This window comes from Gorilla gorilla, chromosome 17 (genome assembly GCF_029281585.2).
Source record: "Gorilla gorilla gorilla isolate KB3781 chromosome 17, NHGRI_mGorGor1-v2.1_pri, whole genome shotgun sequence".
Classification (NCBI taxonomy): domain Eukaryota; kingdom Metazoa; phylum Chordata; class Mammalia; order Primates; family Hominidae; genus Gorilla; species Gorilla gorilla.
This window is the reverse complement of record NC_073241.2, coordinates 103,836,153-103,980,331: the sequence shown is the minus strand read 5'-3', so window position 1 is coordinate 103,980,331 and position 144,179 is coordinate 103,836,153. Positions and strand designations below refer to the sequence as shown.

At 45.6% G+C, this 144,179-nt stretch overlaps 3 protein-coding genes across 10 annotated transcripts in view; all 3 read right to left on the bottom strand.

Moving 5' to 3' along the window:
• ZNF407 (zinc finger protein 407) overlaps positions 1–32,092 on the bottom strand; it is a 480,437-nt gene extending 448,345 nt beyond the window's left edge. The window contains exon 1 of one of the 2 annotated variants that reach the window (XM_004059553.5): positions 22,763–32,092. The gene's annotated coding sequence lies outside the window, so the exon portion shown is untranslated. Of the gene's footprint in view, positions 1–15,355; positions 15,830–22,762 lie in introns of those variants that run through there. The other variant, XM_055368592.2, reaches the window with a different exon arrangement.
• Positions 32,093–34,392: 2,300 nt separating this feature from the next.
• CNDP1 (carnosine dipeptidase 1) lies at positions 34,393–88,350 on the bottom strand. Of its 2 annotated transcripts, XM_019013881.4 has the most exons (12): positions 88,092–88,348; positions 66,133–66,261; positions 63,124–63,273; positions 61,571–61,733; positions 60,459–60,547; positions 55,161–55,361; positions 51,322–51,406; positions 45,488–45,648; positions 44,199–44,363; positions 42,213–42,354; positions 38,774–38,921; positions 34,393–37,986 (listed from the first exon to the last, which is right to left on the bottom strand). In XM_019013881.4, exons 1-12 carry the CDS (start codon positions 88,113–88,115, stop codon positions 37,920–37,922), a joined length of 1,524 nt encoding a protein of 507 aa, XP_018869426.2. In that variant the 5' UTR covers positions 88,116–88,348; the 3' UTR covers positions 34,393–37,919. The 2 variants fall into 2 exon arrangements, with proteins under 2 accessions (XP_018869426.2, XP_004059596.3); XM_004059548.5 differs by having other exon boundaries at positions 34,393–38,921; positions 88,092–88,350.
• Positions 88,351–101,920: 13,570 nt separating this feature from the next.
• Positions 101,921–127,021, bottom strand: CNDP2 (carnosine dipeptidase 2). 6 transcript variants are annotated; one of them, XM_063699312.1, is made up of 13 exons: positions 125,558–125,639; positions 124,803–125,037; positions 123,122–123,218; positions 121,682–121,825; positions 117,294–117,456; positions 114,366–114,454; positions 112,297–112,497; positions 110,779–110,863; positions 109,593–109,753; positions 106,773–106,937; positions 104,445–104,586; positions 103,951–104,098; positions 101,921–103,047 (listed from the first exon to the last, which is right to left on the bottom strand). In XM_063699312.1, exons 3-13 carry the CDS (start codon positions 123,179–123,181, stop codon positions 102,978–102,980), a joined length of 1,428 nt encoding a protein of 475 aa, XP_063555382.1. In that variant the 5' UTR covers positions 123,182–123,218; positions 124,803–125,037; positions 125,558–125,639; the 3' UTR covers positions 101,921–102,977. The 6 variants fall into 6 exon arrangements, with proteins under 6 accessions (XP_063555382.1, XP_018869427.1, XP_018869429.1 ...); XM_019013882.4 differs by lacking the exons at positions 124,803–125,037; positions 125,558–125,639 and adding an exon at positions 126,758–127,021 and having other exon boundaries at positions 123,122–123,273; XM_019013884.4 differs by lacking the exons at positions 124,803–125,037; positions 125,558–125,639 and adding an exon at positions 126,758–126,897.
• Between the last annotated feature and the right edge of the window lie 17,158 nt (positions 127,022–144,179).

Genomic DNA, 144,179 nt, shown 5'->3' with positions numbered 1-144,179 from the left:
CTAATCACGATGAAACCATCTCGTACAACTAAAGACATTATAATGAATTTTCTTTACAGCTACAGAGAAATGGGATTTGCTGTTTCACATCAAATAGAACAGGCTGTATAAATTCTTCTTCCTATTTATTGTAAAATATAATTTCATCTATAAAATCAGTCATGAAATATTAAAACTGAAACAACAGAATTTATATCCTTTACTTAATTTAGTTTAAACGGTCTAGTCACTAAAAAAGGTGGGGGAGGTGACATGTGATAGAGCCCCTCCTTTCTCATTAAGTGTTTCCATTAGACCCTTTATTTTCAAGAATTTATAAAGCAGCCATAAAAAAGGCATTCCAAGATAAAAGTTAGTATATGTTCCTTAAATTTTCCTTTCATCTTTTTCAAAAGGCAAGAGGATAAAGCATATAACATATGAATGTCAAGGAAAGCAAAGAGAATTAGGAGAATAAAATTAAAGAAACATATAATAAATTTACAGTGAAAATGTTTAACACTTTTGAAAAAGAACATTAAGCTTCAGTAAGCAAGCCATGGTTTTCATTCCAACTGGACCAATAAGCTGTAGGACACAGGGCAACTCACAAAACTTGGCTGAGCCTTGGTTTCCTTGTTTGTACAGTTTAAGGGACTAAGATTCCTCAGTTCAATGAGAAAATATCTTTCCAATATTAAGGAGTTGTTGAACACTCAAAAAGTAGAAAAAAGTATCTTAATAATGGATTTGGGTTTTGTTCCAGGAAATACAGGGAAAAAAATAGTACTTCCAAAATGTAAATCTGGGGAAAATAAACCACTGTTCTTGCTTAGATTCACTGGGTCCACGAGAAGAGACGAAATACGACAACTAATCAAAGAACTGCAGGGGATAAAAGACAAAAACTACTAATTTTGGACAAAATCTGAAAAACACTGTAATTCTATATGCCAATAAGCTAACATATGATATAAAACTATCAAGCCTCAAGACATATGGAACATAAATTATTAGGTATCAAGGATCTGAGTTTTAAGTATATTTAGAAAAGAGAAAAACTTATTACATTTTTTAATGGATATAGTTCTATCCAAGTCCATTTGTATAATAAGGTTAATAGTTTTTTTCCTCTGCATGGTGAAATTGTAGGTAATCTTTTCCTCCTCTTCTTGGCACTTTTCTATACTTTCCAAAATATATTACTTTGCGGGAAAGAGGTGACTGAATGGGAAGCTTTAAAAAACGTCTCTAAACGTTATTGAAGCAATGGAGAATAATGACTACCTCATTTTTTGTTTTTTAAAAAAAGCCAGCCCTTAGATGGAAATACATTTATGATTGAGGCCCCCAGACTAAACTCAGAATCAGAACTCCACAAACGAACATCAGAAGGTGACTTGTTTTAACAGTCAGAGACACTTGGGATCCAAATTTGGTCAAACACTCATCTGCACCAAGAAAGTTACCTATGGTTCACTGGACCTCACATTAAATACTCAAGAATGGGTGACTGGGAAGTTGCAGAAAGGATGGCCAGTTAACAAGGAGCACACCCGGCATGGAGAACTTGGTCTTTAGTACTATTCCCAACTGAAAGCCCACTGGGAGTCTCAAGAAATGGCTGATTCCAGGTCTGGGGCAAGGTTGGCACAAGGTAAGCTTGGAGCATCTTACGGCAGAAAGTAGGGAAATGCTTTAAAGAAAAAAAAAAAAAAAGCACAAAGACACAGGAGCCAGCTTGAAGGGGCTTCCCCCTGACCAAATCTGGGACAACTGGAGCACCCAAATAATGCGGTCCCATTAAACCATTACAAGTAGGAACGAGTAAGCCCAGTTCAATGACTGAATGATAGACAGGCAGATGGAGAGATGGACAGAGAGAGGAGTGGGGAGAGAGGAGCAAAAGGATGGCTCTGTTTGTAGCAGAAGGCTGAGGGGCAACTGGTAAAAATGGAGGGAGTGCTGCAGATAGAAAAGCATACTGGCAAAGACCATATCAAGCAAGAATCATCAAGGGATACCAAATCTACGGGGGACGTTTTAGATTTGCAGCCAAATGTCTGCATGGTGTTAAAGCATCTCCCCATAACCTGCTTATTAGTTACAAGGCAAAAACAATCTCAGTAACTGTCCAGTGGATAAACTGGCAACACCTTGCCTGTATGATCAAAATCAACATCCTCAATGAAGAGCAGATGGACACAGTGTGTCTCCAGACGTGACCCCCTGAGAAGGGCATGACATCACCTGGTCATTACTACAGCCAACAAAACCTCCAGCTAATGAAGAGGAAACAGTGGACAATACAAAAAGAGGAATGTATTGTTTAAAGAGGAAAGAAAAAAGGTGGAGGGAACTGCAGTCTTCAAAAATGTCATAAAAGACAGAGAAAGGCTTTATAAAAGTATATAAAGAAAGGCTTCATACAAAAATATTCCTGATTAAAGAAGGCTAAAGATACGTGAATTGCAGTGCCTGTTCTCAGACTGGACCCTGTGCTGGCAGGAGGAAAATGCTATTGAGGACATTTTAGGCCAACTGATAAAAAGCACCAACGTAAATTTATAAAACTGAAAATAGCACCACAGTCACGTAAGAGAAAAATCCCTATTCTTAGACGATACAGACTGAGTGTTTATGGGTAAAGGGTCACAACGCATTTAAATGACTCTCAGTGGTTCAGGAGAAAAAGTAAAGTGTGTCAATGTGTGTGGATATGGATGTGTGTGGTGCGTGGATATGGATGTGTGTGGTGCGTGGATATGGATGTGTGTGGTGCGTGGATATGGATGTGTGTGGTGTGTGGATATGGATGTGTGTGGATATGGATGTGTGTGGATATGGATGTGTGTGGTGTGTGGATATGGATGTGTGTGGTGTGTGGATATGGATGTGTGTGGATATGGATGTGTGTGGTGCGTGGATATGGATGTGTGTGGTGCATGGATATGGATGTGTGTGGATATGGATGTGTGTGGTGCGTGGATATGGATGTGTGTGGCGTGTGGATATGGATGTGCGTGGATATGGATGTGTGTGGATATGGATGTGTGCGGATATGGATGTGTGTGGATATGGATGCGTGTGAACATGGATGTGTGTGGTGTGTGGATATGGATGTGTGTGGACATGGATGTGTGTGGTGTGTGGATATGGATGTCTGTGGTGTGTGGATATGGATGTGTGTGGATATGGATGTGTGTGGTGAGTGGATATGGATGTGCATGGATATGGATGTGTATGGATATGGATGTGTGTGGTGCGTGGATATGGATGTGTGTGGTGTGTGGATATGGATGTGTGTGGTGTGTGGATATGGATGTGTGTGGTGTGTGGATATGGATGTGTGTGGATATGGATGTGTGTGGTGTGTGGATATGGATGTGTGTGGTGCGAGGATATGGATGTGTGTGGATATGGATGTGTGTGGTGTGTGTATATGGATGTGTGTGGTGTGTGGATATGGATGTGTGTGGTGTGTGGATATGGATGTGTGTGGATATGGATGCGTGTGGTGCGTGGATATGGATGCGTGTGGTGCGTGGATATGGATGCGTGTGGTGCGTGGATATGGATGTGTGTGGTGTGTGGATATGGATGTGTGTGGTGTGTGGATATGGATGTGTGTGGTGTGTGGATATGGATGTGTGTGGATATGGATGTGTGTGGTGCGTGGATATGGATGCGTGTGGTGCGTGGATATGGATGCGTGTGGTGTGTGGATATGGATGCGTGTGGTGCATGGATATGGATGCGTGTGGTGTGTGGATATGGATGTGTGTGGATACGGATGCATGTGGTGTGTGGATATGGATGCGTGTGGTGCGTGGATATGGATGCGTGTGATGCGTGGATATGGATGCGTGTGATGCGTGGATATGGATGTGTGTGGTGTGTGGATATGGATGTGTGTGGTGTGTGGATATGGATGTGTGTGGTAGGCAAGAGAGTGTGGTCATGAATGAGCAAGAGTGAGAGGAAACAACAAAGCAAATGGGTAAACGTAGCAACAGATAACTCAGGATGAAGGTTATACAGGTGTCCTAGAAACAGTTCCTAGTTTTGTTTTTGCATTTTTTTAATAAATTTCAAATCACTTCCAAATAAAAAGTGAAAAAACAACAATCAGAATGAGGGTAGAGGGGTGGAGGGAGTGGGCTGGTTTTGTACATGTGACTTACAAAGACCTCTACAACATCTCTAGAAACTGTCAGAAGGGTCAAAAGAATATAAACCTCCATAAAAACGACAAAGGTTTTCTTAGACCTGACAAAACCTTTACTCCACTTAACAGTTCTTAGTCACCATGAAGACTTCCAAGAATCCAAAAAGCTTTATCTTCAACTGAAGGTTTACTGAAAATCATACCTTTCCTAGTACAGCTATGTCTCTGTACTAAGAAGTTTCAAACTCCTTTGCCACTTGAATCTTTCTGTCAATTCCTGTCCACTGTGGTGCCCACACCAGTCTTAAAACAGAGTCCTGGGTGACACTGATACAAACAGAATGTCACGTATGAAAGAAGTGCATGGGTTTTTTTCCCATTACTGGCAAAACTGGTTAATGTATGCTGAATTCACCAGTAACAATCACCCATTGACAAAAGATAACTGTTCCTCCTGTCCCATTAAAATGTAAACAATTAAAACTATAATAGGGGCTGGGCTTGGTGGCTCATGCCTGTAATCCCAGCACTAGGGAGGCTGAGGCAGGAAAATCACTTGAACCCGGGAGGCGGAAGCTGCAGTGAGCCAGAGATCATGCCATTGCACTCCAGCCTGGGCAAAAAGAATGAAACTCCATCTTAAAAAAAAAAAAAAAAAAAAAAAAAAACAGTCCTTTCCCCATTGCTGGCAACCTTTCAGAGATGGCATCACAAGTCTTCAATTACTTATTTTCACACATGAACAGTGGCCCCCTTCAGACTACGGGACTAAGCAAATATTGCAGTCTAATAAAATGTCCTAACTGTAATATTACTCTTCTAAATCATGAAGAACAGAAAACAGAAATGTTATACGTGGAGAAGGAAAACTGCAGAATATAAATTTTCTTCAAATCCATAATCTGCCATTCCTTTTAGATTTGGATACAGTGCTGGAACCAACCCAACAAGAATTTAATGCCCTCACTTACAACTGCTATAATATGTTAACTTTAAAACAGCTCAAACGTGATAAAAGTTTTTTTAAGACAGAGTCTCACTCTGTCGCCAGGCTGGAGTGCAGTGGCGCGATCTCGGCTCACTGCAACCTCTGCCTCCCGGGTTCAAGCAATTCTCCTGTCTCAGCCTTCCGAGTAGCTGGGACTACAGGCGTGCGCCACCACAAGCAGCTAATTTTTGTATTTTTAGTAGAGACGGGGTTTCACTATGTTGGCCAGGATGGTCTCGATCTCTTGACCTCGTGATCTGCCCACCTCGGCCTCCCAAAGTGCTGGGATTACAGGCTTAAGCCACCACGCCCGGCCTGTGATAAAAGTTTTTATCTCACTCTTGAAAAGGCAGGTATTCCTGGTCAGCAAACATTCTGCTCCAGGCTGTGATTTAGAGATCCTGGCTCCTTCCACCTTGAAGCTCTGTCTTTGAGCTTTCTCATTCCCTGTATCCAGCTGACAGAAGAAAGTAAGCATGGAAGAGGCAGCTGGCTCATGGCTTCTTAAAAGCCTTGATACTTAAGTGGCATCTATCACTTCCACTCGTATCTGCTTAGCTGCAAGGGAGTCTGCAAAACATAACCTGGAATTGTGCAAAGGGAAGAAATGAAGTGGGTGGAGAGCTAGCCATCTCTGCCACACATCATTCCAAAAATGATCATGTTGCTTGTCATTCTGCCATTCATGAAGGCTTTTAGCCTTTACAAGACTTATGAAAACCTTTTTCTCAGAAATGCAACTGGAAAAGCATCCCTAGTGCTATTACTTCCACATTTGTAAAACAAGAGAATTACAGACAATGCCAATCATTTATAAATCTAGCTAATCATCAAAAATATGAAATCTCTAGGTCTTACTCGTCAAAGATTCTGATTAAGAAAGTTTGGGATAGGGACAAAAAATCTGTACTTTTAAAGAATTCCCTGGATGATTCTGATGAGCCAGATTTGGGAACCACTGGACTAAAATCTCTCCTAACTCTTCAAAAAAAAAACGAATATCCACTGAATGCAAATTTACCAGACACAGTGCTGAGGTGAAGAAAAGGAGAGTGTGGGAAGTGATAAGTGAATCAGGAAAAAGCATGCATGCACTGTACGTAATACGGCCGTCACACAGGGACTCCAAACACATTGACCTCCATCATAATTTGCCACATAAAATTATTCTGAATGTCACTTTTAGCAAACATAGCTCTGACCTACCACCTTGAAATCCTAGGTTGTTACAGTGAAATACAGTAGAACGCCACCCATATTGAAAATCAGATTTTGTACCCTGAAGATTCTTAATAAAAATTATTTGATTCCCTTTTTGGAAACTGTAATTTCTACTTACTTTTCTTTCTAAGCTATTTTTAAAAGTACATTACTACCTTAGTAGTAACCATTGAATTATAATGGTTTTAAAATTATATTTTAAATTAACATGCACTCCTATAACTGCTATTCCTCATTTTATAACAATTGATCCAATAATCATATATCAAATTCTGATCCATATTCAAGACCAGCAGAAATCACAAGTGAATTACACACTTCCAAAGAAAAAGTCTGTTGTTTGTTCTAGGTCTAAAACACGAAGTTGCCATTATATTCAATAACTGTAAAGCATGCTGGGCTTTGGTTACGTTTGATGGTTAGACTGGCATTACTCCAACTACGCTAAACAATTCTTTTCCCTATTAGGCTTATTACCTTATTTGTTTTTCTTTAAAACAACTATGTGGATTTGTTTCATGGGGGAGAAAAGCACAGCATAAAAGGGAAAATTAAAGAGAAGTATGAACATCAAACACACCAAAAAGCACTGAGAATTAAAATCTGGATTTGCTAAATTTAACAAAATGTAACTGAAACTAGAAGAGCTAAAGTGCCTCAAATCTGTTTAAGAAACCTATGTTCTGTATTTCCCCATAAGGGATCTCCTACAAGTACTACATGTGTCTGAAATGCAGGCATCCTTGCCACAGAAGGAGTCTTATGGGCTGTCAAATTCTAAGTGAGGTGCCGATTCTACTAGAAAGCATGACATTACATAACTACAAATGCTTGACAGTTCTCATGGTTTTGACAATTTCAGCACTCAGTATCAAAGAAAAATAGCAGTGCTGTTTGGCTTCACAGGAGAGGTAATTTGACTTCTAGAGTCATCTTTTTGTTTTTCCTATACATGTTAATTTCAAGGACTGACTATAATATGATGGCTTAAGATAAGGTTTACAGTAGAAGCAACACTGATCTAAGAAAAAGTCCCATAATATAAGATAAATACGACAAAAGAAAACAAAGTTATAAAAGGTTAGAAAAAATAGGCAAACGTTGATTCCCCAAATGTGCCCCTGCTTTTTTTTAGCAAGAAATTGCCTAAGCAAAGAAGTACGATTTCCAGAATCTTGTGGGAGGACACTACTACTTTCTAATGAACTGAAAGATGCACTCCTTAGAAGTCACTTAGACTCAATATTCAAGAACTAAAATCAAAATGTGATTAACTACTTCTTATACTTTTAAGGGCTAGTAATCTCCTAGAATGATAAAGTCATGTATGCTAGTTTAAAAAAAACTTACTAAGATTTTTAAAAAAGGACGTAAATAAACATTTACCAGTCTTCTTCCACACTCCCATTTCTGCCTTGATTTTTGTTTTCTTCCCTCTGTCTCTCTCAGACATACTATTTTTGCCTATGCTTGTCTTCTTCCTCTGACCTTGCATGGCAGTGACTCAGTCAGACTCCCTTCTGTGCCTGATCTCTCTGTGCCCATGGGCAAGGTGCCTCTTCCGCAAAGCAAGGATAACACTTATTAATAACGCCTACCCCACAGAGTCACTGCAAGATGCAATCTTCATTCATTTAATGGCATATAAACTCGGTATGTCACGTGTTCATATCAGTGCCTGGCACACAGTAGGTGCTCGGTAAGTATTAACAATTATCATCGAATCCAGTCTTCTTTTTCATATCTCTACACCTGAGTCTTTACAGGAGGTCAACTGAAGAGTTAAGTTCTATCACATTCCTCCAAGAACCTGTTTCTCCATCTCCATCAAATCTTTTTCACACAAACAGAAAAGTCCCTACGTAGAGTATGCAAAATAAAAAATCATGTTTGTTTTTGACATATTTGGTATATACAAAAAACTTTTAATATGTGTAAAGGTGTTATGCAAAATATAACAAAATCCTGAGTGCAGATAATACTTTAAGAAAAATTATCTCTGATAATTTGTCCCTCTGTGTTCCCATCACCTTCCTTCTTACACAGTTATCCACCGACTTGAGTCTTGCATGTATCACTTACCTGCTTTTATTACTTTATCATATCCGTATTTCTAACAATCTACAATTTTGTTTTTGCATGTTTCTAAACTTTAGAAAAAGGGAAAAAACTGTGCATTCTTCTACAAGTAGCTTTTTTTCTCCTTGAGATTATATTCCAGCTGCGTATTATCCTTGGTGATGAATGCAGCTAACATTCACTCAATCTCACTACTGTACAGGACTTCACTATGGGAATATGATACAATGCAGGCAACTGTTCTCCTCTGATGGACATTGCTCCCAGTCTTTCCTCTTACAAAGAGCGTGACTGTGAGCATCCCTGCACATGTCTCCAGGCACTCAGGCGCATGAGTTTCTCTAGGGTAATAGCTTTCACATTTTAGCATCACATTCCCTACAGGGCTTGACAGTCAGAAACCTGGCCCATCCTTAAAGTTGCTGATTCAGTAGGTCCACAGCAGAGCCCCCAGATCTGCATTTCAAACAAGTTCCCAAATGACGCTGCGAAACAATTCAGAAACCACTGCTCCAAGATAAAGACTGAGTGGAATTACTGGGTCAAAGGATACATGTATCTCAACTTTACTAGATACTCTCAAAGGCAGCCTGTCACTTCCCCCAGCTAATAAGCATTCCAGTTGTTTCCTGTCCTCCCAACAATATTGTCAGACTTTTTACATTGTTGCCAATCTAATGTGTAAGAAACTATACACCATTTTGGTCCTAATTTGCATTTCCCTAATTACTAATGAAGTTGAGCATTTTTGCATTCAAGTTTCCTCTTCTGTGAAATGCCTACTTAGGTTATTTGCCCCCTTTTCTGTTGTTCTGATTTGTAGTCACCTTGCTGGATACTAACCTTTTATTAGTAATACGTGCTGAATATGTCTATTCTCCCTATGACCCGTCTGTTCACTTTCTTGATGGTTTCTCTTAATAAACAAAAGCTATATCAAGATTAGTGTTGTCAAACATATTGATCTTTTCCTTTATGGTCTGCACCCTCTGTGATCTTTTTAAGACCCCTTTCCTATACCAGAGTCATACAACTACTGTCCTGGATTGCCTTCTGAAAGTTTCATAGTTTTGCCTTCTATATTTAAGCCTTTAATTGACCTGCGGTTGATTTTTGTGAGTAATGTGAATTAAAAACATACCCCACGCTCAGGAAGTTTCCTGTTTGGTAAGGACCACATGTAACTTTAGAGAGGATATAAAAAGTGATGGAATATTCATTAGGTGTTAACCATTACTTCATTGAGGTTTATTCTGCTCTCTCATTGAGACAAAAAATTGGAAAATTTCACACAAACATTTGGAAGGTTATTTGCAAACTGTAGTCAGACTATGATCCCCACTTACTACACCCCAGGAAGAAACCTTAAAAATGTCCCAAAATAGGCTGGGCGTGGTGGCTCATGTCTGTAATATCAGCACTTTGGGAGGCTGAGGCGGGCGGATCACCTGAGGTGAGGGGTTCGAGACCAGCCTGGCCAACATGGTGAAACCCCCATCTCTACTTAAAAAAAAAAACCAGAAATTACCCGGGTGTGGTAGTGGGCGCCTTAATCCCAGCTGCTCGGGAGGCAGAGGCAGGAGAATTGTTTGGGCCAGGGAGGTGGAGGTTGCAGTGAGCTGAGATGAGCCACTGCTCTCAAGCCTGGGGTACAAGAACGAGACTTCTCAACAAAATAAAACAAAAAAAAAGTCCCAAAATATTTAAGTCCTATTCTAAAAAACTAAAGAGTTAAGCATTGGGAAAGTACAGGAAAACGAACATCCTCAAATGGTAATTACCTAAATGGGTAATTACCTATCTGGAGGGTAAGCTGCTTGCACGCATGCACACACAAAAGAGAGTGAGAGGCAGAGGGGAAATGTGGGTTTCAGGATGTTCACCATGAACTGTGGAGAAAAACTGGAAACAACCTACTATCCAACAATGGGGGATGGTTAAAAGTAAAGTTAATGTGGCAATCCATCTACTTGAATACTGTTAAATTACACAGCTCCACATTCATATGAAAAGATTTCACAAAATTCTGGTAACTTGCAAAAGCAGCTAACAAAATGCACGTATAGTACTCATTTATTCATCAAATATTTATGAGTGCCTTGTGTGTTGCAGGTCCCAAGCAAGTCACTGGAAAACAAAAAGAGACTTGTTCCCTGCCTCCAAGAAGCTTACAAGCCTGTGAAGGATATATCCAATATGTTTCTTCCAATGTGCTCCGGTTGGGACAATAAAGGCATATGTGTTTTGAGAATAGAGACAATTTATATTATATATAGCATACATAATATATACAGCAATGTCATCCACATGATCTACAAATAAAACATACCCACCCAGCTCTAGGAACCACCAAATGGATAAGCCACAGGATACTTAGGGTGACTACCCTCTGATGAACTGAAACACAGTCATGCACTACCTAATGATGTTTTGGTCAACAATGGACCACATACATGATGATGGTTCCCTATCATTACAACGGAGCTGAAACATTCCTATTGCCTAGTGACATCATTTAGCTGTTGTAATGTCTTAGTACAACACATTTCTCACATGTTTGTGGTGATGCTGGTGTAAGCAAACCTACTACACTGCCAGTTATATAAAAGTGTAATCTCCTAGGCCTTCGCAAACACTCACCACTCACTCACTGACTCACCCAGAGCAACTTCCAGTTCCACAAGCTCCATCATGGTAAGTGCTCTAAACAAGTACACCTTTTTTTTTATCTTTTATACCATATTTTTACTGCACCTTTTCTATGTTTGGATAGATTTAGATACACAAAATACTTACCATTGAGTTACAATTGCCTACAGCATTCAGTACAGTAACATGCTATATGGGTTTGTTGCCTAGGAGCAGTAGACCACACCATATAGCCCAGGTGTGTAGTAGGCTGCACCATCTAGGTTTGTATACTCTGACGTTCACACAACAATGAAATCACCTAGAGGCATTTCTCAAGAATGTATCCCCCCTGCACAGGTAGCGAAAGTCATTCACTGGAAGACAAATGTGAGACAGAGCGCAGAACCACAGCAAAAGAACTGGACAGCTTCCTCGGCTGCCAATTCAATACTGATTGATTGACGGAGATCAGCAAATGCATGTACTTCCAACAGCTTAAACCTTTACCTCTCCCCTGCTATGTTTGGTTCTAATAAATAATAACAAACCTTCTCAAGATATGAAATACCCCACAGTTAAAGTCAAACTCAAAAGATTCTGATATTATGTTCATTTGTTTCAAACTTTTTGCACCAAAATCAAAAAAAATGAGTCATTAATCACAAAGAAAAAAATGTTTAACCTCACAGTACAAAAACCTGACACATCATCACCTCAACCAAGAGATCAAAGTTCACATTCACCAGAAGAAGACATATCTATATCACATACCTCCTCATATGATGCACTGAGAAGGACATGATTTCACCCCTGTGCTAGTATTCCCACCAAAAATGCCTAAACCTCAATTTAACAAGAAAGAGCATCAGACAAATCCAAACTGAGGGACATTCTACAAAATAACTGGCCAGTATTCTTCAAAAGTATCAAAGTCATGAAAGACAAAGCAATCTAAAGGAACTGGCCAGGCACGGTGGCTTACACCTGTAATCCCAGCACTTTGAGAGGCCAAGGCGGGCGGATCACTTGAGGTTAGGAGTTCAAGACCCGCCTGGCCAACATGGAGAAACCACGTAACTACCAAAAACACAAAAATTAGCCAGATGTGGTGGTGCACTCCTGTAATCCCAGCAACTCAGGAGGCTGAGGCAGAAGAATCACTTGAACCAGGAGGCGGAAATTGCAGTAAGCCGAGATGAGCCACTGCACTCCAGCCTGAGTGACAGAGCAAGACTCTGTTTCCAAAAAAAAAAAAAAAAAAAAAAATCTAAAAGAACACTATCACAGACTGGAGAGACCAAGGAGACATAACAAAATACAATGTGGGATACTGGGTTGGATCCTGGACCAGAAAAAAAGGATATCAATGGAACCATTGGTTAAATTCAAATAAATGTTTTAGATTAATTGTTACCAATTGCCTGGTTTCAATGATTGTATTATGGATACATGAGAACAGGAGATGCTGGCCAAAAGGTATATACATAGGAACTTTCTAGACTATTTTTGCAATTCTTTTTTCTAAAATTATTTCAAAGTAGTAAGTTTTAAAAAGTCATTTCAGATGAAAGATAAAAAGACAAAAGGGAGGGATTATTCATTGACTCTAACATAAAAATATGCTATCTTTAACTTTTGTGCTAAAAATGTTCAATAACTACAAATAAGGATTAAGCTGGAATAAACAAATTACAATTGTTCAGGAAGAGCCTGTGATTGGGATACTCTAGAGAACAGAGTAACTCTCTAGGGCACTGAAGTCTTTCCAGATAAATGACCTATGTTATTTCCCCCTTACTCTTTTAATCCATTTCAACTCATTTATTTGTCATCTACCATGTGCATGTAAGTGTGCTAGGGCCTGATGAGATTTTTATATATAAGAAGGGATATTTAAGTACACAAAATAACAAAGAAAAGTACAGAGTCACAAAACCAGAACTAATTTTTCACTCCTATACACTCTAGCAATCAATCTGGACACCCTTTCACAAAAAACGTTGCTAAGACTGGGCCTCACAGCGCAAACCCAGCCCCATCAATGGCCAGTGGTCCTGACAAAGAGAATTAGCTCCAAATTTATGACTGAAAATGCCACAGTGACTCTGTGAGAAATACTCCATTTCTTTTTTTTTTCCCCCATCTAATCACTATGTGCATTTCTTTTTTCTAACATAAAATTAAAGAACTAGATTATCTGAGTACTAGGGAAAAGGTTAGTCTGGTATAAACCTGGGAAGGTTTACTTAATCTCCTCTTACAAGCGGCCTGAGAGATCAACGCCACATCAGGTGATGCTGAGGCTACAGAAGTGTGGTCTCAGGACTGGCAGCTGCAAAGTCACCCCGGGAACCTGTCAGAAATGCAGATTCTTGAGCCCCAGCCCTGGCCTGCTGAGCCAGTTTCTGCTTGATGCCCAAACCCTCTGGGTGACTCTGATACACATTAGGATTGAGAACCACCAATGGAGGAGCAAAAAGACCAGCCATAAATCAAGAGGCCTGACTTCTAATCCTTGTTCTACAACTAATCTCTGAGACTGACGAAACACCTGCCTCCTGTAGGGCACAGCTTTCCTAGCAGACGATGAGGAGTCGGAATAGGGTTGCCACAATACTTATTCCGTCTAAAAGGTGATAACCCTACGGGAGCAGTCATTCCTCTAAGGCCTGAAAGTGAAAAGACCACCACTAGTATTTCACCAGATGTTTCTCTCTTTCATCAAAGTGAAATAAGTAAAATTTCCTCATCAACTAGTCTCTGAATTATACCGGATATATCTAAAATTATTTCTTCTATTTCAAATAAGATTGCATTTACTTTGCTTTAGCTAACGCCATCTAAACTCTAATTTAACCATTTCTCCTATTTAATTCTATATCAAGTCTACTTTGAAATAATTCCAAAAATTCCAAGAAAACTGACACTCAAATGTCTCCTCAGGTGTGCCAACATAATAAAGTCCGCCACAGTTCAGGACTGTGCTCTGTGTCGTCACATAAAGAATATGTGTGATGAGACCACAAGAAATGTAAAACAAGTATGAAAATCAAAGAATTTTTACATGTTTAGATCTAGGCTGGGTGCAGTGGCTCACACCTATAATCCCAGCACTTTGGGAGGCTGCGGCAGGAGACATTGCTTGAGTCCAGGAGCTCGAGATCAGCCTGGGCAAGACCCCGTATCTACTCAAAATATATTTAAAATATATTTTTTGAAAAATATATAAATGTAGGTATCTCCATTATGTCATAAGAAACTGGTTCTTTCCAGATTTTCTTCATAATAGTTCTAAAAAGCACCTTTTCAGATAGAATTCAGCATTACACACATGATGAGCTTCAACCTGAAACTCATTACAAATCAATTACTGCATTTTTTTCACATAGCAGATTTCCAAATTTTATTTTTAAGATCACCATTTAGCTATTAAATACAAAAATGATCTCCCAGAAGTTTTTCATCTGTTTCCTTAAACTGCTCTCATTTATTTTCTGGAAAAGCTCTTCATGTCCACATCAAGCCCAAGCCCAGGCCCGCCGCTAGTGATCCCTGACAATCTGAAGGGTTAGGGCGCTTTGGCATGAAACCATGGCCTCTTTCCTCTCCAAAAGTTCACAGAAACATATTATTCTGCAGGTAATTTCATCGGGCTTAGAAAGTCAGGAAAAGCTCTGATGAAGAACCCAAGGACTGCAGTCTCCACCGACGGTCCAGGAACTAGAATTTCCTTGCCTGTTACACTAGTCCAACAGTAACACACACAGACGTGGGCTGGGTTTTTGCTGGTTTGGCTGGTTAATGACGTACCTTTCTAGTACACCAATGTGTGTCCCACAATTATATCTTACTGGGTTCATAATAAAGTTAATTTTTTAAGTTTAAAAAAATGTGGTTTTCATATAAATCCTATAAAAAGTTATATAATTCCCTACTTTCTTAACATGTATATAGAATATAATTTCATATTTTCTTGACGATTCAGGGTAACAACTGCTGTGCTGGACAGAAAACCTTTACTGCTATGTATGAGGAAACAAACTTCCTATGATTTTTTAATTTTTTAATTTTTTTCAAACTCCGTATTATGCTATGTGCTTAATTCATGGCATGGGCAGTACTGTTCTGACCACTGTTGGATAACAGCTATAACAGAGTGAGGGCTGGCTTTGTCAGCTCCTGGATGAAGACTTATCCACATTCCACCAATTAGCACTCACACAAAAGCTACAAGATAATACGCATTTCATAGTGAAGTTACTGAGGCTCAGAGAGATGAAGAGACTTACCTGAAGTCACACAGCTAGGAGCTGCAGACAGCAGATGCAAGGCCCATGCTTCCCAGTCCTTATAAGATTAGGAAATGGACTGGAGACCTCACTAAGTAGCTGGGGGTGAAGGAGGTGCTCTTCAAGACTGAAGTCACCGCCGGAATGTCTCTTACCCTAGAAATGGCCCCGGGAAGGCAGACCCCAAATATCAAGAGAATGCACTCCATTTCTTTCTTGGTGTGGCAAACGGTGAGTGAAAAGGTTAACAAAACCCTTTCCCTGATACATGAAAATTAGACTGTTAGTTAAACCATCTGGCTCTGTTCCCTCTGGTAACCTAATAAGGGTAAGAATGTCAACTATGCCACTAAGCGAAATTGCTTACTGTAAGAATGGCCCAACTGGTAAACTGCATCCAGACTTTGATGAACTATGCATGAACTATAAATATCTGATGGGGACACCATGCTTTGGGTGCCCTTGGGATGCAAGGACTCTTATACATGGTGAGTGTCCCATAAATGAATAAAATGTAGTATATACCTCAAAAGATTTGGGGGGATTAAATGATGTATGTACAGAGGCATCTGGCACAGTGTTTATATAAAGAACTCAAAAACATTATTATTGTTACTTCCATTGAATTCTGTGTTTATTATCCTCTGCCAAGGATCCTAGAAGCTAAGCCTATGGAATGTTCAAAAACACTTGCTCCCTATGGGGCATGAGATTTCAAAGATAAGGCTGTGCCTACATCCATGATGTGGCTCTCATGTCCCTGCACTGAAGCAGCCACCTGGAAAGACAGTGTCTGCACAGCTGTGTAGACAATTGCAAGGACCACCCCTGAGAGAAGATCTGTCACTTTGGGCTGGCAAGCTGTGGCTCTTGTTCTTCCCCTTCTTCACAGACTGTTCAAGTGTGGCCTATGGAGGTCTTGGAAGTGTGAGTTAAACCTAAGACCCATGGTGGACACAGCAGACAAGCAAAGGATCAAAATGCACATGAGGAAGCTTCTGGGATAGAGAGAAGGGAACTTGCCACACGGATGCAAACCAAGAGCTAACAAGGAGAAAAACTAGGCAAGGACCCATCTAAAGAACTTCATGGAATTCCCTGAATCCCAAGAAGCAAAGGAGCTACAATGGAATCAAACCTTGTACTTTGTGAGGATGTGACCTCTCTTATCTCTTCATCCATCTCTTCCTTAGTGACCAAGTGAACTTCCATGGTTTTCATTCCCATCCACTAATGATGATGCCTAAATTTTTATCTCTAGCCAACAGCTCTGTAGGTACCAGACCCCTAAGTCCATTTGGATGTTATATGCACTCATCAACTTCCCCCACAAACTTACTCCTTTTTCCTTTGTTCTTTATGGCAGTAAATAGCTTTACAACCCATCAAATCACCCCAGCCAGAAATCCTTAATGTCCACTAATAAGATAATGTTTAAATAAGTTAATATATCCATAATAGAAAATATTACATAGTTGAGGTAACACTGGAAGCTCACCGAGACATTCTGTTCAGTCTGAAATTACTTAACAGTGGTTACCTATGGAAAAGTGCCTGAAATCAGGGAGAACTTATTCTCTCCAGTGCTTGAATGTTAAAACAAAAACCAACAATTACCAAAAAAACAAAAATGCTTAAGAATAAAGAAAGATATGGAATGGATCTATTGTTTCACAGGCATCAATGGTGTCTCACTAACAGACTGAGGTTCTAGGAGACCCAAGCCTAAGCTACTTCCTCGGTACAGAATTTATGAAAGGTGCTTTTCAGGTACTGATTACGTGGCCTGCCTTACATGGTTGGGCTTTACTGTCAGAACTGCTTCATAGAGAGAAGATACTGTTGTCATTTGCTTTGCTCACATTAAAAGAATGGGCACTTTCAAACTCAAGAAACTGTTAATAGTGATTGTCTCTGGAGAGCAGCCCTAGAGTCTGAGGCATCACTGTACTATTTGCAGTTTTTCATTGTGTGCATGCATTGGTTTTTCAATTGTAAACAACTAAATAACTGAAGGGCAGGGGGGACTTCCTTTCCTCTGAGAAGTCTCCCTAAACCTTCTTCCAAATTAAAGCAAGATTCCTTATCACCAACTCTCATAGCATCTGTGCAGCACAGTGAGTGCTGCAGGACTCAAAACTTTCTTTAAATAAATGCTAAGACATGAACAAATGCATGAACCTATTACTGGCTCCCCAATGCCCTTACAATAAACTCTTCAAGTATTACCTCAGCCTTCAAGACCCTTCGCAGTTTGGCCCCTGCTTCCAAATGCTACACTGCCCCATGATCTGCCGGGCTGCCTGGGAGCCTCAGCTCTCTCCTGAATGCCCTGTCCCCACACACCTGGGCATGCTCAGGGGTCAGTGCAGGAGTCCCCCTGAGGCATCTTCCCTGCCCCCAACTCCCCTCACACACTCAGCCTATCGCATCCTGGGCTGCACAACGCAGCGCAGGATGTGTGTTTCCCAGCAGGACCAGGGCAATGTGTTTATCCTACCCTTTCCCGGATCTCTACTAACTCACAGACTACACTGGACATAAGAGGAGCTAAAAAAAATGTTGAATGAATCAATGCTAAAATACTGTAGACGGTAATGTAACTTAGTGACTAAAAATAGGGGTTCGGAAGTCAGACCATCTTGGTTCAAATCCTGGCTCTACCATTTAATAGCTGTGTCGCCTTGCACAAGCTATTTATCCTAAATTTGAGTGTCCCATAAATCAATAAAATGTAGTATATACCTCAAAAGATTTGGGGGAATTAAATGAGATTATGTACAGAGGCACCTGGCACAGTGTTTATATAAAGAGCTCAAAAACATTATTATTGTTACCACCATTGAATTCTATGTTTATTTGCCTTTTACTGTCCCTAAGTACTTAATACTTTGAAAACGTCCAGTTTTCTCAGCTATACTCGAGAAGCAAACTGTTAAACCAGGATTATTATATCTGGAAACTACTGTATGAATAAAAGCAATAATCCTCTAAAGGAAAAATGACACTTAAAGAAGACAATGTTGGAGACCATCATCTCTCTCTACCTTCTCCCTCAAAAGGTTCTCCTTTCAGTGCTCAATTCTAGAAGTTCTAGATTTTACTTTATTTAGGGAGGCTGTAATTCCTTTACACTCCTACACCGTCATCAACTTCTTGCAAGGCTATTTCTGGGTTTTATTCCAGGTAGTTGGAATTGCAAGATAATCAAGTAAGCAGGGAGTTACTACAATTATGATCTACCCATATAATTACCATAAGGAGATGTTCTAGTCACAAGACAACACTGATAAGAATAAAAAGCCTTTCCACCACAAAAAAATATATACAGATGTGGATCCCTCACTAGTGATGCAAGCAAGATACATATGTAGGTGTAGCTATATATACAGATATGTATGCATATATTGTATAGAGACATGTTTTGTACTTCCTTTCTGCTCCAAATGACTCATACTCCATTAAATTCCACAATATTTACTGATTCCCCTCAAAACAGTTTGGATGTGCATCCCCTCCAAATCTCAGGCTGAAATGTAGTCCCCAATGTTGGAGGTAGGGCCTGGTGGGCGGTGATTGAATTATGGCGGGGGTGTCCCTCCTGAATGGCTTGGTGCTGTCCTGAGATGGTGAGTGAGTTCCCATGTGACCTGGCTATTTAAAAGTGCATAGCACCTCCCCACTCTCTCGCTCCTGCTCTTGCCATGGGATATGCAAGCTCCCCGTTTGCCTTCTGCCATGATGGAGAGCTTCCTGAGGCTTCACCGGAAGCCCAGCAGATGCCAGTGCCACACTTCCTGTAGAGCCTGCAGAACCGTGAGCCAATGAAACCTCTTTTCTTTGTATATTACCCAGCCTTGGCTATCTCTCCATTTTAGGCAATGCAAGAATGGCCTAACACCCCCTTCTATGTGTAAGACATCATGCCAAGAGACTTGGGATGCATACACATGAAGGCCGGTCTTGCCATAATCTAGTGAAGAAGGACACACACACACACACACACACACACACATACATACACACACACACACAACTAACTGAAGGAACCGAGGCTGCAGTGAGATGCTGGTGGTCCTCTGGGATTGCAGACTCATCCATACAACTGCCCACTCAACGTGTTCACAGAAATGAGCCCACACTGAAGTATCTTACTGGGGCAACTGCTCACCTTCCATCGCCACACAGGGAACACCAGGCTCCACCCAGTCACCCAAAGCAGACATGTCAGTGTCCACCTTGACTCGTCCATCTCACCTACTCCATCCCCGAATCCACTCCACTAACTGAGCATGTACAATCCACTCACTTCCCCTACCTCTGGGCCACTATCCTAGTTCAGACTTCTGTGATGTCTAACCTAGTATAAATGCAACAGCCTCTGAAAGATCCCTGTCCCCTAGCCTTACACCATGCCAACTGGTCTCCGTAGTTGCAATCAAAGTGCTTAAAACAAGCAAAAGTGTGTACATGTCACTATGCTGCCTACATTTCTTCAAGAGGGCCTCTCCAGCCTTATTTTCCACACCTCCTCTCATACTCCGTGATCCAGCCATCCTAAACACCTTTTAATTCTTGAAATGTTCCACATTACCTTTTGACGCTTGGAAGTCTTCTATCCGAAACTGGATTCCCTAACCACTCTTTATCTCTTTGCCCAGTGAGTTCCTGTTCATTCTCTGGTCGCCATTCCCTCTTGGTATTCCTCCCTAACCTCTTTAGGCTTGCCAGGTTCGGTGGTTATGCTGGACATTTTTGCTTTTAGGGCTACCCACAGCCCAAGCTTCCTTCTATTTAGTAGGACTCCTTTGAGGTGTGGGTCTTTGTGAGAGATAAAGACCATCTCTCTCCATCTCTCTGCTCCCTGACAACTATAGTGGCTTGGCAAAAAAGGTCACAAAGATGCAGGAGCAATAAGAGATTTTTCAGTGGTAGAAGAGAGTCAACAGTCCAGCAACAGAGGTGGCAGTTTCTCCAGTGGCAATGCCACCAGCAACAAAATTCTAGGCAGGCTATTTATGTGATATTGCCTTGGATGTGGCCCCATCCAGCCAGCCTCTTTTGGTTGCTGCCTATTTTCTGAATCCAGTTCCCCAGCCTTCCCATCAATTCTGAAAGCCATCTATAGCCTTCCAATAAGTTCCTTTTCTGCTTAAGTCAGCCAAGTCCATTGCCATGGTTGACAACCAAGAATCATGAATGGCACTGTGACACTCGGTGTGCATGCCATCAGACTGCACTGCCAATGCACATTTGCTTGTCTATATTCCCCACTATCTTGTTCATCATTTTACTCTAGTGCAATGGCTGGCACAAAGCAAGCATGCGATAAATGTTTCCTGAATGCATTACTTAATTCCACTAGTCATCAGAGTTGGAAAGCAAGGAAAACGCTCAGTGGAGGACCACAGTGCATTCCTAAAAAACCAATCTCAACTACAGTCGAAAGAGTCACAACTATCGATTAGAAACATACAGCTTAATTTATTCGCCTATTCATGGATTTAGAAACTAGGCTTCTTCTCACTATCTGGGATACAAACCACCTTCTTAAAGGAGACGAGAAAGAGAAGAATCAAACTAGGAGAGTATATTTTATTAAGATGAGCGAGTTCTACTCTAATAAAACAAACCTAATTGGAATGAATGTTGGGGAAAATGTCCCTTCAACCAGGTGAATACCCACTAGTCCTTGAGACCTATCTCAAATAATATATCCTGCAAGAAGCTTTCACCACTCCCCACCATCAATCAGCCGTAACTTCCACTGTGCTCCTACATCTCTATCTTAGTAAGTAGAAAAAAGTATTATATATATTTATTTATGTGTCTATTCAACCAGATCTCAAAATCCTCTAGGGAAGTATATTACTATTTCCAACACCTAGAAGGGTGTTTGGCATAAAGCAAGAACCAGTGTTTCTGAAGTGGAGCCACTTTGCTCTGCTTAAAAGGTACCAATGGAACTGTCCTATTGTTTGCAACTTTTCTGTAAATCTTAATTTATTCCGAAATAAAGTTTAAAAAAAAAATGCACCAGTAGCAACTGTGTTGTGAGCAATTATCACACCTGCCTTACATGTCATGCAAGAGAGCTTTACCTTGTACCAGTAGCAGTAATTTTGTATATAGCAAAGTGAGTCTCAGTTTGTAAAAAGGGAATAATTCCTACTACACAAGATTGCTGTACTAAATGAAGCACAGTGAGTATGCCAAATGACATATGAGCTCTTCTTAATAAGGTTCTGATGAGTATATGTCAGGGCCCCTGTCTACAGTGTTCTAAATGGACCAGCACTTCACCACAAAACAGATACATACTACGACTAGGATGTCACCAGGCATAGACTGCAAAGCTGTAACTCAAATCACTATTAAGACTGTAATTACTTATAAAATAAAAGTATTCTACATGTGTGTCCACGGATGTGGGATGTCCTATTCCAAAATTCCCCAATGAAATAAATGGCTACTCAAAACCCAGCGCACCCGACAGAGGTCAGCGGCCACTGCACCCCGCCTCCACCAGCTTAAACTCCAGAAGGAGGCCAAGCACCCAGGGCGTGCTAGCTGGCTGGAAAGAGGTGAGCATCTACTGAGAAACCCACTGCTGCCTGCAGCGGTGTCAGGCAGCCGCGGGTCTCCCCGCAGTGGCGCAAAGCGGGCTGAAGTCGGGAATGGCTAGGACCCTTCGCTGCCACCGCGGTGCTTTCGGCCACCGCACTTGTGTGCCCTCCGCCAGCCCACACCAGCGTCGCTTAACGGAAGAAGGCGCGAGTAGCAGCGGCGCAGCCAGGGCACCTGCGGGTGACACGAGAGTGGGCGGGCGGTCCAGGGAGCCCCTGCTGGAAACCAGACGCTAAAGCTTGCAGCCGTGCAGCTAGGGGAGCATCTGTTTTCCACTTGAGAGCAACCCGGGCAAGCGAGAACGGCCCGATTTCGGTGCAGGGGTGCGTCCCGAAGGAACGGGGGACTGTTTCTGCGCGGACAGGCGGACCGGGCAGGGGAAACCGAGGCCACGCTAGGTCCGCAGCCCCGAGGTGTCCACAAGAGCTCCGCTCGCGCAAGGGCGCGGCGCGAGGCTGCCCGCGGGACCGGCCTGCGGAGCGAGCGGGTGAGAGGGCAGGGCGGCAGCGGGGGCCGGCAGGGAGGAGGGCCGCGAGGCAGCGTGAGCGAACGAGCGAGGGTGTGTGTCCGGGCGTGAGTCTGGGCGGGTGTCGGGAAGGAAAGCGACAGGGAGGGGCGGAGGCGGGGGGAGGGGGGAGGAGAAAGAGCGAAGGGCCCAGACGGGGCTCTGGGCGCCCAGCCGCCCGGCTTCGAGCCCTCAAGCCACCGCCCCCAGGCCCCGCGCTGACGCTGGACGGTCCCCGCCTCCAAACCCCCCGCCCCGGCCAGAGAATAACTTACCTGTTTGGCGACGGAATCGCTCCTGCTCGCCCCTCTGACTGACTCCTCCGGCTCACCGTCTTCCCTTTGGGAGGAAGAGGCGGGACATCCTATTTCTCCGTTGAAGGACTTCCGGTGGCTTCCAAGGCGACTCCGTAGTGGATGCAGCGCCGGACGCCACAACCGAAAAACAGAATCTTGGAACTGGTTTAGTACAATCCAGGTCGAGTTCCTTGTTTTTTATCCGAGTGGCCGGCAGGCCCATGTGCTGTCTTGTTTTTAACACATCAGCTCTTGCCGGAAGCCGCTCAGAGATAAAATAGGAAGTCCCACCCTTCCCTTAGAGAAGGAAAACGGAGAGCCGAAGGAGTCAATCTAAATTCGATGAGCGCGTCGGGCTCTAAGGCAGGCGCTGTCAGCCCGGGAGGGGTGTCTGGGATTTCTAGAGGGTCCCAGAACGGGTTCTTCCCGGGCCGATCCCGCCTGCTTCCTGCCCCGTCTCTCCACCCGCCTCCCGCCCTCTGTAAGGGACCCCGAGGGCGGCGCCGGAAACACGGAGAAGGCCCAGAACGGCGCGGGACCCGAGAGGCCTACGTTGGCAAACGCGGCCCGCTGCCCCTTTGCTCGCTTCCCCGGGGCCTGGAGTGGCTCCTGTCGCTTCTGGCGCTCCGATTTCGAGAAATGACTTTCAGCTGTGCAAGGCGAGAATGCTACTTTAGATGATGAGAAAAAATCTCTCGAATGGCTCCCAAAATGAGGTCCTTGTTTAAGAGGCCACAGGAACCCGCCAGCCGAACTCTGATACCAAAGAGGAGGCCAAGAAGCGGACTGTGGCTTGGTGACCTGTTTGGTATTGCCAAACTTTCAGCTTTTATTAAAGCTGAAACACCTTGGCTGTTTAAAACGTTCGACAAGGACTTTTTTATGAACGTTAACGGCACAGCATACGGGCTTTTTGGGGGAAAAAAAGGCAGGACTTCAGGATGTGGTGGTTAACAGCCCGTCCGCCCCCTTGTGCAGGTCCATTCATGAACCTCGAGTTAGAGGCCTTTCTTCTGAAACTCAGAATCTAGTAGGGAAGACCTGTGTAGACGAATAAAAATAAATACATCACAGCTTGTTAAGTGCTGTGACAAAGAGGCAGTGAAATCCTGCTTGAGGTCATCTGCCTTGCTAAAGAGTTTTGACTATGTTGTAGGCACAGGGTTAGGGTTAGACTCTGTAATGGGAAGTTATGTGATCAGATTTCTGTTTAGGAAGATCATTGGCCAGGCGGGGTGGCTCATGCCTGTAATCCCAATACTTTGGGAGGCCGAGTCGGTGGATTGCTTGAGGCTAGGATTTTGAGACCAGCCTGGCCAACATGGTGAAACCCCGTCTCTACTAAAAATTTGAAATTAGCCAGGCATGGTGGTGCGAGCCTGTAATGCCAGCTACTTGGAGGCTGAGGCGGGAGAATAGCTTGAACCCAGTGGCGGAGGCTGCAGTGAGCCAAGATTGTGCCACTGCACTGCAGCCTGGGCGACAGAGCGAGATTCCATCTCAGAAAAATCATTGTAAGTAATTGGATTTTTGTGTGTGTGTGATGTTCTGAAGATAGGCTTTCTAGACCAAATCGTCACTCAAGGCCAATTCGAACACAATTCAGTTTAAATCAGAATACATTCGACTGATAATTCCTTACCTTTTTAAATAGTTCATAGAAAACTTTTTGTAGACATTATCTGGTTTAATTCTGATTGTAACCCACATGAATTCTCTTATCCACAGTAAGGAACAGTAATTTAGAAGACTAATAAACTGTTCCAAGATCACACAGCTAGTAAAAGTGGAACTCAACCTAAAACTCCAGAGTCAAGCTTTTCCATCTATCATGTAGACTCAGTTTAATAGTAATAGTTAATTAAAAATTTTAGAGAAAAATGTGGAAAACAATTTCCTCACAAGTGACCAGCTGCAAATGTTATTTGTATTCCATTAACCAACATTTATTGGGTACCTGTTATATAAAAGATAAAATTGGGTTCTGCCTTCAAAGAGTTCACTTGAAATTTAAAATTTATTTGAAAATTTAGTACTTCCTACAGTGTTTTAATAGCTATTTCAACAGTGTTGGTCTTGTATGACAAGGTGATAAATTTCTTGACAATAACAATAGCACAATTCTGTATATGAATTGGGCATTCTGTGATCTTTGGGTGATTTATCTTGCTACCTTTCTTACCTTGGGGGTTTAGTTAACACTTATGTTCCTCCCCTGAGCAGTGAAGTAAAATCTAAGTTTATGTTTCAGTTCTATTTTAAGTTGAGTATTTTGAGTTACTAAGACAGGACCTTAAGGAAGTCAGTTTGACCTCATTTCCAACTGAGAGAGTCCATAGATCTCATTCAAGACTAATTTTCTGATTCTAAGGGAAAAGGGAAGTCTTTTTTTTTCTTCCTCTCTTTATTTTTGAATGAATAATGCTTGACATGGACAACACAGACTTTTAGTGAAGACAGAGAGTCCTAGTGATGAAACCACCTTTGCAAAAATTACAACTGAGAAAATTATGACAGTGAAAGAGATCTGACCTAACCAACTCCATCTTGCTTCTAAGCTCCAAGCTGTCCTTGTTCATTCCTGGGCATAGGCAGAACTAACTCTGGGAGGAACTTAGTTTATAGTGTAACTTTGAAACAAAGATGATAACAGCTCATTCTGAAAACAAACCCCTTTCTGGCCTGGGGACCAGACTGCCTTTTTAGGGCTAACAAATTAGCCACAAGATTAGAAATTACAGTTTAGGAATCATGCAGCTAGAGGCCACAAGATTCTAAACCTCCCCAATTGTTCCTAAGGATAACATCACTATTGTAAAACCCAAGATTGGTGCTTAAGATGTTTTTCAGACCCCGCACTCATGGATCAGCTGGCATCACTCAGATGGATAAACTGGCTCATCTAGTCCTGTAGCCCCCACCCAAGAACTGACTCAGTGCAAGAGGACAGTTTCAGCTCCCTGTGATTTCATGTCACACCAGAGCCATCAATTCTCCCCGCTCCCTGGTCTCCTACTCCCCCAAATTATCCTTTAAAAATCCCAGTCTCTGAATTTTCAGGAGACTGCTTTAAGTAATAATAAAACTCTGGTCTCCTGTTTAGCCAGCTCTGTGTGAATTAAACTCTTTATTGCAATTCCTTTGTCTTGATGAATCCACTGTCTGGGCAGCGGGCAAGATGAACCCGTTGGGTGGTTACAATGACACAAGGAACCCCTGGGATCAAGACTTGCTCGAAGCCAGCCAGCCACACTTGAGACCTGTTAACCAAAAAAAAAAAAAAAAAAAAAAAAATCCTTTTCTTACTTAAGTCCAGTTTTCTTTTACTTGCATCATGAAGCAACCTAAATGATAACAGAAGTGTTATTGCCAAATATACCAGTTACAGTCTTAAGAAAGTTGCAAAGGAAAAATTCAGAGCAAAGATTTTCAGCCTTCATAAGTTCAAAATGTATACTTTTATCATGTCTGAGAAAAGAAAGCAATCAATATATTCACATCTTTTTCTGGGTATATGTGATATTTTTCCTTTGGATAATGAATAGTAAACACTTTTACAATAGCAAGTTGACAAAATGAGAATGTATAAAAGAAATTAAAATATATCAACTATTAAATAAATGCCAGGCATTATGCTACAAACCTTATATGCATTATTTCAAATAATTATTATAACTACTATGAATAGACACATTATTTCCATTTTACAGATGAGAAAAATGAGGTTCAAAGAAGTGACGTCATGTTCTCTGATTCTGTCTATATTGGATACCTGGTGACGATTTCCCCCTGTCTAATACCCTAAACATACGTTCACCTGCATGCTGCTTCTGCTCTGGACCTCTGCGCTGGATGTAGTCCCAACAGAGTGGCTTGCTGGGAGGAGGGAGATACTTTTCAGATAAGGCACTAGCACTTCATCCTAACAACTTCTCCATACTGAGGCAACATTTTTAAATACACAGAGAATGTCTAGGATTCAATTGTTGAGAAAAATTGATGTAAGTCTGTTTGTCTCAAAGAAAGCTATCAGGAACTACAGTTTTATTAACCTAAATGTACACCTGGTTTGATGATGACTATGTAAATGTATTTTTAGCTAATTAATTTATTATTTGTGCCCATCAGCCAATGAGTGGATAAAGAAAATGTGATATATATGCACTATGGAATACTAAGCCATAAGAAGGAATGAAATAATGCCATTTGCAGCAACCTAGATGGAGTTGGAGACCATTATTCTAAGTGAAGTAACTCAAGAATGGAAAACCAAATATTGTATGTTCTCACTTGTAAGTGGGAGCTAAGCTGCAAAGATGCAAAGGCATAAGAATGATATAGTGGACTTTGGGGACTCAAGGGGTGAAGGATGAGACTACGCATTGGGTACAGTGTGCACTGCTTGGGTGATGAGTGCACCAAAATCTCAGAACTCACAACTGAAGAACTTCCCCATGTAACCAAAAACCACCTGTTCCACAAAAACTATCGAAATAACATTTTTAAAACTCTACTATTTCTGAATAAAATTTACGTACATTTCTCAGAAAAAAAACTATTTAGAATTGAGGTATCTAATAGAGAACTGAGTTAAATTATTGCCACTTAAAAACACAAAGTGATATAGCCACTTTATGAATTAATCAGTCAGCAATGGCTAGGTTATGCTTAGTGGTTTATAACCAAATCTTAGTTTATAACAACAAATGTGTATTGTTAATTCCCACTACAAATTTATAACGACGTTGCTGGATGCTACACTCCATGTCTCTTTGTGGGACCCAGGCTCATGGGACTTCTGTTATCTGCATTAGAGAGAGAGAAGACAACAAAATATGCACTGGTTCTTGAAGCTTTGGCCCAGAAGTAAAATATGTCTTTTACCTGTTCACATTGCATTGGGCCAGCACAATTATCATGGCTGCAAGTAACTTCAAAAGGATGGGGAAGTGCGATCTTGGCATGTGTCAGAAGAAATGAAAACATTTGGTGAAGACCATTAATGACTGTCTTTACAGGAAAAAAACAATCAAATAGACATGATTTCTTGTTTCAGTTTCATCATTTCCTACTGTGTTACCTAAACTTTCTGAGCCTCAGTTTCTTATTACTAAAATAAAATAATGATAAAGATGATATTCACTTCAAGGACTTTGTGTTAACTAGGGTAAAAAAAATTGAAAACTGTAGTAAGTTATGCAAATTAGAAATGTATAATATTACTGCTTTGAAAGTGATGGTGAAATGTAGAATAATTGAAAGGATAATACAAAGCACTTATACCAGGAGGCTTTTAGCTGCAGATAATAGAAATGAACCTCTACTACTTTAATCAATAAAAAAGTGTATCAGCTCACAAATTTGTCATCCAGACATAAAGGAGGCTTCAGAATTTATTGACTCAGGAGTTGAATGTTGGTATCAAGGACCTAGATTTTTCTCATCACTCTGCACTTCAATTCTCAATGCCCGATTGAACATCGGCTAAGATGGCTAGAGTGATTCCAGGGATAACATCTAGAGAGAAAAAAGAGAACTCCTTTTCTTATGATTTTTTCTTAAGAGAAAAGGAACTTCCCAAAAGCCCCCAGCAAGCATGCCTTCACATCCCATGGCCAGAAGTGGCTCACATGTGTACCCTGAGCTAAGCACTGCAAACAGGAATGGGATCGCCTGTAGGCCTCAGAGACCACCTGGATCTTGGGAAGGTGTCAGCTCTACCTGTGGCACTTGGCTGAGTGGGAAAGGGATGGAAACATGAATAAAGTAAGAATTAGGAAGGAAAAGGAGAAATGGATCCAGGGTACGAAGCCAATAGTTTAGTTATCTCAACAAATATGATTGATTTCATCTTTATGAATGTGATGATCTAATTTAATACATTCAATCAATGAAGTAAAAAAAAGTGCAAGGACAATATGACATCTGTCACTCTCTGTTGAGATTTGAGAGGTAATAATACCAAGAATATGTGGTGACCTGGGTCCTCACTGCTACTGTCTTCCTGTACCTGGACACTTCTAGCAAGAGACTTCAACTTCAGAACAAAGAGGATCCCAGCTTGTAGCTGCATTATACACACCCCAGCAGCACACATAAGTTGATTTCTAATTATTCCTCTTTAAGAAATTGTTTGTGGAATATTTATCTATTTATAAATGGAAAAATAGAAAATTAAAATAACAAAAATAAGTAACACCATGTATTGAGTGTCTACTGTGTGCTAGGCACTGTGCTTAGTGTTCTGCATATATTGTCATTGTGCTGCCAACGACTCTGCAATAAAGATGTTCCCATTCCTGCTTTACAGCTAAGGAAACCAAGGATCTGAGAAATAACGTATTTTGCCCAAGATTATCCAACTGGTAAAATATGGAGTCCAAATTTGAACCAGAGTCCATTCAACACACTTTCACCTCTACACCAGTGCTTTCTGAGTTTGCTGAACATTAGAATCACCTCAGGAACTTAAAAAAAATTCCCAGGTGATACCCCATAGCAAGTAAATTAGAAAGTCGGGCAGGGGAAGAGGAACCCTGGCATCAGTACTTTTTAAAGTCCCCAGGTACTTCCAACGTGGAGGAAAGTTTGGGAACCACTGTGCTATATTATGTTGCCTCTTCAGCCAGGAATTTAAACCAGAATCTTTTCTTCCAAGGCCAAGAGCAGTGAATGATAGCTTATGGTATATACTCTCATTCCCAAGTGATCCTCTTCCTCAGGAGTTCTGCTTTAGGCTAATTTCAAGTTTCCCTTTCACTACATTTCTCACCCATCTGAAGCTGAAAATATTACAGGAGACATTTGTCAACAGGAAGAATGGACACCTGGACCGTCTGAGAAGAACTTTTGAATTCATGATCAATGGTGTGTTTTCCCTAATTAGGATAAAAAAGCAAGAAAAAATATTACGTTTAATTTTTGTCTTACAAGTTAATCATTCAGACTCACCTGGAATTTAGACAGCATTTAATTTCTGGCCTCATTTTTTTGCGTTATAATTTTTATTTTAATATAATTTTGGACTTACCATAAAATTTATTAAAAGGACAAAGAACTTCTGTATACCCCTCACCCAGATTCTATAATTATCCACATTTTACCATATTTTATGGTTTTATGCATATTTTTTCTGAACCACCACAATGCAATTATCAAAATCAGGTTATAATACTTCCCTCTAATAATCAGACCTTACTCATATTTTTGCAGTCATTTTTTTGTCTTGTTCCCCTATATTTCTTACATATAACCTCCAAAAGGGTTTATAGCTGAGAGTTATAAAGCATAGAGAAAATGAATAGCAAAATGAGAAGCCTTAATTCAACTGTTATTAATTACATTAAATGTTAGTGACCAAACATTCTATTTAAAAGGAAGAGATTGCCAGAATGGATTAAGAGGCAAATCTTAGCCATCTGCCATCTATAAGAGATGTTTGTTAAATTAAAAGATATATTTAAATGTCTTCTGGCCTCCATTTGCTTCTGATAAGCAATCAGAGGCCATTCAGATGTTTGCTTGCCTTTATGTTTCCCTATGTGTCATTTGTCATTTTTGCTGTCTGCTTTAAAGAATTTCTCATTTTTGGTTTTCCATAATTTGTGATATGACTAGACATGATTTTCATCAGATTTTTCCTGCTCAGCACTTTCTGACCTTTAGAAATCTGTAAATATATGTCTTTCCCCAAATTTGGAAAGTTTGGGACGATTTCTCCAAATAATTTTCTTTTACTCTGTTTCTCTTGGTTTCCAATTAAATATGTCACACCTTTTGATATTATACACAGCTCACCAAACCTCTGTCCTCTTTTTCCATTATTTTTTCTCTGACCTTCAGGTTGATAAGTTCTATTGATCTGTCTCCCATGTTCCCTGATTCCTTCTTCTGTCACCTCCAACCTTGTGTTAAAATCATCTTGTGATTTGTTTCAGATATTATATTTTTAAGTTCTCAAATTTTATTTTTTCTTACAATTTCTGTTTCTGATGAGATTTCCTATTTGCTTATTTATTACAGGTACATTTTCATTTATGTCTTTAAGCACAATTATAATAGCTACTTTGAAATTTTGTCTGCTGATTCAAGTATCTGGTGTATCTTGAGGTTAATTCTCATTAATTTTTCCCATTTATTTTTATTATTACTCATGTTTTCTTATTTCTTAAATGTCTAGTAATCTTGTGGTTGTATTCTAGACATTTGAGAAATACAGTGCAGAGATTCCTGATTCTATTATGTTCCTCCAACAAGCATTAGAGGGTTTTTTGTTTCGTTTTGTTTTAGCGGGTAGTTCCTTTGGCTGTATTCACACTCCCTACATTGTCTCTCCTTTCATGGGGAACAACTAAAATCTCATGTAGTTCTTTAGCCTTCGCTGAAAGAATTGAATCTGCCTCATACATGCATAGTTCAGAGATCAACCAGTGATTTAGGCAGAGTATGCTGAATTTGTTGCTTTTTCTCTGTTATCTCTCCTTTTCAGAGCCGCCTCCCCTTTTACTTCACCTGCTAAAGTATCCCTGAACTCTGCCTTCTGGGGTTGAAAGTGGGATTTTAAGTAAACTATAGATGGCTTCCTTTATTTGGTTATAATTATTTAAAATTTGAAGGAAGCATTGGTCATTTTTGGTGACTAGTCATTTTTGATGACTAAGTGTCATTTAAAGTTTCATTTCCTTTAAATTAACATTTTTTGTCATTCCATTCAAATGCCTACTTACAATGGCAATAAGAATATGCTATGAACACTTAACCACCCACACTAGAATTTTAAATCTAAGTTCTTCTCGAATGCTGTTTTGGTGAATTTCAGTGTGGGAGGTGAGATGATTTAAAGCTTCAGATTTTCTGTTATAGTCAAAGGCATAATTTATCTGACATCTTTTTTCATTGTGCCTAAGGAATTACACTAGAATAATGTTTTTAAATAAAATTTGTCCACATAATGACTTTTTTTTCAATTCTATCCAAACTAAAATAGCTCCAAAGCGTTTACTTATCATAACTGTTAAGAAATTATACTTGCCAGGCATGGTAGCTCAAGCCTGTAATTCCAGCACTTTGGGAGGCCGAGATGGGTGACCTCCACTTGAGATCAGGAGTTCGAAACCAGTCTGGCCAACATGGTAAAACCCCATCTCTACTAAAAATAAAAAAAAATTAGCTGGGTGTGGTGGCAGGTGCCTGTAATCCCAGCTACTTGGGAGGCTGAGCCAGGAGAATTGCTTGAACCTGGGAGGCGGAGGCTGAAGTGAACCGAGATCACACCATTGCACTCCAGCCTGGGCAACAAGAATGAAATTCCATCTCAAAAAAAAAAAAAAAAAGAAAGAAAGAAAAAGAAAAGAAATTATTACACCTGCCATCACTTCTCTTCTACATCATGCTAGGAATTAAAAAGAATGCATCATTTTGTTGCTTCAGAAAATCTCCTGCATTCTTGTCTTTGTATTTTATCAATTGATTAGGGCTTTGGGGAGCTGAGCAAAGTATAGAACATATCCAACCCAACCTCTGCCTTACAAGAACTTACTTCCTGAAGAAGAAAGCTTTCTCAACATGGTAAAGAGGAAGATAAGTGCTCTGCAATACAGAATGTAGATGTTGCATAGTTGGTCAGTGGAAGAGCAGAACGAATATGTGCTAATGTTAGGACTTGGTTTAAGTTTTTCTTCGTAATGAAAGGCAGTAGTATTACAGATCGTTAACATAGGTATGCTAGATCTAACCATCGTACATTAAGATAGAAACAAGTGTTTTGTCTTGTATAATCAAGATCTCAAATCATGATTTAATTTTTTAGCCATTACATGTACAATTAACATTCAAACTTCATCTGAAAAATAACATCAAAAATAACAGATAACACTGAATTCATTTCAAAGTAGACATTTAAAATAGCATAGTACACTTTTTTTTTTTTAAGAGACAAGATCTCCCCATGTTGCCCAGGCTGGTCTCAAAACTCCTGGGATCCTCCTGCCTCTGCCTCCCAAAGTGCTAGGATTACAGGCAGGATCCACCACGCCTGGCCCTTAAAATAGTATAGTATACTATCTACTAAACTAGATTGTGTTTAAAAGTCACTTGGCCCTATCATGAAACAGTTTGGGGATTTGTTTTTAAGTGAAAACAACTATCCGTAGAAGTGAGAAGTCAGATAAAATAGCATTTGTTTTCTTTTGTGAGCTTTCTCCTTACTCTGCTTCTTCTAAGAAGCATGTCTAAATGCTTCTTAGCATTGTTGAGCATGTCTAAATGGTCAGATGCTGGGCTTCGTGCTCTCCTCAGCATAGCTTCTCGTCACCTGCAGGAATGGCAGAGCAGTGTCGTCTCACTCTGTCTTCTGATTGCTCAAGAGGAATCGTGTGTGTGTGTGTGTCTGTGTGTGTATGTGTGTGTGTGTGTGTGTGTGTGTGTGTGTGTGTGTGAAATCTTCCAGTTTTGGAATGTCAGCTTCCCATTCAAAAGTGCTTAGGACACCGTGAAAGCCACATCAGCAGGGGTGAGGGAGCCAGTGCAGGGCTCCCAGGCTTCCAGTTTGTGGCCTCTGAATGAATGTGTGGCCCCTGGTAAGATACAAGCACTGCTGGGAAGCCTAACACATCGAACAGTTATTAGCCATTGACACCTCTGCATGGCTTGTTTTCTGTGCTTCTCCCCAGTACTAGCTGTTCCCAAGAAGGTTTCAAACTAGGAACAATGTGAAGTGGAGAGTATAAAGATGAGAGAAATCCAGGAAGGGTATAGCACACCTGGTAGGGAAGACCCCAAAAATCGCAGCTGCAAAGTCAAGAGGAAGATTTTAGCAATCATACTGATTATCTAATGTGTGCAGCACACCCCACTGGATGCCTAAAGTACAGAGATTAGTAGGATATGGTCGCTAATATTATAGAGCGTGAAGTTTAATAGGAGGGAGAGAGATGCACAGAAATCATGAGTGTGCATTGCAGCATGAGAATAGATGATACAAATGTTGAAATCATTCATTTCAGCACTTAAATGTTTCCTGATGACATACAGTATGCCTGGAACCTTCAAGACATCAGGATAGACAAAACAGACATAATCTCTGCCTGTAAAGATGTTACAGTCTAGCAGGAGAGCTGGCAGTTTTCAAATTGTAGAAATACAATCATGCATCACTTAACAGGGATACTGAGAAATGCGTGTCTGGACATCTTCAGCCACCCTAGAGTGTACCCACACAAGCCTAGATGGTATAGCATACTACACGCCTAGGCAGCATGGTGTGGCCTATTGTTCCTAGGCTATAAACCTGTGCAGTGTGTTACTGTACTGAATACTGTAGGCAGTTGCAACACAGTAGTAAGTATCTATGTATGTAAACATAGAAAAAGGTACAGTAATAATATGGTATTGTAATCTTATGGGACCACTGTCATATATGTTTGTTGTTGGCCAAATTGTCAGTATGTGGTACTTGACTAAGTATTTAATGGCAATGATAATAAATGCTACAAAGGAACTATGGAGACTATGGTAGCATAATAGGGACACCTCACTTACTCATGAGGAATAAGAAAAAGCTTCCCTGAAAAATTACGACTAAGCTGAGATTTGAAGAATAATGTGGAGGGTGGGTGGGAGGGGTATTAGCGAGACCAAGGGGGTTGTAAGGGTGTTGCCAGAGGAGGGAGAGACTCTGAGAAGGCTCTGAGGCAGGGAAGCTCTTGGATGTTTGTGAAACTGGGAGGATTTGAAGGATGGGGTTGTCAGGGTGTATCTAGTGAGGGCAGAGCAAGCCAGAAGAGTAAGCAGAGAGCAGGTTGAGCAGGACTTGTAGACCTTCTTGGGATGTCTGACTTCATCCTCAGACCATGTCGCCAGTTGAGAGCTTTAAGCAGGGTGAGAGAGACAAGCCAGTTGCCGCATGGCATGTACAGTGAGAGGGGCTGTCGTGTAAGCAGAGGCTGGTTAGGGGCCTCTGCAATAACCCAGCAAAACTGAAGAGTGTTGGCTTATGAGCTATGCGAGGTGACAGTGGAACTAGAAGGAAGTGGTGGCTTTTGAGAAACGGGCTGGACTGGCCCTGATATTGAATTGCATTGGAAAGAGAGGGAAGTGTGGAAGACGATGCAGGGCTCTGCTATCAACTAGCCGATGGTCCACTTACCAAGGTAGGGAGCACCAGAAGGGTAACAGGCTTGAGGAGTGGATGGAAGTTTTCATACTAGGTGAGTAGAGTTTCAGACGTGAAATGGGCAGGAAGATGGGTGGGCCTGATTCTCGGAAGAGGGGGCTGGGTTGGGAGTCATGGGCATCTGGCGAGTACAAAGGCCACGGAGTTCCCAGCATGAGTGTGAACAGTGAGAAGTGTCCAGGAGCAAGCCCTCGGGGGAGCCCTCGCTCACTCCCTTCTCCCAGCAGCAAGTGCAAAGGAACAGTGTCACTGACCAGGGCTCTCGCACTGTCTGGCGCACAATCACCAAAGTTTCCAAGCCAGTACATTTTATTTTTATGAATACAACATAAAGCCAGAAACATTCCCAGCCTCATTGTTTTCCAGAAGAGCATCTACCAAACTCAAATGATATTCCTAACCCCTAAACCTTATCACAATAGTTACGCTTTAATGTGCTACATCTACTAACAAAGCTGGATACATTGCCCTCCTCCAATACAATAAAGTTCCCCCGATGGGCATGTCACAATGTATGCCCAACTATACTGGGTGATCATTTTTGTCCAAGTGCATATATTTCATCATTAAAATGTTAAAAAACAAATATTTAAATTTCTCTCTCCCTTTTTTGCCTCCATATAGCTGGTTAATATATCTGAATAACAACTGAGTAGTTTTCTTTTATCCCTTTGAGTACAATGAGCTTGGAAGATACTCCTTTCTGACTCCCACATCAGGATAGGGTCTGGGTCACCACAGGGCTTAGAATTGGGTGGAAAAACAGGAGGGAAGAGCTGGGGAGACCAGTCGTGACCCTGGGTGACAGAAAAACATGGACTCTGAACTCTGGCAATCCAAGGTTGGAATATCCTAGATTCTACAACTTCCATAACTATTCATTCTCCTCCCCTTCTCTCCTGGCAGCAATGTAATAATTGAGACACTGCTGGTCTCAGATTCAGCAGGAATGAAGCTCAGCGAATACATATTGTTTGGTAACTTCTTAAATCTGATGGTACATTAGTCAGAAATGCTTACAGTGTATTTTATAATAAACTTATGTTAATGGACTAACATGAAGACTCTAAATCTCCCTTACTGTTAGTCCTTATCTACAATGCCAAATGCATCAGGTAGGTTCAACAAAATCGAGAAACACCATGAAACCCTGCATAATTAGATGAGCGCAAACTACACTTAATAGCACAAAATATCAAACACCTGCTGCTGTTCTTTAACGATGACTTGATATTCTATAGAATTGGAGATGTGATGGCTTGAAGCCTCCTGCTTCCAAAGAAAACACTAACTGGAATCCTTCACAAATGCCCACAACTAGGTTGAGCCCTCAGTTGGGTCCACTTCTATGACTAGAGTCAAGGTGAACTGAATCACTGACTGCCTGCTCCAGTCCTTTTAAAGGTGGTACAGCACGTTTTTAAACTGACACTGACATCTCAAGAACCAACAGAGTGATGGAAAAAAGTTGAACGCAAATGTGTTCTGCTTTTTTTTTTTTTTTTTTTTTTTTTTTTTTTTTTTTCTGGAGACAGACAGAGTCTCACTCTGTCGCCCAGGCTGGAGTGCAGTGGCATGATCCCAGTTCACTGCAACTTCCGCCTCCTGGGTTCAAGCGATTCTCCTGCCTCAGCCTCCCGAGTAGCTGGGACTACAGGCATGCGCCACCATGCCCAGTTAATTTTGTATATTCAGTAGAGACAGGGTTTCACCATGTTAGCCAGGCTGATCTCGAAGTCTCGACCTCAGGTGATCCGCCCACCTCGGCCTCCGAAAGTGCTGGGATTATGGGCATGAGCCACCGCGCCTGGCCCTCTGCTTTGTTTTTATTTGGAGTCATAATAGAAAAAATTTTAATAAGCCCCTAAATGATTCTCCATTAATGTGATTTAAATAATAAATTCATAAAGATTGAATTTGTTTATATACACTCAACAGTAGAAAAATGACTGTCTTTTTTTTTGTTGTTTACACCATCAAATCCAATCAAGCCAAACATGATGGTTAACTAAAATGATTAATGAATGCAGCATTAGCTGATGGCTTTAAATTTAGCATGCGTTACTGATGTCAGGGTTGATTAGTTCTCTATCTAAAACTGATGCTATTAAAAGCTTTGAGCAATTTAGATGTTGTCAATGAGTAAAACTCCAATGGGGTGAGAGAAATTCTATCAGGATAAATTCTGCTATGGTGCAACCTGTGCACAGATGTTGGAGAGAGAGAGAGTGGGCCTTTTCTGATGGGACAGGAAGAAGGAACGGGAGGCAGAGAAGCTGACAAGGTGGCATCAATCTCAGGAAAGGTAAAGAAGCTTGGAATAAAAAAAAAAATACTCATCTTTGCACAAGGACTCCCAAATGGCATACAGGTATGAATATTGATCATTTCAGCTTCGGAACTTTTCAAGAAGTGGGAAAAAATAAATGAAGGGGAGGCAAGAGGTTAATATAGTACCATGCTTTAGTAACTCCTCTGAAAATGAATCCATGGGGAAATCATTGTAGTCAGTGGTGGAGACCAACATTTTTATTAATAAGATAAAAGGAAAGAGTGGTAAAGCAAAGGCGATCATTGGATGGAATGATTATGTGTCACGAGCACTTGAGGACCTAGAAAGCAAACCGGAGTGATTATGCCAATCAAATTGCAAGGTTGGAGACATGCTAAAAGGTTAGAAGGAATCCAATCCTGGGGCTACTGCACAGGACTTGGGGAAATCTAGTTGCTGCAAGTAGCTATGACTTGAGGAAGGTGTGCAGTGGGGGACCTTAAACCATTTCCAACATCTGTGCCTTTGAAATATTTTATTATTGATCCAGATATCCCAAGATATTTTAAGTGGAAGGGAAAATGTACTATACTAGACCCAAATTCTCTGGATATTTAGATTCCATCCCTGTCTAGGGATGTGGGGGAGGTGAATCTGTCAGTGGATCAGATCAGACTAGAAGGTTCTTGTGATTAATGGAGCTGGGCCATCTCTAAGAAAAAGGCAGCAAATAATTTGGTTCCCTCTATGTAGTTCCACCTAAGAAGAGGAAAAACAAAGAGAAATTTTGTTACAATTTCCATTCAAATGAAGGAGGAAAAATATTCTGTCATTTAGACAAGAAGATTTGATGTTATAAATTCCATTTAAATTATTTAACATACTTCTGAGATTCCAGTATGAAAAGCACTTAGTAAGTTCCATGTGAAAATTGCATTATTATTATTAAGAAGATGAGAATCAGTCCTAGACTCAAATCCAAAAGTCAATTTTCCTTGATTTCTTATCACTGATATGGATATCAGGGTCAAACAATTTCTTGTTTCTCACTAGTCTGGGATGCTTAGGAGATCTTGTAGTATCTGCCAGTAGCGCATAAAGCAAACATTCCTAATAGCCTTTTTTGTTATGCACTACACATTTGTATTTCCTCAAAGTCCGATGTTGAACCCCTAACCCCGCAGTGTGTCTGTATTTGGAGACAGGGCCTGGAGGAGATAATAAAGGTTAAATGAGGTTAAAATGGGGGTCCTAATCCAATGGGTCTGGTGCTCTTATAAAAAGAGAGACACCAGAACCACCTAACCCCGCCATCACAGGGACAGCCAGGAAGACAGCCCATACCCACCAGGAACCAAATGGCCTGGCACCTGATCTAGGGCATCCAGGCTCCAGAACTGTGAGGAATGAATGTCTGTTATTTAAGCGCCCAGTCTGGACGATTTTCCATTCTCGCATAAATTGAACAGGAGCTCACCCACGTGTAGACCCGGGTGTGTGCAGTAAAGGAAAAAGAGAGAGGCACATTGCACAGGCATCAGCTGACCTGTTGATTTTCTCATTCTGCGAGTGTTCTCCATCATCAACAGCTCCCAGCGGAATTAGCACCACGCTCTTGTGGACGATCTCCTGGAACATTTTGGCAATTGGAATGGTGGATCCATCCCGGATCATATCTGGTTCTGTTCCAAACACTGAAACAGGAAAAGAAGACATTTGAATAGGTTAAGGACAAGAACACCCCCAGGAAGCTCCTCAAGGTCAGTGCCTCCTTTACCTTCCTCTCTCTTTTTCCTTGTTAATCTTTCTTTTTTTACCGTTAGATTTGGTGCTTTGGGGTAAGGAAGCCCCTTGATATCATGCAATTATATTCTAAGATAGACACTAGAGTCAAGAAGAAAACTATGGATGTCTTCTTCACAATTACCTACTTTAAAAAAGATTTTAGAGCCAGGTGCAGTGGCTCATGCCTATAATCCCAGCACTTTGGGAGGCTGAGGTGTGCGGATCACTTGAGGTCAGGAGTTTGAGACCAGCCTGGCCAACATGGTGAAACCCCGTCTCTATTAAAAATACAAAAATTAGCTGGGCATGGTGGTACATGCCTGTAATCCCAGCTACTCAGGAGGCTGAGGCAGGAGAATCGCTTGAACGTGGGTGATGGAGGTTGCGGTGAGCCGAGATCTTGCAACTGCACTCAGGCCTGGATGACAGAGTGAGACTCTGTCTCTAAATAAATAAATAAATAAATACAATTGTAAATAAAAATTTTATTTTGAATTTTAGAAAAGTGTAGAATTTAGAAAAGTTGCAAAAATAGTAGAGAGAGAGCTCCCATCTATCTCTTACTCTGCTTTCCCTAATATGAACGTCTTATGTAACTATTGCAAAATGATCAAAACAAGGAAACTGACAATGGTGCAATGTTGTTAACTACACTCCAGACTTTCAATTTCACCGGTCTTTCCCTTTTTCCATTCCAGGATCTGATCCAGAATCCACACTGCATTTTTACTATTGCTTCTTAGTTTCTTGTATGCTGCAGACGTTTCTCAGTATTTCCTTGTCTTTCATGACCTTGACCATCTTGAAGCTTATCAGTCGGTAGTTTTGTAAAATATCCCTCACTCTGGGTTTGTCTGATGTTATCTTGTGATTGCAAGAGGTCATGCATTTTTGGCACAACACAAGACAATGTCCCTATATTGTTTCTTCATGAATTAAATATTATGGAAGTGGGACTTCTTTGGGTTTTTTGGTGACAGATATGCCAATAGCTGTACTATCGCTCAAATGTCACAATGTTTCTGGCAATTTTCAAAGTATTGCACAAAATAGTTTTAACTGCTATCGTAGGTTTTAGAAAGAGATGAGTTCAAACCTTCTAGCTTACCGGACATGCTGCCTGTGACGGAGTGGGATGAAAAATGAAACAAAGAAACCAGAGAGAACATGCCACCTCTTCTTTACTCACAAAGAAAGATGTGGATGTGAATCGAAGTGATGTACCTTGTTCGCAGAACCAGTTTAGCACACAAATAGACCAAAAGGTGTCTTATGCATTCCTGAAAGGCTATTTCAGACCTATTTATTGTTGTCAACCTGGGTATTTCAAACACGCACCTCTCTTCAGCTGCCATTACATTTCTTCAATCCTAAAGTTTACTGGCGAAATACCTGCTAAGGTTGGGGGCAGCAGGAATGGTGATGGAAAGAAGCATGGCTCCCTGTCTTGGACTTGATCTGTAGTTTTCCATGTCTGTGTCCCTTGTACTGATAACCCTGAGAGAGAGTTAGTGCTTCAAGGAGATCTGGGTTTCCCTTTCTGGCTTTGCCACCATTAGCCAATGTGGCCTCAGGCCTCATCTATAATAGGATGCCATAGGTCTACCTAAATGCATGCCACTGCTTTTCCACCTAGCTTTGGGAGAGACCTAGAACCCCCTGCTTTGGGAAGAGCCCCCATTCTGCTATTGTTGGCAGGGTCCCCCTCCTGGTGCAGAAGCCAAAAAGACTGGGTGTCCCTGCTCCCTGACGCCACAGCCAGCACCCAAGTACACGCCCTCTGCTCAGCCCAGCACATGGCTCTACCCAGGACCTTGAAGTGCATGGAATTAAAACAGGCACCACCAAAGAAGTTCCAAATAGAGCTGTGCTGCCTTCTGGGGAAGCGATGTGGCATGTGAAGAGACCACTGGCTTGAGGGTCAGACACACCGGAACTGGGTTTCTCATGTGTTTTGCAATTGTGTACAGTGAGCTCATCTCCAGGAAGCTCCTGTGGAATCTCCTTGGCCTGCCTGGGGGCTGTGTCCTCCTGGGCAATGCTGTGCTTGCATCAGCAAGCAGTCCAGCCATGGCACTAGCGAGAACGAGACCACACACTAGGTAAAAATTAAACACCCAAACCCACAGGAGCAAGGGTCCATGGTTAAAAATTCTCAGGGGAGACCTTGTGTCCGTCCAACGTCCAAGCAAAGGCAGTCAAGCTTACACACACACACACACACACACACACACACACACACACACACACACAGGATAGGTGTGGCTCTCCGGGGATGCCCTGCCTGTATATAATTGGTCTCATTTTCAACTTCCTGCCTCACTCTGGCCCAAGGCCATTAAAGCCCCAGTCTCTTTGTGACCAGGAAGAGCAGATCCCTGCCGGCCAGCCCAGGGTCTGCTTATTTACTCCCCTAGAGTTTAGCTTCTCCTTCATTTTCAACCCTGAAGGATTTCCTCTGATGTCATACAAGCTAAGCTGTATTTTTTGTTTTTCATTTTTTGAGACAGGGTCTCACTCTGTCCCCCAGGCTGGAGGGCAGTGGCATGATCACAGCTTGCTGCAGCCTCAACCTCCTGGGCTCAAGCAATCCTTCTGCCTCAGCCTCCTGAGTAGCTGGCACTACAGGCATGTGCCACCACGCCCAGCTAATTTTTATATTTTTTATAGAGATGGGGGTCTCACCATATTGCCCAGGCTGGTCTTGAACTCCTGAGCTCACGCGATCCTCCTGCCTCTGCCTCCCAAACTGCTGGGATTATAAGCTTGAGCCATCACACCTGGGCTAATCTGTGTTTTGAAAGGATGTTTTTACATGTTGGCCAACATTTCTATGAGTTCGTATTCGGGGGGAGGGGGTTGAAGGTTTTCTAGTCCATCATTTTCCTCAAAATTCAGGTCTCCAGACTTAAATTTGAACACAGGCTTTGCCCCTTGTGAGCTGGGCACCCTTTGGCAAAATACTTCATGTCTGTAAGCCTGCACTTATTCCTCTGTTCAATGGGGAAGGCCATTGGGAGGATGACTTCAGATGGCGTGTATAGCGTGCCCTGCACATGGCATGCATTCAACAATGTGCTCTGTATTAAAAGGAGAGTTGATTTCTGAGTTTTAAAAGTGTCTGCTTTACCCACGGTCCCACGGGTACCACCCCTGAGTCCCAGTGCAGATTGGCCAGTCAGAAGATCTTAAGGTCCCACCTGTTCTGATCGCTCTTTTTGCTGCGAGATACTGGGTGTCGTTAATATTTGCAATCCACGGGTGTAGTCCCAGAGCCATGGAAACAACCATCTTGTTGGAACTATTTCTTTTGGAGAACACATCTTCAAGATGCCGTGTCACCTAAAAGGTGACATTTTCAATGATAAGAGAAAGTGTCAAGTTATTCTTTCATACAGTTAATATAGTCTTCCATCAAGAAACTGATTAATACAGTTAATATAGCCTCTTCCGTCAAGAAACTGAAGCCCCAGCCTGACACATGCAAGTGTTGTGATTTTCCCTTCACTCTGCCAGAGGGCGAGAGTGAGATCCTTCTTCAGGGCTGAGAGCAGGAAACCCTGGGCTGTGCCCAGAGGGAGATTCCCCTCTATCCTCTACCCTGCAATCCTGGCCCCGGCCCACCCCCTTCCAACCACAGTGTCTCACACACACAGAGGTGCTGGAGCATCGCTTGTTGAAAGTGATGAAGCCTAACACCGCAGGACTTCTCTTTTGAATCATCCTCTTTTTGGACTCCTCAGTACCCTCTGAATGATTTGGAAGCATGAAGCATTTGGGAAATTTCCAAGACGTGGGAGCAACTCCGGGCTCAACTACGGAGGAGCCTCATTTCAGCCTCGTTCTCTCCCCTCCTGCTCTTTTTTCATTGTTACTGTTGAGAGCCTCCCTGGGAGGTGCCATACTCAAATTTCTTCCATTAATTACTTCAACACACATTTATAGAACACGTGTCATGTCCCAGAGACTGTTCTAGGTGCTGCGGATACAGCTGTGAACAAGACAAGGAAGGCCCTGCCCTCATGGAGTTTATATGTCGTGAGAAAAGGGGGTAGCACCTCCAAAAAGAAGGAAGGGAAGGGAGGAAGGAGAGAAAGATAAAAGGAAAGGGAAGGGAGGGGGAGGGGAGGGGGAGGGGAGGGGGAGGGGATGGAGAGGGGAGGGGAGGGGAGTGGGGAGAGGAGAAGGAAGGATGGAAGGAGGGCGGGAGGAAGGAACAGGAGGGAAGAAAAAGGAAAGGAAAGGGGAGGGGAGGGAAGGGAAGGGAAGGGAAGGGAAGGCAAGGCAAGGCAAGGCAAGGCAAGGGAAGGCAAGGGAAGGGAAGGAAAGGGAGAAGGGAGGAGGGAGAGAGGGAGAAGAGAGGGCAGGAGAGAGGCAGGGAAGGAAGGAAGGAAGGAGGGAGGGAAGAGAGGAGGGGAGGAGGCTGGGAGGGAGAAAGAGAGACTACTTTAGAATGTAATTAGTGCTAACAAGACAATAAAGAGGGATAATGGGATGGAGAGAGAATGACTGTTGGGATGAAATATTTCTTTAGCTCATTCATTCAAGAGTCTACTTTCTGTTAAACTAACTTGAGGCAAATTGATGATTGGTTGGTAATTTGGACACATAACTCCTTCTAGAAAATATTTTCCTTAAAATGGCTGCTTCCAAAGTGTTAATTTCAGACATCATGAAGATCTAATGATTGAGGCCTGAGACTTTCTGCTTCTGTCCAAGCATAGGCAGGTCCCTACTCCGTCTATGTGTAAACCAATCTTGCTTTTATATCTACCATCTAACTTTCAAATTTTCCTAGCACACTAGTTTCAAATGGTTATTTATCTGACTGCTGTAATTGCATATACTTGAGGGAAAAGATTGGGTTCTTTTTGTTTGTTTTTTTAAGAGACAGTGTCTTGCTCTGTCACCCAGGCTGGAGTGCAGTGGTGCTATCATAGCTCACTGCACCCTTAAACTCCTGGGCTCAAGGGATCCTCTAGCCTTGGCCTCTCGAAGTGCCGGGATTACAGGCACAAGTCACTGCGCTGGGCAATATTGGTTTGTTGACATTTGTTCCACTCCTCTTGTACTGGAAAAAAATGATACTCCAATGGTAGCAACCTCACTGCTCACTAAGCCGTGATGTGCGGGATTCAGAAACCATGTTACTGAAACATGTTATTGTCACAATAAGCATTTGTTACCTGTTTTTCCACCACAGACACATTCATGTGAGGGACTAGACGGACTGAAAATTTTCCTATAACTCGGCCAGGTATGACTGTTTTAGCTCCAGGCTCATCAAACGCGCCCTCGATCCCATGAATAGAAAGAGATGGGTACCTCCAGAGGTGCATTAGAATCTCCTCCTATATTAAAATAAAATTATCCAAAGGATGCTTAATTAGAACCCAGTGGACCTGGGTTGCTTGTGTTACCACCCTCTGCCTCTCTGAGACACCATTCAGGACACGTTAACTGTCACCTTACTCAGCTGTGCCTCACGCAAGGACTTTTCCCTCAGGACACAAACTCTCTGCTGTCCTCAGATGCCTTCACTACCCAAGCTGCTCCCCATTGATGAGTGCCCCTCTTTGCCCAAGATCTGCAGTTTTCAGTTAACAAATGGCAAAGGGGCCCTTTCAAACGAGATCGGGCATGTTCAGTGTGGTATGGCCATAGATAAAGGGGCCCTTTCAGAAATGTGGGTTCAATTATAAATTTCTAACCCCAAATTACAATAATAACTTATGTAATGAAAGCATTTTCTTATTCAGAAGACATCAAATAACTCTTCAGATGTTTAAGCCAGTTTTCTTTCTTCTGGCCATCCTGGAGCTGGTCTGCAAGAAGATGCCTGCTTCATAATAATTCACTCTACCACTTCTTTTCAGCTTGCTTTTCCCTCTCGGCCCCTTCCCCAGGAACCAGCCCTAGCTACCAAACACCTTGTCAGGCAAGCATGCTGCCCAGAAAGAGGAAGAGGAGAAAAGCAAAACAATTCTAAATTTGCCTGTAAGGAATGTTTTCAGCTTTGTGTTTACTTAGTCCACTGAGGCAATGATGTATTCACTTACAGATTAGCCCCTAAGGCTCTTGGTTTTGTCTGGAAAAATCAACAGTTAGAGGTCTTGGAGCTGGAATCATCTCAGACTTTTCTTGGTCTTTGAAAAAGTAAGAAGTCCAGCTCACTGGCTGAAGGCTGGCGTGGGATTTAGGTTAATGAACAGCTTTGGAAAACATGGCTGGGAAATGGGTAACTGCTTGTGGTTAAGTGCCAGAAGCCAGTGCCAATTAGACCCCATTGAGAAAGGACTCGTTGATCCAGCCCACGGGGAAGTGGCTGTGAATGTCAAAAATATGCCTGGGAATTCACATCTGCTTTGGATTCTAAGATACGGAGATTAGCACCAGACAATGACTTAGACAGAGGGCAAATATGATATACTAGCCTCATGCCTCTTCCAGCTTATCCATCAGTCTGTGGCCATACCTTAGTATCGAACAGAAATTTCTCAACCCGGCTGCTATTCCGGTATTCTTCTAGGTCTAGATGGATGGCTTTGTATGTATTTATTTCCTCTTCTGTAAGAGGAACCACTTCATCATAGATTCCAGGGACCAGGATATGACCAGACGAGTCTACCAGGCTACCTACAAAACACACACAGAAAACAAAGCCAGGTAGAAAGGAGTGTGCCAAAGTTGTGGTCCTGGAGCCAGACTGTGGGAGGACTCTTCAGGGTTGCAGCAGGCCTCTTGACTGTCTGGGTCCCCGTGGCCAAAGCCATTGGCAGCAACTCCATCCAAGAAGTGACTGTCAGAGAAAGGAGTTGGTCACCAGGCTCACGCAGCTGGAGTCAGCCCTGCTTTAGTGTTCATCTTGTCAAAAGTGTGGCTGAAAACACCTGGGCCTGCAACAAATGAGGTCGGAGTGAGTTACCTGCATCACGTTCACGTTCTCAGCTATGCCTTTTATACATAAACAAGGTTTTTTAGTTTTGTCTTATCCTGATTTAAAAAGTAATATGTGTTCATTATAAAACATTTAAAATACATGCTGGGTGCAGTGGCTCACATCTGTACTCCCAGCACTTTGGGAGGTCAAAGCAAGTGGATCGCTTGAGCCCAGGAGTTCCCAACCAGCCTGGGCAACGTGGCGAGACCCTGTCTCTACAAAAAATACAAAAATTAGCGGGGCATGGTGGCACATGCCTGTGGTCCCAGCTACTTGGGAAGCTGAGGTGGGAGGATCATTGAGCCCAGGAAGTTGAGGCTGCAGTAAGCCATGATCACATCACTGCACTCCAGCCTGGGTGATAAAGTCAGACCCTGTCTCAAAAAAAAAAAATTATACGGCCAGGCGCGGTGGCTCATGCCTGTAATCCCAGCAGTTTGGGAGGCCGAGGCAGGTAGATCATGAGGTCAGAAGATCGAGAGCTCCTGGCTAACATGATGAAACCCTGTTTCTACTAAAAATACAAAAAATTAGCAGGGCATGGTGGCACGTGCCTGTAGTCCCAGCTACTGGGGAGGCTGAGGCAGGAGAATCGCTTGAACCCAGGAGGCGGAGGTTGCAGTGAGCCCAGATCACGCCACTCTACTGCCACCTGGGCGACAAAGTGAGACTCCGTCTCAAAAAAAAAAAAAAAATGTATACACACACACACGTACATGTATACACACCTACATACATACATACCTGAGAAACCAAAAATTTTTGTCATCCCTTCTCAACTTCTCTTCCCCTTCACACACACACACACACACACACACACACACACACAGAGTATATTATAGTAAAGACTCATTTTTAATTAAAAGCATTATACCCTTCAGGTCTACTCTATGAGATACCATCATGACCACAAAATCCCCTGTATACACTAGTATGCTCTTCATGAAAGAGTTTGGAGATCAATACAAATGGAAAAAATCATCACTAAATATCCATAAGAGCAGCAGATGTTGAGATTTAGTAAATACTGCCCACTCTCTGTAGAAAATGCGTATCAAAGGCACAATGCAGCCAGGAAGTAGACTGATATAAATGACACAAAAATGTCTCCAGGGCAGCTTAATGAGTCCCCACTGATAATGCAATCATGAGATCTCCTCTTGAGCATATGTCCCTAAACTTCTGCTGACAGTCTTCTGCATAAGGACAGAGTTGCAGAGTGCGTGCCTTCTAAGCACGCACTGTACCTCACTAGTAAAACGATCCAGGCCTCTGTTCTCGGCATCATTTTAAATTACAACTTTATTCTCTCAGTATACAAAGCAGCCTTCCCTATTGCTGGACTGGGAGAAGGAAGAGAAAGAGGATTTCCTCATTTACCTTTTCTTTCCTTCCTTCCTTCTCTTTCTTTCTTCTTTCTTTCTTCTTTCCTTCGTTCCTTTCTTTCCTTCCTTCTTTCTTTTTTCTTTCCTTCCTTCCCTTCCTTCTTCTTTCCTTTCTCTCCTTCCTTCCCTCCCTCCCTCCCTTCCTTTCCTTCCCCTCCTTTCCTTCCTTTCTTCCTTTTCTCTGCTTCTTTCTTTCCTTTTTTTGAGACAGAGCTTGCTCTGCCACCCAGGCTGGAGTGCAGTGGCACAATTGTGGCCACTGCACCTGGCCTTCCTTTCCCTTTTAATTTGCTTGCAGAAAAATCTGATTAGAGAGCTGTGGAGTACGGCTCAGTCACTTTGGCCCTGACTGAAACGCCATCACAGGGAAAGGGGAGCCATTGATGTCTGTGCTATTCAGAAATAATGCTGCTTCATAGACCCATTTTCCATATTTCTTTGCCCTAGTTCTTTAATATTGAAAGCATTTGAATGAAAATAGTATGCTTAAGAGTTCGTCCCCTCCCCTCCTGTTCATTTTCCTCTTGTAATCATGACGTGATGTCATTTCTGCAGTTACCACAGCCTTCTTGGGAAGCGCAGGGAAGGCAGAAGGTGCCTTTGAAAACTGCCCACAGGAAACAGAATCCTGCATGCCTAGCAGCCATCTTGGATTTGAACATTTTAAACAACATCACATATTTGGTGCTTATAAAAATGCCCTTGGTGCAATGGCCTTTTCTGTTTTATGGCTTTTAGGGAAATGCAAAGAATAGGAAAGTGTCTGCAAAGGGAAACTACAGAAGGTTAGAGCTCGATTTGTAAACACAAGTATCCTCTTAGCAGCTCCTGCCTCCCCTGCATACTAAGCCCCTTTTCAGACAGAGAACTAACTTGGTTTTGCTTTGTACCTTAGTGGAGGTTATCATGCATTTCACAGAGCTGGCGCTCACTAGCGTTTATTGTCTGTTCATGATCACAGCAGAGACAGAGAGGTGAGGAGGCTTGCACAAGGCAAGGGCTGCCTGTGGATTCCCACATCCTGACTAGTGTGTATGCCTGCTTGTCAGCCTGCAGGAGTGGACACAGCACAGCCGACTCTCACCTGACATCAGGGGGCCCCGGAAGTCCGGGCATCTCCACTACAGCCCAGCCTGTCGGCAAGCAAAATTCCTGCTTGTCATCTCATAAACACTAAAGCTCAACACTATGTCCTTATGTTTTTGTACAAAACATGAAAACCACATAGAGGACACAATCCAGAAATTACTGTGCTGTGGATTGATTATTTGATTTGTATCAAGAACTAAAGAAAGTCAAACCACGTTTTTGACTTCATTCATGAGCCCGAGCCGACTCTTCCTTAGCAGAGCAATGTGCCTTTGTGGGGCTGCACGGAATCCGATGCCTGGCTGAAGCCACGCAGCCGAAAAAGATGCCATGCAGCAATCATGCTTGTGGGAAAAGCAAAATGTGCTGCTAAAGATTTCAGATGCAGTTGCTAGGGAAGAAAACATTCATTCTGGTAAAACAGAAAATTAACCTCCACTCCCCAAAATCGTGAGTTGCATACCATCTGATTCTTCTGGAAACCATTTAAACTCTTTAAGGGAAAATGGCTGGGTGTATTCCGTCTGCATTGTCAAGCATGGGAAATATCATCCAAGAGCTATATTTCAGGAAAACTAGAAGGCCATAGAAGAATAGATAGATAGATAGATAGATAGATAGATAGATAGATAGATAGATAGATAGATACATAGATACATAGATACATAGATAGATAGTTGGATGGATGGATGAATGGATGGATGGATGGATGGATAGATGATAATGGATGGATAGATGGATGGATGAATGGATAGAAAGATGATAGATGGATAATGAATGGATGGATGGATAGAAAAATGATAGATGGATAGATAATAGATGGATGAATGGATAGATGGATGGATGGATAGAAAGATGATAGATGGATAGATATTAGATGGATGAATGGATAGATGGATGGATGGATAGAAAGATGATAGATGGATAGATAATAGATGGATGGATAGACAGATGGATGGATGGATGGATAGATGATAGGTAGATGGATAGATAGATAATGGATGGATAGATGGATAGAAAGATGATAGATGGATAGATAATGGATGGATGGATAGTTGGATGGATGAACAGAAAGACAGATGGATAGATAATAGATGGATAGATGGATAGCTAGATAGATGGTAGAAATATAGGTAAATTTCATTATTCAGTTGGGGAGAATGAAGGAGAAAGCTGTGCAACTAAAAATGATGCTGAAGACCTTGAGAAGATCCTCCCAACACCTGGACCATCTGGGCTGATTGTACCATGGCCTGGACTACTGAGGCCAAGGGAGTAAATGCTTTCTGGCAATTTGTCTGCCCAAAAGGGGCACATTATTAAACTTTTTTTTTTTTTGCTTTTTCTATTCTTTTTCTTTTTTTTTTTTTTTTGATACAGGGTCTCGTTCTGTTGCCCAAGCTGCAGTACAGTGGCACGATTATCTCAACTCACTGCAACCTCTGCCTTCCAGGCTCAAGCGATCCTCCTGCCTCAGCCCCTTAAATAGCTGGGACTACAGGCCTACACCATCATGCCTGGCTAACTTTTGTATTTTTTGTACAGACAGGGTTTCACCACGTTGCCCAGGCTGGTCTCAAAGTCCTGAGCTCAACTGATCCACCCACCTTGGCCTCCCAAAGTGCTGGGATTGCAGGCGTGAGTGACCATGCCTGGCCATGTTGTGAAATTTGCATAAAGGAGCTATACATGCCAAGTGGAGCACAGCGAGGTTTTGCAGGGTCTAAAGCATAGGTAATGTGTGAACCTCTTTTTTAAAAGAACACCAAATTATGAATATAAAATGATGAGTGTCCCTTCCAGGACTGTGGAAGGAGCTCCTGTAAGTGAGGCCCCTGGAGTTTAAACTTCCTTAGCCTCCCAGGGAACCCACCATGGGCAGCTCTGATGCCTAGAAGAGCTGTAGGTGAATTGAGCCTGGGCAAACAGGCTCCCCAAGAAAAACATACAACTTCCTCTTGCACACACCAGCAATCCATGGGAAATCAAGGACAGCACCGGGACAATCGGGGAACTCGTCAGCGTCGCTGTGCGACTCGGGGCCACAGCAACCTTGAAAAATGAAGCCAAGTGGTGCTGATGTATTTGACACCATTTCTGGAGTCAGTCCAGGGCAGGCCATTACTCACTGATGGACATGCTGCATTCCAGCCACCGTGACAAGTGTTCTGCACACATCACCTTTTTGCATCCTAAAAGCAATACTAGGTGAACAGACGATTGTGCCCCTTTACAAATGAGAAACCAAAGACTAGAGAACTCAAGTAACTTACCAAGGTCATACAGGTGGTCTGTGGCAGAGCAAGGACATACCTGGTCACCCGCACCCAGAACCCACATGCCACAAGGTGCAGGCTGGTCTGCGGAAGGGCCAGTCTGTCGTGAAAAACAAGATGCTCTTGACAAGGTGGGTGAAGGGCCTCACCTGGTGTGTCGCTTAGTTCCTTTCCCTTTTGATCATCCCTTTGTTGATTTATCTTCAGTCAAAAAGTCATGCCAGGTCTACCGAAGTTGAACTTGTGGTTCAGCTGCTTGGGAATACCACACCTCCACCCGGCCTGGCATTCTAGGAGCACCAGTAAGGGAGTCAGGGTGGCCTGTCAGTCTTTTGTATCCTTTGAGTCTCTGCCCTCTTGTCCTTAAGTATGGCTGGATGTGTCACAATGTCCAATAAAACAAAATGGATGAACTGAAGAAGAGTTTCAGTCCATGAAAAGAAATAAGGCAGACTTACTTATAAGTGGAGGGAACAGTTTGCCAAGGGGAAGAAAATCTAAGCATCTACACCCTTGTTCAGAGCTGGTTCAGAAAGCAAGGAGAGGCACATAAAATCAAGTAGAACTGTCTTTTAGTTGATCGCTGATGCTTAAAAAGTGAAACAAAATAAGGCATTACCGAGAAGAGCAACCAGATCAGCCATTGGTTCATGAAGAATGCCACCAAAGGTTCCTGAGTGAAAATCCTGGTCTCTGCATTTCACCTGCAGAGTAGATAAAAGGTAAGAGATATACTTCCTGCCTCGGTTCCTTTAGTGTAAGCATTTCACATGGTGAAATACTTATCTGCGTGTGTCCCTCAGAACTCAGGTAGGCGACATCCAGACCTGACTTCACTCTCCGTGTTTCTCAGTCATGGGGACTGGATTTCCTACCCGCTGTCGATTGCTTCATTCCCACCATCTCTTGAATCCCCTGAAACTGACTCATTCCCCAGCTCTTCCACCAACTCTATTCTAGCCAAGATCACCAGGCTCTCCTTGGCCAAATGATTGACGTTTACACAGCTGTCTTCCTTTTGGTTTCATCCCATATTGTTGATCACTCCTCTTTCTGGAAAAATTCTCTTCCCTTGGTTTCTGAGAAGCTTTCTTCTCTTTCTTCTTTTCTTACCTGCAGGACAATTCTATTGATATCTCCTGTAATAACATCTCTTCTTCCTCCACCTCTAAAGCTTAATACTTGGCTCATCCTTCCTCTACCTGAGCTTCAAGAGCTCACAGGATAGTGTCTATGTATATGGCACCCTTGACATAAGTGACTCCATCTTAGAAAAAGACTCCATCTTACTTTTCCTAAGGGACTTTGCCTGATCAATAAAGACTGCCTCCAGCTGGATAAGGACATAGCCAAACACATTCTTCCACTATCAGTTCTTATCAGAGGACTTGGCAGTCATAAAACGACCAGGATGTCAGCAGCTTAAAACTTAACAGACACTGTCATGCTGTCACTTGTGCTAAGCGCCCAGCATCTGCCACCAAAGGCTCTGCCCAGATCAAAGGCTCTTGCAAAAGGCTCTTCCTTACAAGACCACTGGACCACCCGGGCCAAGCCAGGATTTCTTTTTGTCTATGTCACTCTCCCTGGACAGGAGAGTGACAGGTTCATTAACCTGTTTTCCTATCACTTTTCTTTTCTTTTTTTATTATTATTTATTATTATTATTATTATTATTATTATTATTATTATTATTTTGAGACAGAGTCTTCCTCTGTCACCCAGGCAGGAGTGCAGTGACACGATCTCAGCTCACTGCAATCTCCACCTCCCGGCTTCAAGCAATTCTTCTGCCTCAGCCTCCCAAGTAGCTGGGACTACAGGTGCACACCACCATGCCCAGCTATTTTTTTTTTTTTGTATTTTTTTCATAAAGACAGGGTTTCACCATGTTGGGAAGGCTGGTCTTGAACTCCTGACTTCAGGTGATCCACCCGCCTCAGCCTCGCAAAGTGCTAGATTACAGGCATGAGCCACTATGCCCAGCTCCTTCTCTCTTGATGGTAAATGTTACTTTGTTTGTTGTGGAATGTTCAGTCTATAACATTCACATATTGGCTAGGTACACCACAATGTATGCTTTACAATACTGACTGCCTTGTGGAGTAGCTTGAGCCTGTGTGCCTGCGCTCTGACTCCTGAATGAATGGGAGGCACTAAGGAGAATTGCCTCCTTGGGAACTCCATGGAGCCCATGGCTTTTATTATTGAGATAGCATCAGTAAAAGCCTGACATTGTGGAACGACACAAACATGTGTGGACCTGGTTATCTCTGACCATGCGGTGCTCACGATAATTTAAGGGCAGAGATACTATTAATACATCCATGCCCTTCAATGTTCATCCCTGGAGGTCTGACCTTCTACTTAAACACCAGACCTAAAACTCTGGAATGCTTACTGTGCCTTCCACTTGAGCATGCTTCCAGTTTCCAAAACTCAGGAGATCTAGACCCAAACTCAATTTCTTCTGCAATTACTTCCTACCAGCATGATTTCTCCTGTATACGCCATATCCAATCAATTACCAATTTCTACAGGTTGGGCTTTTTTGAAGTTGATTCTTCAGTTCATTCCCTCCCATCCTTCCTGCCCAGCTGGTCTTTCTCTGTTCCCCTTCATCTTCAATGTGGCACCAGAGCAATCTTCGGTTTGGTCACTTTAGCATTAAGACTTTCCGTTCACTAGGCAATAATGCTAGCTAAATTACTCTGGAGTGTGGACGGTCTCACTTCGAAACCTTGAGTTGCCTGTCTCACATTCTGATGACAGCTCCCCTTGTCCTCTCTTGTAACGTTGCTGTACCACCTGTTCTCGGTCTTCATTAAGACATCAGTCCCTTGACCCTTCCAAGATGTCCCACATTGCCCTCCTGCCTTTGTTTTTCCTCCTGTTCAACCTGAATACCACCGTTGATCACCTCAGCCCCTCTGTGCTCAACACCTTGATGAGCTCTTCCTTACTTTCTCCACCACAACCTTCTGGGGTAACCTCAACCCCTGGGCCAGGCTTCTCTGTCCCTGGCCACTGAGCATGCTGCAGAAAGCCAGCAATTTGCATGGACAGATGACTCCAGACCTTACCACTGCCTGGCCCTTCTTCATCCTCCCATCCCTTCTCTTCCCCCTGTCCCAAAGTGACCACTTCAAGCCATCACTTCTCTGAAGATACACTCACTTCCTACTAAACAGAAAAAAATGGAGGCTAAGAGGGAAGAAGCTCTAGGACTTGGAGCTCTCTACCTACCCAAGGCCCTCACAGAAGAGGTTACTTTCTTCCCCTGGGTCTGGAGCTCGCCCCCTCCCACCTCTTCAGTGCCTTTGTTCTCAAAAATTCTCCCCCTCCCTCCCAGGTCTCCAACTGCTCCCTTTGTCTATTGCCTCCCAAGGGCTTCCTCTAGCCATCATCCCAGCTCTCTCCCACTTTTCACAGCCATGTTTCTTGAAAGCGGGTTCTAGAGGACAGTCCCTGCTTCGTGTTTTCTCTGTCACTCCCACATCTCTTTAGTATCTGTATCTCACTAGAAGTAAACTTCCTGAGGGCAGAGACTATTTTATTCAGTCCTATACCCCTGGGACTTAGCATCCTCCTATCTGACAAATAGAAGGCACTCACTGTTTTTCAAATGCATAGCCATGTGTGTTTCCGTGTATGTGCTGACATCTGAATCTCAAAACTGCCTAGGGATTGGATAGAGCATGGATTATCAGCCTACACATTGTTATATGAGAAAACAGATTGAAATTATGAAATAATTAGCTATTTACCTGGGAGGGACTTTCTATGTCTTATGCACTATCACAGATTGCCTGTATTACTAGAAAAAGAGAAAAGGGGAAGGAAACTGATTATGCGTCAAACCTCAACTAAAGGCTGCATGTAATGACACAGTCATCCTGGGAGGGGGCGTTATTGTACCATCTTTCAAGGTGGGAAACCAAGGCTCAAGGTGAAACCACCTGCACAAGGCTGGGCATGGTAGAAGGTAGGATTCAGATGCTGGCCTCGGGCGACACCAATGCTCCTTCTCTTTCCCTGTGACCATGGCTCTGGGGTCTCCTGCCACTGTGGCCAGCAGGCCCATGCTGGGAGCAGGACACAGCACAGTCGCCCCTGCGTTGATCGCGCAGTCTGCTTACCTCCCTGTGGCTGCCATACCTGCCTGCAAATCCCATGGCCAGAGTTTCCAAGCTTTGCTTTGTAAGTCACAAACCCCTGTGAATCCCCTCTCCAGAACAAGGTACATAGCCACATCCACTCCAAGTGTTGGGGGTTCATGACCTCCCCAAACCCCAAGACCTCTGCACCCACCCCACCTCCCCTGAGGCCTTGTGTCCCAGGTAAGGCCTCTGCCCTCAGGAAAGCTTTCTTTCTTCCTCTCCAAGATCCCAGAATGGATTGGCGCTCCCATTCACAACCCCCACAGGCCTCCATCCATGCACTGCTCTCTGTGGATACCTCCACCATGAAGTAGCTGTTCCCCCGGGTTCCGTAAGTGATTGCTGGCTTCCTTTGGCTGATCCACAGGTTATCTGAAATTACGATGTAGTCCACACCAGAGAAGAATCGGTCCTTTTCTTTTTCCACAAGTTCCTCCAGGGCAACAGAGCCAGCCTCTTCCATCCCCTCAATGATGAATTTGATATTCACAGGAAGATCCTAAGTAACAACAGAAGAAAAAAATTGCACAAGATGCCTGATGTGGTTTGGCTGTGTCCCCACCAAATCTCAACTTGAATTGTATCTCCCAGAATTCCCACATGTTGTGGAGGGACCCCGGGGGAGGTAACTGAATCATGGGGGCCAGTCTTTCCTGTGCTATTCTCGTGATAGTGAGTAAGTCTCACGAGATCTGATGGGTTTATCAGGGGTTTGCTTCTTCCTCATTTTCTCTTGCCGCCACCACCTAAGAAGTGCCTTTCACCTCCTGTCGTGATTCTGAGGCCTCCCCAGCCATGTGGAACTGTAAGTCCAATTAAACCTCTTTTTCTTCCCAGTCTTGGGTATGTCTTTATCAACAGCATGAACACGGACTAATACAGTAAATTGGTACCAGTAGAGTGGGTTGTTGCTGAAAAGATACCCAAAAATTTGGAAGCAACTTTGGAACTGGGTAACAGGCAGAGACTGGAACAGTCTGAAGGGCTCAGAAGAAGACACAAAAATGTGGAAAGTTTGGAACTTCCTAGAGACTTATTGAATGGCTTTGCCCAAAATGCTGATAGCAATACGGACAATAAAATCCAGGCTGAGGTGGCCTCAGGTAGAGATGTGGAACTTTTTTGGAACTGGAGAAAAGGTGACTCTTGTTTTGTTTTAGCAAAGAGACTCATGGCATTTTGCCCCTGCCCCAGAGATTTATGGAACTTTGAACTTGAGAGAGATGATTTAGGGTATCTGGTAAAAGAAATTTCAAAGCAACAAAGCATTCAAGAGGTGACTTGGGTACTGTTAAAGGGATTCAGTTTTTAAAGGGAAACAGACCTTAAAAGTTCAGAAAATTTGCAGCCTGACTATGTGATAGAAAAGAAAAACCCATTTTCTGGGGAGAAATTCAAGCCAGCTGCAGAAATTTGGATAAGTAGTAAGGAGCCTAATGTTAATCCCCAAGACCATTGGGAAAATGTCTCCAGGTCATGTCAGAGACCTTCACGGCAGCCCCACCCATCACAGGCCTGGAGGCCCAGGAGGAGAAAATGGTTTCATGGGCCAGGCCCAGGGTCCCTGTATTGTGTACAGCCTAGAGACTTGGTGCCCTGTGTGCCAGCTTCCCCAGCTGTAGCTAAAAGGGGCCAATGTACAGCTCGGGCTGTGGCTTCAGAGGGTGGAAACCCCAAGCCCTGGCAGCTTCCATGTGGTGTTGAGCCTGCGGGTGCACAGAAGTCAAGAATTGAGGTGTGGGAACCTCTAACTAGATTTCAGAAAATGTATGGAAATGCTTGGATGCCCAGGCAAAAGTTTGCTGCAGAGGTGGGGCCCTCATGGAGAGCCTCTGCTAGGGCAGTGTGGAAGGGAAATGTGGCGTTGGAACCCCCACATGAAGTCCCTAGGGGGGCACTCCCTAGTGGAGCTGTGAGAAGAGGGCCACTGTCCTCCAGACCCCAGAATGGTAGATCCACTGACAGCTTGAAACGTGCACCTGGAAAAACTGCAGACACTCAATGCCAGCCCATGAAAGCAGCCAGGAGGGAGGCTGTACCCTGCAAAGCCACAGGGGCAGAGCCACCCAAGACCATGGGAACCCACCTCTAGCATCAATGTAACCTGGACATGAGACCTGGATTCAAAGGAGATAATTTTGGAGCTTTAAAGTTTGACCCCTGGATTTCAGACTTGCATGGACACTGTAACCCCTTTGTTTTGGCCAATTTCTCCCATTCGGAACAGCTATATTTACCCAACACCTGTACTGACATTGTATCTAGGAAGTAACTAGCTTGCTTTTGATTTTACAGGCTCATAGGTGGAAGGGACTTGCCTTGCCTCAGTTGAGACTTTGGACTATGGACTTTCAGGTTAATGCTGAAATGAGTTAAGACTTTGGGGGACTATTGGGAAATTATGGCTGGTTTTGAAATGTGAGGACATGAGATTTGGAGGGGCCAGGGGTGGAATGATATGGTTTGGCTGTATCCCCACCAAATCTCAACTTGAACTGTAGCTCCCAGGATTCCTACATGTTGTGGGAGGGACCCATGGGGAGGTAATTGAATCATGGAGGCAGGTCTTTCCCATGCTATTCTCATGATAGTGAATAAGTCTCATGAGATCTAATGGGTTTATCAGAGTTTTCAGCTTTTGCTTTTTCCTCATTTTCTCTTGCTGCTGCCATTTAAGAAGTGGCTTTTGCCTCCTGCCATGATTCTGAGGCCTCCCCAGCCATGTGGAACTGTAAGCCAATTAAACCTCTTTTTCTTCCCAGTCTCAGGTATGCCTTTATCAGCAGCATGAAAACGGACTAATACATTGCCCATTCACCTTTGAAGATCCACTATTTGTTTGCATATAACATAAACACATGAAATTATTATTTACCTTCAATGTATGAATTTGCATTCCCCACAGTTCTGTTACAGCAATGGAGTTGTAACTACAATTGTGAAGGAGAATTCAAGGTAATGCCCGGTGTGTGCCCTCCAACATGTCCTGCCAATTTAATGCTATGATCAAGAATTGGGGAAAGGAGCAGCTACAGAAAAGCAAATTCTATACTACAGAGCTTGCCTGTGTGGCTACAGAGGGAGGCATTTTTCTCCTTCTCCCCAAAAGGAATTTTTCAAGAAAGGTTAGGCAATTACAAATCTCTTTTCTGTCCTCATAATTCTGAGCATGAAAAAGGAGAACTTTTTCCTTTGAAAGATTGTTAAGCCTTGGGATGATTTTTACTTCAAGTATCTGTTATTTTTCAGCTATGATTTCAATCTGCCTTTTAACTTATTCAAAGGCTTTGATCTTGCAGCAAAATGGAACTTCAGTTTTTTTTCTAGTTAATATTAGGGCATGAAATAGCTCCTTTAAAATTTTTACAACATGCTTCTTCCCCCATTTGGTTTTGATCTTTTTATATCTTTATAATTTATAACTTCATATCTTTGAGAACCACATTAAGAGGGGAGGTCAAAGTCTTCTCCTAGAGCACAGGATGCGTGCAGAACTCTAAAAGTGATTACAAGCAGATAAACGACACAGCACACACTGTAATCAGTTCTAATAAGTGGGCTTGACTCACCACAGATTAACAAATGCAACACGAGCACGGGATTATGTATGAGAGAATAATAAGTTATGTGGTAACTAAAATGAGAAAATTAGAAAATCAGTCATTCAGCTGGATAAGAGCTTTTGGGGGATAGTAATTTGTTCCTAGGTATCCCTTGTGTTTCTGTGTGTCTTAGGAAGTCCATCTGAAGTTCTGAAATCTTAATATCTGAAGGTTCTGTGTGAACATTGAACTAGCAGACAATAGCTGAGGAGTAGTTGGAAATCCCAAGAATTTTCTGGCAAGTCACGTTTAATAAAATACAAACCCATAGCACTCAGTGTGCAGGCCGCATGCACTAGCAGCTGGGTCTGCCAAGCCTCCCCTTGGCAGTTTACTGCTCTACCTGTGAAATATGGATATTAGTGCTCACTCTGCCTCCTAGAAAATAACCCAGGGAGGGAATGTGTCCTAAGAGCTCTGTAGGCAAGGCAGGCAGAGAAGAAGGGAGGGAGGGAGGAAGAAAGGGACGCTCTCGAAGGACCTCGCGCACCATCCCCCATGGAGATGTTTCTTCACTGAATCCCTGCAAGCTTGTGAGGTAGAAACTATCATTCCTACTTCACAGATGAGGAAAGTCAGGCTCAGAGATTAACTGACTTGTCCAGGGCAGTGAATATTTCTTCTGTTTTCTTTGTGATTATGTAATTTTCAGAGTTGAAATTTAAAAAGCAAAGCAGATTTTGGCTTTTTTATCAGAACAATCTTATAAATATTGCTATCCCTTAGAAGGAGAGAGAGAGGAAGAAAGAGAAGGAGAGGGAGAGAGAAAGAAAGGAGAGAGGGAGACAGAGATAGAAACCAAGGCCACATCGAATGCTCAGGGTGTATGTGATGCGAGCGTCATGGATAAGAAGACACCTTTGCCGTGGTCAGCAGGACCCCGCTGAGACCTGTGCTGATTTCCTGAGCGTGTCTTCTGTGAGACTCAGGAGTGGAGTCGGAGTACTTAACTCCCCTCCCATCTGCTTATGTCTCAGGAAAAAATAAACTTCTGAGAGGGAAGCCCCTGGCACCTGCTGAAATAACCTTCAGGAAAAGATACCCCAGAAGCCCAGGTCTGCTCTGCAGGACAGGCTGCCAGGGAGGCCCCTCAGCCCTCAGAGCCTTGCAGCCTTGGACAGGGCTGAGGCGGCTCCCAGGACAGGGGAGATGGAACCAGACCCCAGGGCTGACCTGGAGGAGTGCACACATTTTCACAGAACAGATTCTGAGGCCCAGAGAGGTCAAGTTGCTTGCCCAAGGCCACACAGCTAGATCCAATCCTTTGCTGGTGGCTAAGCACATTCATTAGGAGAGGGGAGAAGAGTGGCTTGAGATAAAACCATTCTTGTGTTGAAACATGAGAGAGTTAAAGGTGCAAACCTGGGTCCACCAACAATGTCCTCTGGAGGCCGGAAAGAGGGGACCCACCTCCTCAAATATGTACCCCTGCCTCCGCTCCAGAGCCCTTATTTGGACATCTAAAGAGAACCACTGTGCTCTCAGGGAAGAGATCCAAGGATTCCTGCAGAATGTCATGGAGATTCCTATCTTGATCATTTGCAAAGTAGCTGATACATTTTAAAAATGTGTGTGTGTCTCTACTAACAAATCATACTTTGTGATAAGAACAAAAAGAAGACTTAAAAAGACAAGATAAGATAAAATAAGGATTAAAGAAAAAAAGACCAGTCCCATCAGATAGCAGCTTGGCCACAGGCTTGTTGTGTCTTTGGCTGTGTCTTGTTTTTTAACATGGTTAACAGTGCAGGCTGGAATCCATCCTCGAAGTATCAGCCTTGCCACCAGCTTCACTGCTCTGGGTAAGTTCTCTGACCTTCCCAAGACTTACTGTCCTTATCTGCAAAATGGATACCATTGTCGCACACACCTCCAAAGATTGTTGGGGCGAGTAAGTGACCTAAGGCAGTTTGCTCAGAACACAGCAAACAACTCAAAGAAAGTTGTCGTTACCATCCTCCTCCTCCTCTCTCCCAAACACAGCTGCCACCTACTTGCTTCAGGGCTCTGAAGGCGCTCACAGCATTGATCCAAGCCAAGACAGGGCCTTTGTTGTCGGTCGCTCCTCGTCCATAAAGTTTCCCTTTAAAAAGGGGAGAAGAATGTTCAGAGAAGTGTGGACACCTCTGCCATGTGAGTTAAAAACCAATGTTGTTTCATGGGTACTGATGTTAACAGTGCTTTCTATAATAATATTCCAGGCTCAAATCTTGCATGAAATTGCAAAGTATGATTTCTTATGTACAAATAAGACTGTACATAAGAGATCCTTGGATCTCTTCCCTGACAAATAGTACAGTCATCAGCTAGTCGGATAAGATAAGCTAATTTGCAATAGACAGATCCCATTGTCCTTAATAATAATTAGCTATTTTATCCAAGTTCACTGGAGAGACCCACCGGGGATTTGTTGCAGAGTGCCATGTGGCATAGCCTCTCATTTTGGGATTTTACAGTTAGTGGAAGAATGAAAAAAAGATGTGTGTATATCTCTATTAACCTTTCTTCTTTTTCTTTATAAAAGGCGAATTACATTTGATACTGTTCAAAACGAAAGTGTGTGGCCTAGACAACTGTTTTCCTCACAACTCAAGAACCTCCATCCAGGGACACAAAAGTTTAGCGTTTTTTTCACAAATGAAAGAAAACCAGCCTCAGTGAAGCGATCGGTAGACTTTGAGAGCCACCTCTCTATGCATTTTTTTTTTTTTGATGAAGTCTCACTCCGTCACCCAAGCAGAATGTAGTGCAATGGTTTGATCTCAGCTCACTGCAACTCTGCCTCCCAGGTTCAAGCAGTTCTGCCTTGATCTCCCAAGTAGCTGGCATTACAGGCGCCCACCACCATGCCCAGCTATTTTTTTGTATTTTTAGTACAGATGGGGTTTTGCCATGTTGGCCAGGCTGGTCTTGAACTCCTGACCTCAAGTGATCCACCCACCTTGGCTTCCCAAAGCGCTGGGATTACAAGCGTGAGCCACCGCACCCGGCCTATGCATTCTTAATGACAGGGAGAGACCCAAAACCCAGGGACAGAGCCTCATCTTCACCCCTTCAATCTTGCAAGCACAGCAGCACCGCACTGTAGCCCGGGTGCCTCACTGACCGTCTACCTCCGTCAGCACATAGGGGTCCGTGAGCCACCCATCGCCCCGGTCAGCAGGCTGCACGTCCAAGTGGCCGTAGAAGCACACGGTGCCTTTCGTGGGATCGCTCCCCAGTTCGGCCAGGATGACGGGAGGAATTGGAAGAGTCTGACCATCGGGCAGCTGCAGAATGATCAGGAATCACAGTTTCAAAAATGCTGTGTTGTTCTTCCAGAAAATTCAAAGACATGACATTGGGAGTCTTCTTTGACATTGGGAGAAACTGAGCATCAGTTTCTCCATCTCTAAAATGAGTCCCATGAAACACTTTTTTCTTCTTTTTTTTTTTCTTTTGGAGACAGGTCTCACTCCTGTCGCCCAGGCTGGAGTGCAGTGGCACACTCCCAGGCTCAAGTGATTCTCCCACCTCAGCCTCCTCATAAGTAGCTGACACTACAGACGTGCACCACCATGTCCGGCTACCTTTTTGTATTTTTAGTAGAGATGGGTTTTGCCATGTTGCCCAGGCTGGTCTCAAACTCTCAGGCTCAAGTAATCCGCCCGCCTTAGCCTCCCAAAGTGCTAGGATTTCAAGTGTGAGATGCCACACCCAGCCAAGACACTTTTAATTAAGATATAAAACCTAATTGAAAGTAAAGTGCTTCTTTAGATCCACACTGACAATTAGCATCATTAGCTGAATGTGCCCTTCAGCAAGAATGCAGATGGGCCAGGCACAGTGGCTCATGCCTGTAATCCCAGCACTTTGGGAAGCCAAGGCGGGTGGATCACGAGGTCAGGAGTTGAAGACCAGCCTGGCCAACATGGTGAAACCCTGTCTCTAATAAAAATACAAAAATTAGCTGGGTGTGGTGGTGCACACCTGAAATCCCAGCTACTCGGGAGGCTGAGGCAGGAGAATTGCTTGAACTGGGACCTGGGAGGCGGAGGTTGCAGTGAGCTGAGATTGCACCACTGCACTCCAGCCTGGGCTACAGATCAAGACTCTGTCTCAAAAAAAAGAAAAAAAAAGAAGAATGCAGATGACAACTGGCTTAAATTAGGTGGACAAATCCTAGAAAACATGGATGATCCTGAGGTTCCTCAGTGCTAAAGTAAGCGCAGCGGGTGCTTAGATTTAAGACATTCATGATGGAGTAGAGTTCTAAGAGATGGTTCTGATGAAAAAAATGCAGCTCCAGATACAACCCCTTTGAGAAAGATGCATATGAATTTAAAGAAAAGGACAATTTCCTTTTCCTTAAAGGAGAAATTTGAACTTTGTGTCCAGGAAGTGAAAAGTACAAGGGGGTCCTTTCCGTGATAAGGCGACCTTCACTTGTCATCTGCACTGGCTTCTAAGAGCCAACCCCTCCCCAGAGTCCTGACAAGACTGGAAAGCAATAACACGGCTTCATTTGAGACCAGGGGAATGTTTCATCTTCATTGGGAATTGGGGTTATGGGGGGTTTTGGTTGAGGATCAGGGTGAGCCTCTCCCTTGCCACCCCCAGGAAGGCACGACTGACGTCTAGAAGTAGCACCTCCCTCGGTGGGAGGGAACTGCACAGCACCTGCTGAGGACCCATGTCCACCAAGGCCACACGGGCCCCCAGGCGCTGCAGCATGTCCGCAGCCATGGCCATCATTCTGAAGAGCTCTTGTCTGAAGCGAGGCACAGGCTGGACAGAGTCGCTCTCAATGGCCACCCACTCCTTCAGCATCTAGGAGGAAGAGTAAGCAGGCCATTAGCATGGGGGTCCCACATCTGCTCTGCGCGGGGAGCGAGGGGAGGGCAGGAGACAGCGAGTCCCCAGGTGCTCTTCTGTTGATCGAGGACCTGAGGACCTATGACAGTGCCAGTGAACACTGTGACATTTAAGAGTAACAGACAGAAGAGCTGGGGATTTAATCAGGAACCCAGAAGCCAGAGACGCCTGGTTAGTATAGAAGGTCAGGCAGGACGGGCTGGGAGAAAGGTGATGGTCTGGGTCCTCACTGGGTTCACCAGGGTTGTAAAGAAGGGCAAGTCCCCACCCACTGTTTCTAATTATTAAGAACTGAGGAGCTGGTGGGTTCTCAGCTTTCTCCAGGACTCCTGGCTTCCCACACCTGGTCCTGGAAGCCTCCAAGCCATGACTGAACCCCACAGGGGCCTCCGCTGGGCTGCAGGTCCCTCCTAACATGCTCTGCATTTAGATTCCCTGGCCTGACCCTCCCTGTGCCCCTAGGATCCCACAGGCACTGTGACCTCGGGCTTAAACTCAGCCTGTCATAGCTATGTGACTTTGGGTGTATTCCTTAACCTCCCTTAGCCTGAGTTTTCTCATCTGCATGAGAAAGTAATGCTCCCAGCCGGGTGCAGTGGCTCACACCTGTAATTCCAGCACTTTGGGAGGCACAGGTGGGCAGATCACGAGGTCAGCAGATCCAGACCATCCTGGCTAACATGGTGAAACCCCGTCTCTACTAAAAACACAAAAATTAGCCAGGTGTGGTGGTGGGTGCCTGTAGTCCCAGCTACTTGGGAGGCTGAGGCAGGAGAATGGCGTGAACCTGGGAGGCGGAGCTTGCAGTCAGCCAAGATCATGCCACTGCACTCCAGTCTGGGCGACAGAGCAAGACTCCATCCCAAAAAAAAAAAAAAAAAAAGAAACAAAGTAATGCTCCCTAACTACAGGGTGATGGGGAGGACCACTGAGGTAACGTGTGCACAAGAGTCAGCACAGTGCCCAGCACCTGGCAGCCACTCCAGCAGCACTGGCTGGTATGAGTGACTGATAAGAACCACTCACATGCCTGTGTTGGAACCTGAGTGGCTCATACTGAGACAATCAACATTTTTATGAAAAACTATGCAGATTTACTGATCTTGGACTTCTCTTCCTGACTTATTTGAGTTTGATCTCTCTATTCTGGTTGTAGAGCTTTTATTTTTATTATGAAGGCATTTATCTAACCCTAAGGAATATTGTGTTTGACATTTTTAAACTGGAATTTACAGAGCAGAGACTGCTGGCTTCTCCATAAGTTCAGTGGATTTGGGTATGTTTGAGGGACTTAGGAAGAGATGTTTTGGCTGAAAGGCCTAAACCAGGATTAAATCCCCACCACACACTGATTCTGGAAACCCCACTCAGGTTTCAAAAATCCAAGAGGCATTGATGCCTAGTTAATATTTCAGTAAGAAGAAGGATCGCATGAAGGTCAGATTTAGGAACAGTAGGCTGGGCATTCAGCCTCGTGCCTTTAGCCTAATTGCATCATATTCCCAAAATTGGTTGATTGATCCAATAAATGTATACTGAATGCCTGTCCTGTGCCAGACATGATGTGGGGGGCTTGGGGTACAAAGTCCAGGGAGACCTCAAGGAGCTCCCAGTCTGGTGAACACAGACAACAACACATCAGTGTACACATGTGTGGGGGTGTGTGGGGATACATATATGGGGGTGTGTAGGGATGGGACCAGATGGCCACAGAGGGGACAAGAGAGCCTAGGAGAGTGGGGGTGGGGAGGAGCTGGTGAGTCTGCCGGCTCTGGCAAGCTCCTGCTCTCCCATGCCTCCTCCTGTCTCCTCCTGCTCCCCAGGCCTCCCTCTTTTTGCCATTCCTCCTCACCCTCCCTCTACTTTACCCCCACTCCCAACCTGTATATGTACAGACCCTGTATAGTGAATTAGGGGTAAAACAGAGGATTATAAACTTGGGAGGCTGAGGCAGAAGGATCACTTGAACCCAGGAGGTCGAGGCCGCAGTGAGCTGTGTTTGTGCCACTGCACTCCAGCCTGGGTGACAGAGCAAGACCCTGTCTCAAAAAATAACAACAAAAAAAAAGAGGGCCAGGCATGGTGGCTCACACCTGCAATCCCAGCACTTTGGGAGGCCGAGGCAGGCAGATCACTTGAGGTCAGGAGTTCAAAATCAGCCTGCCCAACATGGGGAAATCCCATCTCTACTGAAAAAATACAAAAATTAGCCAGGTGTGTTGGCAGGTGCCTGTAATCCCAGCTACTTGGGAGGCTGAGGCTGAGGCAGGAGAATCACCTGAACCTGGGAAGTTGAGGTTAGCTGAGGTCTCACCACTGCACTCAAGCCTGGGCGACAGAGCGAGACTCTGTCTCAAAACAAATAAATAAATTGAATGAATGAATGAATGAAGGAGATAAAGTGCCTGTTGCACACATGCTACAAAACAAACAACGCTGCTGTTGAACTTTGCAGAGCTCCCTGGCTCCCCAGCTCTGCCCAGGCCTTACAATAACGTCAGGTGGCATTAGGAATGGGCGACCTGATGGACCAGGGCAGACTCGAGCTCAGCGGAGGTGCTGGTCATCTCCGTGTGGACATCCCTGGACCAAGTGTGCTGGATATGAAGACCCAGTGCCCTTTACAGGAGGAATGGCTAGGAGGGATCTCTTCCATCTATCTAATGAATACTGAAGATTTTTAACCCAATGAGCAGTCATAGGCATTTTAAATGGAATTAGGCAAAAAAATCCACATCTCCAAGCAAATAATTGTCTCACCCAAATACCAAAGGATATAATCCAAGCATTCTGTGTGTAGTTTCTTTCTCCTACCTGCACAAATTCATCCTGATGGAGGTCAATGTACTGGAAGACTTTCTCTAACAGCGCCGGGGGCGGGGAGGGTGAGGAGAACATGCCGCACTCCAGCAGCAGCAGCAGCACAGCCAGCAAGGACGCAGCCTGGAAGGGTTTGACACGGGAGGAACGAATGAAAATCAATGCCAGTTGCTGGACTTCGGACCTTCCAAATTCCTCAAGAAGGTCTGTTACCTCACACAGCTGCCTCCGGTCAGTCGGAATAAAATAACACAAGGCGGTAGAACCAAACATGTATTTTTTGCTACGTCCTTCCCCAAACACTTTATTTCCAATGCTAAAGAATTTTAATAAGATAAAAACCAAGTTAACAAGCTCATCTTTAAATAACATCATTCCGTTTATTCCTAGGATAAGGTGTTTCCTCCTGGCCCCTTGGGGAGGCCCAGTTCTGCTGCCCAGGAGTGAAGGGTGATCTTTACAAGAGAGAAAAGAGCAAGGTAGAACCAAAAACAAACACGCAAAAATCTTCCATGTGTGATGAACTGCTCTATTAGACAAAAGAATTTCTGAGCAATGCCTATAATCCAGTGTTGTGGGGTTTCTTTCCACTGGCTCCTGAAATCACAATACTTTAACAGGAAAGGAAGAAAAAGGTCTGAGGTGGTGGTTCATGCCTGTAATCCCAGTACTTTGGGAGGTCGAGGTGGGCAGATCACTTGAGGTCAGGAGTTAAAGACCAGCCTGGCCAACATGGTGAAACCCCATCTCTGAGAGACCCATCCACAACCCTGTCTCCTCCCTCCATTCCCCTCCCTGACCCCTTCTCAGTCTCCCCAGCCCGTCCATCTCTGGGATGACTCCACCTGGGTGTCCTTGGGAGCCTAAGAGCCAGCATTCCTCCTTGACCCCTGACAGGAAGGTCCTGTGGCAAAGTGGACAAGGTCACCCCTTCACAGAGGCCCCCCAGAGCCCTGTCTGGAGTGGGAGCTGCCGGCATCAGACCCAGGGGCCACCTGCACATCTGGAGGGGCCGTCACCAACGTCTCCCCCAGCGCAGCCCGAGCCATCAGAGGCGGGCTGGAGAAGAGGAGGGAGGGAGCGAGGGCTGAGAAGGGCCAAGGGGGCTGCAGCCCTTGGTCAGACCCCCTACGTCAGGTTCTTGGCTAGGAAAGCCACCAGCTATCCCCAGGAGACCAGCTGGGCTCCACTTTAGAAGCCAAACCCACCCTCCTGCAGCAGGAGGAAGGAGGGGAGAGTTTAACCCAGCCTGTCTCTGTTATTTTTGTCTCTGGAATCCCATCTTTTATTGTTTTAAATGTTTGAGATGTTTGACATTATTAAATTCTTACTTGTTTAATCTATGATTCTTCAAATGCCCACCTTTCTGTAGGTGGAGGTGAGCAGGGGTTGCGGGGAGAACAAGGGGAACTAGGCTGGTGAAGTCTCAGTGCCATCCCCGAGACCTTGAGAGACAGGTGTGCTCAAGAGCGTCCTTGAGAGGACGCTCATCATGGGTGTGGCCCCGCCGATGTTGCTTATTTTACAATGGAGCATCTGTAAGGCTATTTGAAAAGCAGTTGGTTGAATATTTCACTTTTCATTCTGTCATTTTCATGGCTTCCTCTAATCCACCCTCCACAAAGCAGCCTGGGTGATCTTTTTAAAGGTGGGGCAGATCGCAAGATTCCCTGTTTTAACTCTTACAAGAGGTCCCATTGCCCTTGGGGTAAAGCAAATATTCCCATGGCTCCCAGGTCTTACATGGTGGAGCCCACCTGCTTCTCCCACCAGACCCTCCCTTATTGGGGTACCATGAAGGGCCCCTCCATCACTTCCCATGTGTTCCCAAATGCATTGCTGAATCTTCCTCCATGCTCCTGCCCATCCCTTGGCCTCAAGCCCCCATAGAGTGAAGGTGAGCTGGGGAGCATCCAAGCTGACGAGCCCCCCAACATATTGCACAGTGCATCTGAAATGAATTTGTGCACAGGGAGCTGTGTTCTGTCTCTTCTAGGAATTCACTTCCAACAAAACATCTGGTCCCACTGAAAATGTCCCAGACGGCAATAAAGAGTGCATCTCCCTAACCAGAGTGTCACTCAGTACCTGGGGTCAATCCATCCCATGCCCAAAAGGAAAGCCACTCCCAGGCTGTTCTACCTTCTGTCAGATCAGCACTGAAATGCTACAGGGATGTTCAGGCTTCAAGAACTTTTCAGTTAGGATTCAGCTGGCATAAAATCTGAGTGACCACAGAGAACCTGTGTTCACAAAACAAAGTGGCAGAGTGAGAGTCAATGCTGGAAGAGGGCATGTGGATAAAGCAGTGCAGTCGGGGTGGCATCACGGGGAGACCACAGGCCTAACAGTCAGGAGGGCCAGCACCAAGTTCAGCCCTGCCAGATCCCAGCTGTACTCCTTCGGGTACCTCTCTGAGCCTGAATTTCCTCAGCTGTCGTCAGGGACTGGGAGCCTCACAGTGGCCGAGGACCCAACCAAAGAGCTATAGAAAAATGTGTGGCTCTGAGAGGACAGAGAGCTCACCAGCTGTCAGGAAAGCAGTAAGATGTGCCATGAAATGCAGACCGTGTCCCATCATGGGGTGGGGATGGTCAACAGCAGCATCTTGGAGGAAACTGGTGCTGAACACTGATGGGAAGAAAGGGTAAGCTTGGAGAAGGGCAGGCATTCAGGGCAGAAGTTTTAACCTCTGGAAGTTTCCTCATTTTGAAGTAGGAGAATGTATCAAAACGTTCTAATAAGAGTCTGAATTTTGCTGGATAATAATCGAGAGGAAATTGTGAAGTTTAAGAATAGTTATAAATATTCTGGAGAGTGAACTGGCTTAAGGACACACATACATATCAGTTGGATAGAACCGAAAATCCAGAAATAAATCCTCACATTTATGATCAACTGATTTTCATCAAGGGTGCAGAGATCATTCAATGGGGGAAAACAGTCTATTCAATAAATAGTGCTGGGAGAATAGGATATCCACAAGCAAATGATAAAGTTTCACCCCCTTCCTCACACCATATATAAGAACTAACCCAAAATGATCAAAGACCTAAATGAAAGTACTAAAACCATACAACTCTTAAAAAAAAAATAGCTGTAAATCTTCCTACCTTTGGATGAGGTGATGGTTTCTTAGATATGACACCAAAAGACAAGATCGATAAATTGGACTTCATCAAAAATAAAAACATTTGTGCACCAAAGAACACCATCAAGAAAATGAAAAGACAACACGCAGAATGTGGGGGGAGGGATTGCAAATCATACATCTGATAAAGGACTTATGTTGAGGCTATAAATGACAATTACAGTTCAATAATAAAAGCCCAATTAAAAATGTGCAAAAGATTTGAATAAACATTTCCTCAAAGAAAATATGCAAATGGCCAATAAACACATGGAAAGTTTAGGCTCAGCATGATTAGCCATCAGGAAAACACAAATCAAACTACATGAGACACAACTTCCTACCCGCTAGGATGGCTAGAATTAAAAAGCAAGACACTAATGAGTTTTGACAAAGATGTAGAGAAATTGGAAACTTCATGTACTGCTGATGGGAACGCAAAAGCCTACAGCCACTGTGGAAAACAGTCGGAAAATTCCTTGATCAATTACACATAGAGTCACCATATGACCCAGCAATTCTATTCCTGAATACATATCCAAGACAAGTGAAAACATATGTTCACACAAAAACTGGTACGTGGATGTTTATAGCGGCATTATTCATAGTAGCCAAAAGGCAGAAACAAGACAAATGTTCATTAATGAATGAATGGATAAATAAAATGTGGTATACTTCACTGAAATATTATTTGGCTATACAAAATGGTTTTTATCTTACATAAAAAGGAATGAAGTACTGGTACATGCTACAGTGTAGACAAACTTTGAACACATTGTGCTAAGTGAAATAAACCAGACACAACGGCCATGTATTGTGATTCCATTTACGTAACAGTCTAGAGTAGGTAACTTCATAGAGACAGAAAGTAGATTGGTGGTTACCCAGTGGGAAAATAGGAAGGGAGTGCTAATGAATTTGGGGTGATGAAAATGTTATAAAACCAATTGTGGCAATGGTTGTACAATTCTGAATATACTAAAAGCCATTAAAATTACACACTTTAAATGGGCCACTTGTAAGATATAAGAATTATATCACAATACAGTCATTATAAAAACAATCATAGCTATAACTACTCATTTGACAATACAAATATATTATTGAATATGAGAACTGTAGATAGAGGAAGCTATGCAGTGGTTAAAAGCAAGGTCAAGGTAAGAACTGCGTCCAGTAGGTGGTGCTGATGAGCCACTCATGATCTCCCTGGCTACCCTGCACTCAGAAAGCTGAAGCCAGATCCAGCCCAGCTCTGCGGGACTTAGCCAGGAGCCAGAGGCGGCAGGTGAAGCCAGTGGGAGAGACTCCTCTGGCCCTCCAGTAGCCAGAGAGGGAGCTCAGGTGTGAGGAAGGCTTCAATAAAGGCTCTTGGAGACAACAGTGGCTATTGTTTTTTTTTTTTTTTTTTGCAATCGATCCAATCGATCCATCTACATTAACATTTGAGCTGTTATTTTTCCTTCAGACAAGTTCCATTAAAAAAATTATTTGGTGTTCCTCTACAGTGAAAAATAAAAAAGGACAGTTGGAAGAAGGAAATAAGCTGCAGGAAAAAAATATGAAAACAATGATTGTTGTAAGGGCAGAATAGTTCAGATTCAGCAGGAGCCTCCTCCTCCTCTGGCCTGGGGAGAGCAGCTTAGCCCTGGTCTCGAATAAAAGACTGACCTGATGCCCTGACCTGACAGAGTGGCCCTGACAGCAGGGGTCTGATAAGGGGAAGTGCACGACTTCATCCTCCCTCCCTTAATGAATTTCCTCCTCTCCCTCCCTTTTCCCCACAGAGCAGGGCAGCCTGCTATAGTCCATTTGCTGTCCAGGTTCATGGACATTGACTTTGGACATGAATCCCGCCTTCACCATCTGAGTGGGATCTGAGACTCTATCCATTTTTCTCCTGTTCCTCCATGCCTCTGTTTTTATTGTTGTGTGTGTGTGTGTGTGTGTGTGTGTGTGTTACAGTTGTGCTTGACCTTGAACTAGTTACCTGTATTAGGCTATTCTTGTATTGCTATAAAGAAATGCCTGTGGCGGGGTAATTTATTTAAAAAAAAATAGGGTTAATTGGCTCACAGTTCTGCAGGCTGTACAGGAAGCATGGTGCCAGCATCAGCTCACCTTGTGAGGAGGTCTCAAGGAACTTTTACTCATGGCAGAAGGTGAAGCAGGAACAGGCTGGTCATGTGGTCAGAGCAGGCGCAAGAGGGATCGGGGAGGTGCCACACACTTTAAACAACCAGTCTTGCATAAACTCACTATTGCAAGGACAGCACCCAAATACCTCCCGCCAGACTCCACCTCCAACATTGAGGATTACATTTCGACATGAGAGTTAGGCGGGGACACGTATCCAAACTGTATCATTCTGTCACTGGCCCCTCAAATCTCATGTCTTTCTCACATTGCAAAATACAATAATGGGCTGGGCATGGTGGCTCACGTCTGTAATCCCAGCACTTTGGGAGGCCGAAGCAGGAGGATCATGAGGTCAGGAGATCGAGACCATCCTGGCTAACATGGTGAAACCCCGTCTCTACTAAAATTACAAAAAAAAAAAAAAAACTAGTCGGGCATGGTGGCGGGTGCCTGTAGTCCCAGCTACTTGAGAGGCTGAGGCAAGAGAATGGCATGAACCCAGGAGGCAGAGCTTGCAGTGAGCCGAGATCGCACCACTGCACTCCAGCCTGGGTGACAGAGCAAGACTGTCTCAAAAAAAAAAAAAAAAAAAAACAACAGTAATGCCTTTCCAATAGTCCCCCAGTCTTCACTCATTCCAGCATTAACTCCAAACTCCCAAGTCCAAAATCTCATCTGGAGATGAGTTCCTCTCACCTATGAGCCTGTAAAATTAAAACAAGTTATTTACTTCCAAGATACAATCAGGGTAGAGGCATTGGGTAAATGTTCCCACTCCAAAAGGGAGAAATCAGTCAAAAGAAAGGGGCTACAGTCCCCGTGCAAGTGTAAAACCCAGCAGAGTGTCATTAAATCTTAAAGCTCCAAAATAATCTCTTTTGACTCCATGTCCCACATCCAGGGCACATTGCTGCAAGGGGTGGGCTCCCAAGGCCTTGGGAAGCTCCACCACTATGGCTTTTCCAAGGTTAGGATGCAAGCTGCCAGTGGATCTACCATTCTGGGGTCTGGAGAATGATGGCCCCCTTCTCACAGCTTCATTAGTGGGGACCCTATGTGGGGACTCCAACCCCATAGTTTCCTTTTGACCTGTCCTAGTAGAGGCTCTCTGTGAGGGCTCCACCCCTCCACCCCTAGGTTCTTTCTAGGCACTGAGGCTTTCTCATACCTTCTCTGAAATCTAGGTAGAGGCTGGCAAGCCTCCCTCACTCTTGCACTCTGTGTGTCTGTAGGCTTAACACCATGTGGAAGCTGCCAAGGCTTACAGCTTGCATGTTCTGAAGCAGTGGCCTGAGCTGTATCTGGGGCCCTTTGAGCCACAACTGGAGTCTTCTGAGGCTGTACAGAGCAGTGCTGTCCCAGGTCTGGCCCATGGAACCATTTAGTCCTCCTAGGCCTCTGGGCCTGTGGTGACAGGGGCTTCCTCAAAGGTCTCTGAAATGCCATCAAGACCTTGTTCTCATTTTTTTTTGGCTTTTAACACTTGGCTACCTTTTAGTCATGCAAGTCTCTCTAGCAAGTGGTTGCTCTGCAACCTGTTCAAATTCCTCTCCTGGTAATGATTTTTCTTTCTCTGCCACATGGCCAGGCTGAAAATTTTCCAAACTTTATGCTCTGCTTTCCTTTTAATCTTTTTCCCATTTAGAAAAAAAAAAGTGCAGCTCACTGCCAGTGCTCATTTAATTTTATATAAACTCACTCTTTGAGGCTGAAGCAAATCTGACTGATTTTCAATGTGAAAATAAAACATAAAAACTGTTTGGGGAGTTCTTTCTAAACAGAACTAACATAAGAATCATCAGAACATCTATTTCAGATTCATTAAATGAATCTTTGACCCACAATTGTTCAAGAACAATGTTAACATCACGTGTAGGAATGCTATGTTTTCTAGGATTTGACATTTTCAGCAGTTGAAAATTACTACATTTTGTAAATGGAAATACCACTAACTAAAACCAGAATGCTATAAACAGAATGATGTCTGTTGTTTCCAAAGTCAACATACTAGAGTGATGTGAAAATAATAATAAAAGCAAGATAGTTCATGACAAAGTTATCTCAGGGTAAATGCTGCAGCCACAAGTGCCACTGGTGAGTATTCTTGGGGCAACCAGTAAAAGGGTTAAATATAAATTCCAACTTTAAGTCATTTCTTTACTTCCACATCTGAACATAAGTTGTTAGAAGCAGCCAGGTCACATCTTGAACACTTTGCTACTTAGAAATTTCTTCTGCCAGATACCCTAAGTCATCACTCTTAAGTTCAAATTCCACAGATCCTTAGGGCATGAACACAATGCAGCCAAGCTCTTTGCTAAGGCATAACATGGGTGAGCTTTGCTCCAGTTCCCAATCAGTTTTTCCATCTGAGACCACATCAGCCTGGACTTCACTGCACACATCACTATCAGCAGTTTGGTCACAACCATTAACTAGTCTCTAAGAAGTTGCAAACTTTCCCTCATCTTCCTGTTTTCTTCTGAGCTCTCCAAACTCTTCCAACCTCTGTCTGTTACCCAGTTCCGAAGTTGCCTCCACATTTTCAGGTATCTTTATAGCAATGCCCCACTCCTCAGTACCACTTTTCTGTGTTAGGCTGTTCTTGCAGTGCTATAAAGGAATACCTGAGGCTGAGTAGTTTATAAAGAAAAGAGGAGTAATTGGCTCATGGTTCTGAAGGCTGTATAAGCATGGTGCTGGCATCTGCTCAGCTTCTGGGGAGGCCTCAAGGAGCTTTTACCCATGGTATAAGGTGAAGAGAGAGCAGGCTCCTCACATGGCAAGAATGTGAGCAAGAGCAGGAAGCACCACACACTTTTAAACAACCAGATCTTGCAAGAATTCACTCACTATTGTGAGGACAGCACCAAGCCAGGAGGGACCCACTCCCATGACCCAAACACCTCCCACCAAGCTCAGACTCCAACACTGGGGATCACATCTCAACATGAGATTTGGCAGGGACACAGATCCAAACTCTCATCACCCATTGAAAATCTAGGGATGTAGAAAGGTTATTCCTGGCTTTTGACCTTGCAAAAAGAAGAAAGAGGAGCTGAAGAACAGGAAGTTGCACTTGGTGGGGCTGGGGTTAGGGATGCGCAGGGTGAGTCCTGGACTGAGAGAGTCTTTTCGGCGGGGGTGGGCAGTTGCCCAGCTGAGGGTGGTAAGCTCCCACTGGCTATGGGACCCTGAGGGGAACCCCACTTGCTGCATAGGCTTGTGTTTATTCCAGGTGGTTATTCTTAGATTTTTAGATTTGGAACAAAAGTTCCAAGTGCCCCTGTGCTGAGTCTTTTCTCTAAATACTGTAACTCTTAGCGGGAGATTTACATCCTCTGCTGTGTTACCATCACAACCTGTCCTTCCCCCGAAGCGAGAGGTCCTGGGGCACTTCCTGAGTCTTCTTAGTGTCTTGACATCTTGTTCTCCTCTTTCTCCTCCCACAGCTGCCCGAGCTTCCAGCGGACACTGGCACTGGCTTCGCCTCCACCTCCCTCCTAGCTCTTGCTAACAACTGGAGAGTTGCATGCCCTGTGGGCTTAGCTGATGGAGGTCTTGACAGTGGCCTGGGATACTTTAATGAAGGACACTTCTGTCTCCTGCCAGGAAAGGAGCAGGCATCCCTAATGGAGGACGGAGCAGGGATGCTGTGGGAAAACCCCACTTCTGCACTGGTTGTTTTTGTTTATTTTGGGTGTTGAACAGAAGAAAGAATAGAAAATGAAAGAAATCACTCTTGCCTCCACCCCCACAAAGCCTCAGGCCAAGGGTGGGTCCTTGGTGTCCATACAATGGCCAATCAGCCAGACCCTTGTTCAGGGGAAGAAACCTCATTGCCCGTCAGTCATCCTAGAAGCCGAGAATTCTATTGCCCTCCTAGTCTAGAGTCTTTGTGGGATTGTTTTATAGAGGTTGCTCTGTCCTGGGTCTGCTCTGATGAATTTGTTATAACACAGAAAAGAATGTTTTATTAGCCTAGCTTATCTCACCATCACAGGATTTTAAAAAAACAACAAAAATGGGTTTTTCTGGATTCTGTTGATTTCCTGTAGGCACGGAGCTGAGCCAACGTGGCTTCTGCAGATTGATTAACTCACTGTGGCGGCAAGTCCCCATGGAGGAGTCAGCAAGGGCGTGGTTTCCTTCAGCCAGCATCCTGGAGAAACTCCAGGGAGCAAAATTCCCCAGAAAGTCCCAAGAACTGTGAGTCCCTTCATCATCCTCTAGTCCAGCCTAACCTGTGAGCTTGACCCTGGAGAAGAACAATGCCTGAGGCCAAGTTCAGCTTAGACTCATTCCCAGAATGTGAGGCCACACACCACATGAAATGGCTGGAAATACTAACAAAGTTTACCCAGTTCACTAGGATCCTAACAGAGCTGCTCCTTGAACGCTGAGCAGAGCTGCAAGAAGTCAGAGACTGCCGAAGCCAGGGGATGGAGGAGGAATTGAGGAATTGAGTGCCAGTCACGGGGTGGGTGTTTTTGTGGTTTGCAGGGAGAGCTGGCCTAGAGCTCAGGCACTAGCACTTAGGAACTGGCTGGCTCAGGACACAGGCTCTGAAGCAGGGACAGTGGGACCTACTATGTGCCCTCAGGGGGGTGGCACGAGAGAATACGGCATGTGGCACCTACCAAGCACCTTAAGGGGGGTGGCACGAGACAGTACCACATCTGGCACATCACAGCCCAAGGCACTGTACAGCGTCTTCTCTCCTAGGCAGAAGACGGCTAGTCCAGCAACCAAGCCGCTAGGGTGGGCCCTCGGTGCTCCCACCTGTGTCTGGGGTCCTCGTGGGTAGGCGGTGGGGAAGAGAAAGCTCGCAGTGTCAGGGTATGAGGCTGGTGTGATGCTAATGGGAACAATGCGCCTTCAGACACTTTTACTCCCCACAGTCTGGACAGGGATCTGAGCCTCGCCAGACATCAGCCAGAGAGACAGCACAGCACCACTTTGCACTACTTCCGGAACCTTCCGTCATCTAGAAACGTAACAGCAGCTTGTAGCACAATGACAGAGCCAGCCAAACAACAATGACCAAAAAGAGTGAATGAAATAACCAGTGATTTCAGTTATTTCTCCAACAGGCCAGAATCTCATGACAGTTAAATCGATACATTGAAGTATACTCTACCAGGGACAGTGGTGTCATCAGATAAGGCTGGGCTTTGAGTTCCTCAGAGGCAAAAGCGTGTTTCCAATGGGGAAACAGGGCATGGCTCTCGGTTTTGAGGGGTGAGAGCCCTCGGTTTTGAGGGGATCCATGAGGCTGTGCCTGACGCTGGAGCCAAAACCCAAGGCGAACATTCCCCTTTGGAGATCTCGTAGCTGTGGCCACGCCAGAGCCACTGGCTCTTCTTCCTTTAAATCTCATTTGAGTGATTTTTGTGTAAAAGTGTCGATAGGATATTTACAAAATACCTGCAGGGGAGACTGTACAATCTCAGGGGGCAGCACTTGAAATTAAGATGTTCCGGCCGCAGAACAGCAGAGAGGAGGAGGAGGGTCGGAGGGAGTGGGGAGTTGAGAGAGACGCGGACTGGGGACAGAGGAGGGGTGGCGAGGAGGAGAACAGAGATTTCTCACGGAGTCAGGAGAGGAGAGCCTGGCAGGGTTTTGGTGGGACGTGGGCCAAGGTGGAGACACCAAAATGCAGACAGCACCAAATAACACGTTTCTTTTCTAGGAACCTGTAATTACGTACACAGCCTTTAAAGTGTTATCTTATACATTCAGCTCACAGCAAAATTACTTTGACTTCAAAGTGCCAGGCTTTAGGCATCCTTGGTACCTGTGAACCAAGGTCCCCGGTTAAAGGCGGGGGTGGACTCCAGGGCTTGGCCACCTCTGGCGATGGCATCTCAGGCCACCTTTTGGCTTTGAACAAAAGTCCAACAAATGTAAAGTCAAGAACAAGGCAGATTTGAGGAGAGGCCGGGGCTTTCCCATCGGTCTCCACTAGCTTCCTCAGGCTGCTGGAACAAAGCATCCCAAACCGGGGGCCAAACACCAGGACTTTATTCTCCCATAGTTTTAGAGGCCAGAAACCTAAATCACGTGTTGGCAGGGCCGGGCTCCCTCTGCAGGCTCTAGGGGAGGGTCCTTCCTGCCCCTCCAGCTTCTGGTGTTGGCAGCAGTCCCTGGCGCTCCTTGCTGTGACTGTGTCCTTCCAGTCTCTGCCTCCGTGTGTGCACAGCCAGCCTCTTTCTGTGTCTCTCTGTGTACTCTCATCTTAGGAGGACACTGAGTTTTGGATTTAGGGCTCACTCTACTCCAGAGTGACCTCTTTTTAACTAATTACATCTGTAAAAACCCTGTTTCCAAACAAGGCCACGTTCTGAGGTTCCAGGTGGACAGGCATTTTTGAAGGAATGTTATTTAGCCCAGTACACCCTGGTTATTATTTTCTTACCACTATATAATATCCTTTTTTTTTTTTTTTGAGACAGAACCTCACTCTGCTGCCAGGCTGGAGTGCAGTGACGTGATCTTGGTTCACTGAAACCTCCACCTCCCGGGTTCAAGTGATTTTTCTTGCCTCAGCCTCCCAAGTAGCTGGGATTACAGGCATCTGCCACCACACCCAGCTAATTTTTTGCATTTTCAGTAGAGATGGGGTTTCATCATGTTGGCCTGGCTGGTCTTGAACTCCTGACCTCAGGTGATCCACCTGCTTCGGCCTCCCAAAGTGCTGGGATTACAGGCATGAGTCACCGTGTCCGGCCTTCTTATCACCATATAACATTCTATTATTTGTTTACTTAATAATTATCTGTCTGGATCTCATGACATAAGCTCCATGAGGGCCAGGACTTTGTTTCTCTTCTTTCAATAGTCCCAAGTGCCTATGTACTGTCTATCATAGAATAAGATGCCAATGCACATTTATTTTTACGTATTTATTTTTTGAGACAGAGTCTCCCTCTGTTGTCCAGGCTGGAGTGTAGTGGCATAATCACTGCTCACTGCAAACTCAAACTCTTAGTGTCAAGTGATTCTTCTGTCTGTGCCTCCTGAGTGGCTGGGACCACAGGTGTGCAACACCAAGCCGGCTTATTTTTTAAGCTTTTTGTAGAGACAGGGTCTTGCTATGTTGCCCAGGCTAGAGTGCAGTGGGGTGATCATAGCTCACTGCAGCCTGGATCTCCCAGGCTCAAGCCACCCTCCTGCCTCAGCCTCCTGAGAAGCTGGGACTAAAGGTACAAGCTACCATACCTGGACTGATTTTTTAAATTTTTTTTAGAGATGGGGGCCCACTATGTTGCCCAGGCTAGTCTGGAACTCCTGAGCTCAACTGATCCTCATTCTTTGGCCTCCCAAAATGCTAGTATCACAGGTGTGAGCCACAGTGCCTGGCCTCATTTCCTCTGTTTTCTTCTAGAACTCCTACTACATTGGAGTCTTTCAATCTATCATATATCCTCCAGATCTCTTAGTTTTTCCCTTTTTTTCTTGTTATCTCTCTGCGCTGATTCCTGGGCATATTCTCTGTAATATTTTTCAGTTCATTAATTCTCACTTTGACTGTGCCCAGTCTAGAATTTTTACTGTTCAGTTATTTCAATGACTAGTTACATTTTCAGGATGTCTAATTGGTTGATTTTAATACCCATCTGTTTTTATTTTATTTTATTTTATTTTGTTTTATTTTTTGAGACAGGATCTCACTCTGTTGCCCAGGCTGGAGTACAGTGGTATGATCATCGTTCACTGCAGCCTCAACCTCCTGGGTTCAAGTGATTGTCCCCCCTCAGCCTCTTAAGTAGCTGGGACTACAGGTGCATGCCACCACATTCAGCTACTTTTTGTATTTTTTGTAGAAACAGGGGGGTCTCACCATATTGCCCAGGCTGGTCTCAAACTCCTGGGTTCAAGTGATCTGCCTGCCTCATCCTTCCAAAGTGATGGGATTACAGGCATGAGCCACCACGCCCGGCCCCTGTCTGCTCCTGATTCATAGGTGTCTGCTTATGTTTTGTATTTTCTCATTCTTTAATATGGGTGTTAGTCTTTCATTTGTCTCTTGAAGAATTTAAACATACTTCGTTTGCATCCATTTTAAACATGTTCTACTCTTTGTATGTCAGTCTTGGTAAATCCATTTCCTAACACATTGCAAAAGCTATTTTTCTTAAGGCATGTCTTTCTTACACACTTCAGAACTTTGGCTTGCAGCCTCAACTTGAATGATAGTCATTTTATTCTCCTTCTCTGTTATGAGTTCTGCCTAAAATGCAATGGTTGCCTCCACCTGGTGCTTTAAGATGCCCATTCCAGGTCCAGGTCTTAAACTGGTGGCTTACAGTTCTCAGTGTTCTAGTGGCACACACCTGTAATCCTAGCATTTTGGGAAGCCAAGGTAGGAGGCCCACTTGAGCCCAGGAGTTCAAGACCAGCCTGGGCAACACAGAAACTCTGTCTCTACATAAATGAAATCAGATTTTAAAACTTAGCCAGGCCAGGTGGTGCATACCTATAGTCCCAGCAACTCAGGAGGTTTGAGGTGGGAGGATCACAGAGTGAGATCTTGTCTCAAAAACAAAAAACCAAACAAAATCCTGAAGTATATGCAATTGCTTTGCTTGAAGTGGATGGGGAGTTTTAAGGGTGAACTCATCCTGTGTCTTGATCGGGACTGCCCTACAATGATTTCACTTCCTGGGACGTAATGTCCCTACAGCCTGGCCCAGTGCCAGGCGCAGTGCTGGGAATGCTACCTGGTGCAAACTTTCCCAAACTGGAGGAGAGCAAGATTCGGGTGAAGATAAAAAGGGTCCACTTAAAAGCCCACAAGCTCTGTTCAGTACACCTTAAAAGGCATAAATGTTTGTATCCTGGATAACCTCAGCCTCCAGGAATTGGCTAATAATGACTAATAAATTAGGCCTTGACACCAGGAGCTCAACAAGCAAACCTCACCCTGTCAGCAGGGACAAGGCTTCTGGGATGGCCCCAGGGCAGTGCTCCTGCGCACACCTCTGGCCTGCAGTACAAGGTGCAGAGTTGGGTAACAAGACTGCCCCAGGCAAACTGTGAAACTGAAACATGCAAACGCGTTTCTCCCTGAGCGCCATGCCCTCTGGGATCCCAGGGCACTGGAGCTGGTCCTAGAAGGCGCAGGGGACCCCTCCTCATCTGCAGTCTTTGGGGAGTTCCATCTGTGCATGCCTTGTCTTAGCACTGTTTCTCTCCCTTTCACAATGCGCCCCATTCCTTCTGAGGTCAGCAGGGGACAGCACCCCAACTTTATGTCCTGTGGCGCCGGAAGCTGAGCCACGTGTACCATGAAAGGTACCTTTGTCCCAACCACAGTGCTTCTGAAGAAGTGGCGGATTGTAACCGCTTGAAAGAGCAATTGAGAATTGGAACACTGGAGCATTGTGGGGCCTGAGGAGAGGTGCTCTGGGGACAGAAAGCCTCTACCTCCTGATTAGGGCTGGGACGATGGGGCTGGGGAGGACCTCAGGGCTCAGGTCCCCTGCTCCAGCCTTGCTGCTGCCTGCCCTGTGACGGTGAGACCAACCGTGCAACAGACCGCCCAGGCTCCCTCCCATAAACCAACTGCATGTGCATATTTCCTCCTGGGCAGGAGCTCTGCACTGGGATCAGTAGGATGGTGGCTGGACCCACCCACCCCTTCTCCTTCTGTGACTCCTCCAGGAGCTGGCTCTCAGCTCCAGCCAACAAATGCCACCCACCCTCCAGATGCCATCAGCTCCTGAACCTGCCAGGGTCTTGAGCCAGCAGAGTGGCAGTCACCAGGGCAGCATCTCTCTCTGGTGAGCCGCAGATGACAACCTGCTGAGAAGCTAGGGCAGCTGCCCTAGACAGTGCACGCTCAGGGGAGGATTCGATTGCTGTGCTTTTCCTGGCAGCTCCTGTGGCAGCTAAACGGTGCCTCTGCACACCTGCCATCTCCTTCCCCAGGTGCGTCGGCAGAGCCCATGACCGGGGCTGCACTCACTGTGAGCCCCCAGCGGGTGATGGCTCCCAACTGCAGCCCCATTCCCCCCTCCACTTTCAAAACCTACAAGTTTCCGGTGTGAACTACAGAAAAGTGTGTTCCAGTGCCCAACAACTCGCAGGCCTCTCCCAGAACGCTGCTAGTGGGTGTCTGGAACTAGCATTTAATGTCTATAGTAGTCTGTACTAAACCACCCGTGATACAAGAAAATCGGCATCTCTTCATTAGAAGCCAGATCTGAAATTTGATGTTTGCAGCATTCCTCAGATTCTAGTGCTGGAGTGAGTTAGGGATTCCACACATCATGTGATTTGTTGATTAACAGAAGTCGTGTCCATCTGCAGTAAGGTCACATTTACATTTTTATTGCGTCTTCACACGCATGGAGGGCAGGCACTGAGCCGAGCACTCATGGCCACAACGTCACCAATCACTCTGAAAATCCAGTAAGGCAGAGCTACTGTGGCTCCATTTCACAGACAAGTGACCTGAAGCACTAGAGGGGTCAAGAGACTGCCTGGGATCACACAGCCAGGATGAGTAGGTTACACCCCCACGGTCAAGAGACTGCCTGGGATCACACAGCCAGGATGAGTAGGTTACACCCCCACGGTCAAGAGACTGCCTGGGATCACACAGCCAGGATGAGTAGGTTACACCCCCACGGTCAAGAGACTGCCTGGGATCACACAGCCAGGATGAGTAGGTTACACCCCCATGGTCAAGAGACTGCCTGGGATCACACAGCCAGGATGAGTAGGTTACAACCCCACACATCTAAACACGGCTCTCCTTTCTTGACTTGCCCTCCAATCCTCACTGAGGTTCCCCAAGAGAGTTGCTGCCATTCCCTCTTATGTCACGTACAGGGGGCCAGGCTGAGGCAGGGTGCCCATTCCAGGCACTCAGGGTCAGATCAGAAATTCAGGGCAGAGTTCAGACGTGGTGGCTCACACCTGTAATCCCAACACTTTGGGAGGATGAGGCGGGTGGATCACCTGAGGTCAGGAGTTTGAGACCAGCCTGGCCAACATGGTGAAACCCCTGCCTCTATTAAAATATACAAAAATTAGTCGGGTGTGGCAGTGGGCACCTGCAATCCCAGCTAAAAGGGAGTCTGAGGCAGAAGAATCGCTTGAACCCAGGAAGCGGAGGTTGCAGTGAGCTGAGATCACGCCATTGCACTCCAGCCTGGGCAACAGAGCCAGACTCCATCTCAAAAAAAAAAAAAAAAGATTTATACCACACAAATGTAAAGTGTAGATCCTATTTAGATTCTGATTCGAAAGACCAGTGGTAAAAATATTTTTATGGGACAATATGATAAAGTTGACCACAGGTTGTAGGTTGTATATTTGTTGATCTAAAGGAATTATTGCTATTTTATAGTGTGTTAATGGTATTGTTGATATACACACATGTGCTCACCTTCAAGATATGTGCTGAACAACCTACAGATGCAATAATGCAATGTCTGGAATTTGCTGTAGGATTATCTGGATGCTGAGAGTGGGGGTCCTGGGAGGGGCTCTCCTGAAACAAGATGGGCCACGTGTTGGTAATTGTTGGAACTGGCTGATAGGCACACGGGGACTCACTATCCTTGTCTGTCTATGTTTGTGCATGTTTGAAACTTTCCATTAAAACGAGAGAGCAGGGTTAGGGGCAGGCTGAGCCTTGGCAAGCAGGCAGTGTCCTGGGCCAACCTGAGCTCACGGCCACCGCGTTTGCAATAACGCCACTGATCCCAGGAACCACTTGCTGCTCAGGAGCAGGTGGTGGTGCTTGGGGGCCCATGTGCACCAACAACACTAACAAGGCATTTGGTCAGAGGAATCCTGCAGGTGGGGAAACCCCCTGGCTGTGGATGAGCAGTGCTGGCCAAGGAAGGATCCGAATGCCTCATGCGCAGGATAGCTCCCTCCGGCATTTGCTGGCACTGCGGATGAGAGATGAGGAAGCCTTCGGGAGCTGGGAAAGAGCCCACCTGGCAGTCCTGCATCCTCAGACCCTTCGTGAGACAGTGTGCAGGAGAAGTGGATGGCGGAAAATTAGCACACGCCTACTTAGAAATCCAGGCTCTGGGAAAAGCCTGCATCCTTCCGTCTAAGTTGGGAGTCTATTAATATAAAGAACTAAAAGCTGGTGGGAACAAACAGGTGTAGATCTCCTTAGTCAAATCCCTGCTGATAGGGAAGGCTTTTTTTTTTTTTGAGATGAGGGAGAAACCTTGTAGTAGGAAGACAGTGTTTGCAGCAAATGTCCATGTATTTTCCGGCCATAATCTCTCCCTGTTTAGTTTTAACAGGCTGCTTGAGAGAGAATGCCAGCTCCTGTCTTGTGCAAATCCACAGCAGAATTGATTAATTAGAAATAAACGGAACCCTAGATTCAATAAGAACTGGGCTTAGGTTCAGAACCTTGGAGCAAGTGATACACCCTGGAAAAGCCAAGAAAAATCTAGGGAGACTTTTTATACTTGAAGTTGAAAATGTTGTCAAAGGCGACAGGTTCTCTGTCAGAATCCCTTGACTGGGATGAGGTGGAGGGTCATGGTTAAAGTGGTAGATCTTTTGGCCAAGAAGTGAATGAAAAAATGTTCAGTATCATTAGGCATTGGGAAATGCAGATCAAACCACAACCAGACACCACTTCCCACCCAGAGGATGCCGGGAATCACAAAGTCAGATAATAAGTGCTTTGAGGATGTGGAGAAATTGGAGCCCTCACACACTGCTAGTGAGGATGCACGATGGTGCAGCCAGCATGGAAAGCAGTCTGGCAGTTCCTCAGACACTGATCCACAGAGCTACCATATCGACCGGCAATTCCACTCCCAGGTACACACCCTGGAGGAATGAAAATACATGTCCACACAAAAACTGGGACACAAATGTTTATAGCAGCATTATTCATAACAGCCGAATGGTGGACACAACCCACATGTCCACCAACAAACAAATGGATAGATACAAAATGTGGCATATTTACACAATGGAGTACTATTGGCCATGAAAAGGAATGCAGTCCTGATATATGCTATGACATGAATGGACCTTGAAAACATTACATTAAGTGAAAGAAGCCAGTCACAAGAGGCCGCATATTGTATGATACCATTCATATGAAAGTCTAGAATAGGGAAATCTATAGAGACAGAAAACAGGTTAGTAGTTGTTTAAGGATAAGGTGAGGGAGGGGCGAATAGGAGGGTCATAGCTAAAGGGTATGGGTTTCTTTCTGAGGTGAGGAAAATGTTCTAAAATTGATGGTGGTGATGGTTGCACATGTCAGTGAATATACTAAAAGCCACTGAATGATGGCTTGAAAGTGCAGATTCCTGGGCCTCTACCCTAAAACTGCTCACACTAAAGTTTGAGAGAAAAAAAAACAAAACAAAAACCTGAGTTTGGGATTTAGTGAAAAGGGCAGTAAATTGTACCTGGACGGGTAACTTCTCACCTTCGTCTAAATTGCACTTTGTCTTTTGTCTTCAGCAGCTAGAAGTTCTACTCTATGGTTTTAACAAGAATGCCGCTTTTTGTGGAAAGAAACAAGGAGTGTGGACAAAGTGTAGTGATGTATGACCTGGTTCATTCCCCCCAGAGGAGCTTCCTGGTCCCAGAGTCCACATCCCAGTTACCACTGTTTGCCCAGAGTGACTGGGCCTGGGCACTAGAGCACACAGGAGGCACATCACACATGCTGATTGCACGTGCCCCATCCAAAGGGTGAGTGCCCACAGCATAGAGCCCCCTCGGCATCTTGTGGTCCGGCTCCCCAAACCTCATCCAGTCCCCCTGGCTGTTGGTGGGCATTTGATCTGTGTCACAGTAAAAGAAAGAGTTTGCCCAATCTTGGGCTCAAGATCCCAAGAATAGAATTGATGACTTTCTTTTCTCTCTCAGTATTAGAAAAAGGTGATGGTAATAAGTCAGCAATAGCGACAAAAACAAACAATGGAAAAGGACTCCCTATTCAATGAATGATGCTTGGATAACTGGCTAGCCATTAGCCATATGCAGAAGATTGAAACTGGACCCCTTCCTTACATCATATACAAAAATCAACTCAAGATGGATTAAGGACTTAAACGTAAAACCCCAGACTCTAAAAACCCTGGAAGACAACCTAGGCAATACCATCCTGGACATAGGAACAGGCAAAGATTTCATGACAGAGACACCAAAAGCAATTGCAACAAAAGCAAAAATTGGCAAATAGAATCTAATTAAACTTAAGAGCTTCTGCACAGTAAAAGAAACTATCAACAGAGTAAACGGACAACCTACAGAATAGGAGAAAATATTTGCAAACTATGCATCTGACAAAGATCTAATATCCAGTATCGAGGAACTTCAACAAATTTACAAGAAACAACAAACAATCCCATTAAAAACTGGGCAAAGGACATGAACAGACACTTTTCAAAAGAAGATATACATGTGGCCAACAAGCATATGAAAAAAAGCTCAATATCACTGATCATTAGAGAAATGCAAATCAAAACCACAATGAGATACCATCTCACATCAGTCAAACAACTGTAACAGATGCATAGTGAGGTTGCATCTGTCACAAAAAATAACAGATGCAAGTGAGGTTGCAGAGAAAAGGGAAAACTTATACGTTGTTGGTAGGAGTGTAAATTAGTTCAGTTATTGTGGAAAGCAGTGTGGCAATTCCTCAAACAGCTAAAAACAGAATTACCGTTTGACCCAGTAATCCCATTACTAGGTTATATGCTCAGAGGAATATAAATCATTCTACTATAAAGACACATGCATGTGAATGTTAACTGCAGCACTATTCATAATAGCAAAGACATGGAATCAACCTAAATGTCCATCAGTGACAGACTGGGTAAAGAAAATGTGGTACATCTACACCATGGGGAATACTATGCAGCCATAAAAAAGAATGAGATCATGTCCTTTGCAGGAATATGGATGGAGCTGGAGGCCATCATCCTTAGCAAACTAATGCAGGAACAGAAAACCAGATACTGCATGTTCTCATTTGTAAGTGGGAGCTAAATGATGAGAACACATGGACACATAGAGGAGAACAACACACACTGGGGCCTATGGGTGGAGGACGGGAGGAGGGAGAGGATCAGCAAAAATAACTAATGAGTACTAGGCTTAATACCTGGATGATTAAATAACCTGCACGACAAACCCTCATGACACAAGTTTACCCATGTGACAAACCTGCACGTGCACCGCTAAACCTAAAATCAAAGTTAAAAAAAGGCAAAAGAATAGCAAAGGGGAACATATATAGTACAATCTCTTCCTCTCTTTCATATCAAAGGGTATTATACTGAGTCCAAAACAAAATATTTCCTTTCTTTTTTGTTTGAGACAGGGTCTTACTCTGCCTCCCAGGCTGGAGTGCAGTGGCGCAATCATGGCTCACTGCAGCCTTGACCTCCCAGGTTCAAGCCATTCTCCCACCTTGGTCTCCTGAGTAGCTGAGACCACAGGCATGCTCCACCATGCCTGGCTACTTTTAAAATTGTTTGTAGAGTCAGGGTCTCACTGTGTTGCCCAGGCCAGTCTTGAACTCCTGGGCTCAGGTGATCCTCCTGCTTTGGCCTCCTAAAGTGTTGGGATTGCAGACATAAGCCACCATGCCCAGCCAGGGAAATTATTTTCTTTCATATTGCTTTTAACTTTAATGTTTTGAATAGATACTATCAAGACACGGTTTAAAAATTTTTTAAAGTAAGACAGTATTCAGTGAAATGTCCTCTTCTAACCCCCACCCCAACGCCCTGGCCAGTCATGGGTTCTTTAAAAAAAAAAAAAAAAAAAAAAAAGTCAGCAATGGGAAGCATGGCCAGACCACAGGGTGAGGTTCTTTCTCTCAGAGCAGTGATTTTGCAGCATGGTGTGGGAATCTCATGGTCTCGCAGGTGGGCAAACCCACTTCTAGGATCCGGCTGTGGTCAGGTCACCACCTGCCTTCTCACTGTGTCTCTAGCCTCGCATTTGCATGTATTTGTTTCAGTATGTCTTTTGAGAGTCTTCTACGTATCAACCTTCCACAAAATTCTGAAAATTTCTGTGTGTGTGTATGTGTGTGTTTGCAGTGGAAATAAAAAGGGTCCATGAATTTTATCTTTCCAAGTAGTCTGGGACACAACCCCACAAAACCTCACAGCCAAAGGTACCTGCCTGCTTGTTTTCCTGGAGAGAAGCCTTCCCGCCACACCCACACTCAGGTTTGCACCTGAGCCATGGAAACCTCGCCAAGAAAGGCCTGGGGTAATTTAGCCTGGTGATTAGCTCTCGCAAGCTAGCCCTTAAGCCGGGAACCTGGGACCAGGACAAACAGCACACTGTCTGTTACCATTATTTAGGCAAATTCTTCCAGGAAGCAAACTCATTCTTTTTAAAGAGAAAAAGTACAGAAAAAAATTGATTTAAGAAGACTGAGTTCATGAACAATTTGAATATGAACTACTTGACAATAATGCCATTTAATTATTGTTAAGAACACACAACCACCCAAAAGCATTACTGATAAAATATAATTCCAAATACCACATTCCTCGGCCAAGACAGCACCTAAGAACACCATGAGGAGCAGCATCTGGGGCCACGCTGGGTGCCTGCCCTGCCCACCTGGGCTTAACGCACATGCTCCTGGGACAAATGGAAGTCTGGCGCCTAATGCACGGACTCTGATGGTGGAGGTCCTACTCACCATTCTCCCGAGTTTGGGATCCATTAGGCTGGAGTTCTGAAGCCTCTAGCAACTTTCCCAACCTCCAAAAAATGTGGCAGAGGGAGTCCCATGAAAGCCCCGAGAGGGTGACATTAAATATCTCTCTGTGCCCTGACCCACGTTGTCCCCCGGAAGGAAGACGAGGCTGGTATAGTGGAGCTATTCACATCTGGAGAACAAAGCGGCTTCGGAGGTATTCATTCAGCTCAACTGCAGAGGAAGGGACAATGCATCTCATATGCGCAGATACGCGATGAGGCAGTGGCCCCAAAGTCATGTGATGTCACTGGAAGCCAGCAGCCTGGCCCAGCCTGTGACTCCCCGGGTTCTTCTTTGAGGGCACTTGTGTGTCATCTCTGAGAGGGAGTAGGGCCCCGGCCAGCAGGCAGAGCTGAGCCAGCGGCACAGCCCCCTCAGGTGACAGCCCCCTCACGTGACGGGCCCCCACACACTGTGGCTGTGGGCCCTTGTGATGGAATGTTACAGTCGAGGATTAGCTTCCTAGGGCTGTGTAGGGGCCGAGGGTAGAGTTTTCCCCGCTCTCTGAAGGTTCGCTGCAAAATCAGCTTGCAAAGGGCAGTTGAATTGGAGAAGAGGCATAACAGATTGATTTGGTCCTAGTTTTAAGTGACATGGGAGCCTTCAGAAGGAAGGACCAATCCCCAGTGGGGTTGGGAAGCTGAGACACCCTCTTGAGGTTCCACATGGAGTGGCGGCTTAGATCCTGGCGCAACAGGTTATGGGAGGAGAAAAGAGGACTTCAGCTGACGGCAATCAGCGCTCACGAGGGAGGATTCAGTGGGCTTGAAGAGCACGCCACGGTCTTCGTTCAAGTCTGCTGGGCCCCAGAGCAGACAATGGTCTTGACAAGTCTGTCCAGCATGTTCGGTGTCAGCCTTCCTTCCTGAGATATGGGTTCAGTTAACGAAAACTCAGGGAAGGGACTAGAGGTCATTCCTTTCTTCTTTGGTGGGTCAGACTTGAAGGAGATAAGGACACTTCAGGAACTCCAGGAGAGATGGTGGGGGTGGGGGAGCCGAGAGGCCTTGAAGTTCCTTTTCAGTTCAGCTTGAACAAAGCACCATATTTTGGGGTATTGGCTTCTGAGCCCCAACATCTGCTCTAACAAAGTACCCTACACTGGGTGGCTTAAGCAACAGAAATCGGTCTCAATTCTGGAGACTGGAAGTCTGAGATGAAGGTATGGGCAGGGCAGGTTTCTCCTGAGGCTGAGCGGGAAGGGCGTGCTCCAGGCCTCGACCCGCATGGCTGCTGGCCGTCCTTGGTGTCCCTTGTCTTGTAGAAGCATCACCCGATCTCTGCCCTCATCTTCTTATGATGTTCTCCCTGTGTATGTGTGTGTGTTCAGATTTTCCCTTCTCATAAGGACACAGCTGTGTGTAATCAAGGGTCCACCCTATGCCCATGTGACCTTATCTGAAGATAAGTAATTCAATCTGCAATGACCCTATCTACATAGAAGGTCACATTCTGAGGTCTTGGGGGTTAGGATGTCAACATGTAAATTTTGGTGGGAAGGTCAGGGGACAGTAGAGAAAAGGAGGCAGCAGGGCACAGGCCAGAGCCTTGGGTTGAGGGGTCCCGGGGCTTTTCTGGGGGACTGGGATTCTTTTGCATCATTTCTCTCTGAATAACTCTTGCAGGGATTGGCACACTGGAGAGTTACTCTAACTGTTTGCTGAATGAAAGGACAAATAATCAAATAATTTTTACCAACAAAGAAACCTCTGGAAAGGCAGAGTTGGAACTCATTATCCCAGCTAGTTGAGGCTAGCTGTGGCTATCAGGGCCAGGCCCCTCTCCCTTGCAGAGGGGCAGTGTCTCCACCAGCTGCGTCTCTGCACCTCCTCCCCATCCTCACACCCTTTCCCTGACACTTGCCAGGCCGGGCTCCTTGAGCTCCAGGCCCAGCACAGCAGCTCCCAGGAAGTGGGCCTGGCCCTTCTCCCGAAGGCCAAGTTGCTGGGATCATACTCAGAATTCCGAGGGCTGGAAAGGAAGGAGAGGGTGAGGCTGGGCCCAGGTGTGGGCTGTGATCCTAGGAGGGTGGGGGCCCTGCTGCCTGCAGTCATCAGTGGAAAACCTTGCCCCTACCCGGCCAAGGTCACCTCTGGCAAGAGCATAGTGCACGGGCGAGCCCAGGGCTTCAAGAGCCCGTGTAATTCAGATCAGAGAATTCCTCTTTCCCAGCCTCTGTCAAATGCACTTTACTCTTTCCTTGCAGAAAATATGTGAGATATGAGTGTTCCTCACAATAATTTTTTTTCTAGAAAAGAGGAAAACAGAGCTGGCTCAAATATTTTGTTAGAATCCCAGCACTTTGGGAGGCTGAGGCAGGAGGATTCCTTGTCAGGGGTTGGAGACCAGCCTGGGCAACAGAGTGAGTCCCCATCTTTATAAAAATTAAAAATAAATAAATACAAATTTAAAAAATGTTTTGTTAGTTGATTACAAAAGAAGACATTTGATTCTATTAGTAATATAGTTTGGAAGGAAGGAAGGAAAGACTCCAACAGATATTAGCAAGAACGGAAGCCAAACAGAGGTCCAGGGGAAAGTGCTCCTACAAGAATTCCAATTATTTTGCCTTCTCAGTCTTTCATCTTCACAGATCTTCATCTCGATGCCAGTTAAATCTGGGAGACAGTGGAGAGAAGAGAGGGGAGAAAGGGAGAGAGGAGAGAGAGACGGTGGTGGAAAGAGAGAGGGGGAAAGACAGAGAGGGAAAGAGACAGACGAAGAAGCTACTCTGGGTTCCCTACTCCTAACACATGTGAACCTAAGCTAGGCTGTGCTTTTCAGCTTCCCAGGTTTCCACTGGAGAGTACGAGGGGCAATGCCTGGAGCTAGTTTTTCCTGTAACTTTGCTGTGTCAGAGGCCACCACCTGTGTCTGTCGGCAGAGTATGATGTACACCACGTCGGCAGAAAGAAATACATCCTAGGTCTGTGCCTGGTAAATAAGCTCTGTGCCAATGACATGCCCCATTTACAGACCTCGCTTGGTCAAAATCCTATCACGATTCTTCAGCCAGATCCCCTAGCACCTTCCATACCTTTCATTAAGGCATCACCACTCCCCAGAAGGCACTTTACTCACTTACAAGCAGTCTTCTTTTGCATCATTTCTCTCTTGATAACTGTTGCAGGGATTCGCACACTGGAAGTTACTCTGTAACTGTTGAATGAAAGGACAAATACTTTTTACCAACGAAGAAACCTCTGGAGTGGCAGAGTTGGAACTCGTTATCCCAGCTAGCTGGGGTTCATGAAGGCTTCCTGAGCATGCCTGGGGCCCTTTTCCCTGCAGTGTGGCATCTTTCTGTATCTGGTGTAGCACAAGCACGTGGCACCCTGCAGTCACACCCAGTGGAGAGAGAAATGGACCTCAGGCAGCCTGTACTCCCAGGAGGGAGGGAAAGATCTGCTACCTCAGCGGTATTCACCAGCTTCCATTTTCTCCTCTTCCTCAACCATCTAGACCAAGCTACTGCCACCAAGGATCTGTGTAATGACGCACCACGATGCCGATCAGTCTGAATCCCGCAGCACTGAAAACATCATGCTTTGGTCTGCAAAGAGTCCTCCCTGACTCCAGGACTCAAACAGAGCCGGTGGGAACCACCTCTCCAAGTCTCCCATTTACTTCCCTGGAAAGAGGAGAAAGTAACCTACCTTCTCTGGGTTCAGTGAGGCAAAGCTGGTTATTGTTATGATTAGAGATGAAAACAGACCTTTTGCCCTGTCTTGGGACATTGAAACATGTCCAAGAGGGCTCTTAAGAGATGAAGTTGACAGTAACAGCTTCCATTCAAGCTCTGGGAAAATAAATCTCCACACACACTCTCCTGTCTGTCCCTTCAACTCTCTATAACCCCACAGAAATCTAGCTTTTCCTTCTCGCTTGGAAGCTTGCCCAGAAGTGGCAAGCCCAGGTGTGGCCTGCACCCTGTGACCTTCTTGCCCTCTGGGAGCCCTGTCCGGGCAGTGGAAACAGTGTATATCACACCCGGCGCAGGGCCGAGTACACAGTACTGGACACAGTAGGTGCACAATGAACAGGAGCTGACATGTTTCCAGCTCACCCCAGACTCCCCCAGGCCTTGCCCACCTCAGTGAGATTTCACGAGCGCGTCTTGGGTGCTGCCCTGCGTTGGGTACAATGGCTGAGCAAGCGCCCAAGCCCTGCCTTCAAGGAGACAGGACAAATGTATGAAATGGCCCAGCAGCATGCAGCTAACGGTTAAGTGACTCACGTGGACAGAAGTCCTGGGTTTGAACATGGAAGAGGGCGCTTTGGGCAGATGCTGGGGCAGATCCTGGGGCAGGCGTGGGGAGCTGGAGGAGGTGAGCCTTCCTGGAGGGCAGGTGGGACTGGAGAGGTCTTGCCTTCCAGCGGGAAGCATGCTAGAATCACCTGGGAGCTTGAAAAAGGCCAGCAGCGAGGCCCACCCCCAGAGAAATCATCCGATTTCAGATGGGCAGATGAGAAACAGGGATAGGCAGAGGAAGTGGGGGCTTCTGGGTGGGGATGGGGCTGCAACAAGGGCAAGCAGGAAACCCATCTTCTCAGAAGGGGCGCCCATTAGCAGAAAGCAAGATGCAAGATCCGAGGATTGGATGGGGCTTCAGATCTCCTGGTCTTTTCCACTCCATAGGGCGTCCAGGCCCTGACCTCCTGCGTGGCTCCAGCAGCCTCACCCTGGCTGGTCTCCCGGACCCCAGGGGTTCAGGCCACAGGACCATTTCATGCGAACATCTCAGTCAAAGCCCACTCTGCACCCTTTTGGGTGGGGTTTGATCATGACCGTCTGTTCTGAGGAAATTCTGCTGTGACTAAACCACTATTTCTTTTGAGTTAGCACCTCTCTGTCGAACCAGACTCCTGTCAAAGGCCATTTGAGGAAACTCAGACTGACAGAATTCTGCATAAGTGAGTGAAAACTCCACTCTCTTACCATGTAGAGTAGTAACAGATTCTACTACACGCAGGTGCCTACGATACTGAAGAGTCATCAACGAGGAACCACCTGCCCATGGGGCCCTGCAAGCCTGAGAGGGTCCACAGTTGCCTCCTGATTGTGCAGTGGTGAAAGGAACAGGAGGGCCGTGAGCACCATTTACCAGGACTGCTTTCTCCCCCCATGCTGCATGCTTCCCACAGCTTCGGGGCTGATGCAGATGGTGAGTTTTCTTTGAAAAATTGATAACAAAGTGTGTTCCATGGGTCTTTCCTCTATCTGTTATATATACTTTAAAAAATTTAGTTGACAAATAGAGATTGTATATATTCAAGGTGTCAAATGTAATCATTTGATATATGTATACATTGTGTAATGATTATCCCAATCAAACGAATGAACACAACATCACCACCCCTCCCGTACAGTAAATCCCCAGCATTTGTTTATCTTGTAACTGAAAGTCTGTACCCTGTGCTCACCATCTCATTCCCCCTCCCTCCAGCCTCTGGCAACCACCATCCTAGTCTGTTTCTATGAGTTTGACTTTCGAGTCCACATAGAAGGGAGATTTAACAGCATTGTATTTCTGTGTCTGGCTTAGTTTAACTTAGCTTAAAGTCTCCAAGATCATCTATGTTGTCACAAATAACAGGATTCCCTTGTTTCTATCTGGCTGCATAGTGGTCCATTGTGTATATAGACTACATTTTCTTTATCCATTCATCTGCCGATGGACGTTTAGTTGTTTCCCTATCTTGGCTATTGTGACTAATGCTGCAATGAACATGGGGGTACAGACATTTCTTTGACATACTGATTTCATTTCCTTTGGATAAATACACAGAAGCAACAAGGCTGGATCAGATGGTAGTTCTAGTTTTAGTGTTTTGAGAAATCTTTATAATGGCTGCACTAATTTACATTCCCACCAACAGTGTGCAAGGGTTCCTTTTTCTCTACGTCATCTCCAACACTTATTATCTCTTGTCTTTGCCATACTAACAGGTGTGAGGTGATACCTCATTGTGGTTTGGATTTGCATTTCTCTGATAGTTAGTAATACTGAGTATTTTTTTATATACTTGTTAGCCATTTGTAGATCTTCTTTGGAAAAATGTCTATTCAGATCCTTTGTCCATTTTCAAAATTGGGTTACTTTTGTGTTTTTGTTTTTGTTTTTGTTTTTGTTTTTTTGCTACTGAGTTGTGTGAGTTCCTTATATATTTTGCAGGTTAACCCCCTTATCAGATATGTGGTTTGCAAATATTTTCTCCCATTCCATAGGTTGCCTTCTCATTTTGTTGTTTCTTTTGCTGAGCAGAAAATTTTTAGTTTAGTGAAGTCCCAATTGTTTATTTTTTCTTTTGTTATCTATGCATTTGGTGTCATCGCCAAACAAATCATTGCCAGGACCAATGTCATGAAGATTTTCTTCTGTGTTCTAAGAGTCTTATGGTTTCAAATCTTACATTTAAGTCTTCAATCCATTTTGAGTTGATTTTTGTATATGGTGTGAGCTAAAGGTCCAATTTCATTCTTCTGTATATGGATATCCAGTTTTCCCATTGTTATTTATTGAAGAAACTGTCCTTTCCCATATGTTCTTGGCACCTTTGTTGAAAATCAATTGGCTGTAAGTGTGTGAATTGATTCCTGGGCTTTCCATTCTGTTTCATTGGTCTAAATGTCTGTTTTTGTGCCAGTACCCTATTTTGGTTACTACAGTTTTATAGTATACTTCGAAGTCAGGTAGTGTGATGCCACCAGCTTTGTTCTCTTTTTCAAGGTTGCTTTTGCTGTTTGTGGTCTTCCATGACTCTATATAAATTTTAGGATTTTTTTTCTATCTGTGAAAAATGCCATTGATATTTTGATAGGAATTGCACTGACTCTGTAGATCACCTCGGGTACTATGGATACTGTAAAAATATTAATTCTTCCAATCCATGAACATGGGATACCTTTACATTTGTATCTTCCTTTTCATCAATGTCTTACAGTTTTTGGTTTACAGATCTTTCATCTCCTTGGTTAAATTTATTCCTAAGTATTTTATTCTTTTTGATGCTATTGTAAATAAAATCATTTTCTTAATTTCTTTTTGGGTAATTTATTTTTGGTGTATAGGAGTGCAACTAATTTTTATGTGTTGATTTTGTATTCAAAATCTTTACTGAGTTCATTTAGTAAGTGAACTATTCATTAGTTCTAAGGGTATTTTGGTGGAGTTCTTCTGTGGTTTTCTATATGTAAGATCATAGCACTTGCAAACAGAAAATTTTGCTTTTTCCTTTCCAAATTGGATGCCTTTTATTTCTTTTTTTTTTTTTTCTATTTGTTTTCCTTGGGGCAGGTGTCATGGTATAATTGATGTAATAGAGGAACTTAAAGGTTGACATCCAATTTGCAAAAAACTGATTATTGTTTTCTAACATCTGTTCTCCCTCTCCTATGTAGAATCTTTAGCTAGGCATATTTTCATCCTCTCATACAGTTGGATGTGGCCATCTGACTGTTTTCTGGAGAGTAGAGGCAAGGGGTTGAAACTTTCAATTGTGGCTTGTGCCCTCAAATGGAGGGATCATGTCTTGCCCTCTCTTTTCCTCCTTCCCACTGGCGGCTCCAGCAGGAGCTGGTGCAGAGATCTTGGCCTGTGAGATAAAACTGAGGAAGGAAGAGGCTCATAATGGAAGGAATCCAGGTCCCAAATGATAGAGGAGCCCCCAAAGCAGCCCTGAACTTGCTGCTCAGACTTCTGTGTGAAGAATTTCAAATGCGTAAACCTTCACCCCATGGAAGCCTTGATCATTTTGGTCACAGTAGCTTAGACTTATCCTCACTAATTAATACACTGTTGATTAAGGATCCTGAACATTTCTAGCATTACTTATCTGGCCCAGACACCAAAAAATAACAAGCAAAGAATGAACTTGACTTTCTCTAAGTCACATGGGGACGTTAACTGTTCCTTCAGGTCAGAAGGGCTCACTGAGCTGACTCTCTTCTAGGTTAAGAATGTGGCACAACAAGTTCTGTCTTTTTCTACATCAGACAAGATTACGGTGCTTTTCTCACTGGCCAACTTCGTGCTGTGGCCTGAACTTGATACAGGACAGGCTTTTGCTTTTGGCCATAGAGAAAAGGCTCCCAAAGCAGCATCTCCTGGAACTGTTTGTTGATGAATGCAAAGACCCTTGAGGGAGATCTGGGTTACATAAGCATGTGAAATGATTGCTATCAAATTGTTTTTTTAGGATAAACCTCCCTGAGAGGACTAGCTGCAGGGCTTAGGGAGGACTTGGGAGAGGTGGGGAACATCTGCTGCTGAAGACCCTGAGGGATGACCCCAGGGCAGGCATCCGGAGAGCAGAGGTATTCCAATTTCTTCCCTCCTTTCTAATAAGTGCTGGGCATGAGAGGTCTGGGCAATGGCACCTCTTTTTCCCATCCAAGTTCCGACCTATGAGTCAAAATAGCAAAGCGGACTGTAATTAATTAAGCTGATATTTTAAAGCACGGATTGTATGTGTAGGTAATCCTATGCCGATTCCCAGAATGAGGCAGCCTCCCACTGCAGCCCTGGAGGGACAAAGCAGAACATGCCCCTCGTGGACAGCTTCCTGCAGAGGAGCTCCTGTAGCTGCCCATGCTCTTGGAAGCATGGTGACCAGCAGCAACTGGAAGCCGGCATTTCTCTTGACGCCCTCCTGGGGAAGTCTCATCGTGCAGTGCCTTCAGCAAGACACCTCCCTGTACACAACTTCCCTGGCATCCCTGGGGGTCACATTCCAGCAAGTTCTCCACAGGGACTTCTCTGCCGGGCACTGGGCCAGGGCCATGCTATCTCCAGCAAGGTCTGGACTTAGCCCTGGGAGCGGCTCTTCCTCGGCCTCTCTGTCCCAGGAGTCATGGCTGCTCCCTATGTTTGCCCTCCCAACTCTCGGATTCTACAGGTGTTTGACTATAAGTCTTATCTCTAACCTTCAGGATCTGGAAGCAAGATCATGTTTGTATTGATTGGGTCTAGGGAGAAATGCTGAGATACCATGTCACACCCACTAGAATGGCACGATCAGAAAGATTGCAGGTGTTGTTGACAGTGTGGACAAATCAGAATCCTGGTACACTGCTGGCGGGAATGTAAAATGGCACAGCCACTTTGGACAACAGTCTAGCAGTTCCCCAAACAGCTAAAGATGGAATTCCCATATTGCCCAGCAATTCCCCTCCTAGGCATATACCCAAGAGAAATGAGGAGATGTGTCCACACAAAAACTGGGACACGAATGTTCATGGCAGCATTATTCGTAATAGCCAGAGTGGAGAAAGTCCAAATGTCCACCAGCTTATGGATGGATAAGCAAACTGTGGTCTATACTTAAAATCAACACTACTCAGCTATAACAAGGAATGAAGTACTGACGCATGGGACACCACGGATGAACCTTGAAAACGTTATTCTGAGTGAAGGAAGTCAGACACAAAGGTCACGTATTAGGCCAGGCATGGTGGCTTCATGCCTTTGGGAGACTGAGGTGGGAGAACTGCTTGAGGCCAGGAGTTCGAGACCAGCTTGGGTAATATAGCAAGACCCCCGTCTCTACAAAAAATTAGCTGGGCACGGTCACGCACCCTGTAGTCCTAGCTACTTGAGAGGCTGAGGCTGGAGGATCACTTGAACCCAGGAGGTTGAGGCTGCAGTGAGCCAAGATGGTGCCACTGCATTCCAGCCTGGGTGACAGAGCAAGACACTGTTTCTTAAAAACAAACAAACAAACAAAAACCAAAGGCCATATATTGCATAATTCCATTTATATGAAAGTCCAGGCCAGGTGCAGTGGCTCATACCTGTAATCCTAGCACTTTGGGAGGCCGAGGTGGGCGGATCACCTGAGGTTGGGAGTTCGAGACCAGTGTGACCAACATGGTGAAACCCCATCTCTACTAAAAAACACAAAAATTAGCCGGGCGTGGTGGTGTGCGCCTATAATCCCAGCTACTCAGAAGGCTGACGCAGGATAATTGTTTGAACCCGGAAGGCAGAAGTTGCAGCAGTGAGCCGAAATCGCACCATTGCATGCCAGCCCGGGTGACAGAGCCAGACTCCATCTCAAAAAAAAAAAAAAAAAAAAAAAGAGAAAAGAAAGTCAATAGAGACAGGAATTAGATTAGTGGATGCTTGGGCCTGAGGGAGATAGGGTGATTGTGTGGGGGAGGTGATAGGTTACAGGTACTGGGTTTCTTTTGGAGGCGATGAAAATGTCCTGAAATCAACTGGTGATGGTTGTGCAACTCTGTGACTATACGAGAAGCCACTGAATTGTTCACACTAAACAGGCAGATTGTTTGGTCTATGAATTGTAACTTACCAAAGCTGTCAACAATAAATCACCATGGGGGAAACCGAAAGGAGAAATGCTGAGACCTCAGTGGGAAAGGTGGGAGGCCAAGTGCACGCCAGGAACAACTGGCCTCCTGCCATGGAGGGGAGGGCATGAGTGTCCCCCAGCGAGGGGAGGGGAAGAGGGGAAGGCCTGGGTCCCAAGGCTGCCTCCCAGGAGCTGAGTGATGGCAGGCCACCACAAGGTCTCTCAGGCCTGTCCCCTCTATAGCACAGGGAAAAAACCTCCTATTTCACCGGGATGCAATGAAACATTAGACAAACATCTTTAAAGCCCTTTGTAACGTGAATTCTATAAATAGTAATGAACGAATCCTTTGGGAAGAACTCTAACTCCCCCTAAAGGTACTGTCAATCATTTTTCAAAGGGAAATGATCCATAAAATTGGCAGCTCCTTACTTGGGTGACACAGTAGCAATTTTCCTCTTCAATGTCAGGCAGCAGATATTTACTTTCTCACATTTTTCCATTTAATACAATTTCTTGCAACTGTTAGGCCAGTAGATAGTGTGGACATAAATCTATTGTTGCCCTTCTAGAAATATTCAAATAATTTGTATGTGAATCTCCAGACCACCGTTGGATTCATGGACACTTTTCAAAGGATGTTGTCTTTTCAGTAAATAAGAGAGTTATAATATAATGTTTAAAGGGCCAAGTGACTGCAGTTTTCAATGCCTCTTGATGTATGAAACACCTTTCTCTAAAGGACCTAAGATATATCTGCTTTTTGAATAAAAATTAGAAGTGACACTCAGAGAGTGTCTTTTGTTTTTAATAAATTTCAATATTCCTATCATATACCATATTGTAGTAGTCTGAAAAAAACTTTAGACTTGCTTTAAAAAAAACTAGTCCCAGATTACACCAGCTGAAACAACAGTATCTGTCTACCACGCCTGTTTCCCACTTGAGAAGATCCAGCTCCATGCATGAGTGGGAACCGTTCTTCATACTTTGCAAAGGGGTCACAGGGTCATTTCTGTCTTCATAACCTCTCTGGGAAAGTGGTTTGTGCTCTTCTGACACAGGACGCTGAGGCTCAAGTTCACAGAACCAGCCGTTAGTCAGACCCATTCAGTCCAGGGTTTTACAAAATTGTTGTTTACATCAAAACCAGCTAGTGGCATGCCAGCTCAGCTTCTAACATAAAGCAGTCTGGACGTGTGCAAATGTCCATGCCACCCCACTTAGGCATTTATCTGATCATGGGCCTGGGTCGGGCACTGGGAACGTGGAGCTGTCGAGATTGCCCTTGTGCTCCTGGAAATTCCATAAGGGACTGAGCTTGCAGAGACGGAGGTGAGCATTGGCACTTTACCCAGGAGTCATCGGCCTTCTAGTAGAACACCACTGATTTCCTCCGGGAGATCACCCTCTGCTAGCACTTCCAGAGGCGACGACCTCAAGCTTGCTTCCAGGGGAAGCTGACTGGCCTGAGCCACACAGGCTGCTGCAGATGTTAGCACGGTGACTGCCGCAAGCTGCTGCAGGTGTTAGCACGGTGACTGCCGCAGGCTGCTGCAGGTGTTAGCACGGTGACTGCCGCAGGCTGCTGCAGGTGTTAGCACGGTGACTGCCGCAGGCTGCTGCAGGTGTTAGCACGGTGACTGCCGCAGGCTGCTGCAGGTGTTAGCACGGTGACTGCCGCAGGCTGCTGCAGGTGTTAGCACGGTGACTGCCGCAGGCTGCTTTTTGCTGCTGTAACACAATGCCCAAGACTAGGTAATTTACAATGAGCAGAGATGTATTGGCTCAAGGTTCGGGAGGCTGGGAGGTCCAAGGCGGAGGGGCCGGAACCTTGCAAGGGCCTTCTGGCTGTGTCATCCCACAACACAAGGGCTCAGAGAGGGGTAGAGAGAGCAAAAGGAGGCCAAACAAGCCCTGTTGTAAGGAGCCCACTCCTACAATAACAGCATTCACTCAGTCAGGAGGACAGGGCCCTCATGGCCTGACCAGCTCTTGAAGGCCCTGCCTCTTAATACTGTTACAATGGCTATTAAGTTTCAACATGAGTTTGGGAGGAGCCAAACATTCAAAGCATAACACCTCTCAGCATGGGTTCCTGACTAACGGGGGCCCATATGCAGCTCGCATGTATGAGACACCAGCAGCTACTCTTAGGACTTCTGGGGGAAGACCATGCAGTTCTTTTTGCAGGATTAGAAGCTGAAAGAATGCATTTCTCACAGTTCTGATGGAGGAGTTGAGTTGGAGCCACAAGCCCAGATAGCACTGAGTGCTGGGTCCAGCTGTACCTGAAGCCGCTACCCTTGTCTTCTTTTTTTGTTTTTACTTTGAAATGACAGAAGACTTAGAGAAAAGATGCAAAAGCCATAGAGGGTCCCCAGATACACTTCACCCAGCTAACCTCTTATGCAGCTACAGCACAATGATCAAAACTAAGAGATTAACATCCACGTAAAACCAACTACAGATTTTCCTCACGTTTCATCCGTTTGGGTTTGTCTGATGTTTTTTCACAATGAGTGTGATGTTCCCAGAACTGGCATGTCCTCCTCAGGGAGTGGTGTCGGGGGTGCTGATGTGGATGTGTCATTACTGCTGAGGTTCATTTTGATCTGAGGGTGGTGCCTGCCACGTCTCTCCACTGTGAAGTTACTGTTTTCCCCTTGGGAGGTGCTTTTAAGCTAAGCAAATATCCTGTTCTTTAAACCTTTGCCTACCAATTTGAGAGTGTGTCAGGGGTCTCACCTGCAGCAGCAAGTGCTCCAGCTTTGATCTCCCACCTTCCTCCCACATGAGCGGAGATTCTTCATCCAGGGGCACTGGTCCTTCTCACCCACTTTGTCACTTTCTTCATCCAGGGGCACTGGTCCTTCTCACCCACTTTGTCACTTTATTTATTTATATTAGTATGGACTCATGGATTGTTATTTATTCCATGGTAAAAATCCAACACTACTGCTATTTTCTCACTCCAATTGCTCCCCTGGGCCCCTGCAAACTCTTCCAGGCTGGCTCCTGTGTCCTTGGACGCAGCCCCATGCCCTCAGGAGCGCATTCTCACGTTCCGATGTGAGAGGGTCCAGACTCATCTTGCATCTTCCCTGCCCAGCCCTGGAACCAACCACTTCAAGGAGCCTTTTAAGGAAAATTTCATTGAGTTTACTCTGTTCTTTTATGTCAAGTGGGCCAATCAATTCTTTGTTTAAGCCAGCTGGACTTCCTGTGGCCCCACAGCCATAAGGAGCAGGGACAGGGACACTTCTCGGAACATGCAGGGGGCCACGAGTGAGCCTCCACTTGTGTGGACGAGGGAGGGAGTGCTCGCCTGGGAAGACCTGGGTTCTGTTTTCCGGGTCCTGCCTGCTGTCCCCTGCCCTGAGCTGACACCATCAACCAGACACCACTCAATAAGCATGGTGTGCACGCGACGAGCAACTCAGACGGAGCGATTCTTTTAGAGGTATCATGTTTACTTTTTATTTAGGAGTACAAACTGAGACAAAATCATCCTTCCAGTTAGTGAGGTTTTGAGGGATCATACTAAAGAGAAGACAGGAAAACGCCAGTAATGGTGAAGGTCTTGAGAAAAGGACAGGACCCGCAGATAGCGAGAGATCAGAGGAGGCCCTGATTTCTTTCCTCATTTCCTTTCCAAATATCCCAAATGTGCAATGCATCACCTGAGACAGAAGGCAGAAAGCATCAAGCTCTCTGTTTATCCCAATTCAATGACAACCAGAACTTATTTTTTTTGAGATGGGGTCTCGTTCTGTCGCCCAGGCTGGAGTGTAGTGGGGCAGTCATGGCTCATCGCAGCCTCCAACTCTCAGTCTCAAGCAACCCTCCTACGTCAGTGTCCTGAGTAGCTGGAACTACAGGCATGCACCACCACACTTGGCTCATTTCTTAAAAATTTCTTGTAGAGACAGGATCTTGCTACATTGCCCAGGCTTGAGTGCCGTGGTGCATTCACAGCTCACTGCAGGCTCAAACTCTTGGTCTCAAGCGATCCTCCTGTCTCAGCCTTCTGAGTGGCTGGGACTACAGGCATACACCACCATGTCTGGCTCATTTCTTAAACTTTTTGTAGAGACAGAGTCTTGTTTTGTTGCCTAGGCTGGTCTCAGACTCCTGGCCTCAAGTGATCCTCCTGTCTTGGCCTCCCAAAGTGCTCGATTATAGGTGTGAGCCGTGGTGCCCGGCCGACAACCAGAACTTTCCTCAGACCTTGTGCTTTTGGACCTTGGGTATCTTCTGCAGGTCAAGCCATCCTGACCACTCTGAGAACTTACCCAGGGTGACTCAGCTGTCACTCCAGGTCACTCATAAGCCCATCTGGTAGCTCCACCCGTGGACAGCTGGATACACTTGTGTCTGTTCTCTAAAGTCGTGGATGACCTGACAAGAGGGAAAGGAAAGAGGGAACCTCCACTTCCCTGGGCAAGTTGGAAAAGGGTGAGGTGAGGGCAGGATTCCTTCTCGTCGGAGATGGCACACAGAGGGCTTGGCCTAGTCCTTCAGCTGGGAGACCTCATACAGGTACGCGGCCAGCATCTTGGTTCCCTCTATGTAGTTATGCCTAGTAGAGAGGAACACATCATTGTGTTGGCTGGTGTCGTGAGCCAACACCCAGGTGTGGGGTGACTCCTCCCGAGCCCAGACACACTCTGCCTTCTTCCTGGGGAGCATCCCCCATCCCAGCTTGGGGGCCCTGAGCCCTGCTTGCCTTCAGAATTCAGCACCCCGGTTCTCAAGTACAGCTTCAGTCGGACTGCCCAGCCCAGAGACCAATCCTGGTCCCCTAGTGCCCTGGTAGTAAACGTCAAGCTTGGATCGTGGGCTCCTCCCATTATCCGCTTGTTTCTGAAGACCAGGCCTCCCCACTGGTCCTCGCAGCCAGGTCTCTGTCTCCCCCTCCCTCCTTCCTGCAGGGTCTTTGCCTCTGTCTTAGTCCTTGTTCATCTTCCTTGGTTACCCCAGGATGCATTCTTGCCTTCTGCCCTCCTCAGCAATTTTAGGGGCCAGAGGCCTCCCCTGGAACTACCCGAGACCCCTGCCTGGTGGGCCCCTCCTGCTCCCAAGGCTGGCTCAGAGGCTGCACCCGCCCCGTTGTGGGAAGAATTCCCATCATGTCCACCCAAGTCAGGGATGTGTCAAAGCAGCAACGTGTGCAGTTAGCAATGACACTGCAATTCCTCAAAAAGGAAACAGAAAAATGAACAGAAAAAAAAGGAAATGGAGAGAGGGGTAGATGAAGTGCAGAGATAAACACTGCATGAACCTTGTTTTTAGCACCCCTCTCCTGCAAGGCCTCGTCCTGCCTCCCATCTGAAGTTCCCACTTCACACAAATACAGGAGGGCAGGTCACGGGGCCATTGCCCCCACCTGCTTCTCTTGGCAGCTGCACGTGGGGTGAAGGGGAAGGGGCGAGAGGGACGCTGTGCAGGAGACGCCAACCTGGGCCGCACCCTGGACTCTCACCTGTTGAGCTTTTCATTCTGGGAGTGGGCTCCGTCATCCGCCGACCCCACAGGCAGCAGCATGACGTTCTTGCCCGTGGCCTCCTGAAAGGTCAAGGTCACGGGAATACTGCCGCCTTCCCTGGTCAAGTCTGGCTCAACACCAAAAACTGGGGGGAAATGAAATAAAATAAACGGTGAGCTTTGGGGCCCTAAGGCTGGGGATCTGTCTCAGACCACTACTCAGCAGCACTCAGTCAGATGCTGTGCAAGGCCCTGGGGACAGCAAGCCCGTGTTCAAGGTCCACCAGGGGTCCAGGCTCATCCCACACACTGGCTGTCCTCATGCTGACTTAACTACACGCCCCCATGATACAGCAGTGCCCCCGACATAGCTACGCGCCCCCATGATACAGCAGTGCCCCCGACATAGCTACACGCCCACGCAATATAGCAGAGTCCTATCAGACGTGTGAAGGGCCCTGCGCGGCATCATCCACAAGGAGAGCGTCCAACCTGTCTTCATGGCTCTTCTCCCAGCCAGGTAATGAGGGTGACTGAAGTCGGAGACCCAGGGCTTCCCACCGTGGCCCATGTACACCTTGAACTCATTGGGGCTGCGTAGTTCAGCAAACTTCTTAGTTAGGTAGCTTGTGACCTAAACCACAAATAGAATAGAGGTATACAATGCTTTGTAAGCTTGCATTTGATCCAGTGCTAGTGACCTATGGGTCTGCTATCACGGGTCTACAGCGAGCTTACAATCGGCCTCCGACAGGTCTGTGATGGGTCTATGCTGAGTCTACGATGAGTCTCATTTTCTGTTGCTTAATACTGAGCTACATAACTAGAGTAAGGAAAGAGGAGACTTCTTTTTTTACTTTTTTCTTTTTTCTGAGACGGAGTCTCGCTCTGTTGTCCAGGCTGGAGCACAGTGGCGCGATCTTGGCTCACTGCAAGCTCCGCCTCCCGGTTTCACGCCATTCTCCTGCCTCAGCCTCTCCGAGCAGCTGGGACTACAGGCACCCACCACCACGCCCGGCTAATTTTTGTCTTTTCAGTAGAGACGGGGTTTCACCGTGGTCTCGATCTCCTGACCTCGTGATCCGCCCGCCTTGGCCTCCCAAAGTGCTGGGATTACAAGCGTGAGCCACTGCGCCCGGCCAGAAAGAGGGGACTTCTTATCAAAAAATAAAACCCAGTTATTTCAAAGTAAAAGACAAAGTTTTAATATCAAGTAATTCACTCTTTCCTAAGATCTTCTAAATGATGATACTATTTAAATTAAGTTTAAAAACAATCTTCCCTGACCTGCTTTATATTATGGACAGAATGTTTGTGTGCCCCCAGAATTCATATATTTAAGCCCTAAACTCCATTATGACTACACTTGGGGACTTAACAGAAGTAACTAAGGTGTGAGACAAAGCCACAAATGTGAGAAGCTGCATTTGCACCATTCTGCTTGCCGGCCTATTTCACAGGCTCCACCCTGCCACTACCTGTAGCTCTCAGGAAAGATGCTTTGAAGACAAAACGGGGGAGCACACGCCACCCCTGCCTCTTGCCCGAGTCGCTGCATTCCTTAGGAGACAGATGACCCTGTCCTTACCTTTTCCCACACATAAGATAGCACCTGACCGCATTAGTGGTTGCGCCTCTGTGACCTATGACCACATGTGCTCTTACACCGAGGCTCAGCGTGGCTTGGCTGGAATGTAACATCTGAGCAGGTGCGATGTGATTCTGCACGCACCGAAGCTCCTCCACCTGCAGATGAGCTGAGGGCTGAGCCGCTCTCTCGGAGCTGCCCAGCCAAACCTCTTGAAGGCTGCTCCTGGGCCCCGGGCCGCAGTCCGCGTTCCTCAGTGAGACGCCTGAATAAAACTAACTTGAATTCTTTAAAAGCCTAGCTTTTATTCTTTAGTAGTTTTTTTTCTTTCTAAACCTTGTTTAGACAAAGGTTAAATGAGGCCAGAAGGGTGGGCCTGGGTGAGAAGATACCGAAAGCCTGCCCTCTGCCATGTGAGGACAAGCGAGGGCAGCGGCCATGGCCAGGAGGAACCCTCGTCAGATGCCACAGCTGCCGGCACCTTGGTCCTGGACTCATCCGCCTCCGAAACAGTGAGGAATCCGCGTCTGCCACGTAAGCTACCACGTCTGCCACGTAAGCTGCCGGGTCCGCCACGTAGGCTGCCGTGTCCGCCACGTAGGCTGCCGCGTCCGCCACGTAGGCTGCCGCGTCTGCCACGTAAGCTACCGCGTCTGTGGTCTTTACTGTGGCAGCCTGAGCAGACCGAGGTACTTCATAAAATCAATGACCCCAGGCTACACTGCATCCACACCCAGGATAGAGCCAGGCGCTGACCCAGGGACACCTCCTCGTGACAAGACCTCAGTATTCAGCATGAAGGGCGAGCCCCACGCTCCCATTCCCAGTGAAAAGACTCCATCTCCCCAGGAATCCCAGCTGAGGGGGACAGTCAGAAGCTGGGCTGACCTCCAGCCACCAGAGTCCCCTCCACAAGGCACCATGGTAAGGGGTGGCTCCGGAACTCTGACCAGAACACACTTGGCCCAACGTTGGTGTTTGGCCTGGAGCCTTGAGGTGAGGTCAAAGGCCAGATTTTGGCCTGCCTCATCAGTAACAAAGGTCACTTACATGTGATGCATTATCTTTGATTAGCTTCTGAACCGTGACTGTCATAATTACTGACTTGGCCAGAGCCAGGAAGCAGGGGCATGCATGGCCCGGGTGTCTGCCGAGTAACAGCCTTTATTACCCAAGTCTCTGCCCGAACACAGTAGCTCTTGGCCCCCACCCCGTGTCCCAGCCCCACATGCCTGCTCGCTGACGACTTCAGGAGTCATGTTTGGCACAAGCCTGATGGAGAACTTGCCAACCACCTTCCTGGGAATCACGGTCTTGGCCCCCGACCCAGAGAAGGCGCCTTCGATGCCGTGGAGGGACAGAGACGGGTACCGCCATCGGTGCATGAGGATGTCTTTCTGCAGAAAAATCAGAGGGTCAGGGACACCTCAGGCATTCGGTGCCAGCCCTGTCTGCTCACCGAGGAGCTGGGAATGTTTTCTGGGAAATCAGCGGTATGAGACAGGGCCTGGCCCAGGACCCTGACAACCACAGGCAGGAGGTCCAGGTGCAGGTGCGACTGCAGTGAGTGACTCAGCACAAAGGAGGCCCCTGACAGGCTGCACACACTCAGGTGAGGCATTTCACTGCCCGTCGCTGCAGCGTGGGTGGCTCAGGTCCACCTGGCAGAACTAGGAGAGCCACGCTGGCCACTGAGCACCTGTAGAACTGGGGGTGTCAAGGTCCCACAGACTTTGGAGCTCTTGATGAGCCAGAGGCACCAGGAGTAAGAGGGGATGCAGCCCAGGCTGTGTGCAGGCCTCTCCCAGACCCATGGGACATAGGCGAGCAGCCCGTTCCTACTAAGAGAGGAGAGCCAGGCTGACCAGCACATCCGGTACGGCCCCCTGAATACCGATGATGCCATCTCCTCAGACCAGGAGAGACTTCATCTCCTGTTTCCCAAGTGTGTCATCAACATCATGACCTTCCTGCCTGCCCCCGCCCCCCGCGTCCCTGCAGTAGCAGAAGGTGGGTCAAGAGAGTAGGTGTGCCCCCAAAGGGGCTTCCAGAAGGTTCCTCAGTGACTTAGCCACTGAATGTGTAGATTTCTGTTTGTCAACCAAACAGCTCAGTGTTATCTGGGAGGAATAGACAAGGCCCTAAAACACTGTACACAGCAGCAAACACGAGCCTGAGGGTCAGGGCAGGAGAAATAGAGCCACCTTCTCCCAGGCCCGCTCCTCCCCGTGCCCAACCCCTCGGTCCCTGACATCACTGTCCAGTCACTGCCGGTGGGGACCTTCTCTTCCTATTCCAGAGGCTCCTCCCTGATGCCAGCCAAGGCTCCCGTGCCTGCAACAGCCTCACGGGTCTCCTAGCTCCACCGACTCAGCTCCGACACCCTGACCCATGATCTTTCCCAATGTGAGATCTGATGAACTCAAATCCTGGCCGGGCTCACCATCTCCTGGAAGACCCGGAGCTCCACGGCAGTGCCCAGGCCATCAGGCCGGCATGTCGATCTCAGTCCCAGGCCTCACCCTGCTGCCCATCTGTCCCTAAGCAGCTGATATGTCTGTGCTCCTGCTGACCGGGCATGCCAGCCTTGCCCTGCACCTCTGCTGGCTGACAGGACCGTGATGAGCCTCAGCCGCTCCCAGCACCATGACCCTCCCCTCGTGCAGGCCCACAGCCTTTGGTACTGCCCAGTGTGGCCCTCAGCACATCCTTCCAGAGTTCTTGCCCGTCTGTCTCTGCGAGACAAAACTCAAGAGCCCAGCTGGGCCTTATTTCCCTTGTGTCTCAGGGGTTGAGTTGCTTAATTGAACTGATGCTGGCTGAATCAATGGCACAGAACTTCCATCTATACTGCATAACCCTACAGCCTGCAGAACTTACATCCATACCGCATAAACCCACAGCCTGCGGAACTTACATCCATACCACATAAATCTATAGCCTGCAGAACTTACATCCATACCACATAAACCTACAGCCTGCAGAACTTACATCCATACCACATAAACCTATAGCCTGCAGAACTTACATCCATACCACATAAACCTATAGCCTGCAGAACTTACATCCATACCACATAAACCTACAGCCTGCAGAACTTACATCCATACCACATAAACCTACAGCCTGCAGAACTTACATCCATACCACATAAACCTACAGCCTGCAGAACTTACATCCATACCACATAAACCTACAGCCTGCAGAACTAACATCCATACCACATAAACCTACAGCCTGCAGAACTTACATCCATACCACATAAATCTATAGCCTGCAGAACTTACATCCATACCACATATATCTATAGCCTGCAGAACTTACATCCATACCACATAAACCTACAGCCTGCAGAACTTACATCCATACCACATAAACCTACAGCCTGCAGAACTTACATCCATACCACACAAACCTATAGCCTGCAGAACTTACATACGTACCACGTAAGCCCACAGGCTGCAGAACTTACATCCATACCACATAAACCTACAGCCTGCAGAACTTACATCCATACCACATAAATCTATAGCCCGCAGAACTCACATCTGTACCACATAAACCTAGAGCCCGCAGAACTTACATCTATACCGCATAACCCTACAGCCTGCAGAACTTACATCTGTACCGCATAAACCTACAGCCTATTAAGAGAAAAGTCATGACCCACTTTTCCCCTAAGTTAGGTAAACGTTCGGCACAGTTTCCACCTAGCACTTGGCTCTGATGTGGCTTAAATGAGCCCTGGGCCCAGCGGTAAGGAGGTTACTCTATCAACACAAACACGGCAGAGCCGCTGCCAGCAGGAGCCAGCCCATATCCCCTCTGCATGCTTCTCCAGGTCTGATGGAATCAAAGGTAGATTTTGAAACTAAAAAATTCCAACGACCAGCAACCTGGTCACAGTCTGCTTTCTGAGTGACTCATGTGCACTGGACATTCCAGCTCTTCCCTCAGAGACCCCCTGGACCCAGGGAAGGTGACAGGGCCTGGGGGACACCTGTGTCACAGCGTGGCCCGGGCAGGTGGCAGAGTCGAGCCCTGAACCAGACCTTGTTGCTGTGCAGGAGGATCTGTGCCCCCACGTCCTTGGCAAACTCCTCTATGTCAAAGTCGATGTCGTTGTACAGCTTGTGCTCCTCTTCCGTGACGGTGGCCACAGCCTCGTTAATGCCGGGGATCAGGATGTTCCCCCTCTTGTCCACCAAAGAGCCTGAGGGAAGCCGGAGAGGGTTACAGCACTCAGGGGAGGCCGCACCAAGGCGAGCTGCTCTTTCCTGCACCGACCCCAGGGAGCCGGGCTCAGGAGAGATGCAGCTCAGGCACCACAGCCACGTGGCTGAGGAGGGGCCGAGAGCAGCCACAAGGGTCCACAGAATGATGCTCGCAGATGCATCCCATGCACGTATCGCCTGTCAGGCACCGTCCGGGGCCTCAGGCTCAGCCAGTGATGTAATCAGCCAAACAGCCAATGAGGGAGCAGCTTGGGCATTCCCATTTCTCAGGTAAGGAGACTGAGGAACAAGTGGGGAAAGGAAATTGTCCTTGGTCATAGACCACGACGCAAACCAGCAGACTGGCTTCACGCAGCCCCATTCTAACAACCACCGCACTGCCCCATGTGCCTTTTTAATGCACATTCCACAAGAAACAAGCTGCTCCTGAACTGAGGGGGGTAAACTGTGGGTATAATAGAGTGGACGTCACGCAGGCAGCTGGCATCGGCAGGGAGGAATGGAGAGCTTGTGGAAGGTACGGGAAGGGAGGGCTGTGCTTGGCCTCAGAGCAGGAGGACGCCGGGAACAGCACGATGGGATGCCTGCTCTCAAAGAGCTGATCAGGCGGGGGCACCTGGATGGGGCCAGTTATACATAAGACAGGCCAAAACACACGCCCTGCGAGAGATGGAAAATGACCACACCAGAGGAAGGACAGCACCACGTGCCTCGAGGGGCTTGGCCAGACAGGACCTGGGGGGCGACTGAGTTGGGTGCTGGAGGCAGGGCAAGGTTTCACCAGGTGGTGACAGGCACAGGAGGGTTTCAGGGGCAAAAATAAAACAAGGGGGCCTCTCAGAGGGACAAGTGAGTGGAAGGAGGGAGAGGCACAGTAGGAAACTGAGACAGAAGTTGGTTCATGTGGAATGCTGAAATGCACCCAATGTTGATGACAGACAGCCTGGAAGTCACGGCCATCCACTTCCCCTCAACTGCGGACTGAATGCCATCCCGCACTTACCCATCAGCAAGATGAGATCAGTCATGGCCTCATGCACCGAGCCCCCGTACACCCCAGAATGGAGGTCTTTGTTGCTGCACTCCACCTGCACGGAAACAAAGGCCACTGTATCTGGCTGCCTAGTGGGAGCTTATTTTTATCATGTGACAGTGAATTCAACAAAGAGCATTTACAAGGCCTGACAATTTTCCAAATCAAAATTTGCTCCCTCAGGGAGCAAAGCAAGGCATTTCCCACATTAAAAACCTAGGCAGGAACAAAAAAATACCAGCTTATCTGTGGCATATGCCAACCACAGATAAGACGGTAACACTAGCCACAGGTACAAGCATTCCACAGGGCAATCTGCCTACCACTCAAAGCCTTTGCTAGAAGTTTAACAAAGACCCTGCACCTCTGCTGAGAGGGCAGCCCAACATGAATGAGACCCACCACAAGCCTGGAGCCGGAGACCTGGGGTCGGACCTCACCCTTGCACTGAGCAGCTGCATACCCAGCGTAGGACAGCTGCCTGCTGAGTGCCCGGCCTCCTCGCCTGCAAATGGGAAGAGTAGTGCTCCTCCCAGCACCGGGGATGACAGGCAGCCACTTTTAAAACCAGAACAGTACCTTGCTCAGAGTGAGGGCTCAGGGCAGCTACTGCAGTGATTTCTAGCACTGTTCAGGTTATAAATGACGTCTGCAGACAGGACCTAATTTAATCACCACAGTCATCCTGTGGGGTATTGGGAGATGACCATCAGCCAGTGAGCGGCAGAATCTAGCCAGGCCTGTCCCTTCCCACTCTTGGTGCTGCCTCGGTTTCTCTTTTTTTTTTTTTTTTTAAGCGGAGTCTTGCTCTGTAGCTCAGGCTGGAGTGCAATGGTGCAATCTCCACTCACTGCAACCTCCACCTCCCGAGTTCAAGCGATTCTCCTTCCTCAGCCTCCCAAGTAGCTGGGATTACAGGCACCCACCACCATACCTGGCTAACTTTTTGTATTTTTAGTGGAGACGGGGTTTCACCATGTTGGCCAGGCTGGTTTCAAACTCCTGACCTCAAGTGATCCATCTGGCTCGGCCTCCCAAAGTGCTGGGATTACAGGCGTGAGCCACTGCACCCGGCCTCGGTTTCTCTTTTTCCTGTGCAGTCACTTAGTCATGGGATAAGGAGCCTAAGTGCTAACATATAAATATTTCCACCTTCAAAAGAAAGTGTTTCTAAAACGCTTTGTATGTGTTTGCATCTTCTGAAATGAACTAGCATTTAATCTCCTCTCAGCCGCTCCAAAGCAACATTACAAATCACACTGCCCTAGCTTGATGCTGCTGTGAGATTAACTTCTGATCATTGGAAGTGTTGCTGTCCACCCTGGTATATGACGGTGGTTTATGGAAGCCGGGAATTGGGGCACTAAGTGAGCCCTGTGCTTCTCCTTCCTGTGCACCTGACTTCTGGGTCCTTGCCTACTTTGCGTTTGGGAGAACCAGGAGACTCAGGGGTTAGAAAAAAGTGAACCGTACAGCTTGGCACTGTACCTCGATGAAAAAGTAGCAAATGCCCCTGAGGCCGTAGGTGATGCAGGGCTTCTTCTTTCCCAGCCAGTAATTGTCAGAAATGCAGACATAGTCCACATCCTTAAAGAATGTGTCTTTCCGGGCAAAAATCAGCTCGTCTAGGCCCTCAGAGCCTGACTCCTCCATGCCTTCGAGGCAGAATCGGACGTTGACAGGAATCTCCTGTGAGAAGGGAACAGCACGAGTGGATATTCAGCTTTGCCAACCTTCCTTCTAGAAGCCACACTCAGGATTACATATTTCACATCTCCGGCATTCTCCAGACCGACCACATGGGCCTCCGTGTGCACCTGTCATCACCGCCTCCCCAGGTACTGCCAGGCCACTGTGGCTCCAGGCCACTTGGACTGGTCCAGTCTCGCAAGGTGGGGCTCTCTGGAGTCACCCCACATGACCGAGGGGAGCTTCCAGGAAAGCCTGTGCTGCTCCCTCTGCAATAAGGGCCACGACACGAGGAACACCACATGAGTACTGATTATACCAGTGGAGCCACCGACACGAGGAGGTGCGGGTCCTCCTGTGTGACCTTCGCTGCTCCCGGGCACAGAAGCGCTGCTCTCCCCGAGGAGCCTGATGGGAACGTGCCCACCTTGCCGTGTGTCTGGATCATTGTGGCTTCGCAGGTGCTCTCCCGACTCTGACCCCCACACCCAAAGGTGAAAAATGAGGTTGTGCGTGAAGCTGGCGATTTGCCAAAGGCCAGGCAGGCTAAAGAACATCAGGGCCTAAACGAGGACTCAAAGCTACTGAGTCCTATTTCACGACACCCAGGCTGCCCCCAGACAGCCCTGTTCATGGATGTGCTTCCTCCCCTGCCTCCTCCTCCTCTTCTGCCCTTCACATGAAATCTTCCACAGGACCTCTGCCGTGCACAGCCACCTGTCACACTTGGTTGCCCCAGAGCCCGAGGTGCCTCCACTGCAGCTGAGGCTGAGGGCTCCACGGGGCCAGAGGTTGGGGAGGCTTCCTAGTTCCCGCCCAGCACGCAGGCTCAGCCGCACCAGGCCAGGTGGTTCTGGGTGTCACCTCCCCACCATGTAAAGTAATCCCCTGGACCAGCAGGGCTAAGACCCTTTTCAGATCTAACATTCCATGCTTTGACAAAAATGCTTATCTTATTCTTATGTCATCATGATACAAGATAAAAGCAAGATGCAAAGATGTCTATACAGCATGATCACAACTAGGCAAAAAGCAACAGAAAATCTTGGTAGATTTCAAAATACTAACTGTCTTTGGATTCTAGGCAAGTATTTTTCTCTCTACTTGTCCGTTTTTTAGCAAACTTTGAACAACGAGCAGATATTTCACAGGTAGGAGAATGCTTTTTTTTTTTTTTGAGACAGTCTCGCCCTGTCACCCAGGCTGGAGTGCAGTGGCATGATCTAGGCTCACTGCAACCTCTGCCTCCCTGGTTCAGGCGATTTTCTTGCCTCAGCCTCCCAGGAACTGGGATTACAGGTGCCCACCACCATGCCCGGTTAATTTTGTGTTTTGAGTAGAGACAGGGTTTCACCATGTTGGCCAGGCTGGTCTCGAACTCCTGACCCCAGTGATCCACCCACCTCAGGCTCCCAAAGTAATTCCTCCCGAAGGAATTACAGGTGTGAGCCACCACACCCAGCCAGAGAATACATTTTAAAAATCAGAATTTATTTTTAGGAGGACGTAAACCACACAGAGACAGTGAGGGGCCTGTGTGATGTCACAGAGCCTGCACTATGTTCTGGCAAGGGACCACACTCACAGAGACAGGCAGGGACTGAAAAGTCACATTTCATGCGGTGGTAAAAATCATGCTGAGTCGCCAATATTGTGACCTTTAAGCAGCTGTAAAACAATTACACTTTGAATGTTTCCTAAAGCTGGAAAACAAACCTATACTCTTACATCCGAGTCATCTGTGCTGATAAGGGCTGGGGGACGCTTGTCCTGTGAGCTTTACAAGCTGTTGTGTGAACAGAGAGCCTGTCTTTGTATGGCTCAGATGGAACCCAGGACTCAGGCAGAAGTCAGCGTGGGGGGCATACCTGGCCTGTTTTCTGATACGCTTCCAGGGCGTTTATCCAGCCGGCCACCGGGCCCTTATCATCAGTCGAACCTCTCCCATACAGCTTGCCTAGAACAGCAATCCACAAATTCATAAAGTGATGATTACAAGGAACCCAGAAGCAGCATGTCCCAGGTGCACATCTGATAACCCCTTAGCCAAGCAAACACGAGAGAGGCTTCCCCTTCCGATCAGGAGCCCCCAATCTCCACCCAACACTATCGTTAAATTTGTCAGAGAATTTGGCATCATCAAAGAGATAAGCCACGTGGATGCTCCCAAGAACTCCTTCCTTCTCCCACCGTGGTCACGGTGGTCAGGTGGGGGCACGGCTTCCTGCTGGGTCAGGGTGGAGACCTCCAATCTAACTCCAGGGAGTCGCAGCCAGCTGCTCAGTTCATTAAAACCCATTTACCAGAAGCAGCGGGGAGCAATGGGGACAGGAAGCCCAGTCACTTAGGAACCTCAAGGCACCGTTGTCAAAAAAGAACCATAATCTCACCCCCACCCAATTGTGACACCTAATTTGATAAAAAAACAGAGAACTAACATGTTTATCATTTAACCTCTGCTTCTTTCTTTCTGTAGTTATCACTCTGAAAACTACAGACAAGACGCTGCTTCTAATCAGCGTCATCAGTCACAGTGGCCCCTCACCACAATTGCTTCTGGGGAAGCTGACAACACAAGCGACAACTTGAAGACAAGGCCCCACCCCTCCTCCATCCTCTGCCACGCAGTCCCGGCCTCATGGAACCAGAGGAGGGAGCCGTCCTCAATGCGTGGCCTTCTCGTGGGCCTGGGTCTGCCTGGCCAGTCTCCTGACCTCCCGGGGCTCAGCCTGCTTCCCAGGTCTCGCAGTCTTCAGCATGACCCAGCCCAAGGTAGTATGAGGCTGAAAGTCATCACCACCTGGGGAATTTCCTTTGACGAATGAAACCCAACTTTTCACAAAAACTGAAGATCAAATATAAGCTTTTCTAAAAAAAAATCCTCATCCCTACAACAAACGCTGAACAACTACAGTGGCTGGCACGGTGCTGGCTCAGAGCTGCCGACAAATGTGACCTGCCCCCACCCTCCAGGGCTCCCTGACAAGGAGAGGGAGGCCGGGCGGCTGGCAGTGAAGCTTTCCCACAGTACAGGTGCTCTTCTAGGTTCCTCAACAGTCAGGAGCCTACTGAGGCTGGGACAGGGAGGGCTAAGAGGATGGCTGGAGGCAGGCCTCACAGACGACGAGGCAGCGGTGATGGGGCTGACGCCCACGCAGGCGCCCAGGTGCAGTTTTGAGCAGCACAGCCTCCTGGGGGCTGCACATGGTCCCGTGTGGCTGGGTACAGGTGGGAGAAGGGGCAGGCAGAAGGCAGGTGAGGGGAGGGACCCTCTGTGCCATCCTGAGTCCCCCAAGAGGAGTCAAGAAGAGAAGTGGCATGTTGAGGTCACTCTGGGAGCAGCCCAGAAAAGGAGTGGCACCGTGAGGGCCCAGAAGTGGAGAGCAGGACCCAGCCACGGAGTGGGTGAGGGGGACAGGGAGCTTTCAACGTGGGAAGGGCAGTGGTCCCAGAGGAGAGCCTGGCAGGGATGGGGACCCAGTTCCCAGTGCAGGTGGCAGAGAGATGGTGCCATCCACGGAGACTGTAAGACAGCGGACAAGGAGCAAAGACAAAGACTTCTGTTCAGAGAGAGCGAGGTCCAGGAGTGAGGGCACAGCCAAGCAGACATGTGGGTCTGACACTCAAGGGGCGCCCAAGTGCACAGAGAGGGTTAATCCTACAATCCACTGCAAGTTAGTAATTCCACCGTGACAAGGACAATGACATGGAATTACATCTCATAAAAAATGTTGCTTTAAGTAAAGTCATTTTCAATTTTGCACAGTAATGAACACAACTGACACTGGGCCAGGAAAGGTTTGAACACAGATGCAATGATCCAGTTGGAAGGGCTTCGATGAGAAGAGCCTGGAACTTAGCCCAGAGGGGCCCAGCATGAGGGTGGGAGGATTCCTCATCTGGTCAAAGCCTCCCGTGCAGGCACATGTGGAAATTCAGAAATGAAAGCAGAAGGCCTTTACACCAGAAGGAACAGGAAGAAAAGAGGCTGGCCTGCGGGGTCCCTCACAGTACGGGCCTCAAAAGGCCTGCAGGTGCCCGGCCCACGGAAGCACTTGGTGAATAACAGGGACATCACCACCCCCACTGGGGCAGCCAGGGTGAAGGAGGCCACTAACATATACCGGAGAAGCAGCTGTTGGTAAGGGCGGGGGAGGGGGACAAGGGGGCAGGCTTTTCAGGAAGGCCCTGCCTGGATTCCAAATGTGCATTCTGAGAAAAAGCATCAGCAGTTGAGGAAGCCTGGCAGACGCCAGCCACGGGGGGCTCATTTGCACACGAAAAGGCAAGCTTTCTGGAAGTTCAGCAACAGAGGCACCTGTAAGAAACCTCCATTTCTAGCTTACGTTAAAAACAGTCTGTGCCCAGTCTGTGCCCGGCGTGGTGGCTCAAGCCTGTAATCCCAGCACTTTGGGAAGCTGAGGTAGGGGGGATCACTTGAGGTCAGGAGATCAAGACCAGCCTGGCCAGCATGGTGAAACCCCGTCTCTACTAAAAATAAAAAAACTAGCCAGGCGTGGTGATGGGCGCCCGTAATCCCAGCTACTGGGAAGGCTGAGGCAGGAGAATCGCTTGAACCCCGGGAGGCGGAGGTTGCAGTGAATTGAGATCTTGCCATTGCACTCCAGCCTGAGCTACAGAGTGAGACTCTGTCTCAAAAAAAGATTTTTAAAAAGTAATAAAATAAATAAAATAAAATAAAAACAGTCTGTACTGGAAACAGAAAAACGGACTAGCAATGACTTTCCAAAAGTCAGTGCCTTTCCTCTGGGCATGCAGAGGCGCGCAGCGCTCACCGTCTCGCTCCACCAGGGTGAAGGGCTCGCTGTCCCAGCCATCCTCCAGGGCTGCAGGCTGCACATCCAGGTGCCCGTAAATGCACACGGTCTTCTTCTGTGGGTCAGAGCCCAGCCTGCCGAGCAGAATAGGAGGGAGCGGGATCTCCGAGCCATCAGGGAGCTGAGAATGGAGAGGAAAGGAACCAAGGACAGCCTTTGTTTAAGAAATTCAGTGCTTAAGGTGGAGATTATTAAAAGACCTTGAGCTTCCTTATCTGTCCTTGTCAATCAACCTCTGTTGTAGAGTTTAAGAGCACACTGTTCAATGGAGTCACTAATTAAGATTTACTTTCTTACTTTCTTGTACTCCAGAGCACATGTACATGTTTGCCAATTGCAGGCAGTTTGGTAAATTTTTTTTTTTTTTTTTTTTTGAGACAGAATCGTGCTCTGTCACCCAGGCTGGAGTGCAGTGGCGTGATCCCAGCTCATTGCAACCTCTGCCTCCCAGGCTCAAGCCATTCTTAGGTCTCAACCGCCCAAGTAGCTGGGATTACAGGTGCTGGCCACCATGCCTGGTTAACTTTTTGTATTTTAGTAGAGACAGGGTTTCACTGTTGCCCACACGGTGGTCTCGAACTCCTGAGTTCAGGCAAACCACCCACCTCGGCTTTCCAAAGTGCTAGAATTACAAGCATGAGCCACTGCACCTGGCTGGATTTGGTAAATTCTTAAAGGCTGGTTTTTCTTTGACTTTTATATAACAAAACACGCAGGCTGAGTTCGGGATGCAACTTAGTTTATTATTTTCTGAAATGATAGTTAAAATAAACTATAATCTTAAATCAGAAGAGGTATTTTTGAAATTCTGTACATTGATTACAATTATGCATGGAAAATGCCATAAACCAAGATATATAAAAAATCTTTATATCTAAATTCACATTTAGCCATTCTAAAAAGTTAGTGATAGCAGGTACGCCTTCTGAGCTTTGTCCCAAAAGCACTACCAATATTCCACAATCCCATAGGAATGGAGAACGGGACGGGCATCCCAGCCCGCCCCTGCCTCTAAACGGAGGCAAATCAATCTTAGGTCTTTTCCAATTTTCACATCAGGTCAGTGGTCTCCACCTTTTACTTTAGACTATGGCCTACTCAGGCTGTGCAAAACTCCTGTGGCCATGTAGCTCCTCTACCAGTGCCTATATTCCAATAGGAAAATACCCCATGATCATCACCAAGTGTCACAAGCAAGTGGCAGGAGATGGTTTTAGCTGTAGGAGGAAGAGACTGTTCATACTAAAACACGACATACATATATATTAGTCTAGTTACTAGAAAATACTGTTCATGAAAATAGGTATTAACAGACACAACACCAAAACTAAATTGATAATGAAGTTAAATTAACAGTTTGCAATTAAGAGGTAAAATGAGCAGTCACTGAAATGACAACTGGATCAGGACAGTGCTGGTGATAGGCTGAGAAAAGCGTTCCTTCCAAACTGCAGGGCCTCCAGCTCTAAGTGTACAAGCACTTTACGAAACTGGGCAGGTGGCTGGGATTCTTGTGGGATCCAGGATTTGTGTTCCCAGTAATTTAAGTAACCTCTGCAACCTGATGGCTGCTAGTGTGCTGCGTGTGGCCTGACGCCCCTCATTTGTCCCAGCGGCAGTGTGGCTGCGTGTGCAGTGTATGGCCTGACGCCCCTCATTTGTCCCAGCGGCAGTGTGGCTGCGTGTGCAGTGTATGGCCTGACGCCCCTCATTTGTCCCAGCGGCAGTGTGGCTGCGTGTGCAGTGTATGGCCTGACGCCCCTCATTTGTCCCAGCGGCAGTGTGGCTGCGTGTGCAGTGTATGGCCTGACGCCCCTCATTTGTCCCAGCGGCAGTGTGGCTGCGTGTGCAGTGTATGGCCTGACGCCCCTCATTTGTCCCAGCGGCAGTGTGGCTGCGTGTGCAGTGTATGGCCTGACGCCCATCATTTGTCCCAGCGGCAGTGTGGCTGCGTGTGCAGTGTATGGCCTGACGCCCATCATTTGTCCCAGCGGCAGTGTGGCTGCGTGTGCAGTGTATGGCCTGACGCCCATCATTTGTCCCAGCGGCACTGTGGCTGTATCTGTGCCTCAGTTCTCACCAGGACAGCCTGTAGCCACCAGGGACAAAGAATTGTTGCTGAAATCTCCCTGCTCTGGTCCCAGGGAACCCATGGCTTTGGCAGTGCCAGCTGGCCCTCAGCTTGCCTGAGCAGAAAAATGATTTTCAAACGACCACAGATTTTCTCTACATAAATTCCTGTTCAATAGGGCTCCTCTGAAATACTTTAGCATTTTCTGAGAAACTGCTTTGGCCCACGGGTAAAATTGTTCTGAAACGCCCAACATCACCTTTCCTTCATCTGCTGAAAATACTCTGACTTCTGCACTGACAAAGGAAAACACCCACTTCCACCTTCACCCCTGCATCAAGTCATCATCACTCTGAAAAACAGAACACCACTGCCACATGGACATGCGGGAAGAGAACAGAAGATGTGTGGTCACCCCACACCGCAAGCATCTCTGCAGAAGATTCCACCAGTGATGAAATCTTTCAGTTCCTTGATAAAAATCAGTGTGATGTAATTCAAAATAGTATAACAGTAATTTAGTTTTTTATGAAAGGCCCTTTCTTAAGAATTGCACAGCAATGTCAGTGATCAATGAAGTAAATATAACTATTGTAATGAAACAACTCCTAAAAATGATTTACCTCACCTAGATTTTTCAATACATTAGGAAAAAAAAAAAAACAAAAGGGAGCAAGGTGAGTCTGACCCTAAAAAGAAACAACAGGAAGAAACTTGGTTTATTCTCCCAAAGATGGGGGGAAAATTGGTGGGAAGCTATAATATACCCTAAGTCAATTATTAAATTTGTTTTCAGAAGAAAACCTCAAACGAATAGCACTGCCTGGGGAATCGGGAGGCCTGGGCATGAACCTGCTCTGCATGAGCCTCCTGTGGGCTCCCAGTGGACAGAGCTGCCTGGCCTCCACTCTCTCCCTCTGATGAAACGAACACACTGAACTGAATGGCCACACTCAAGCTTCTAGCGCTGTGATTTCAGACTGACACCCAAATCATCAGGCCAAAGAACCGAGATAAGCCATAGCTTATCATTAGATCAAAGAATATAAAAGAATATTACAAACTTTGAAAATATATGGCATGAAACATGCAATTAACATAAGGCTGAAATCATTTGAAATAAACTAGTGAAATAACATACAGTAAGAGGCCGGGTATGGTGGCGTGACAATTTGGGATGCCAAGGCAGGTAAATCGCTTGAGACTAGAAGTTTGAGACCAGCCTGGCAACATGGTGAAACCCCGTCCCGACAAAAAAAAAAAAAAAAACAAAAAGACCAAAAAAACACACATATATATACACACACACAGTAAGTCCTCACTCAACTTCATGGATAGGCTTTTAGAAACTGTGACTTTAAGTGAACAAAACTACCTTATTCAAGGACCTGTTGTTGTATGTTGTCTTGCTTAAAGTTGCAGTTTCTAAGAACCTATGGATGACGTGAGTACTTACTGTACCACAAAGTGAGACTGTTCATTTAGCAAGAAAACAAACCATTCTCACCTGTCAGAATCCTGCATTGAAAAACAACAGACCCCACACAAAATATCTCTTATGAAAAAGTGGCTCACACCTGTAATCCTAGCATTTTGGGAGGCTGAGGCAGGCGGATCATCTGAGGTCAGGAGTTCGAGACCAGCCTGGCCAACACGGCAAAACCCCGTCTCTACAAAAAATATAAAAATTAGCTGGATGTAGTGGCGCACGCCTGTAATCCCAGCTACTCAGGAGGCTGAAGCAGGAGAATCGCTTGAACCCGGGAGGCGGAGGTTGCAGTGGGCCGAGATCACGCCACTGCACTCCAGCCTGGGCGACAGAGGGAGACTCTGTCTCAAAAAAAAAAAAAATAAAAAAAATAAGGCTGAAGGACGCAGCACTGTGTGTGAGGGGGAGCCGGGGGTTGGGGGGAGTCTTTATAATTTTTAAATGGACTTGAATAAAGTGTAACTTCCTAGTTTGAAAGCTTATGGATTGCTGGGAGGGGAATCTCAGCCATTCTCTCAGAATGACTGTTACATTAACTTAGTCCTGAGTAACTGTCAGCAGTTCTCCTTCCTGGAGAAAAATGCTGAGTGCCACAAAACCTTTGCCCCAATCCAACTGAAGCAGTCACGTACAGAACTTACCATCCAAATCAGGCCCTTCCTTTTTTGTTTTAAAGGTGAGTGGGGTATTTGAAGCAAAAGATCTTTTAAGAACTTGCGGCGTCTTGTCAAACCCTCAGGCAGAATCTGTCTATGGTCCTGCAGTGCAAAGAATGTTGCCTCCTACCGTTTGTTTTCCGATATCCACCAGTTCCACAGAGCCGCCCAACTGCTTAACATCTGCAGCAGCAACCTCCATCATCCTCCTGATTTCGCCTCTCTTCTCCGGCCACGCAGACACACTCTGGATAGCCACCCATTTTGCGAGTTTCTGTTTGTGGACAAGAAGCAACGAGGGATTCTGAAAAGGTGTCCTTGAGGAAGAAGAGGCTCCTGAAACGTTGCCGTGTTCCAGGCTCACCCTCCGAGGCTGCTGCATTTGAACAGGCTGATTGGAAATAGGACAGACCCAGCACGTGTGCTTTGGGTTTAAGATTTTAAAAACTGTTTGTACTGAGGGAAGAGAGAGACCCTCTCATATTGTTTTATACTCAGTACCTGTTTAAAAACAAACAAACAAAAAACAAGGAAGTGAAATCAAAGACAGGCAGCCCGGCGCCAGGCCCAAAACTGGACCCGGGCCTGCCTGGCCTAAACCTAGTAGTTAAAAATCAACTCATGACTTAAAAACCGATGTTATTCATAGATTCCAGACATTGTATAAAAGAACATTGTGAAATTCCCTGCCCTGTTCTGTTTCTCTCTGACCACCGGTGCATACAGCCCCTGTCACATACCCCATGCTTGCTCAAATCAATCACGACCCTTTCATGTGAAATCTTTAGTGTTGTGAGCCCTTAAAAGGGACAGAAATTGTGCACTCAGGGAGCTCGGATTTTAAGGCAGTAGCTTGCCGATGCTCCCAGCTGAATAAAGCCCTTCCTTCTACAACTCGGTGTCTGAGAGGTTTTGTCTGTGGCTTGTCCTGCTACAGTACTAACCCTGTACCAAGAACTAGAGTACAAAAGAAAAATGTCACATGGTTTATTTTTAACGATTAAGGAGGAAGTAAATGTAAAATGTACCAGGTTCCGTAAATAAGTTTTTGTCTGAATGTGACTAAATTACAACTGAAAGATACAGAAAATACCCAATGTTGCCACAGTCCAAATTAGCTTATTTATCATCCTGACAATGGCCAAATTTTCTAAAATATAATTTTAGCATGAGAATTCTAAAGATTTCATCTGTAATGTGTGTACGAAGAATAACTTTAAAACATAATGCTCTAAGTTAACATCAAGAAACAGATTAATATATAACATTATTGAATTACTTAGAACATACTTAATGCAAACTATTTAATCTGTAACTATCACAAGAAATTGTTGATGGAGATGAAACAAAAATTTCAATTAGATTTTCTATTCTTATAAACATACATTAACACTTTGTCAAAAACCAAAAGTGTAACCTATGCCATAATAAGAAGCTAATGAACAGATCTCTAGGCAGATCTTCTAACCCTGGATTTAAATGGCATAATTCATATTAGCTCTTGACAACTTCTCTGGGCCCCATGGGATTAAATCAGATTTTACTGTTTCCTAAATGAATATTCCCTTACCTTAATGTAGCGATCCTGATTTTCATCTATGTACTTAAACAGGGTAGTGAGGGCCGCCATCTTTCAACCAGACCCCAGACCGCAGATCTCGAAGGTTCTTGGAAGGAAGAGCAACTGGTCAGTCCTGTCTCTAGTGGGGACTGACGGGCGACCTGCCCAGAAAGCACGTGTTCAGAATTGTAAATTGTTGCCCCACCCTCCCAGCCAGCACTGCAACACCCTCAGCCAGAGACCCTCCAGGAAGTGACTGCAGCTTCAGAGACAAAAGCTTTGGGAACCAGTTAGAGGCTGGGGCTAAACTTCCCTTCTTTACTTGGAAGGAAAATTACACAAAATTCTGTGTCAGATGGCAGGTAACAACAGAGGGAGGGCCTGAGTTGAAGAAAATACAGTGAAAACTAAAAGTAGGCACTTTTAGTTTTACTGGTACTTTAATAAAAATTTTTACACTCTTAAAGCACAAAGATAAGTTCCACTTTCTGTTATTGCAGAGGATATAGTCACTTCAGGGATCCCAGCAAGAATGTCACATCCTGTATCCACCACCACAAACCCACAACACAGACGACAGAGCCCAAGGAAAACCAGATTCAGTTTAAGAAAGTTGATGATCTTAGTCCAGAGACAGCCAAAGGGCAACAGCTAAACCTCCGCAAGCACCTGACCAAGAGGCCACACAGGCTCCAGGGCGCATGCTCTCACCCCGCTTCCATGCGTGACACCCAGCAACTTCCACCCCACTCACAGATACAGGTGAAAACACATCCTCAGACTCTTTTTATTAGTCACAATGAATACAATGGAAAAATGATTCTGGTATTGGGACTTTTATAATTGGCTTTCCGCAGCAGAAAGCACACAGCTGTACTGAGCAAATTCAAAACTGCGGGGACAGGAAGTGCCTCAGAGTCACAGCTGTGGAGTGACAGGACCCTACTACAGCCTCGTGTCTACATGCCAGACAAATGCCTGTGCATTGACGTGCTGCAGGTAAAGAGCACTGTTTCCTTGGTATAGGCTTTCAAAGTGATTTCTCAACAGAGAGGTGACTTTATCCACCACGACACCAAGCGTGGCAACTGTTCAAAAGTGGCTGTTGCTGTGCAGGGTGATGAAATTGCAGGGCACTGCAAGTTGCAAATGTGATTTCTATGTGGGTGGGACATCCAACCACTGCCTACTCAAGTGCCCTCTTCCTCCTCTTCAAACACTAGCCACAGAGCATGGAATGGTTATGTACCTCCCAGCCAGCTCGGATCTTTCTGCTGAGGCACTCATTTGGAGGAGCCTCAAGTAAGATGGAGCCCACGAGCACGCTGGAGAGGCGTTTATCAGTGTTAATAACATTGTCATCCACCTGTTGCCAAAAATGTACGCAGGGAAGCTACCTGTTCACATTAAAGGAAACCCTATTTACCAGGACAATATGCTACATGTGGTGATTTTCATTTGGGTTCCTGGTTATTAAATGCCACAAATCCCAAGCTCACTGTGGTACATTCTCATTAATATTATTCTCTTGTAGTCAAATTAACCAATGGCATTGTAGCTAAAGTCACTCAAAAATATAGTCACGTGCCACATAACATTTCCATCAACAACAGCGGTGGTCCCAAAAGATTATAATGGAGCTAAAAAATTCATTTTCTGTCTAGATATGTTTAGATACACAAATACCTACCACTGTGTTACAACTGCCTACAGCATCCAGTAAAGGAACATGTACGAGTTTGTAGCCTAGGAGCAATAGGCTACACCATATAGCCTAGATATGTAGGAGGCTGTACCATCCAGGTTTGTGTGAGCACAGCTCAGGATGTGCACACAACAACGAATCGCGTAATGATGCATTTTCTTGGAATGTATCCCCATCCTTAAGCAACATATGACTGTAATGATCTAAGTTACAACTTTCACTAAAAGAGAGGAAACAGGGATCAGATTGTTCCACCATCAGAGATGGGCTAAAAAGCAACTCCTGTTAATCACTCATCCAGTCAAACCAGGCTAGGCCAGGTTCCAGTTTCTCCTCCCATTCACACTTCTGGGTTACTCCTGTTTCACTTCCCCCCACCTCCCCCGTTACAAAGCCATTAAATGGAACCATTTTTATATGCTCTGGAGAACACCACTAATTAAGGTAAAAGCAGTATGCTGGATTGAGCAAAAGCACTATCCTTTTAAATGACACCTCACTCCCCTCTAAAAATCTAAAGTTCATACGGAGTAACTTTATTTATTTATTTAGAGACAGGTTGTCATTCTGTCACCCAGGCGGGAGTGCATTGGTGTGATTTTGGCTCACTGCAACCTCTGTCTCCCAGGCTCAAATGATCCTCCTGCCTCAGCTTCCCAAGTAGCTGGGACTGCAGGCGCGCACCACCACACCCAGCTAATTTTTGTATTTTTTGTAGAGACGGGGTTTCCTCATGTTACTCAGGCTGGTCTCGAACTCCTGGACTCAAGCGATCTGTCCGCCTTGGTCTCCCAAAGTGCCGAGGTTACACACATGAGCCACCATGCCTGGCAAGGGAGTAACATGATTTAAATGTTGAGACTAGTGGAGGGCAGGAGAAATTGCTGTGGCACCTGGAACCGTCAGTAGTACACACAAATGAGTCTTCTAGTTCTGAGAATCTCAGTCCCTGTCCCTTGATAATTGAAGGCATATATAACACAAATAACTGAATCACACCTTCATGTCTGATTAAGAACCAATAAAAGAATCTCCAATCTGCCCAAGCTAGAACTTGATCCCTAAGCATAATGTGGACTTCTCTTTCTCCACTCCTGCCTGCAAACATTAGGGACAAGGAAGGTATTGGTAGCAGGCCCCGGGTTCTCCGCCTCTTCCTGCAGTCTATGCTTGGATGATCTACGGAATCTGACCTTGGCAGGCGGTGGGGAGTTTGGTTTGGTGGCCCTGTCTGTGAGGACCAAATATTGTCTCTATTTCACAGATGAAGAAACTGAAGCCAATTGAATAAGACACCTGCCCCAGATCATCAAGCTGGCACGGGAATTTTGTCTCCCCTCAGACGCTTCCTCCTATAGCCTTAAACGCTGCCTCAAATGCTGGCGGGAGCTAGGGACCCTGTCCAGGGCCCTTTGAACCTGGGAGGCTTCTGTCCCGCCACACTCCCCACCCCAGGTCTCCGGGAAAGGGATCCGTTGGAGAAAGGCTGGAGTTCTCAGCAGGCCCCTGGGGAGGGGTGTGGCCTGACCAGCGCTCGGCTCCCCGCAACCCCATCTGCAACCCGGGTCGTTCCACTCGACTCCACCAGGGAGGGCCACGCAGGCTCAGGCCAAGTGCGCCGCCCAGCTTGTCCCTGCGTACCGGGGACGCGTTCGGCGCTGCTGGGACACGAGTGGCCCGGAGGTGCGAGAGGCCCCGGGGCCATGGCCGTCACGGGCCTCCGCCCCCGACCGCGCGCTCGGGAACAGCCCGGACACCATTGTTCCCGCCTGGCTGCGGCCGGGCGCCCCACGCTCCCCCACGAATGAGGCGTGACTCTCGCCGCTGACCCGGGTCCTCCCCGCCCAGCCCGTTCCCAGCTCAGGGCGCCCACCCGGGAAGGAAGGTCCATCAGGAAGACCCACCTGGGAAGGAAGGCCCACTAGGCAAGGCCCTCTTACCAGCAGCAAGCGCGGCGCCGGTTCCGTACCACGTGTCCCGGCCACGACCCCCGGCGCTGGCACGCCCCGCTGTCGCCCTGGCCACCAACCCCGCCTTGTCCGGAGGGCAGGCATCGCCACGCCCCCGCCACGCCCCCGCCACACCCACCAATCCGGCCAGAGGCAGAGGGGTGGTGTCACTCACTCCCCGCCCCATTTCCGCCCTGAGCCAGGTGCGGAAGGCGACGTCACCTCTCCCAGCTCCATTTCCGCCCCGCCCACCAATCCCGGCCTGGTCCACAAGGCTTACGCCTCCTCGCCCCTCCCCGACGGTGGACGGGGATGTGGGCGTGGCGAGGGGGCGGAGATTTCGTGGCTTGGGATTCAGGGGAGGCAGGACACAAGGGAGCGCGTGTCCGGAGCAGTGGGCTTGTGCTGTGCTTCCCGGTTGCTCCTGGGTGGGCGGGGGGCCTGGTGCTTCAACGGTGGGGTCCGAGAAGTCGCCTGCAGTGCGGCAATGGAGTCCAAAACTAGGGGGCCCTGACTCGACCCTCTGATCTCCCAGGCTCCGGAGGTCCCACGACGCTCCCATTCCCTTGCGCATCCTGCACTGCACTTCCCGTTGCGTTTCAGTCCCGGCGGAGTCGGGGCACGGACTCCTGCGGGTCACACAAGCTCCAATGAGAGGTCGGTCTGAACTGGATTAGGAAAGCGTTCGCCAGCATCGTTACCAGTAGTGGAAATATTTTAGTATTTGTGTTCCATGACCCTAGGAACTGATGAAGGAAGCAAAGCCAGCACCGTGTTTGAGCGTCTGCGACAGCGCTTTCCTTTTTAATCTTTACAACAATTCTTGGGGGTAAAATTGTTATTCCCTGGTCTGCTCACTTTTCCAATAGAGTGTTCTCAAAAGACTTTCTTTAAACTTGTACCACTACCACATTCTTTAAGGAGTAATGGCTCGGGGGTTATTATTTTTTAAAAATGAATTTAATAGTTGTAAGAGATGTATACGTTCCCACATAAAGTAAAATGTTAAAATTGTCTCCTCCCTTAAAATTTACATGGTTTGTTTCCCCTTTTTATTTTTATTTATTTATTTATGTATTTATTTATTTATTTTGAGACAGAGTCTTTGCCATGCTGGAGTGCAGTAGCCCAATCTCAGCTCACTGCAAGCTCCGCCTCCCAGGTTCAAGCCATTCTGTCTCAGCCTCCCGAGTAGCTGGGACTGCAGGTGCGCACCACCGCACCCAGCTAATTTTTGTATTTTTAGTAGAGACAGGGTTTCACCATATTGGCCAAGATGGTCTCGATTTCTTGACCTGCTGATCCACCCGCCTCAGCCTCCTAAAGTGCTGGGCTTACAGGCGTGAGCCACCCCGTCCCTCCCCATCTCTGCCTCCTCTTTTATTTTTTATTTCTATTCCACATCCCTCATAGAATTTTGTTAAATGTAACATTTTTATACTTAATAGTCTTACTCATATCCTAATCATATTTCTCTACAACAGAATATGATAAAAATTTAAATTAATATTTACTTTGCTATAACCAGATGAGATTAGGCATGTTCAGGGTGGTATGGCCATAGACACTTTGTTATAACCAAAAAACTTTAAGTATTAACATTTTTTCTTCTGGATTAAATTCTCATAATAATTATTGTACATGAATGATGAAAAGAAAAAACTATATTACACATTTTGCAAACATTGCAAAAAGTAAACATTGGTGGAAGATACATCCTTTAATCATATCTACTGGGCTTTTAAATAAATTCGTTCAGGTATCCATAAATGAGATTATTGCTGAAAAGAGGGTTTGGTTAAAAAAAAAACAAAACACACACACACACACACACACACACACACACACATGTATATAGCAAAAAGAAGTGATTTACAGTAGAAGCCATAACACACTACTGTTACCAAAATTTAATAGGCTCAAGGTAAGAATAAATAATGAGCAAAGAAGTAGTTGAGAACTTTAGAGCAATCAGATGCTTCAGTCCAAGTGAAAACATGAAAATGCATTTGCAGTACTCAGTCAGTGTTGAAGAAGTCGGTGAACATGTTTCTCCTATGAATCTGAATAAATATTAAGAAAATACAAAACACAAAATTTACCCTTAATATAGAACCCTGTTACCTGGAAATATGTTAATTGTCATTATTCCCCTGGGAACAATGTTAAGTCAGTACCTGATCAGTGTCCTTGATTAAGGAGTTGTCCTCCAGTGATACCATGTGGCATTTCAAATTGTCCCTTTGTCTGGAGCATGCCAGGCTACAAGAGTTGATGACATACAGCATCAGGAACAATGCCTGGCACTGAGAAGGTGCCTCATGAGTGTTAATTACTCATCCTTGTGCAGGGACCAGGACTCCTAGGAACAGGAGACCCTGGCTGAGGTCAGCAGGTCAGTTGCACCGCCTACATGCTCTAGGAGAGAGCCTCTGGAAAATTTGAGCAGCTGGAGGTTGATGCCCTTTAGAACTCTCTGAGTCCTTAAGTTTCCTTGTGCCCTCAGTCATCTGTCTCAAGACCACTGCCTTACACAGCTGGTAATGCAAGTAGCTGGTATTGGAGTCTGTGTGCTCAGTTCTGATTTTCCAGCAGGTGGCCCTGCAAGTCCATTGCTTCTTAAAGGGTGCATTGGAGGTGGCTCAGTGGCAACAAACCTGAGCTTAAAGAGCTACATAAATGTGTTCCTATTCCTCTCTGATGATTTTGAGGACAACAGGGACATTATGAGAGAAAACAAAGAAAGAAGTATGAGGATGAGTGACCGCAGGTTACATACTTCAGAAAGAGAAAGGCTGTGACTGTTCTCAGAACTTAGGGAATGCAAACATTGTAAAAGTCACTGTTGATAACAGACCCACTCAAAAAACAAAATTATTTCAAAATAAAAAATTAATATTATGTGATTATTCTAATAAAAATGCTATGGTACAACAACAACAACAACAAAACATTAGATCATGCTTCCGATTGCCGAAATTTGTAGTTCTCCGCATGAGACGGAGTTTAGTCTTCAGAATCTGTCATGTCTGTTTAACCAAACTTTTATTTTTATTTATTTTTTGACATGGAGTCTCTATTGCCCAGGGCTGGAGTGCAGTGGCACGATCTCAGCTCACTGCAACTTCTGCTTCCCAAGTTCAAGTGATTCTCCTGCCTCAGCCTCCTGAGTAGCTGAGATTACGGGCGTGCACTCCCACGTCCAGCTAATTTTTGTATTTTTAGTAGAAACTGGGTTTCACCATGTTGGCCAGACTGGTCTCAAACTCCTGACCTCAAGTGTTTGCCTGCCTTGGCCTCCCAAAATGCTGGGATTAGAGGTGTGAACCACAACACCTGACCTGTTTAACCAAACTTAACATACAGACAATGGGAGCATGCATTCCCCTGGAAAACAGAGAACTTTCCTGGGAACAGAGACCACTTTGGAGAGTATAATTCTTCTCCAGAAACCCATATTCAGGGAAGGAGTTGGTATTTATGTTAGAGAATCCCTGCCAAGTAGGAAGGCATAAAGAAGAAAGCAGAGTATAAAGAGATTAGGAAGGAACAACTACACGTAGACGTCACATTTCGTTAGCTGTAAGCAGTTGGTCAGTTCCAGTCCACTCGACAGTTGGTCTCCAGGAGACTCTCTGGCCCTGTGTTCATTCCCATGGCATCACCCAATCTAATTCTCCAGCTCCAAATGATCATATTTTCTCTGACTGGCATATCCCCCAGGCCCTTCAAATATCAGTATGTCCAAAGCCAAACTTGATTTTTCTCACCTCCTGCCACCCCTATGGTAGGCAGAATTCTAAGATTCCTGGCCCTCCCCTTGGGCACTGGTGGGGCTGACCCAATCAGGTGAGCTCTTTGGAAGAGGGTGCAGAAGTCATAGATGAGAGAAGTCAGAGAGATTTGCAGCTGCAGCAGATATTCTCCCTCTGGCCTTGAGGAGTGAATGCCACATTGTGGAGGCGGTCAAATGGCAGGGTACGATGGGCGGCCTCTCGAGGCAAGGGCCTCAGTTATGTGAATTCTGCCAACAACCCAAATGAGCTTGAAAGCAGATTCTTCCCCAGTCGAACCTCCAGATGAGGACACAGCCTGGCCCACACTTTCAGTAGTCTTGTGAGACCCTGAACAGAGGGTCCAGCTAAGAGTAGCTCAGATTTCTGAGCCACAGAAACAGAAACAAGAAGCAGGTGTTGTTTGAAGCTGCAAAGTATGTGGTGATTTGTTACACAGCAATAGAAAACCAATACAATCCCATGATGGCTCTTCATTTAATTTGCAACCTTCCAATCAGTTAGGGACCTTTTGGACTTTACTTCTGAGATGTCTTCATTTGCTCCCTCTCTCCATCCTCTTGGCCATTGCTCAGATTTGGGCCTCTCTCTTTGCCCAACTGGACCTCTGCTTGTCAGTGGCTGCCATGGCCCCAGAATCAAATGCAGACATCCTCACATGGCACCTAAGCACATCTTGATCCACCTAGACCCACTTCCATCTACATTTTCTGGAAATTTCCCTCTTTATTCTGCAAGCAGAGCCTGAGAAACCTACCAGGAGTAGGAAAATACATGTTTTCTTAGTGGATTTTGCTTGTCCCATATATTTGAATGTGTTTCATGCACAGATACAATTTTAAACTTAAATATCAGGAATTATTCGGTACCTAAGGGAATCATGAATCAATCTCAATGTACTTCACATTTCACATATCCTTTCTCATCAAAGTACCACCCATGTGGTCAAACTTGCTACAATTCTTATGATAAACATACCTCACCTTAAACATATTGAATTCAGAATTTTTGAAATTGAGAAATTCAAGAATTGGAAATCTCTGATCTATAACTTTTAACATGGTTCTGAGGCCAGTAAAACTTGTAATTTTTAAGGTTATCTCATTCCGATGATCAGGAAAGTAGACTGTTACCCACTGTAAGTCTTATATCAGTGCATATTTATTATTATTTTGAGACGGAGTCTCACTCTGTCTCACCCAGGCTGGAGCACAGTATGCTCTCAGCTCACTGCAGCCTCCACCTCCTAAGTTCAAGCAATTCTCCTGCCTTGGCCTCCTGAGTAGCTGGGATTACAGGCACGTGCCACCACACCCAGCTAAGTTTTGTATTTTTAGTAGAGACAGGGTTTCACCATGTTGGCCAGGCTGATCTCAAACTCCTGACCTCAGGTGATCCATCCACCTCGGCCTCCCAAAGTGCTGGGATTACAGGCATGAGCCACCATGCCCAGCCTTTTTTTATTTTTATTTTTGCATACGTATTATTAAGCCCCATGTGTACTTCCCTTTGTTTTGCTATTTCTTTGGTTGCATGCCAAATCTAATTTTCACATCATGGTTTGTGAGCTGATTAACCTGTATAGTTGGAACTCTTATGTCTTGTGTAGCAATTGTAATATGCAGACAGCAAACTCTTAAAGAAACAATAACCACCATATTGCTCTTCTTATGATTTAGAGACTTTTCCCATGTGTGAGTCTGTCATCAGAAAGAACACCAGAGGCTGTCACTGCACACACTCTGAATGTGCCACGGTAACAGAAAATGCAAAAAAGGAAATAAAAGATGGCCGGGCATGGTGGCTCATGCCTGTAATCCCAGCACTTTGGGAGGCCGAGGTGGGCAGATCACGAGGTCAGGAGTTCGAGACCAGCCTGACTAACATGGTGAAACCCTGTCTCTACTGAAAATACAAAAATTAGCGAGGCGTGGTGGTGCATGCCTGTAATCCCAGCTACTCAGGAGGCTGAGGGAGGAGAATCGCTTGAACCCAGGAGGCGGAGGTTGCATTGAGCCGAGATCGCACCATTGCACTCCAGCCTGGATGACAAAGCGAGACTCCATCTCGCAAAAAAAAAAAAAGAAAAAAAAGAAAAAGAAAGAAAAGCTTTGATTTTACTAATAAAGTAGAAGAACGTTTCCTCTTTTAAAAGTAGCATGGATTATTTAACATGTTTCTTTTTAGTAGTTACATTTTCAGGGAAAGATATTATGTTATTTTATGGTTTTATAAAAGTACAGGACATTTAATGGCTTGGTCTAGAAGGTTATGTGTGTGTTTTCTGATTTTTTTTTTTTTGTTAACAAGCTGATTTAAAAAAAGCTACTAGGCCAATAAATCTTAGTCCCGACTATGCCTCCAGAACTAACTTTCTTAGTAAATTTTATTGCTTCATGCCATGGACTAAATATTTGTGTATCCCTAAAAGTCATATGTTGAACCCCTAATATCCTGTCTGATGGTATTTGGAGGTGGAGACTTTGGGAAGTAATTAGGTTTAGATGAGTTCACCAGGTTGGAGTCCCCATGACGGGATTAGTGTTCTTATAAGAAGAGGAAGAGAACTTTCTCTCTCCCTTCCTCCCTCCCTCCCTCCCTACATCCCTTCCTCCCTCTTTCTCTTTCCCCTCCCTCCTCCCTTGTTCCCTCCCTCCTGGTCTCTCTCCCCTCTAACGACACAGTAAGAAGACGGCCATCTGTTAACCAGAAGTGGACCCTCATCAAACATGAAATTTGTCGGCACCTTGATGTCGGACTTCCCAGATTCCAGAACTGTGAGAAAAAAATGCCTGTGGTTTAAGCCCTCCATGGCTGTGGTGTTCGGTTATAGCAGCCTGGGCTGACAAAAACATCTCAGTTTATAATTTCAGCTTCTTGGCTAAACACTTAGTTCTCATATTAACCCTTAAATATCAAAGGATGACGGGAAGTTGCAGTTGTCTAGTCTAAGACCAAGCAGTCAGGAACCTCCTCTGAACACCTCATAGATCAGCTGGGGTTTTGATTTGGCAAAGTTCTCAATAAGAATTTGAAGGCTATATGGTTGGATTCTCATATATTCCTCAAGAACATATAGATTATTCTAGGAAGAGCCAACATTCCTGGGAGGGCAATATCACAGACATACTGATTGTCTTTGCATTTTCTCCAGATCCTCTCCTGTCTCCAGTTCGCCAATGGATTTGTCACTTCTGAATGTGCCCAGCTGTTAAAGAGCAAACTCCCGAACCTCCACAAGGTCTTCCTGTGCCTTGCCACTTTCACCAATGGATCTAATTCCGGTCCATCTAATTTCTCCAAAGGGTCCCCAGTCCTCCTCTGAGAGGCCAGCATTTGCCTCCTCCCCTCCACCTTCGAGGTCCTTTAGTTACCCAGGTCCATAGGCTTTCAGGACATCCCTTCCTTTCGAATTTAACCGGTCTGACCCAGAACTCACGTCACCTGAGGAACGGTCGGCTTTCTCATTGTGGATTCTGCTTGTTAACTTAGGGCTGCTGTACAAGGTGCCATAAATCAGGTGGCCCCAAACGACAGCCGCTTATCCTCTCACAGTTCAGGAGGCCGGAAGTCTAGAATCAAGGTGTCTGTCCTCAGAATTGGCTCCTTCTGGGGCTTGAAGGCTCTGAGGGAGGGCCTGTTTCATTGTTTTCTCTCCTTTCTGGGCTGTGCCAGCAATCCTTGGTGTCTGCTGGCTTATAGCTGCCTCACTCCAGTCTCTGCCTCCATCTGGACATGGCCATTGTGTGAGTCTGTTCTCACACTGATGTAAAGAACTACCTGAGACTGAGTAATTTACAAAGAGAAGAGTTCCGCAAGACTGGGAAGGCCTCAGGAAACTGACAACCATGGTGGAAGGTGAAGGGGAAGCAAGCACATCTTACCATGGTGGAGCAGGAGAGAAAAGGAGAGTGCCACACACTTTCACACCACCACATCTCGTGAGAACACACTCAACGTTACCAGAACAGCAACAGGGATATCCGCCCCCGTGATCCAATCACCTCACACCAGACCGCTCGCCTGATACATGGGGATTGCAGTACCAGATGAGATTTGGGTGGGGACAGAGACTCAAACCATATCAGCCATCTTCCCTCTGTGTATGTCTGTGTCTATGGCCTAGTAAGAAGGACACCAGTCATTGGATAGGGCCCATCCTAATCCAGGGGACCTCCTTTTACTTTTTTTTTTCTTTTCAGACAAGTCTCGCTCCGTCACCCAGGCTGGAGGGCAATGGTGTGATCTCAGCTCACTGCAACCTCTGTCCCCCGAGTTCAAGTGATTCTCATGCCTCGGCCTCCTGAGTAGCTGGGACTACAGGCACCCACCACCATGCCTGGCTGGTTTTTGTATTTTTAGCCAAGTGATTTCACCATGTTGCCCAGGCTGGTCTAGAACTCCTGACCTCAAGTGATCCGCCCACCTCAGCCTCCCAAAGTGCTGGGATTATAGGCGTGAGTCACCGCACCCAACGCCTTTTAACATTTTTAAAAAACTTAATTTTTTTTTTTTTTTTTGGTAGAGGCAGGGTCTGCCTATGTCGCTCAGGCTGGTCTCAAACTCCTGGGCTCAAGTGATCCTCCCACCTCAGCTTCCTAAAGTGCCAGACTGCAGGCGTGAGCCACTGCGCCTGGCCTGACCTCCTCTTAACTGGATGGCATCTGCGACGACCCCATTTCCAAATAAGCCACATTCATATATTCCAGGTGGGCATGACTTTTGTGGAGACACTATTCGACCCAGGACAGATCTATACTTATTTAAATATGACTTACATGATTTTCATCTGAAATGGCTTCCACATTCAAACACTTCTCTTATTTGCACAGCTGCCATTCTCTGGGCCTTTCTCTCCTTGTGTCTCAGCTGCGGCACCCAGTGTGCTAGTCCAGTGTGTCCCTCCCGTCACTCACCACCAGTCCATCCTACTGTATGGGTGGCAGACAGAATACCGGCTTGCCTGGCCACGCACCTGCTGCATGCAGGGGGCTGCAGAAGCGCCTTATGTGTATTAGAGAATTTAAGCCCCAATGCTTTATCTGCAAAACACGATTTAATTTTTTTATAACTATACTTGATTGTTGTCTCAAAGGCCCAGGTCTATCTGATGTAGAAACTAATAGAATCCTTTCCAGATAGAGGCACTCACTCCAGTGAATTTTCTTAGTTCCCATGGGACCTTAGTCGTAGTTAGAATTCATGTCCCTCCCCTCGCCTCCTGCTTTCCCCTCTGCCCCAGGTGGATGTGAAGCTCATGGCTGATGCCAGTGCTGCTGTCTATGGACAGCTGGTGTCTTTTCAGTTTGTGTGTCCCCAGCCGCAGGGGGTACGAGTTCTGGCCTAAGTGACAGCAACAGGATAGATGAAGGACTGCAGGGACCAAGTGACCCCTGGATTCCTGCTTCACTTCATCCTGCCACAGTCCCCCACCTAGTAAGTTGTGTGTCCCTGCAGAGAGCATTTATGAGCACAGAAAGTGGGAATGTGCTCTCTGCCCAGAATCTGTTTCTCTAGAATAACGGCTTGTACATGTGGGACAGTACAACACCCCGCAGGTAGTAACTTTTGTACCTAACAAATAACCGTGTGTTTTCCAATTCCTAGCCCAGGAAGATGCTTTGAGAATGAGATTGAAAGCAGGTTGGGGAGGGTAAGGCAGCTTCTTCCTTGCTCTCTGTTGATCTTTAGTCTTGTCCCCCACCCCACCCACCCACCCAGCCTTTACTGCAGGACAGGCTCCTTTAGGGTCGGGACCAGGCCTAACATATTTCCTGAACCTCCCTGGGTTAGACTTTCAAGCAGCCGGGAACAGAGTAGCACACAGGTTGCTAAGGCTACCGGGGCTTACCAGGGAAGAGCTTCTCACGGTGAACTGGGAGAACACTCTGCGTGGGATGGCCAGCCCCCCTCTGATGACCGGCAGCTGCAGAGGCGTCCACACCATGGGATGGTCAGCCCCCCTCTGATGACCGGCAGCTGCCGAGGTGCCCACACCACGGGATGGCCAGCCCCACTCTGATGACCGGCAGCTGCCGAGGCGTCCACACCACCCGGCCTTTGTTCCCTGCTGTCTGTCATTCTGCTGCTTCCAGTTTCTACTTGGATACTTTGTTTTCCACATCTCAGGTTGAAATTTCTCAAAAGAGAGCATGTGATTCATTTAGCAAGTTATCATTAGAACTAAACTTCCCCAGCTGGGCAGGATGCTCACTCCAGGCTCTCTCCAGGCCACCAGAGCCACTGGCCCAATCCCACATGCTGATGGCTGCCTTTGGGTCTGGTGCCCACCTGGCAGAACCGCACAGCACACAGTGCGGCCATCTGTGCTTGGGGACCCCCTAGAGCAGTGTGGGCATGGAGGGCCTTCTGGGACTTGTCCCAGGACGGGGGCTGCACAGCTGGCACACCCCACAGGGCCTGTGGGACAGCCCAGCTCACTGGACACATGGCAGGAAAGGCCTTTTGGCCATTTTCACTGGCTCACTAGGGAAAGTGCTGGAAAGAAGCAAGCAGCAGGAGGCAGAAGGTTCCCGTGCCTTCTTTCCCCACAGTTTTGGGATCAGGTTGGGATTCTCTCTCTGCATTGTAAAAACAGAGCTATTTTTATCCTTAAGTTAAAAGCTGCCGCTGGACTCAGTGCATGCTTCTTGATTCCATGGTCCCCAGGCAGCATTTTTATCCAAGAATCTAGAGGGGCCAACCTGGGCAGAGAAGTTCAAGTAGGCAGTTAAAAAGATGCAAACAAGCATACAGAATTAAGCCCTTAAAGTCTTGTAAATCACTACTTTGAAGGAACTCCAGTTATTCCCATGACTACCCTCCACCCAAAACAGCAGCAGCAGCAGCAGCAAAACCTAGTCTAAACATTCTCTATGAGTACTTCTTGCTCTCTGGTTCAGAACAATTATATAATACCTTAACTCTAAGTATGTTAAAGAACGTTAATTTAATGAATTCAAAAAATTGGCTGCAATCTCCTCCAATTCAGTGAAACCTTTCTGGACTATGCCACAGATTTTCACATTCAAAAAGCTCAAAAGAGCTTCAAAACATAAGGCATCGCTTTTTCCACTAGTATTTACAGGCTTTTTACAAAGGTCAACAAAAACATCATGGAATGAGAGTAAAGCTCAATGTGGCTGTGGTTAGTGGTTAGATCTGTCGTTCTGCTTTTTTGTTCTGTGTTGTCATGTCTGCGCCTTCCGGACAGTGTGTTCTCTGTTTTACTGCCGTTATTTTTAGCCATACATATATTTTTTTACTAGAGATAGAGTTTGGCTGCCATGTGTCTGAATAGGAGTCTTGCGATCAGCTTAACACTGCATTTTTCTTTTTCAACGTTTGTCTTTTAGAGATGCATTACTGTTGATGTGTTAGTGTGGCACATAGATTTTCAAAATATGACATTTTGAAAGACTGTTCTGAAATATCACTGTACGTCATGCCAGCACAAAGCACCAACCAACACTGAACTTTGACCTCAAATACTGAGCTAGCCACATGCCTGGCTCCATATGAATTTGAAGAGTAAGTGAACAAATGAATGGGTGGATGAAGCTATTCTTTCTTTGCTTCTTTCCTTCTCTGCTTCAGATCTTCCTCTCAAGCAGGTTTATAGCTGCAGGAAAGTTACCATGCTTTCTCTTCCCCCAACTCTTCCCACACTGGCAAGCAGAATTATATATATACAGTGAGATTACATATATAAAATATGTATTGGCCAGGTGGAGTGGCTCACGCCTATAATCCCAGCACTTTGGGAGGTCAAGGCAGGCAGATCACCTGAGGTCGGAAGTTCAAGACCAGCCTAACCAACATGGAGAAACCCATCTCTACTAAAAATACAAAACTAGCTGGGTGTGGTGGTGCATGCCGGTAATCCCAGCCACTCGGGAGGCTGAGGCAGGAGAATCACTTGAATCCGGAAGGTGGAGGTTGCAGTGAGCTGAGATCATGCCGTTGCACTCCAGCCTGGGCAACAAGAGCGAAACTCCATCTCAAAAAACAAAATATATATATATATATGTATTATCTATGTGTATATGTACACATATGTGTATTTATATATATTTATATAGGCTATAAAGGCTTGAGACTCAAGATTATAGTTACTTATAATCTGAGACTGCACATCTGAATAAATGCATAAAACTACTTTTGCAGGTTATAAGTGCCTATAGGCAATCTAATTCTATCCAAGGCAAAAAATAAGTATAATCCCTGACCCCAGCAAAACTGCAACACAGTCCAAAATTTCTGCCATATGTACAGTCCTTGGACATAAGGAAAGAAAGCCCCTTCCTCGATTCATGTACAGGTTTTGAGATGCTGGACCAATCGCCAGCTGGGTGTGACAGCTGTTTAAATAGCCTTCACGTGGTTCTACGTTTTCAGGTATACTTGAATTGACTCTTTAGATCATATCTGAAACTAAATTGTGGTAACTTCCCTTGAGGTTTCTTGCAGTCATTAAATCGAAGAAAATGCAGAAACGCCCTGTAAAAAGTACCGTTCCGTCCAGGTGTGGTGGCTCATGCCTGTAATCCCAGCACTTTGGGAGGCCTAGGTGGGTGGATCACCTGAGGTCAGGAGTTCGAGGCCAGCCTGACCAATATGGTGAAACCCCGCCTCCACTAAAAATACAAAAATTAGCCGGGGTGGTGGCGCACATCTTTAGTCCCAGCTACTCAGGAGGCTGAGACAGGAGAATTGCTTGAACGTGGGAGGTAGAGGTTTCAATGAGCCAAGATCCTGCCACTGCACTCCAGCTTGGGTGACGGAGCGAGACTCCGTCTCAAAAAAAAAAAAAAAAAAAAAAAGAAAAAGTACCGTTCAAAAATTGTAATGCTTAGCAGTTCACAAAGTACGTTTCATTATTCATTTCATTCTTCGATCCTCAGAGCAAACCTCGAGGCTATATTTTTTCCTCTGTAATCTGCCACCTTTCTAGTTACTTTCATTTAACCTGCATGTGTGGCAAGCTGCGGGTGGTGGCTGAGAAGAGGGGCTGTCTTGTCTACATTTGTGAAAACATCCTTGTTAGGCTTTCCAAAACCCTGAAAGGTGACTGGACTCATGCATTTTTGTCTTTTATTGAAAAAAAAAAAAGACTCTCAACATAAAAAAGTTAACTTTGGCAGAATTTCCAAAATATAGTTTAATTCTCAAAATGTAGTTTAATTTTCATTTGGCATTTCTAAGCACGGCTTCACAAAGTCCCCCATTTTTTGTATTTCAAAGAGAAAACCGTGAACTTCTTGTTGGGAGAAATGGTAGCACTCCATTTGTGGTTAGAGGTTCATGTACCTGAATACATGAAGAGAGAATTTATGTCATGCTGCGGCCCATCACACGAAAGGGGACTTCAGGAAACACACAGGTCGGAAGCAGGCAGCTGCCCCACGAGCAGCACAGGGGAGCTTTGAGAATCCCGGGCTCTCACACGGATGCCCACGCTGGGAAGGTCTGAGATGGCCGGTGAGGGGGACCGGTGGCCGAGTTTACTTATTGGGTTCTGTTTTCATGTATGCATTGTATTATGACAATAGCTTGAATAAAATGATTTATTTTTATCATAATCATTTGCATCTATTCTACTCTACTAATGTATTTTCATTACCATGCCGTTGTGAGCTTCAAGCTAATTTTGAAACTTTGCAACTAATCATGCTGATTGACAGATTTGTCACCTTCTGCAAGGTGACAAACTGTCAGGATTCATCTGTGAGCCTGGGGTCAGCCTTCTGGATTTATGTCATCCCTAGATACTGCAAGAATGCCATTATTCATTTCCCATCTATTTTTTTAAAAATCCAAATATTTGAAGGTTATATTTACTAATTAATCAGGAAAAAACCTTTGTTTTATGTTGACTCTTGCTTGTCCTCACTCCTCGTATTGCATGGATTATGTAGAAAAGAACTGAATGCTGGATTTAATTATAAACATACAACACTTGTTGCAGCTTACTTCAGATTTAAAATAAAGGGACTAAAACATAATAAAAATATGTGTGTTCACCCAAAATTATACTCACTAATCAATAACTCGTAGTAGATTTCTGCCAAAGCATCTCTGTTGTACTTACTGTTTCACGATTTTTTATATCATCACTATTTCTAAGCCAAGGAGGTTTATTCTTCTGCAAGTAAAGGCAGTTAGGAGATGATGGTTTCAATTTCCCTATTTTATTTTTAATTAAGTATTTTTTTTTTTTTAAACAGGGTCTTACTCTGTCACCCAGGTTGGAGTGCAGTGGTGTGATCTCAGTTCACTGCAGCCTCCATCCCCGGGTTCAAGTGATTCTCCTGCCTCTGCCTTCTGAGTAGCTGGGAGTACAGGCATGTGCCACCATGGCTAGCTTATTTTTGTATTTTTAGTAGAGAAGAGGTTTTGCCATGTTGGCCAGGCTGGTATCAAACTCCTGACCTCAAGTGATCTGCCTGCCTCGGCCTCCCAGAGTGCTGGGATTAGAGAGGCATGAGACACTGTGCCCAGCCTAATTTTCCCTTTTTGATGGACTGACTTTCCAGTTACCTTTCATTTTCTTGTTTGAGAAGAGAAGGGTATATTTGGGGATTTAAAAACATTCATAATTTCTACACCTTTTATTGGCAGTTTGAAACTATTTTCCCAACTTGCTTTTTATGTGAGAGGAGAAAAAAGCACTATCCTGTTTCAGAATATAAACAGCTTTAAAACCCTTGATAAGGGCTGGGCGCAGTGGCTCACGCCTATAATCCCAGCACTTTGGGAGGCTGAGGCACATGGATCACAAGGTCAGGAGATCAAGACCATCCTGGCTAACACGTTGAAACCCTGTCTCTACTAAAAATACAAAAAAATTAGCTGGGCTTGGTGGCGGGCACCTGTAGTCCCAGCTACTCAGGAGGCTGAGACAGGAGAATGGTGTGAACCCGGGAGTTGGAGCTTGCAGTGAGCCAAGATTGCATCACTGCACTCCAGCCTGGGCGACGGAGCAAGACTCCGTCTAAAAAAAAAAAAAAAAAACCCTTGATAAGCAAAGGGAAATTGAAACCATCAAAAGTTCCTGCAAATATCCAAAGTTCTGTGTGCTTTAGGCGATAGCAGTCTACCCAGAGCCAGAGGAATGGAAGAAAGCAGGAGGCAGGCCAAACGCCAGCCCACGCCCTGTGCCTCATGTGTTACCACACAGAGTCTGCAAGCAGAGACCGGAGATTTTCATTCCTTCTTCGGACATAGCAAAATAACCAAATGCATGAAGAAATGTTCACTTATGTGACTGCATTTTCTGTTTGCATTCAAATACTTGGCACTGTCAGTGCCCAAGTAAGGTTTTCAAAACAATGTTTGGCTCAGAAACATCACTTACCATTAAGTCTGAGTCAAATCAATGTGTTACCTTTCCTGGACCCATTTGCTTTAAGGTCTTGCATTTAATTAGGAAATGAAAGCCACGCTGAAAAATCCAGGCATAAACAGGCAAGATGAAGTGTTTTTCTCTCTCAGTACCTTACAGTCAGCCACACACTGGAGACTTGGTTTATCAAAGTAATTTATTTCCATGTATTTTGGGTGCCTGGGGCTGTGGTAACAAATTGCCACAAACTGGGTGGCTCACAAAACCCAGAAATGCATGGTCTCACAGATCCAGAGAGCAGAAGTCTGAGGTCAAGTCACTGGCAGGGACACGCCATCTCTGCAGCCATGAGGGAGAACCCTTCCTCCCCAGCAAGCCTCAGGGCTCCTGGGTCGCGTCACTCCAACCTCGGCTCTGTCTTCACATGGCCTTTGTCCCTGTATGTCTCTGTGTGCCCCTCCTCTTCTTATAAGGACATCAGTCATTGGGTTTAGGGCCTGCCCTAATTCAGTACGACCTCATTTTAATGAATTACATCAGTAAAGGCCGTATTTCCAAATAAAGTCCTGTTCTGAAATCCAGGTGGACGTGAATTTTGGGGCATGCTATCCTGAGTCACGTATTATTTACATAGGGTTACAAAGCAGATTCTGTGTTCCTGGCCTCCTGAAACCACTTTGACTCAATCCTCCAATGGCTCCTATTATGGTTTGGCTGTATTCCCAGCCAAATCTTATCTTGAATTCCCACTTGTTGTGGGAGGGACCCTATGGGAGGTAATTGAATCATGGGGGCAGGTCTTACCTGTGTTGTTCTCGTGATAGTGAATACGTCTCATGGGATCTGATGGTTTTAAAAAGAAGAGTTTCCCTGCACAAACCCTCTTCTCTTGTCTGCTGCCACGTGAGACATGCCTTTCACCTTCAGCCATGATTGTGAGGCCTCCCAGCCATGTGGAACTGTAAGTCCATTAAACCTCTTTCCTTTGTAAATTGCCCAGTCTCAGGTATGTCTTTATCAGCAGCGTGGAAACAGACTAATACAGCTTCTATGCCCAACCATGTCTCACGCTGCAGAGTCAGCCAAACAAACCCGCTAATGAGCAATGTCTAGGGCAGCTGAGGGTTACTGGTAGTTCTAAAAGGAAGAAGAGAAATAAAAAGAGGAAAAATCGGTGGGAAATGGGAAGAAAAGGATGCTTAGCGGAGACCAGAAACTGTAGCCAGGAGATGACAGTGCGAACCCCTAGCCAAGGGGCTGACTCTCAGGGCACAGCAGCCTCCCCTGGGCCAGGGTGAGAAATGAATACCCCAGCCACCCACAGTATCGCAGGTGAGTTGCTTTAAGCAACTCATTTGAAGCACAAAAGCATGAGCGAAATGATGCCCAAGACCGGGTCTTCCAGTAATTTCACTGCATGGAACTGTAGTATAGAAAAGCTAGTTCCGTGGGGCATGCGGCAGATAACTGCCATTCATCCACGGAGTGTTGGGAGCAGGGCTGGGGAGTCCTGGCGCAGACAGCACAGAATGTACAGCCTCTGTCAGCCCACTGTCTAGAGCCTCGTGGCCCTTGAACATAGGAGTCCCTCCTTGGAAGGCCTAAGAACACAACCAGTTATCCACACACGAGGAGCAAGGATGGCTTGACAGTGACGCTTGATTGATGGTTGATTAGCACCAGAGAGAGCCCAGCCTGTGCTACGATATTGAAGCTGAGTCATAGACGTTATCTACCATGAAATTAATACAATTTAAGGTGCAGGGCTCCTCCCCAAAGGCTCCTTCTAAATAAGCATTCACTTTTGTGCTTCATTCTTTTACGTGTAGTTTTGAGTTCCTTTTCTTAGGGCAATCCCTAAATTGCAAAACCTTCATGTTGCACAAGCCTGATTCCAGCCTTGGGCTAATTAAGGAGGGTGGAGCTGCTCAGAACCATCAGGCAAAGACAGCTAAGGCACCTGGGTCCCAGCTGCTGCAGCAAATCACTGCCCAGGATATCACATGGGCCCCATTCTGGAGGCTTCTGCCATCTCCTGATTCAAGTCATGGTATCTATTTTCAAAAACCATTTAGCTCTTCGTTGTACTTAATTTGACAAAATAAAATTTAAGAAACCATCTGCGTCAGCAGTTCCACTACCACTTTTAGCTTAGGATATTGATGACCTTTGAGAATTATCTCAGTCCATGGACAATCTTTTGGGAAGCTTTAAAGAGTACAGCCATATCCCCAGTGCCCCAGAAAGTCTAGGTGACTGGTCTGTGGTGCAGCAA

Excerpts from the sequence above, each read along its gene's own strand:
- CNDP1 (XM_004059548.5), bottom strand. The coding sequence starts at position 88,115 with ATGGATCCCAAACTCGGGAGAATG. Across the intron at positions 45,649-51,321 it reads TGATCTGGTTGCTCTTCTCG|GTAGCCTGGTAGACTCGTCT; the intron begins GTAATGCCTTAT and ends TGTGTTTTGTAG. Across the intron at positions 44,364-45,487 it reads AATTTCTGTTCGATACTAAG|GAGGAGATTCTAATGCACCT; the intron begins GTATGGCCACAG and ends ATTTTAATATAG.
- CNDP2 (XM_019013882.4), bottom strand. The coding sequence starts at position 123,181 with ATGGCGGCCCTCACTACCCTGTTTAAGTACATAGATGAAAATCAGGAT. Across the intron at positions 104,587-106,772 it reads CTGAAGTCGTCAGCGAGCAG|GTCACAAGCTACCTAACTAA; the intron begins GCATGTGGGGCT and ends TTTGTGGTTTAG. Across the intron at positions 104,099-104,444 it reads GAGAAGAGCCATGAAGACAG|TTTTTGGTGTTGAGCCAGAC; the intron begins GTTGGACGCTCT and ends ATTTCCCCCCAG.